At 36.0% G+C, this 144179-nt stretch overlaps 1 long non-coding RNA gene across 1 annotated transcript; it reads left to right on the top strand.

Moving 5' to 3' along the window:
* The first annotated feature begins 68284 nt into the window (after nt 1-68284).
* Nucleotides 68285-112787, top strand: LOC131419280 (uncharacterized). The gene is made up of 3 exons (XR_009223187.1): nt 68285-68458; nt 111879-112014; nt 112591-112787. It is a non-coding gene; the product is annotated as an uncharacterized LOC131419280 (long non-coding RNA).
* Nucleotides 112788-144179: the final 31392 nt, after the last annotated feature.

Genomic DNA, 144179 nt, shown 5'->3' with positions numbered 1-144179 from the left:
CTTTCTCTCTTGATATCTTTTTTGGCTTGAAGTCTGTTTTGTCTATTATGTATGCTATACCCACTTTCTTTTGGTTGCCATTTGCTTATAGTATCATCTTTCCTCTTCACTCTGAGCTTATGTTTGTCTTTAGAGCTGAGATTTGTCTCCTAGAGGCAGCATATTGTTGGATCTTGTTTTTCAATCCATCCAACTACTCTGTGTATTTTGATTGCTGAATTAAATCAACCTACATTTTGAGTGATTATTGATATATGAGGGCTTAATACTGCCAATTTGTTTCTTGGTTGTTCTATATTTCCATTGTTTCTTTATCTTTTCATTTCAGTCTGCCATTTCAATTTGGTGGTGTTCTATAATTTTTTCTTAGTTTTCTTTTTATTTATGATTTGTGATTCTACTCTGATTTCTTGTTCTGAGGTTACAATGAGGTTTATATAAAAGATCTCATAAATGAGATTGTCCTTTTTCTGCTTATAGCATCTTATCTCCATTAGCCTATGCGGATTCCGTCTTCTTCCTCTTCCCCTTCAATGTTTTTGTTGTCACAAATTATCCTTTTTTGTACTGCGGATTTGTGAACAAATTGAAGTGGTTATAGTTTGTTCAATGCTTTCTTTCCCTTTAGTCTTTATGTATAATTAAGTGTTTACTAACCTACTCTAATATAGAGTTGTAATTCTCTGATTCTGTCTGTCTATTTATCACCTTGCTCAAATCTTTGTAAAACTTTGCCTTTTTGTTTCAGGTAGGAGTGTTCCTTTCAACATTTCTTGTAAGGAAGGTCTTGTGATGATGAACTCCTTCAGCTTTTGTTTGTCTGAGAAGGCTTTTATTCCTCCTTTGTATCTGAGGGATAACTGCTGGATAGTGTTCTTGGCTGATAGTTTTTGTCTTTCAATATTTGGAATATATCATTCCACTCTCTCCTACCTGTAGAGTTTCTGTGAGAAATCTGCAGATAGCCTGATGGTGGTTCCTTTGTAAGTTATTTTGTCCCTTTGGCCACCCTTAATATTTTTTCTCTGTCATTGACTTTATTTTTTTAATTTATATTTTATTTTATTATTTTATTTTATTTTAATTTAATTTAATTTTAATTTTTTGTGTGTGTGAGGAAGATCAACCCTGAGCTAACATTCATGCCAATCCTCCTCTTTTTGCTGAGGAAGACCAGCCCTGGGCTAACATCCATGCCCATCTTCCTCCACGTTATATGAGACGCTGCCACAGCATAGCCTGATAAGTGGTGCCTCGGTGCATGCCCAGGATCTGAACCCCAGCTGCCAGCAGCAGAGAGCGCACACTTAACTGCTACACCACTGGACCAGACCCTGTCATTGACTTTAGACAGTTTTAATATGATATGACTTGGGGAAGGTCTTTTTGAGTTGAGATAATTAAGAGTTGTATTAGCTTCATGTACTTGTATATCCAGGTCCTTCCCCAGGTTTGGGAAATTCTCAGCTATTATTTCTGTAAATAAGCTCTCTGCTCCTTTCTTCTTCTCTTCTCCTTCTGGGATACCTATTATCCTTATATCTCTTTTCTTAATTGACTTGGATATTTCTCATAGAATTTATTCATTTTTTAAAAATCTTAGTTCTCTCCTCTTCCACCTGAATCCTTTCTAGATTTCTGTCTTCAAGCTCACGATTTCCCTCTTCCATATGGTCGGCTGTATTTTCAATGCTTTCTACTTTATTTTTCTTCTCATTATTTGTGTTCTTTATCTCCAGAATTTCTGTTTGGTTTTTTTTTTTTAAGAGTGTCAATCTCTTTGGTAAAGTACTCCTTCTGTTCAATAATTTTATTCCTGAGCATTGAACTGTTTTTCTGAGTTTTCTTGTAATTCATTGAGTTTCTTCATGGCAGCTGTTTTGAATTCTGTCAGTTATATTGTATTCTTCTGCGACTTCAAGTTTCGTTTCTGGAGAGTTGTCATTTTATTTCTGTTCTACCATGTTACTGTAATTCTTCATGGTACTTGATGAGTTGATCCTCTGTCAGCACATTTGTGGTAGTAAACAGCTTTCTTATTTGGGTAAGGCTTTGGTTACATTTTTTTCTGAGATGCTTCTGATTGTATTTGAGAGTCTGCACTTTCCACCCTCCACTGTCTCTGCTAGAGGCATTGTTAGGGCCCTCACTGTACTACTTGTGTCTCTGAGGATGCTGGTGTCTTGCTGCTTATGATGTCACTGCAGTCTCAGGTTTCACCTCTGGGGTCACCAAGCTATGAGCACTTCCACTGCTTCCTGGGTCATCTGGGTCTTGTGTTCCTCTACTGGTTCTCTGCAGGCTCTCCACAGGCTTGGGTGCTTCTGCCCCATACACCACCTTTGCTGCTGCTCCCAGTTTATCTGGGGGTTCTGGCAGCACCACTGCTAGGGGCTCTGGGCTCACAGGTGTTGCTGTTGCTACCAGGGGTGTAGTGTCTGGTATGTAATCCCCATTGCTGGTAGAGCTGGTGTTGGGAGTGTGCCACTAGGGGCTGGGTCTTGGGTTCTGCTGTGCTTCCTGAAGTCTCAGGTCACAGATCCCACTCACTATCACTGAGGGGTGAGGGGGGATCAGGGGCCAAGCCACAAGAGAGTGTTGCTGCTGTGCAGCCTCTGGTTGCTGGTGTGCACTAGTTTGCTCTGAAACTTCATGACAGGGCATTCTTCCCCAGCTGGGAAAATCCATGTTTTGCATACTATTCCAACTGCTGAAAATACTGGCAGCACTGCCAGTGGAGAGGGTGAGGCTGTGTCACTGGCTTTGCTCCATGTCCTGAATCCTTAGAACATGTGCACCACCCACCACCACTGGCAGAGGGGGCGGGGGCTAAGCCACTAGTGATGTGTCTGCCCCTGCAGTCTCTGTTTGCTGGTGCACTCCAGTTTGAGGATTCACATTTTGGATGACTGCTGCCAGGGGAAGAGGAAGGGGCTGCTCCCCTAGTTCTACTCCTCCTAGAGGCTCAATCCACTCACCTTCAGTTGTATAGATATGTGGATCTCTCTGGCATTCTAGTGTTCTATGCTGGGAGTCCTTTTTTGATCAATGGATATTTGACTTGTTATAACTTAGAGGGGAGAGACAAAGAGAACAACTCAATCCACCATAATGCTGATGTTGGCCTCTGAAATTTTATTCTTATATGTAAAAAAATTTTACCATATAACTCAAATGTGAAATATTATTTTATCTTCTTTTTTGGAAACATTAAAGAAGCAAAAGTCAAGGCTCTCACTTGACACAAAGCCTTGAAAGAGAACTCTCTGTAGGTTACATTAATCTTTTTATTGATTAAACAGTAAAACATTAAAACCAGCAGTGACTAATTCACCTAAGTCTCTTTGAAGATAACCCATGTGTCTTGATCTTGACCAGGGTATCAAGAAAGATCATTTAAAGTACTTCTCTGTCATCTGTGTGCACTGTGCTTACAGCATGTTCATTATTTTACTAAAATAGCAATCATGCAAACCAAGGATACATTTTATATCTTCTTGTTGAGTTTATGATGGCTCTGATGAAAACCACTTAGTTACATTTTTCAGCAAAGAGCCGGCAGACCATATATAAAATTATTTTCACTAGTGCTTTGGTTGGTTAACTTTATCACTTGTGTAATCCATTGTTTTTCCTTTATGAGTAAGAAATAACATTTGCCAAATGTAAGCCTCCAGAACATATCTAATCCTCAAAAATCACTCAAAGATGCTCAAAAGAGGTCTGAAAATCCCACTCTAGTTCAGTATACACTGCTGTAACTTATTTACAGAGCTAGACTTGGATTAAATTTTAATAGCCATATTTTATTTTATAAGTTCCTTTTCCATTGCATTCATTCTACAAATATTTATGATTGTTCCATTTTTCCTTACTAGTAAATAGTCTCCTGAGCATCTTATCAGCCATGCTTGAATGAGAAAGCTATTGACTAGAAAAATCCCAGAGAGGTTTTTTATTTCCCCTGTTGGCACACTGCTGCATTTTGTGTGTGTGTGTTTAATGAATTAGTTACTAACTTTTAAAAATTGGGAAAATTGTATCCACATAGCCAAACATTTACAATTGGCTAGAACAGAGCCGATTGTATTATTTGGTATTCTAAATATCTATTTAACACTTAAAGAAGCCAAAGTTCAGAGTAGTCAAGAAACTCGTGTGAGGTTAAAGAAGAAAAAATGCTCCTTATTGCTGGAGTCAGCATTCCAACTCAGATCTTTGACCTCAACTCTTGTGTTCTTTCCAATAGATTCTGCAAATTTTGCAGCCGTAGTATAGAGATGACGCTACTAAGCTTTACAGAAAACTTGTAATTTGCCCAATGTAGCACAATACTAAGTGACAAGGCCAGAAGAAACTACACAGGAAAAGTGCTTTTTCTGCTAATACTCAAACCCTCATCATTTCCAGGTGCATTTTCCTTAGCTGAGGGCCCAATCTTCCTATTTCTACAACTGTGATTCAGCCAATCCTATCCTCTTAATGGGTATTATTTCTACAGCCAACTACTACCTCCAAGTTTCTCCTTTCATTTCTAATGTTCTCTGGTATTTATTAAATTTCAGAATAATCTTCATCCCCTGCCAGAACCATGTCCCAAGAGAAAAACTTCCTCTTCCTCCATAATTAACCTCCTCTATACTGTTCAAAAAAGAGCCAGTGAAGATCAGGATGCCTCTATTAATATTTACATCCATCCATTATTTCTTAAATAATTATATCTAGTGTGTGTGAGGAACTGTTCTAAGAACTGGGGAAATGATAATGAACAGACTAACAGTATTTCTCCTCTAAAGGGGTTTACTTTATAGCAGGGGAAGGGACGGGGGACAGAGAAAATAAAAAGATTTTTGGAAGACACTATGTTCCTGCAGTAAAGAAGTCAAGATTAGGGGCAAGAGTGTGATGACAGAGTAATGGGAACAAGGATGAGATGCATTTGGGTGGTCAAAGGAGGCCTCATTAAAGTGGCACCATGTGACTTGAGACCTGAATATAAAAGAAGTTGCCATCTGTGGTTGCCGGCCCAACGGCCCTGTTTCTCCTCTTCCGGGACCTGACTGTGTTTACATACTATAAGATCATGTGCCACAGGGGTCCAAACCATCACCAGGGGATAAATGTTATTTAGTTTAAGCAAATCCTGATGATTTAGGCATTCTCACAAACCATACATAGCCTTAGACAATGAAATGTAAAGGAGCAGCTCCTGCTGGCTTTTTCAGAAAATGTTCTTGATTACTGGAAGGAGAGACACGCTCACACACTTGGCTGTGTGAACAGGCTGTATCTGGAGAAGCTACATCCACCTGTGACCATGAGGGGAGCTGCTTACACATTGGTTGGGACAGTGGACAGAGAGAAAGAACACCACTCTTGATGACGTTGTTAAGCATTAAATCAATACAAGAAGAATCTATGTCTGGACTTCTTACTACAGAAGAAATAAACTTCTTGCACAAAACCTTGTGGTCTAAAACACCCTCACTGATGCAGAAGTGATGCAATGATGTGTACGTGGGTGTGCATTTTTATGAACACATGGAAGGTAATTTCCCTCACAAGGACCATTACTCTATTATCTACTGGCTATAAACATTTCTTAGGATAGGTGGACAGCCTGGTACGGAAGAGCTAGAATTAGAGAAATATTGAAAAAGGATTGGGATATTTAGATAATGTGAGGTGGCTGGAGCTACATGACTAAGGAAAACATCAGCAGATGAGGCTAGCTAAAAGGATGTGATCTGGTTTACAATTTCTGATGTAAGAAACTATCATGAATCCAGACAATTTCTTTGAGCCAAACAGGAATCCTTTCCCCAGGTCACCTAGATTACTTAATTAGTGGTTATTTGCAAGCCTTAAGCAATTAATTTCTATGAGTTCAGTGGAACTATGACATATTCCTAATTCTATTTGTTTAAAATATGTATGTTTAAAAATAATAAATTTTAATTAAGATATATACGTATTTAAGGAATACCAGTAACTCATAATGTTAAGTAACCTTCTTATAAAATCTCTGAAGTCACCAATGACAAACGGATCAAGACCTTCATTTCTGTTTACAAAAGCTGAGGCCTATTTCCCAATCAAGACCTATAGCAGCTTTTTCAGCAGCATCTGAGGACATTCCCCCTCCCTCCTCCTTCTGTCTGGAGAGCTACAGCATCTTCTCATGATTACTAATGCTAGTCAATACCTGGAAAACAGGGTTATTTATGCCATCTACTGGATTTTTTAGAAAAATGCATTTTCAAATATCAGATGTTGTCTTCCTGGCAATTTTGATCTGTATTCAGAGTCCTGAGACATCCTTCAAGTTCTCTGAAAATTTGAAAAATGCCACATTGCTAGTAAATTTTGGATGCACAGCTCAGCTTTCTCTTTGTGTCGCTAGAAATAAATGATATGAGATGGCAGAGAGCCATCATTATATCATTTGCAAAAGTAGGGATATACCTAAATTATCTCAGGTATTACTTGTTTTTTGTCCATGTTAAAATGGTTACCCATAAAGTCATGTATCTTTTAACTTGTATCCCCTTTTGATACAAAAAGGTCCACATGTTTACTATGATTAAGTAAAATCTCACTTCTGCTTGTAAGCCCAACTCACCATATACGTGTTCTTTATGACTGTAAAGCATCAATTTTATCTCCCCAGCTTGCAGATGTCCAGCATAACATGTATCTTTCTACAAAGAAAATCTCCTTTCCACCAACTTAAAAGAAATTAGTTGTCTCTCTCTGGGTATTTTTTCTTTGAAGTTTAATAACAAGAGATTTAGACCAGGTATTCTAGATTTTATGTACTTTTGTTTTAGATAAAATAAATATAGATATGGATATATATCAAAATTAAAATCTTTGCTATGTGAAAGACATTGTTAAGGGAATGAAAAGACTATCCTTAGATTGAGATTTTTCAAAACACCTTTCTCACAAAGTACTCACATCCAGAATAAATAAAAAACACTGAAACTCCACAATAGGAAAACAAACAACCCAAACAAAAAAATGGATAAACTATCTAAAAAGACAACCAAAGAAGGCCTTCTGATGACAAATAAGCATATGAAAGATGCTCAAAATCTTTAGTCCTTGGGTAAATGCAAATTAAAACCACAGTGATATTACAATACACACTTTGTAGAATATTTAATTAAAAAAAAATTACTGACAATAACGAAGTGATGGTGAGGGTACAGACCACCTGGACCTGTCGCTTATGTTGATGCTGGGAATGCAAAATGGCACAGCCTTTTTGTGGGAAACAATATGGTAATTTATCATACAGTTAAACATATACTTTCCCATGACCTAGCAATCCCACTCATTGGTAGTTACCCAAGAGAAATGAAAACTTATGTTGACACAAAAATTATATACACACATTTATAGCAACATTATTCATAATCAACAAAACCTGGATACAACCCAGATGTTGTTCATTTGACGTATGGATAAACAAAGTTTAGTACATCCATACACTGAAATATTATTCAGCAATAAAAAGGAATGAATTATTGATTCATCAAAGAATTCATCTTAAATTCATTTTGCTATGTGAAAGAAGCAGACTCAAGAACTACATAGTGTTTGACTCAATTTATATAACTTTCTGGAAAAGGCAAATCTATAGGAATATAAAAGAGATTAGTCATTGCCAGGGGTAAAGAGAGGGCTTAATTAAGTATAAGCAGCAGAAGGGAATATTTGTGGCGATAGAACTTTTCTGTGGCACAACTATGGTGGATAGAATTCTATGTATTTGTCAAAACTAATACAACATCACAAAGGGTGAATTTTACTGTATTTAATTCTTAAAAATCAACCAGGATTTGGGAAGAACACAAAATGGAATACAAATACATGACATAAAACACACACACACACACACACACACACATTGAGGGTGGGGAAGAAAATAACCAAATAACTTTGGAAACCAGAATTTTGATTGGATAGTCTAAGACTGAAGAAAAAAAAAAGTACTATACATAAAATATACATTTGGATTAATAAATGTTTTTCTCATGAGTATGGGTTAACAACCCTGAAAATACATTTTGTGAATACTAGGATCAAAAAATAAGTGAATATATTGCATGCGATGAGAGCCAGGTTTCTCATGCTTAGAACATACACAAATAAGGAAAGAGGAAAGGCTAGAATTATCTCTGTAGTGTAGTAATGGAATCAGAGGTATCATTGTAAGTTTATGCTTTTTAGAGATGGATGGATGGATGGATAGATAGATAGATAGATAGATAGATAGATAGACAGATAGAAAGACAGATAGATGAATAATGTCTGTGTACGCATTGGTTGAGCTCTCTGCTGAGGTCTGTATTCAATGACACTCTAGCAGCAATGAGCATATCTAGAGCCCAGATCTTGGTTTCCAATTATCATTCTCCAATTAAAGGAAGCAGGTTGATTGGAGAAGTGGTTCATTCCAGGCCTGGGGCCAGGTAAATACAAGATGAACCTGGAATAACATTTAGTTCTGGAAAGTAAGGTATAACTCAAAAAAAGAGAAAGTGTTGACTCTGAGAGGTGATGGATGTGTTAATTATCTTGATCTTGGTAATCATTCCACAATGTATACATTTATCAAACATCACATTGTACACTTTAAACATATACAATTATATTCATCAATTATTCCTCAATAAAGTTGGGGGAAATAAAAGAGGAAGGAGGAATATTCAAAGGACATAGGAGCCAATAGTCAAAGCTGGAATGATGTAAGCAGCAAAATAAATAATGATAATATTGAATGATATACACAGAATAAAATAAGCATTTATAAGTTCATATTGATACAAGTAAATATTTGAATAATTAAATGAGGAAGAACAGAAATTCTTCCCTACAGAATAACTTCAATTAGCAAAGTAGACAAAGTGAAGGAAATAGAAATCACCATTAACACAATATAGAATTGTTGCAGGGAAGTTCTACAAGTGGATGCTAAAATTGGTGAGCAAGATGGTGAGAAAAAGCAGAGTATTTATTAATTACAAAGGGAAAAATAATAATTTCCCATAAAGAAACCCAGCAAACACCATCTTAACCTTAATTCTTCAAGGTTAACACCATCAATATCAACATCACGTCCTCCCAGATAGATGCACTGAGAAAGACAAATCATTTCTCTGGTATTCCTGCCAAAAATGCATAACCTCCGTCTAAGCATGAGAAAAATAAGAATAACCCAAATTGAAAGACATTCTACAAAATAATATGCTAGAACTCTTCAAAAGTATCAAGGTCATGAAAAATAAGGAAAGACAGAAGCACTTTCATAAATTGGAGGAGACTAAGGAGATATGACAACAGACTATGATGTAGGATCCTGGAACAAAAAAAAAAGTGGAAAAGCTGGGGAAATCCAAATAAAGTCTTTAGTTTAGGATATTATATCCATGTTAATTACTTAGTTTTAGTAATGTTATTACATCACACAAGATTTATTATTAGAGGAAGCTGAATGAAAGGCATATGTGAACTTTCTGTACTAGTTTGACAATTTTTCTGTCTAAACTATTTCAAAATAAAATTTTAAAATACTGTAAACTCCTACTTTTTTTAAGGTAACTATTTTATATATTTAGCTACCAGGATCTTTCTGTGTGTGTGTGTGTGTGTGTGTGTGTGAGTGTTTTCATTCCAAATTTTGAAATATGAGTGTTTTTGGCCATTTCATCTCAATTTTCATACTTCCTTCTATATTGCCATATCTGATTTTCTTTTTTATTTAAAATATATATTTTTTTGTCATTGTATTTTTTTTTTATTTGAGTTGTTAGTTTTTAACTTCTCTTGATTTTTCTTGATAGTTTGCAAAGGTCAGTCCGATATATTGGCTTTTTCAAACTAACCAAACCAATTTCGTTGATGAATTAGTTTTGTTTTCCATCTCTTTAATATATTTTTACATATTTATTGATTATGCAATATATTATTGTCTTTTGGGTTTTCTTTTTATCTATCTTCTTTTTAAAGTTTTTTTACTGAGATATAATTGACATATAATACTATATTATAGCTATCTTTTTACATTAAAAACTATAAATATTCTTGCAAATCATTTTTTTGTAGTACAGTTTTTGATTTAGTGTTTCATATTGTTCTGTTCTATATAGTTTTTTCCCATTTTTAGTTAATCTTTAAATTAGACATAATTTAGAAGTGTATTTTTGAAATTCCCAAGGTCCTGTCCTTTTTGTTATTATTTTTCTACCTTCTGTATTTGATTTCTAAATTCATCACACTGTGGTTAGTGAAAATGGCTTAAATGTGTCATTTTGAGTAATATATTAAAATTTTCTTTTTTTTTTAATTTTTATTTATTTATTTTTTTCCCCCAAAACCCCAGTAGATAACTGTATGTCATAGTTGCACATCCTTCTAGTTGCTGTATGTGGGATGGGGCCTCAGCATGGCCGGAGAAGCGGTGTGTTGGTGTGCACCTGGGATCCGAACCTGGGCCACCAGCAGCGGAGCACGCGCACTTAACCCCTAAGCCACGGGGCCGGCCCAAGATTTTCTTTTTGACCAATTACATGATCCTTCTTGTGAATATTTCCTTTGTATTTGTTTAATACATATATAATGCTTTTGAATTGTGTTTACTAAATTATCTATAGTTTTGTACTTGATTTTTCTTCTCCTATAGCTGTATTTAAAGACATTCACCATGATTATTAATTTGTTAGCTTCTAATTCTAGTTTGATTAATTTCTGTTTTTCTTAGCTTGAGGTTATGCCATGTTTTAGATGTACAGGTTCATCATGATTCTTACAGCTTCTCGACGGATTGTCTTTTTTTTTGTTGTTGTCAGACTTGAGTTGGTAAAAACTGATGGGTATGGAATTCTGAATATGATTTTTAAAAATATGTTTTATCCTCAAGTCTTTGAATATGTTATGCTATGTTCTCTTCCATGCAGCATTACTGATAAGAAGTCTGATGTCAATCTGGCTCTTGTTTCACTCCGGGAAATTTTTTTTTTCTCCTTGGAAGCTCTTAGATGTTTTTCCTTCCCTTATCATTTACCCTTAAGGATCTGGTGTTTGTCAAGGTGCAGGTTGTTTTTATTTTTATATCTTCCTTGGCCTTCAGCAGACTTTCAGTCTAAGTACTCAGGTATTAGTTCTTAAAAATTCTTCCCTATGATTCTTTTTATAATACCTGCCCCTCTCCGCTTCTCTCCTTTAATTCTGCAAGGAGGCAGATGCCAGGACTTCTGAGCATGCTTTATCTGACTCAATTTTTCTTTTTGCCTTTCCTTCTCTTTACCATTTTTGTATAGCTCCCTGGGGAAATTACTCAGCTTGATCTTCCACCTGATAATTCTTTGTATTCTTATCTACCTACTTGGATCATCTATTAAGCTTTAAAAAGTTATCAGCAATATGTGTGTATGTATAAACATTGATATACAATATTTTTACTTTATTTTTAGTTGGCAGCCTTATCTTGTTTCTTGAATGCGACATCCTCACTTATCTTTCTAAAGATATTAATTATCCTTAACCTAATATCTTATTTTGCCGGTTCTATCGTTTCTTTAGAACATGGGTTTTCCTGCCTGTTGAGGTTATCATCTATATTTGCTGCTTTGGCTTTGCCTAAATGTCTGTTGGTTCTTGACCACACCCTTATCTCTGTAGCTGAGAGTCCCTTGAGATTGTCTGTGTCTTATGTATCAGCCTGTGGCAATGTTTAGGAGCCACTCTTACTTTTAACATCCCCTCCTGAGATGGGATAGTGTGCGAGTATGGCAAGAATGAAATACCTTAGTAGCTGTTCTCCCGGGTGTGAGTGTTCTTGTTATTTCCCTGGCTCTCCACACATCAGGGATAATGTCCTATCCTTCTGGCACGGGCTTCTTTTCCTCTTGCTCTTGTTGCGAGAGAAGCCTTGCTGCTTCTTTCTAGACTAAGCGTAGAAGCTATCAACCGCGTGTTGCCTGACCCTGGGGATCCCCTGGCTTTCTGCGTCTATCCCTCTACACATCGAATACTCTACCCTTGCTACTGTGCTTACTCACAGCGGCTCTACTCGGCTGTCAAGTCTAAGCTGTTATTTCCCTCTCCTGTGCTATCTTTCACAGGCCAAATTCACTTCTTGTTTGCCAGTTTGGCTCTCCATGAACATATGCATGAGTGGCTGTATATAGGTGTTTTTATAATTTACTATTCTTGCCACAGATTTTCTAGGAATGGAGAAGTTGCAGAATGTGCTCAGCTTATTATCTTGAAGCAAACATCGTAGGTTTGTTTGTTTTTTTTTTTTTTTTTTTTTTTAAGATTTTATTTATTTATTTTTTCCCCCCAAAGCCCTAGTAGATAGTTGTATGTCACAGTTGCACATCCATCTAGTTGCTGTATGTGGGACGCGGCCTCAGCGTGGCCAGAGAAGCAGTGTGTCGGTGCACGCCCGGGATGCGAACCCGGGCCGCCAGCAGCGGAGCGCGCACACTTAGCCGCTAAGCCACGGGGCTGGCCCTGTTTGTTTTTTTAGTAGAGTCATAATTGTCACTTTTTGTAGGTCACAAACAATTGAATGTTCTCAATTTCATACAGTTCTATGCAATAATTTATTAATGACACCCTTCCTTATAGCATAAATTTTGTGTATGGTTTGCATGTCTTACCTCAATCATTAGGTAGTAAAAACAATTACTACCATTGTATATTACCCATTGTTTTATTTTCTGAAGTGGTTATTTGATCCTTTAGCAGAGTAAGTTCTCCAAAAAACACAGCAAAAAAAAAAAAAAAAAATAACAACAACATCAATTCCTTCCAGGTATCTTTGTGGATATGGGCCAGTTAGATCTCCACAGTTGGGATATGATTTCTCAAAAATAAAAACAACTTGAAGAGGTATGGGCTTCTGCTTGCATCTGGGTGGGGTAACTGTTTGTCATATGTTATATGTGGTTCAACCCATGCCATCTTTGGGAATGTATCTGCTTCAATTTACCACATTTCTTGTGGCTGTAAATATTAGGCGATCCTATTTTTCATGGGATGTTCTGTGACTGCAGTAATTATGCACTAAGGCTTGAAAGTCACCATGAACACAACTTGCAAAAGTTTTGGATTGTCTCAAAGACAGTTCTTCTGTCACTTCCAAAAAGGCTTCACAGGTATAAGGATCTTAGGAGCTCTTGGTCTCTTCCTCACATAGCCTTGGAGTCCAGGCTCATCTGGCTTCCCATTTGAGCAGCTCCATTTTGGGAAATTTTCCCAGCTAATGCTGCACATTCTCCTTCTGGAGGAGTCTCCCCTCGCACATACCTGGCACTCCCTTCCCACATACAGAGGACTGGGACAACAGTGTACATATTTTTTTTACCAGGTCTTGGCTCACTCACTTCTCCTTTCTAATCATTTCTTTCATTCTCTTTGGATCTAAATAAAGATGTGGAATACTGGGGCCTGGGAAGATCATGGCTAGAAATGCTCATTCCTCCTCCTTCAGCTCAGAAGATGCGGAGGCCCTGGCTTCAAGACTAGATTCTTAACTCAAACCAATACAGTCACATTATTTTTTACAATTTGTAGTCTTGAAGAATAAATTTCTGATAATATTTGCTTGAGGTTATTGCCATCCTCCCCTTTTATCTGAGTTGACACCAGTTGAGCTGTCTACATGAAATCATTCCAGAAACAGAGAAATTATTTAACATTCTAGCACTTTAATTTGGAATTTTTAATTTACTCATAAAAATCACTTATTTTTCAAGTAGAAAATTGTTTTGAGACCCAGAGCTTCAAACTTACAGTTCTCATTGTCTGAAGTGGAATTTCTGATTATAAAACAACAACAACAACAAGAATATCACTATACTGATACATGGGGTAGATTCAGGACTTGTGAAGGCATAAAGCTTGTACAATTTGAGGTGTTATTCTCAAGGAAAAGAATACAAAATGACAATCACAAATTTAGATTAAAAATGAGAATATTTATTGACAATGAGAAAAAATAAGAATTACGATTTGTAACAAGCTAACAGACAAAGACACCACTAAATCCAGAAAAGTATTACAACATTTTTATTGCTCACTGCCTGACCTCTACATACTGTTTCTCCTAATTATTTGGCTTGATGTTCTTTTATAATTTTTTCCATGTGAGAATTATCATGTATTATCATACATGATCACAATTTAATTTTTATTATTGCTTGTTTAGAAAATTTTCTTTCACCTTCATGTTTTTATTGGAAATACCGTGTGTAATTTTAGGATTGTAATTTGAGAGAACCAGAGCTCTGTTAGGTTTTTTCACATGTGAGCTGTTTTCATGTGATTGCAGGTTTTGCAATTCCTTATAGGAATTCCAATTAATTGTTTTGCAATATTCCCATCAAAAAAGATTTTTTAAAAGGTCTAGCACATTCTTTTGTGCACTTTATTTTAAATTATATTTCTAAGAGGTGTGGAATTCCATTTTGACTGGGTTTGTTCAGAAACTATCCACTGTTACATTCTTACATTGCTGAGGATGGGAAGAATTTTCTACAGGCTGCCTTCTGACTCCATCCGTTCCAGTCTTGTTGCTCCCTCACTGTCCTCACACACTGTGCCAGTGGCTGCAGGGCATGTTTCATCTTAGAGTGCATCCTCTGGGCCAGCAGCTGCATGCCCCTATGCGAAGTGAGTTGGCACAGGGAGTGTAGGCATGCTCATGAAGGCCCTTGCACACTGGGAAGGCAAGCAATAAATTAACTCTGCTCAAAGTGGCTGAGAACTATGTAAATATACTCCATTAAGCCCAAACTAAGTGTAGCCCCAAATCAGTCTCTCCTTTGTTGGATTTCCATAATATTTATGGTCATTCCAACAGCAGTGGACAGGAGGGCAAGCAGGAAAGCAAGTGGAGGTAGTCCAATGGAAGGAGACAATAGATTTAATCAAGTGTGGTTAAAATATCATTGTGCCTTTACAAACTTACAAAAAGCTCATGGCCGAATCACCCACTGTTAGAGTCTCTCCCTGGGCCTTGAAAGGAGCCCATACAAATAAGGAGCCTGAAGCTTGCTTGATCAGTACCTTCATGGAAATGCACTTGAGTTAAAGCAAAGTTACTTAGATTTAAAAGTAACACAGATTTTACTTTTTCTTGTTCCTTTGTGTTGTGACTCCTCATTCTCACCCTCCTTTATTTTGCCTCTAGAAAGAGTTGTTTCAGTAACAGGTAACCATATAGACTATAAAAATTCAGCCAAAGGGAGTGTAATGTGAGTTATTTCGGTAGGCAGCAATTTATACGCTTCCAACAACTCTCTTCATATTCTGGAATTTTTGTATTACACTGGCAGCCCTGTAACAAGGTATGCAGACATTTGTTACTATTGGCTAGAGCTATGGTAGATGTAGAAAGCTCCACATTAAAGTCGTCTCATTAATAGATTATAGAAGGTTTGAAAGAACACCTGAGCAAGTTGGGAAAACTCACAGGGGCACTAGTGTGCTGTCTCTTTGAATTAATGCTCTGGTGTGGCAGTTGTGGTTGTTTTTGTGAAGATAAGCAAAGAACATTCACTCTAATGATAACGATGTTGCTATTATAAATGGTCGGCATTATTCCAACTATGGTTAATTTTCGGTATGTATATTTATACTCTATTTGACCACAACTGTCATATACATATAATTTAGTAATGCATACTTTTAGTGGGCTGTTCTAAACTTTTGAATAGCATCCTGTGTTTATAAACAGCTTGGCATGAGGTGATTCCTGATAGCCTGTGGCAACTTGAAATGCTTGAAAAGAATGTGGAAAACATCTATATCTAATTTCAAAAGTGAAGTTTAAGATTACACTAGTATTATAGTAGTGTTTTTTTCTTCTGCATTGCAGAGTGACCCTTGCAGATCCCTTAAGCCTCTGGAATCTGTTATTCTTTTTTAACAGGATCTGCATTTTTGCAGAAGCTGCCTATTTAAGGCTACCTCCAAAGAAGTATTTTGTATCTGTGATATAATGGAATTGAGTTATCTCCCCAAATAATGAATATCTATTTTGCTCAACGTTCTGTTATATACTATGGAAAATTAGATTATCATTCTTGATCTCAGGATCTTCCAACCAATGGAAGATGGATAATGGCATAAAGTAGGATGTGCTTCCCGACAGGTGTTTATGTTGTTAAAAGATAAATAAATAAAAGGAAAAAAATGCATTTAATAATATTCAACATAAATCCTCTTTTTCTACACAATCTCTCTCTCTTTCTCTATCACACAGGCATACACATACATGCATTCACATATAAAATCAGGATCAATACAACAATGCTCACTAGCACCATTATTTTTTAATATTTACTGGAGATAAAAATCAATGCAAGGTGGCTAAGGAAAATCATAATCTAAATATTAGAAAAAGAGAAGTCAAATTATTGACCGTATCTGATTTTATTTTATACCTATAAACTCCTATAAAAGCACTGCAGAGGAGTTGGAAACATCAGAACAATAAAATACAATTAGAACCAATAAGAAAAGCCAGCAAGATAAATGGATACAAATAAATATAAATATCAATTTTACTACTATTTCCAGAAATACCAAACTAAAAATAAAATGGAAGCAATATTTCTATATGTAATTAGAATATAAATATAGTAAATGAAAATAAGTCTAACAAGATATGGGCAAAACCTATGTAAAACCTACAATATATTTGAATAGTTAAGGAAATAAATAGAAAATAGTTGTTTTTGGATAAGAAAATGAATGAATGTGTTATCAATTCTCCTCAAATAATCTTTATGTTCCATGTAACTCTAAAGTTCATTTGTAAAAATGAAATACTAAAATAATCACATAACCATGAGAAAGAGTAGTAAAGTGTGAGATTAGTAATAGAAAATATTAAATGTGAAATTATTGCAATTAAAACTCTCTGCCACTAAAAATGAAATAGACATACAGCTTAATGGGTTACATGGAAGCTAGCAATAAATCAACATAGGAAATTTAGTCTGTGAAATATTGTCATGTCATATTGGTGGGGAAATACAGGTTAAATTTCTACCTGCCTCTTAATGCAAAATAAATATTTAAAAATGAATTCATAAAGATACTTGAAGAAAAAAATGGACAACTAAGAGTGTGGAAAGCTTTTCTTTAGCAGAATCATAAGTCTAGAAACCACATACACAGAAAAAGTTTGGTGATTTTGACAGCGTAAACACTTGCAAAAAATGCCAGAAGCAAAGTTAAAGCTTATTGGAGAAAAGCTGCCATTTCAACAGTTTATCAATAAATTGGAGCAATTATTCTCATCCCTGTGCGCACTTTACAAATAAAAAAATTTCAAAGCAAAAAAAAAAATGTGTAAAAATTATTTGCAAGACATATGATAAAGACAAAAAATCTTTTATTTCTGAGATTCAAGTTGATTAGATCTAGATTCTCATCAGGAAAAAAGGCAATCTGATACTAAATTCAAATCCTATTCACTGCACCTGGGGAGATTCCCTCTGTTGCTGCAAATAATCCACAATCTATCTAGAAATCAAAGTTGGGGTGAGTTTATTATGAGCCAAATCTGAGAACTAGCCCGGGGCCTTCTTCCCCAAGGAAGGAAGGGCACAAAAGAAATGGGGTGTACAGAATGGTTATATATCATCTTGGAACAAAGAGTATACATCACATATGATAGGAATGTCCCATTCACAACTGTCATGAGATGCTTAGCTGGCACAGCAGATCAGTGATCATCATGTCAGTGGTCACAAGGTGAGCACAGCAGGTGGGTAATTAATCCTTAGTTCCCAGGAAGAGATGCTTACCCTGAAAGAAATGCCAATATGGGGAGAAGTTACACCCCTATCTTTAAGGGCATCATTCTTGTCTTCAGGACATAGTAAATATTTAAAGCGGATGTACAATGCATGCTCAACATGCCACGGCAGGCCCTTTTGGAAAAACAAGGTCAAGCTGAATTAGTTTTAAACCAAATGGCTTCCTCATATACTCCAATATCTTATTGCTTTTCATTTGTTTATCACCTCCATCAACGGTGAAAAAGATTTATTTTCCAAAAAGTCACACACATTACATCTACTTTAGTAATACTCCCTTCTCATCAAGGATGACTTCTTTGAAGCCCTACATTTCTAGTGGTATTCCTGTTTGAAATACCTGTCTTTTTCAGGCATTTCAAAACATTGCAAAAAGTGACAAAAAAAGAAATGGTAGCTGTGAGTTCTTAGAGAATGAAAAGTACTACCTATCCCTGTATGAGGTTTATGCTTAGGTCAAATGCTATTGGGGAGCAAAAAAATCCTGTAATGTCTCAAAAGTTACCCAAACAACATAGGTATGACCAGGATTTTTTGTCACTGAATCCTTAATATCATAATGATGTCAGTATATTCTCTTACCGTGTTGAAGGACATTCATGATAATTGAGGACATTCTGACATTTTTCCAAAAACTTTTCAATTTACCTGAAGTTTTTGGCCAGGTTACCTCACAACTGCCTCTTCAATTGAGTTTTACTTTTGGCAAAAATTCTTTTGACCTTCCAAGTAAAAGTCCTTTGACTCCTTCCACGAAACCTTTAATTCATAAGTAGACAATGTGTCTCTATTAACTTGAAGTAATGCTTCCATCACTTCAACACTCTTCATAAAGGTGAATGAGACAGTCAAATGCCAATTACCCCATCTGTAAGCCATTATTTACAATGTAAATCATTTCTTCCTTCCTGTTGGGTCTGATAGTTTCAACATATTTTGGGCAAGACAGATTGATACACAGTTGATCTAAAAGAGGGAAAATGTATTAAAACAATCAGAAGATAAAATCTTGTAGATTTTTCCTGTGAATTGTAGGGATATCACAGTCTCAACAATTTATCAAGAAGGTTGAGCAGTGATTCTCATTTTTGACAGCACATTAAAAACATCTGGGGAGATAATTTACATATTGAATCTCAAGCTCCATCCAAGACTAAATGAATCAGAAATTTCTAGTACTAGGGCTCATAAATGGGCATTTATAAAACAAATCCTTCCAGGTGATTTTAAGGTATAGTCATGGCTGAGAACTAGGAAATTAGATCGTCATTTCATAGCTTATTTCTTAATTAAGATAGTTATCCCTGTAGAATATAAACTATATCTGTTCCGTGCTTTCTATATCCAACTTTTACGCCATCATTCTCTCCCTCGACTTGAAAAACACTAATTATCATTAGCAGTAACTACACCCATGTCTGTATGTGTCCCCAACAGAAGGGAAAGGCGTGATGGAGTTGAAGGATTCCAATTCCCTTTTAGGCAGTTCTAGGGGGTGATAAATTTGTAGGCATATGTTATTCTGAAGCCCCCATTTCACACATCCCACCTTTAACTTGTAAGAAACCTCATCACTTGATATCACCTGTGTGGGCGCCCTTGAGTCTTTAAATGATCCCCTTTGGCTCTCGGCAAGGCCTCTTTAAGACTAAGTGTGGTGAACATGATGTAATCTACGCAGAAATAGAAGTACAATGATGTATACCTGAAACTTTTACAATGTTATAAACCAATGTTACTGCAATAAACAAAAAATTTTAAAAAATAAAATAAAAATAAATAAATAAATAAAAATGACCCTTTGTGTTCTCTTGAAAAAAAAAAAAAAAAAAAAGACTAAGTGTGGTTGAGAAAGAAGCTGACATTACCTACATGAAAGAACACTCTGGCCTTTGCAGGCTTTGTTCTTTAGTTTCAAAATAAAAAAGTTTACATCTGAGCATCTATTTACTAATTTCAATGTGAGTTATTTACTTTGACTCTGGATTCTCTTATAAAAATGTCTGTGTCCTTATGAATACGCATCCTCAAATCAGTATCAGCAGCACCACCCGAAAGCTCTATGCCTGTCCCAGGTATAGACTGGTTAAAGCCAGTCTTAATTTGATCAAGTTGGGTGGTTTTTTGGGAAGTGTTTTTCCTAGCTCATAAAATGTTTCTTATTGCTTGTATTAAAGAAAGAAAAGAAGAGCTGTTGACCTCACGTGACTTCTAGGGTGAAACTTTAATCTTGATGCTCAGAGATGCCAATTCTTTTTTTTTTTTTTTCTGTTTTTCATCTGCTGCTGATTTGAAATTACAGCTCTGCAGCCAGGAGTTACTGCAATATATTACTTCCCAAAAGTGATGACACTTTGGATAGAAGGTTGACCCCAATAAAGTAAACCAATATTTTTTTATTAAAATATGTGTGTGGGGGTCAGTTTCTTAATGGCTTAAAATACTTATAGGTTCACAAAGTGGGAATTTACGGGATAGAATGGAAATTTCCTTAAAAGAAGTTCTTTTTTTCCCATTAAAATATGTATCACTGTTACTTAGAAGTATATTTTTGAATGTTGCCCTTACCTGCTCTGAATGGTCATAACAGATTTTGTTTTTCTTTTTGTCATATCCTTAGAAGAACTCTGATGTAGCAGCAACAAACACAACTTAGTGTCCTCACAGCAAGATTCCTAAAAAAGAGATATACAAATAAGTAAAAGGAATTGTAGAGATGAAATGGATTTTATAGAAACTTTTGAATTACACCTGTCTATACATTCTCTTATTTTCTGGTGTCTTTTAGGCTGGGCATTTGGACTAGATTTTTATTTTTGTATCTTGTAATGAACATACGAGATAGTTTAAAGTAAAAGTGTAGACTAATTTATGTTCATAGTAGACATTCATTTCTAAATATTACATTAAGCAAAATAGTGAAGTAACAACTACAATAAAGAATATTAACATTGTACTGAATTAACATTGATCTCTCCTGCTTTGGAAAGATCTGAAGCTTTGAAGCATTTTTCTACCCAGAAAACAAAAAGTGGGCATGGGGCAAAATTGGGAATTCGTTGAATAAACATCTTGATTCAAATGGTAATGTCACTCAGAAATATTTACTTTGAGAATCACAAGTAGTATTACCATTTGAATAAAACGGTAATTTTATTTTACTAGTAAAATAGTTTGTGCATATTATTTGCTATGACTTTATTAAATTATAAAACTTTTAAATTTCTGGCCTCTTTCTGAAGCATTCATAATTAGAATTTCAAAAATGAAGTATTTGATCTTAGGTTTAATAAGATTAATGTCAGTTAATATATTGAATTCGAACAATTTTCCCACTTGCATTTTCAAGAAGAGATTGTGTTTTAGAGCCAGTGGTGTCAATAAAGCACATAACCATATAAATATAAAGTACTATCTACAGTTACGGTAATATAAATTTATAATACCTGATATTCAGATACTATTTGAAAAAAACACAGATACAGTAATCTGTAGGACAAAATGCTACATTTGGTTTGCAAACATTGTCCATGGCCTCAAAAGACACTTGATTTAACCAGAGAAAGAGCATGGGTTTATTGAATCTTGGCTCTGAAACAATCTAATCTCAATGACCTTGGATATACTTAACCTTTTCACCTTATTTGCAAAATAAGGATGAATACCTACCCCATCCGGTTGTGGTGAGAATTTAATTTGATAATGCCTAGAAGTTCTCAGAGCACCGTGAAAGTCATAGTAGTTTCTTACCCAGTATTATAATCTAAATTCTGTTATCCAGTAAAATATTCCTATATTGGATAATTCTGGATGCTAAAGATATATATTTTTGTCAATTTCTTTGTCAGTAGACTTTCTTATTGAGAATGTGACATTGTGTTCTTTTGGTAGTAGACGTAGAGAAGAACAAATCTGAATAGATGTGGAAGTGTGCTCTTTTCTTTTAAACAATTAATTTACAATGTATCCATAATTCCCCCTTCAGTGCAACAATTCCCATGATAAAAAAAAAAAATGAGAACAACAACAACAAAATGTTAAATTACCAAATGATCCAGCAAACAAATAGAGAGAGAGAGAGAAACCGCAAGAATTAGGGGGAAAAATATTAGCTAATTATTTTGCACAGAGCAAGTGCTCAAGAACAATTTCTAGACATCAAGGAAATAAAAGAGTGGAGGTTGCAATTTCCACTTTCTCTTACTAAGTCTAAACAGATACAAAACTTTGTAAAGTTTTGTTCCACTGAGAATTCACCACAATGAAAAGAGATACTTGGCTCTAAAGAATGATTAGCAAGATTCATGCAAAGCTCTTGGTTTCACATAGTTCCACTACAACAGAAGGATTCAGGTATACCTGAGAGATAATTATAGTGAGTTCCTCTGAAGCATTATATATATAAGTAACTGGGATATTAGCCATTGCTCATTTGAAGTATAGAAACAGCCAAAGAATCAGCCAAATAATGGCATTCTACTTGATTCAGTTTCCAGCATTTGGCTTTGGAGTGGCCACTGTTCCTGGCATCAATGAGATGTCTGTGCTCAGTCCTTCTTCCCCAGTATAAAGAACACTCAGTACCTCCTGTGACTCTTGGACTTGAAGTTTGTATTCAGGGACAGCAAGGCTGTCCGATGTCCTATCATTTCTCCTCTAAGCCCTTGAATAAATAGAGCTGATCCTCTCTCTTGATAAGTGGAACACCAGTCCTGTACCCACTCATAAGCAAGGCTACCTTAAATTTCTCTACCCCAACTTCTGTGGGTGACTACAGTAAATCCCAACAGAAACACCAGCTTCTAAAGAGATTGCTTATGTAACCTTGGACCCACTAGGACCAGCTTGAATTGACCCCATCTTATCAATAGAGTGATTAAGAGTTGTTTTTCAGAAGTGGTAAGCAAAAAAATTTGCAAAGTCATGTAGCCAGAGCAGGCACAGAAGAGAAAATCTTAACCTGAAATGACATGGGAACCAAAGATTCCACCTCTTCCCCCATGGAACCAAAGGACCAAGACATGACTGGAACTTGAAAATTGGACTTTTATCAGAAGTGAAGGGTCAGTTGTCCAGGAAGATCAAGTGTTAAAGACCCTTCCACACCTTACCATAAATGTTTAATGCCCATCAGTCAAAACCTGCCCCACTAGGGTTTCCATGTACAAACCTGTTCTCCCTAACCTCTTAAATTTTGCCCCAAATCCTGAATCAGGGAGACAGATTTGAGAGCTTTTGCCTCCTGTCTCCTTGTTAGTTGGCCTCACAAAAAAACTTTTTCTTTTCTCAAAATCCAGTGTCATAATAATTGGATTTTTATGTGCATCCGGCAGGGATCCTCAATTTTGTATGGTAACACCAATAGTGTCTTAAAGGTGAATAGGAAATGAACTAATAATTTCAAACTATAACTGGACTTTCTGGACTCCTGTAGTGAGTTTTAATAAGTTCTGTCTGTCTTTATTAATGGAGGCTACTGAGACCAGTGTGCAGGGTGTTGTTTAGTTTTCTTCTCTGATATAATATTTCCATGAACTCCTCATTGCCCCACTCATTATATCAACACTCCTAAGCTTACTACATGTACACAGACATACACACACATACACACACATCCACAGATGAAAACACAGATGATGACTATCCAGAATAGCTTTATGCACATTGGTATAAAACTCTGAGAATTTGTGTCCTGGAAAATCATGAAAATATCTTGAAATCTGTGCCAACAGACAAACCCTTTTCTAAAGAAATAATTTTTGTTGAAAATTTGATTAACGAACAATGCCACTTTTGGAGATGTCAAGACATTTCATTTTGTTGCTGAAGAAAAAGTAGAAAGCAAAGTCAATGTATAACCTTTGCAATGCTGGTGGCATGAATGTTACAATTTGGGAAAAAATTTTTAAATATCATGGAATGTTTGTCAAAAACAAAAAGATGGGGGAATTTGTTGGTATTCTGCTGCCATTTTCAATTACTACTATGAAAAATAAGCTTGAAATATTAACCAATATATTAATGAATATGATGAATATTATATTTCAATATATAAAAATACATTACAAATGCTTTTCAATGGTACGTGTTAATCAAGAGTGAATACTAGATGGTGTTGTGGCTGTAAAATCATTTTTAAAAGCTGACTTAAAATTGCATAGTTAGAGTAAATGGATCCTTTACAGAACGAAGAGACCAAGGAATCTATTATGTCTGACATTGAATGGAAAGAGAAAATTCATTTGAGGGAGAATCTTATTCCTGATGCACACATCCACATTATTGTCCCAGCAATCGAAGCTTCTGCCTATGCTTTGATACAACATACAAACGTAAGCACATAATGGTCATTTGGTTTTAGAACAGTCTATCCTTTATAAACGAGAAATAGAAACTCGGAACATGTTTGCCCCCTGGTGTGCATGTAGCTGAATTACAACTATACTCAAAGATTAAATTTATGGAGTGATGAAAATAAGATAAAATTTATGGAGTGATGAAAATAAAGAATTAAGAAAATAAATAATAAAAGCACATTTTTAATTAGTTGACAATAACCCAAATTATATAAAGTATTCTCTGAAATGGCTGTCACCTTAGGCATTTGTATTAGTTTGCTAGGATTACCATAACAAAATACCATGGGTGGCTTAAACAACAGACATCTATTTTCTCCCAGTTTTGGAGGCTAGAAGTCCAACATCAAGATGTCAGCAGATTTGGTGTCTCCTGAGTCCTGTCTCCGTAGCATGTAGATGGTTGCCTTCTCACTGTGTCCTCATATGGCCTTTTCTCTCTGTGTGTACATCCCTGGTGTCTCTTCCTCTTCTTATAAGGACACTAGTCATATTGGGTTAGGGCCCACCTTAAGGAACTCATTTTAACGCAGTCACCTCTTTGAAGACCTTATCTCCAAATATAGTTACATTCTGAAGTACTGGGAGTTGGGACTTCAAAATACGAATTTTAAGGGGACACAATTCATCCCATCATAGTATTCAGGTCTAGATTTGGGGTGGATACATAAAGATCAGTATAAATCATCCTTGATATTTTCAAGGCAATACAGCTTTTCCATCATCCATTATTTTTTAGGGAACTTAGAAGGATTGCACTGTACCTTGTAAGTCTCTGCCAGTGCGCAGAGTTCCAGGCACATGGTAAAATCTCAATAAATTTTTGTGAATGGATGAATGAATACTATGAGTTGAGACTATTTAAATTTAGCTAGCAGATTCCTTACTCTCATTGACATGTTCCTCTTCTGTAACTTTCTTCAGCTGTCTATTTCATTCCATTTTCTGAATTTGACAGAGAATCTTTTGAAAAGGACCAATGGCTAAAGGGGCTAATGAAAAAGGAGAATCAAAAAGTAAATAAAAACATAGTCCTGCTTTCTTAATCAAGTAGTATAAGTACTGTGGAAAGTAAAATCAGCATACTAAAATCTGAAATTAAATTTCACTTTTACAATTTTGAATGCATATGAGTAGAAGTCATGTAGTAGAAAAAAGTGTGCTTTGTCATAGATAGGAGATATTATTCTCTCTTCTCCCTTTGAATTGGATTTATGTCAAGGTTTTAGAGGGGAATTCCAATTGATGTGTGACAAAAATAAGAAAGAAGCAAAATGAAGCCTGTTTTGATTAGTAGTAATATTTAAAGTGAAGAATATGAGAATTCATATGTTCTCCCCAAATCTGAGATGATTTTTGAGGTAAAAGAGACCACTGGAAGTATTTTCCTTTGTTGGAAGAAAAACAGCTGCAATCAGGATGGGACCACAAGACACTTCAAAGTGTATGGAGATATTCTCTTTTCTAGACTAGATGGTAGTTATATGGGCATTCTTTTATTACTAGTTTTTGCAAGTTACATATATATTCATTTGTATGTGTAAAATATATCATTTTTTTTCTTTAATTATTGACTGTGAATTAAAAATCCTTAGTACTGGTTCTAAAACAGTCATGATGTAGCTGTAAAAACTTTGCCAGATCTTCAAACTGAATATAGCAATACATTAAAAAGATCATACACCATGATCAAGTGGGATTTATACCAAGGACGCAAGGATGGTTCAACCTCCGCGAATCAATCAACGTGATACACCAAATCAACAAAACAAAGAATAAAAACCACATGGTCATCTCAATAGATGCAGAGAAGACATTTGACAACATACAACATCCATTTATGATAAAAAACTCTTCAACAAAATGGGTAGAAGGAAAATACCTCAACATAATAAAGGCTATCTATGACAAAGCCAAGCCAGCATCATACTCAACAGGGAAAGTCTGAAAGCCCTTCCTCTGAGAACAGGAATGAGACAAGCGTGCCCACTCTCACCACTCTTATTCAACATAGTACTGAAGGTTTTGGCCAGATCAATTAGGCAAGAAAAAGGAATAAAAGGAATCCAAACAGGCAACGAAGAAGTGAAACTCTCACTGTTTGCAGACAACATGATTTTATATATAGAAAACCCTAAAGAATCCATTGGAAAACTGTTAGAAATAATCAACAACTACAGCAAAGTCGTAGGGTACGAAATCAGTCTACAAAAATCAGTTGCATTTCTGTATGCTGATAACGAATTCAGAAAGAGAAATCAGAAAGATAATACCATTTACAGTTGCAACAAAAAGAATAAAATATCTGGGAATAAATCTTACCAGGAGGTGATAGACCTATACAATGAAAACTACAAGACATTATTGAAAGAAATCGATGATGACATAAAGAAATGTAAAGACATCCCATGCACATGGATTGGAAGAATAAACATAATTAAAATGTCTATATTACCTCAAGCAATCTACAGATTCAATGCAATCCCAATCAGAATCCCAATGACATTCTTCATAGAAATAGAAAAAAGAATACTAAAATTCATATGGGGCAACAAAAGACCCCAAATAGCTAAAGCAGTCCTAAGAAAAAAGAACAAAGCTTGAGGCATCACAATCCGTGACTTCAAAACATACTACAAAGCAATAGTAATCAAAACAGCATTGTACTGGTACAAAAACAGACACACAAATCAATGGAACAGAAGTGAAAACCCAGAAATAAAACCACACATATACAGACAGTTAATTTGCGACAAAGGAGCTAAGAACATACAATGGAATAAGGAAATTCTCTTCAATAAATGGTGCTGAGAAAACTGGACAGCCATGCAAAAGAATGAAAGTGGACCATCTGCTATCACCTTTCACAAAAATTAACTCAAAATGGATCAAAGACCTGAAGGTGAGACCTGAAACTATAAAACACATAGAAGAAAATATAGGCAACACGCTATATGACATTGGTCATAAAGGAATCTTTTCAGATGACAGGCCTACCCAGACTAGGGAAACTAAAGAAAAAATAAGCAACTGGGACTTTATCAGATTAAAAAGCTTCTATAAGACAAACGAAACCAGAATCAAGATGAACAGACAACCCACCAGCTGGGAGAAAATATTTGCAAAACATATATCTGACAAGGAGTTAATCTCCATAATATATAAAGAACTCACACAACTGAACAACAAAAAACAAACAATCCAGTCAAAAAATGGGCAGAGGAAATGAACAGACACTTCTCCAAAGAAGATATACAGATGGCCAATAGGCACATGAAAAGATGTTCAACATCACTAATCATCAGGGAAGTGCTAATCAAAACAACACTAAGATATCACCTCATGCCCATTAGAATGGCTATAATCACCAAGACAAAAAACAATAAGTGTTGCAGAGGATGTGGAGAAACAGGAACCCTCATACACAGCTGGTGGGAATGCAAACTGGTGCAGCCTCTATGGAAAATGGTATGGAGATTCCTCAAAAAATTAAAAATAGAAATACCCTACGATCCAGCTATCCCACTACAGGGAATCTAGCCAATGAACCTGAAATCAACAATCCAAAGAGGCTTATGCACCCCTCTGTTCATTGCAGCATTATTCACTATAGCCAAGAAGTGAAAGCAACCTATGCATCCCTTGACTGATGATTGGATCAAGAAGATATGGTATATATATACAATGGAATACTACTCAACCATAAAAAAAGACAAAATCATCCTATTTGCAACAACATGGATGGACCTGGAGGGTATTATGTTAAGTGAAATAAGCCAGAAAGAGAAAGACAAACACTGTATGATCTCACTCATATGTGGAATATAAACCAACATATGGACAGAGAAAACTGTATTGTGGTTACCAAGGGCAATAAGGGTGGGGGTGGGCACAAGGGGTGAAAGGAGACATGTATATGGTGACGGACAAACAAAAACGTAGAACGAAAAATTTCAAAATGTTATAAACTATTAAAACATCAATTAAAAAAAAAAAAACCTTTTACAGATCTTTTAATCTCCCATGAATTTTCTTAAGTCAACGGAAGGTGTTGCTTGGGCTGGGCTAGTGCTTGTACCTGAAGCATCCATGATTTGCTTTCTGCCTGGGTGGGATCACAGACACGCCCTCAGGTTGCAGCTGCCACTCCCAATTTGGCCTAAGAAAGCATGGCTCACCCCTTGGATACTGTGGTCCAAGGTAGAAATAATCACTATTCCATTCCTCCTTCAATTCCCTGTAGCACAATGGGTCCAGCTATACTGTTTACAAAACTTGGTTGATGGTTTAGAGAGAGAATTATGAACAAACGCAGGACTGCCGTTAACTTGCGTCTGCTTTGGAGAGTCCTCAGGTACGGCCCTTGCTGCTTACCAGCCTTCTTTCCCACTCACAAAGTTACGGTCTGTGACAGAAGACCCTCTCCACGTACCTCTCAGGAAGGCATTTTACATTTCTAGAGTCTTAAGAGTCCAGCTTCAAGAAAGAAAGCCATGAAGAGAAAATATAATGACCTTTCCTCCCCCATCTCAGCTTAGGACTCTCCCATCCCAATCTCCCTCTCAAGTTTCATTTCTCCCCTCAGGATCCCAAGATGTTTGAGAACCATCCTTCAGGTACACCTCAATACCTCCCAGGGGGTCAGAATTCAGCCTTCCTTACAGAGCTGTGCTCCTACCCTTTGGCTCAAAAAGGACAACATTTTAAGAGCTCAAAAATGTAACATGGTCATGAAAGGTACTCTTCTGCTACTTTGTCACGCTCTCTTTTAATTTTTAAAAATTCCTAAAAGTCTGGACTGTTCATAATTAAATATGACCAAGTGGAGTAAATCAATGGTCTGGTTTGAGCAATATCTTGAACACTTCAGATCCCATTGTGATTCTTCCTGTGCCATCATCCTGCCTGCACATCATTCCTGTAGTCTAGATGGTCGCAGATCCTGATCCTATGAGCATCTGTTCCTGACAGCAGATACATCTCTCCACAAACAGCAGTTTGCAGGCACAGCACACTCTATATCATAACTAAAAAAAAAAAAAGTGAAAATAAACACTTTTCTCCAAAGTCCATGTAGATTAGGGATACAACTTTGACTATCAACATGGAACGTTTTTATATCATTGTCTAGAAGAGTTTAGACACTGGTTTTCAGGCATCTCTTTCAGTGTCTCTTCTGTTTTACTTTTGCAAATCTAAATGGCATTTTATGTGGCTCTCCCCAGCAATGGGCTATTTGCATTAAAGATGGATTTAAGTTGTTGGATGAGTCCCTTTCAAGTTTGAAATTTGGTAGATTTTTTTCAGCTTCTTTCATGTACATGAAAGTTTCAAATATCAAAGGCAAAAATCAGAGCTTCAGTAAAAGTTGCCTTTAACCCTGTCTTCCCAGCCATCTCTAAGAGGAGTAGCTTCACATGGTAACAAGGCCTAGAAGGAACAGTACAGCCTTGAGATGATGCTAGGAGGTTTCACTTCCCCTTTCCTCAGCATGTTGCAAAGATTGCTTCCTTTGTGTTATTGGTAACTGAGCTTTTTGCAATGGCCACAGGTAATTAGAGTTTAGGCTTATCTGAGACACTGAACTGCAAGGAAATACATAAAATATTCACACACATATCATCTTATCTTCTTTTTCCTTTTTTATTTTCTAAAATAAAAACAACAAGATACAATAAAAGAGTAATATAATTACAGAAATACAGGCATAGTTCTGTTACCACACAAAAATGGGGTTCTTCTACCTGATGTGCATAAACAAGCCAATTAATTACGGCATCAGCTTTTGAGAGAGAAATCAGCTTTACTCTGCAAGATCGATCTGCAGGGAGACAGGGGCATGTGCCCTCAGGTCTGTCTCCCCAATTCAGGATTTGGGGTGAAATTTAAGAGGTTATGGAGAACAGGCTGGCACATGGAATTGCTGGCAGGACAGGTTTTGATTGGTGGGCTTCAAGCATCTATGATAAGGTTCTAAACCTTGATGAGGTTCTAAACATTTATGATGAGGTTTTAAACATTTATGATGAGGTTCTAAACTTTTCTGGTAAGGTGGGGAAGGAATATTAACACTGAATCTTCCTGAATGATGGACCCCTCACTTCTAATAAGAGTCCCACTTTTAAGTTCTGGTCATGTCCCGGCCCTTTGGTTCTGTGGAGAAGAGAATCTTTGGTTACGCCCTCATTTCAGGTCAAGATTTCTTCTTCTGCACATGCTCTAGCTAGGTGACTTTGCAAATTTTCTGAAAGACAATTCTTAATCACTTTGTTGATAAGAGATGGGGTCTGTTCAAACTGGCTCTAAATGGGCCTGTGGTTACAGGTCCACACTGCCTAGATTAAATTCTTTACTGGCAGAAGGTATTGTTGTACTGCCAAATTCCCATCATACTGGTTAAAAGAGAGAATGTTGCAAGGATTGAGGCCCCTGTTACTTCTGTTCAGGCCCTTTGTCACCCAACTCTTTCATTCAATCATCCTTGCCATGATGGTTACTAAGTACAAGACACACCCATCTCCTCAAAGAGCTTACAGTCTTATTGAAGGTAGCAGCAGATAAGAAAAGAGGTGATTACAATGCTGGTTAGTGAGTAACGCTAGAAATTTGCATACTACTAGAGCAGGAAATGTAAAGAGTGATTAGTGTTTAGCAAAGGGAATTGTCCTAGAATCAGAAAGCCAAAGGAGAGGGAAAAAAGAATTTCAGGCTGAGAGAACAAATTTACACGCAAAGGTGGGAGTGGATGAGGGGGTGAGATACAAGCTGGAAACTGCCGAGAAAGCAGCTGGGAAAGTAGAATGCATCCTGCTTGGGGAACAAGGTGGAGAGGAGTTGTAAGAGATGATCTGTCTGGAAAAGTACGCAACAAGATAATAGAATTGTGCCCTTTTCCTGAAAGACAGTGGGAAAATTTTGAAGCTAGGAATTAACTTGATGAGCTGTGCATTAGAAACATTCCTCTATAGAAAGAATAGAGACTGGCATGGGTGAGACAGGGGAATTTAGAGGGAGAACCAGTGTGCCTCGGCAGATGGTTATCTTACTCCTCTGCTAGAACATTTCACTGTTGATGGCCAATACCTTCAGGTAAAATAAATAATTCTTAGCATGGCTTTTAAGGTCTTTCATGATACTGCCTCATTAGGCTCATTCCTTACTAACCTCTGCCCGCCTCTCTGCTTTAGTGCTATTGGAACAGTTCCCAAATAAAGTCATGCACCGCAAAATGATGTTTCCATCAACGACAGACTGCATATACGATTAGTACCATATAGCCTAGGTGTGTAGTAGGCTATGCCATCTAGGTTTGTGTAAGTACACTCTATGATGTTCTCACAATGACGCATTTCTTAGAACATATCCCTGTTGTTAGGTGATGCATGACTATACTGCAAACTCATTGAGGTGGGCATCTCTTCATGCTGTTCCCTGTTCTTAGAATATTCTCCCTTTCTTCTTTTTTCCTCTTCCTCTCCATCCCTCCCTTCCCACTTCACCTCGCTACCATCCACTATTCTTTTGAGGTTTTAGATTGTATATAATTTCCTTTACAAATCAAAGTATTCCCCCACCCCCAGCCTTATTTTTCTGGTATGGTGGACCTGGTGACCCCAGAGCACCCTATCTTATCACAAAAGGTATTTAATGATGTACACACCTGGTATCTCTATCTCTAGAAATCAAAAGGTTAGGAAGATCCAGACCTTGCTCACTGCTTTCTACCAACACTAAGATCAGAGCATTGAATACAGATCCTAGTTAAACATTTTCCTAATGAATAGATTATAGTGCTGAAAATATTATTAGAGTGATCTCCCTTGTTGTTGTAATCATCTAAAAAAATGGCAAAGTTGGTGTTAGAGAATAAGTTTCCAGAGTGATCTATGGAGAGAGGGAAATAAGCAACAAAGCAGTAGGGAGATAAAGGGTAGAAAGATATGCTACGCTATGACAATAAGATGATAATAAAGATATAGACTACTAGAATATATTAAAATAAATTATGATATGATGTAATAATGTAAGAATATAATGTAGTATGAAATCGATTAGTTGACCATCATAAAAATTCCTTTTGTATATAAAATTTTGGACAGAGAAAAAACAAAGTTAGGAATTTATTATAAGACAATATTGTGAACTTATTATAAGACAGTATTATGCACATTTCATTGAAAATGTTTCTAAAAAGGTAAAAAAATTGATGACATTTTAACATAATATTATGTATATTTTATTTACAATTTTTAATTTGTGACTTAGGTTCACTACACATTTAAATCAAATTCAGACATTGTGGATAGTTTTATTTAGTAACCATTGAATAAATTCAATGCACACAAAATGTTAATAACACAACCAAAATTATTTTTTCTTTTCTATTCAGAATCCTGATTGCAAAGTCAGAAAAATAGACTAGAGAGGAGAAGTCAAGATGGCAGCGTAAGCAGACTCTGAACTCACCTCCTCCCGCGGACACAGCCAATTTACAACTACTCGTGGAAAAATTACCCCTGAGACAGAACTGAAAACTGGATGAGAGGAACTCTTGCAACAACGGACAATCCTAACTGGGGTGGAAGAGGGAGAGACTCCCTTCTGGAGAGAAAAACGCCGCCTTCACAAGCCGCCAGCTTCACGGCCGCGGGGAGCAGTGCACAGGTACGCAGCCTCCCTGGAGGCGCGGGGCCCTGAGCCGGGAGCGCCCCCGCTGTGGGCATTTTGTGGACCCAGCACAATTGACACCAGCGGCATAATATCTGACTGTGCCTGCTACGAAAACATTGGGGAGCACCCCCAGAAAAGCTGCTTCACAAAGACATTAAAACCGGCTCTTAAAGGGCCCATGCGCAAACTCACCCGTTTCAGAGAGCAACCTAAAATCACCAGAAAGAAAGGTGTACAGTGCTTTGGTGAAAAGAGACTCACCTAATAGGACCTGTGTGCATCTCGGTGAGAGGTGAGACCTGAGACCTCTCCAGGGACGGGGACATTGGCGGCGGCCATTGTTGTGGCCCAGTGTGGGCGTGCTGACACAGACGCGTTTGGAGTTCTCCCTGGGGCCTGCTAGCCCAGGGTCTGCCCCACCCACTAGAGCACCGATTTAATCCAGCTCAGCCAGGGCAGGCAGCCCACCCTAGAGACTGGCCCCACCCAACAACAAGCCCTCAGGAAACTTGTGGGCCGCGTAGATTGGTGAGTGGATTCTCTGCAGCCTGGCAACTGAGCCGACTTCAGTGGGGCAGGACATGCACAAGGAGTGGGTGGAGAGTGTGGGGCAGTGGTGGAGTGTGTGGGGCTCCCGCCATGGAGAGACTGGGTCTGCTTGGGGAGGTCGGGGCACTCACACGGGGCAGGACTGTGTTGACTGTGTGTGTGGACCTGAGGGCGGCAGGGCTTGTCAGCTGCAGAAGACTTGTGCTTCTCAAAGACCCACATAGGGGGTTTGCCCCACCATCCAAAGCCTGAAACAATTGGGTGCTCCCATGCCCGTGGCCAGCCCCACCCAGCTGCAATCCTCAGAGAACTGACAAGAGACCTAAAGGCTGGAGGCTTATAGCAATTGTAAGGCCCTGAGCCTAACAACCTGCCACGCTGGGAGCCTACTCACTTAAAAGAAATACTGCAATACTAATGTGGTATTAGAACTTACAGCCAACTGTGCTGGGGCTCCCCACACCTGATAAAGAGACTGAAGGGCCTACAACAACTACAAACAGCTGAGCATTACAACAGCTGGCCAGGAGCATAACTCGGCCTCTCTGCGCGCCTACAGGGAGAGCAAATAGGCCACAACAGGAGGAAACACATAGCCCACATAGGGGTCACCCATGGAACATTGAGAACTGAGGGAAGCACACTGCAGGCCTCCTAAGCCATCACTTACATAAGGTCACCTATCCAAGAGCAGGAGACGTAGCTGACCTACCTAATACATAGACACAAGCACAGGGAAAGAGGCAAAATGAGGAGGCAAAAGAATACATTCCAAGTAAGGGAACAGGACAAAACCTCAGAAAAGAAACTAAGTGAAACAGAAATGAGCAACCTACCCGACAGAGAGTTCAAACTAAGAGTGTTAAGGATGCTCACTGATCTGGGGAGAATAGATGAACTCAGTGAGAATGTCAACAAAGAAATGGAAGATATAAAAAAGAACCAATCAGAAATGAAGAATACAATACTGGAAATGAAAAATTCATTAGAGGGACTCAAAAGCAGAGTAGAGGATACAGAAGAATGGATCTGTGAGCTGGACTAAAGACTAGAAGAAATTACCTGAACAGGTAAAAGAGAAAAGAATTAAAAAGAGTGAGGACAGTCTAAGGGACCTCTGGGACAACATTAAGCACACTAACATCTGTGTTATAGATGTCCCGGAAGGAGAAGAGAGAGACAAAGGGGCAGGGAATCTATTTCAAGAAATAATAGATGAAAACTTCCCTAACCTAAGGAAGGAAACAGACATCCAGGTACAGGAGGCACAGAGAGCCCCAAACAAGATAAACCCAAAGAGGCCCACACCAAGACACATCATAATCAAAATGTCCAGAATTAAAGATAAAGAGAGACTCCTAAAAGCCGCAAGAGAAAGTCAAGTTACATACAAAGGAAACCCTATAAGGCTATCAGCTGACTTCTCAGCAGAAACCTTACAGGCTGGAAGAGAGTGACATGATATATTTAAAGTGCTAAAAGGAAAAACTTACAGCCAAGAATACTCTACCCAGCAAGGTTATCATTCAAAATGGAAGGAGAGATCAAAAATTTCCCAGACAAGCAAAAGTTAAAGGAGTTTGTCACCAAGAAACAAGTGCTACAATAAATGTTAAAGGGACTGATTTAAGGGGAAAAGAGAAGACCACAAATAGGAAAAATTATCTAGTTCCATGATAAGAGGGTAATGGATACAAATGTACAAAAAAGAGGTTAGATATGATATCAAAAACATAAAAGGAGGGAGGAGGGGAGTTAAAGAGCAGAGCTTTCAGACAGAGGTCAAACTAAAGAGGCCATCAATTCTGTATAGAAGAAGGAAGGAACAGAGAAGGACTACTAAAACACTGAGAAAAAAAAAGGTAAAAAATGGCAGTAAGTACATACTTATCAATAGCTACCTTAAACGGCAATGGACTAAATGCTCCTATTAAAAAGCATAGGGTGGCAGATTGGATAAAAAAACAAGACCCATACATATGCTGCATACAAGAGACACACTTCAGAACTAAAGACACTCACAAACTAAAACTGAAGGGATGGAAAAAGATACTCCATGCAAATGGCAATGAAAAGAAAGCTGGGGTAGCAGTACTCATATCAGACAAAATAGACTTTAAAACAAAAACTGTAAAAAGAGACCAAGAAGGGCATTACATAATGATCAAGGGAACAATCCAACAAGAGGATATAACACTTGTAAATATCTACGCACCTAATGTAGGTGCACCTAAATATATAAAGCAATTATTAACAGATATAAAAACAGAAATAGACAGTAACACAATAATAGTAGGGGACTTTAACACTCCACTTACACCAACGGCTAGATCATCCAAACAGAAGATCAATAAGGAAACATTGGCCTTAACACACTAGAACGGATGGACCTAGTAGATATATACAGAGCATTCCATCCAAAAACCGAAAAATACATGTTCTTTTCAAATGCACATGGAACATTCTCCAGGATTCATCACATATTAGGCCACAAAACAAGTCTCCATAAATTTAAGAAGATTGAAATAATACCAACCATCTTTTCTGACCACAACGGGATGAATCTAGAAATCAACTATAGGAAGAAAATCAGAAAAACCACAAATACGTGGAGATTAAAGAAAATGCTACTGAACAATGACTGGGTTAATGAAGAAATCAAAGAAGAAATCAAAAAATACCTGGAGACAAATGAAAATGAAAATACGACATGCCAGAATTTATGGGATACAGCAAAAGCGGTTCTAAGAGGAAAGTTTATAGCAATACAGGCCTATCTCAACAAACAAGAAAAATCTCAAAGAAACAATCTAACAATGCACCTAAAGGAACTGGAAAAAGAAGAACAAACCAAGCCCCAAATCAGTAGAAGAAGGGAAATAATAAAAATCAGAGCAGAAATAAATGAAATAGAGACCAAAAAAACAATAGAAAAAATTAATAAAACCAAGAGCTGGTTCTTTGAAAAGATCAACAAAATTGGCAAACCTTTAGCTAGACTCACCAAGAAAAAAAGAGAGCAGGCACAAATAAGTCAAATCAGAAATGAAAGAGGAGAGGTTACAACAGACACCTCAGAAATACAAAAGATTATAAGAGAATACTATGAAAAGCTATATGCCAACCAATTCGACAATCTGGAAGAAATGGATAACTTCTTAGAATCATACAACCTTCCAAAACTGGAACAAGAAGAAGTAGAGAATTTGAATAGACCAATCACCAGTAAGGAGATGGAAACAGTAATCAAAAACCTCCCCAAAAATAAAAGTCCAGGACCAGACGGCTTCCCTGGTGAATTCTACCAAACATTCAAAGAAGACTTAATACCTATCCTTCTCAAACTCTTCCAAAAAATTGAGGAGGAGGGGAAGCTCCCTAACTCATTCTATGAAGCCGACATTACCCTGATAGCAAAATCAGACAACGACAACACGAAAAAAGAAAATTACAGGCCAATATCACTGATGAACATCGATGCAAAAATCCTCAACAAAATATTAGCAAATCGCATACAACAATACGTTAAAAAGATTATAAAACATGATCAAGTGGGATTTATTCCAGGTATGCAGGGGTGGTTCAACATTCACAAATCAAGCAACGTAATACACCACATTAATAAAATGAAGAATAAAAATCACATGATCATCTCAATAGATGCAGAGAAAGCATTTGACAAGATACAGCATCGATTTATGGTAAAAACTCTGAATAAAATGGGTATAGAAGGAAAATACCTCAACATAATAAAGCCCATATATGAGAAACCCACAGCTAATATCATCCTCAATGGTGAAAAACTGAAAGCTATCCCTCTAAGAACAGGAACTAGACAAGGATGCCCACTGTCACCACTCCTATTTAACATAGTATTGGAAATCCTTGCCAGAGCAATCAGGCAAGAGAAAGAAATAAAAGGGATCCAAATTGGAAAGGAAGAAGTGAAACTGTCACTATTTGCAGATGACATGATTTTATATATAGAAAACCCTAAAGAATCCACCAGAAAACTTTTAGAAGTAATAAACGAATATGGTAAAGTTGCAGCATATAAAATTAACATACAAAAATCAGTTGCATTTCTGTACACTAACAACTAAGTAGCAGAAAGAGAAATTAAGAATACCATCCTATTTACAATTGCAACAAAAAGAAGAAAATACCTAGGAATAAACTTAACCAAAGAGGTGAAAGATCTGTACACCAAAAACTATAAAACATTTCTGAAAGAAATTGAAGAAGACACAAAGAAATGGAAAGATATTCCATGCTCTTGGACTGGAAGAATTAACATGGTTAAGATGTCCATACTTCCTAAAGCCATCTATAGATTCAATGCAATCCCTATCAAAGTTCCAACAAGATTTTCCACAGAAATAGAACAAAGAATCCTAAAATTTATATTGAACAACAAAAGACCCCGCATAGCTAAAGGAATCCTGAGAAAAAAGAACATAGCTGGAGGTATCACACTCCCTGATTTCAAAATATACTACAAAGCTATAGTAACCAAAACAGCAGGTACTGGCACAAAAACAGACACAGAGATCAATGGAATAGAATCGAAAGCCCAGAAATAAACCCACACATCTATGGACAGCTAATCTTTGACAAAGGACCCAAGAATATACAATGGGGAAAAGAACGTCTCTTCAACAAATGGTGTTGGGAAACTGGATAGCCACATGCAAAAAAATGAAAGTAGATCCTCACCTTACAACATACACAAAAATTAACTCCAAATGGATTAAAGACTTGAATGTAAGACCTGAAACCATGAAACTTCTAGAAGAAAACATAGGCAGTACGCTCTTCGACATTGGTCTTAGCAACATCTTTTCAAACACCATGTCTGACCGGGCAAGAGAAACAATAGAAAAAATAAACAAATGGGACTACATCAAACTAAAAAGCTTCTGCACAGCAAAGGAAACCATCAATAAAACGAAAAGACAACCTAACAATTGGGAGAAGATATTTGCAAACCATACATCTGATAAGGGCTTAATCTCCAAAATATATAAAGAACTCATGCATCTCAACAACAAAAAAACTACCAACCCAATTAAAAAATGGGCAAAAGACCTGAACAGACATTTCTCCTAAGAAGATATACAGATGTCCAACAGACACATGAAAAGATGTTCAAAATCACTAACTATCAGGGAAATGTAAATCAAAACTACAATGAGGTATCACCTCACACCCGTCAGAATGGCTATAATTAACAAGACAGGAAACAACATGTGTTGGAGAGCATGTGGAGAGAAGGGAACTCTCATACACTGCTGGTGGGAGTGCAAACTGGTGCAGCCACTATGGAAAACTGTATGGAGATTCCTCAAAAAATCAAGGATAGAACTACCATATGATCCAGCTATTCCACTGTTGGGTATTTATCCAAAGAACTTGAAAACACCAATTTGTAAAGGTACATGCACCCCTGTGTTCATTGCAGCATTATTCACAATAGCCAAGACTTGGAAGCAACCTAAGTGCCCATCAAGGGACGAATGGATAAAGAAGATGTGGTATATATACACAATGGAATACTACTCAGCCATAAGAAATGATGAAATCCAGCCATTTGTGACAACATGGATGGACATTGAGGATATTATGCATAGTGAAGTAAGTCATAGAGAGAAGGTCAAATACCGTATGATTTCCTTGATTAAGTATTAGATAATAACAACAATAAACAAACACGTAGGGACAGAGATTGGATTGGTGGTTGCCGGGGGGGGCGGTGAAGGGGATGGTTCGGTACATGTGTGTGGTGATAGGTTGTAGTGGCATTTTGGTGGTGAACATGATGTAATCTGTGCAGAAGTGGAGGTGTAGCGATGTACACCTGAAATTTTCACGATGTTGTAAACCAATGTTACTGCAATAAACAAAAAATTAAAAAAAAAAAAGTAGTAGATAACGACAATAAACAAACACATAGAGACAGAGATTGGATTGGTGGTTACCAGAGGGAAGGGGGGAGGGAGTAGGGCAAAAGGGATAATTCGGCACATGTGTGTGGTGATGGGTTGTAATTAGTATTTGGGTGGTGAACATGATGTAACCTATGTAGAAACAGAAGTATAATGACGTACACCTGAAATTTATACAATGTTATAAACCAATGTTAGTGCAATAAACAAAAAATTTAAAAAAAAAAAAGAAAAGAAAAATAGACTAGCGCATTTAGGGATATTCTGAACCATAAAGATTGAAATCAAAGTATCTCAGATCAATCCTCAACTACAGGAATGAATGAACTCTAATACTCAAATGGGCTGATACATGCACTTACATTGCTGAAATATAAAAAGAAAGAAATATGCACAATTTCACACTTAAATTAGAATCAGTGACATCTAATATTTCAAGTATTTCCTCACACAGTAAAGTGTTTCAACTTCATAGATCAAATATATTAGAATATCTTCATAGTAAAACTTATTTTTCTCCTAAATCTTGGTATTATAATGTTTAAGGCAATATACTTTACATTCACAAAATTATTCAGAACTCATAAGAGCACTGACATTATTCTAACAAGTTGTTATGGAACATTTTAAACCGATTCAAATAAATCCATATTTAAATTTCAAAGTGGTTGGGTGCTTCAATAAATAGTAGTGACATTCTTTGAGTTTGGCGGTGTAGAAATTCTCAGACTCCATTTATACTTCCCTGTATATTATGACCGTATGTGTGGGTGTATATGAATGCTGTGTCTGAATATGCATAACTGTCTACTTTACTTTCATTGTGACATGACTTTTTTATTTAAGGAAGGGAAACTCTCTAGGCCTCTTTGCAAAATTTCCTCTTGGGGAGATATGTTCCTGAAATTATGGTTAAATAATATGCTATTTTTACTTCAAAATGTGCAATGCACAATAGTTTATGCCTTAGTGATCCATTCTCATCAAGTATTTATTAGAGAAGTGATTTCTTTTCCTGTTTTTTTCTTTTGATCAGATGAAATTAAGGCGTATATGTTAGCAGTATTTATACAATGAAAGGTAATTTTTTTCGTTTGTATTGTCTTTATGTAATGCTGCCATCTTGTGGCCACTTGGTCAATTTTTAAAAATTATGTTCCTGGCCGGTATACCAGAATGATCCCCAAAGCATAGCGTAATGTATCTTCCAACATCATGAAAAATATTTATGCTCATAAGTATTATCTTCTTAACTATATCTCAAAGAATCCGTGATAGTTTTTTGTGGCATTTGAAAGTTTTAGGTAATTTACCCGAGAATTTTCTTACTTCATTGGATATTAAATTCTATATAAATTAATAATATCTCCTTAGAAAAAGAAGGAAACACGTTTAAATATGGTCTTCACACAAATATATTTCATGATGTACATCCTATCATGTGCCTATATAAAATAAAATCATTTATATTAAGTTAAATAACTTTATATTTTTAGAATGGACATAAAAGTTAAAGATAAATTATATCTAGAGCTAAAGATATGTGGTGTTTGTCATTATTAAATGCTCTAGGTTAGAGAGTAATTAAAATATTTGGTTAAATTTCATAATGTCTATAAAGCCTATAGTTAGGAAAAAGTTTAATCATATTTTTTCTTAGGTTAGGCCTTTTTTATACAGGTTGAACTTTTCTCATTTTTTACAGACTTTATTTTTTTAGAGCAGTTTTAGGTTTACAGCACAGTTGAGAGGAAGGTACAGAGACTTACCATATGCCCCCTGCCCTCACACATGCATAGTCTCCCCCATTATCAACATCTCCTATCAGAGTGGGATGTTTGTTATAATGGATGAATCTACGTTGACACATCATTATCACCCAAAGTCCACAATTTACATTAGGTTCACTCTTGGTGTTGTACATTCTATGGGTTTGGACAAATGTATAATGACGTGTATCCATCATTATAGTATCATATAGAGTATTTTCACTGCCCTAAGATTCCTGTGCTTCTCCTACTCATCCTTCCCTTTGCCCTAATCCCTGGCAATCGCTGATCTTTTTACTGTCTCCATAGTTTTGCCTTTTTCCTTTTTTTTTTTTTATATTAAAAGCAAGATATTACACACAACCCATTGTTAGGGTACGTAAAACATTCTCCCATCACTTCATCCCCAAGCTAGGGCGTAGAATGGATGGAAACTTTGAGCACAGAGTTGGGTCTACTGAAGTGTTTGATGCTGCTATTGAGTCAGATTTTTTTCCAACCAGTTTCAGAATCTGGCTACCCACGACCTACTTTCAATCTGGATGGCTGTTCACTCACATCTCGGTGCAGTCATTGATAGAGGCTTCACATCTTTCTCCTGCAAGGACGGAGTACTTGGTGGAAGATTCATCTTCAGCTTCAATTCAGCCCTCATGGCCTCCTGGCTCTTCCAAGGGGAAGCAGTGAGAAGAGTGAGAACAGTTTTACCACATTGTTTGAAATATTTAAAGAGCTTTCTGCTTTTAGTTAAGTCAACTATGCATCTAAACCCAACAATATATATTTTAGAAACACAGCTTACAACATAGTAAATTATAGTCAACACAATGGTTATAGATGATCATGCTTTACTAGGTAGGAATTGGTACAGTTACCTGTAGCTTTTTGAGAGCCAATAAAACAAATTAGAAAGAAATTACTCAATAGAGAGCTGGTTACAGATACACATATATATACATATATGCATATGAGGACTCATTATGATGCAAATATTTTTCTGAAAAATAGATAAGAGCATACTTAAAAATAGTGATTTGAGGAGGAATAGGAACATACTAAAATTTTTTCAGTGTAATTTACCGATAAGTAAAAGGATATATCATGCTTGAATTTAAAAAAAAAAATGAGTTTATAGAACTGTGTATAGGCTTTAGTTCTTCCTTGATAGAATTATGATAATCCTTTATAATAGAATGAAAATTTTTCTGAAAGTAGCATTTTTCACATTTGTGCTACCCAAGTTCATCTTGAAGAAAGTGTGTAATATAGAAAATGTTTACTCAACCCTTGATCATGAAAAGGTGTGGGTAGATATTTCTGATGCTCACTTATATCTTGTTATTGTCTTTCTCTGAGCAAGCAGCAAGCAAGGTTATCATTCCCAATTATCTTATGATTAGACAAAACCTTATAAGTCGCAGTGACCAATGGTTATAAATAGGCAGCTTGTCACATTAATTCCTGCATGGAGGCTGTCCAGTTCTTGTTTTCTCTGCTGCCTTGATCCAGGATGCCATATATTGCAGATGTTGCAGCTTCAACATTTTGGGGTCTCTATTCCCTTGGATCATTGTGTTGAGGCAGGGAGATCTGAAGCCATGATGTATCACCAGGACTAAAGAAGACTTTGAATCAGTTAAAAATAAACCTTTAGTAAGTTAAGCCACTAAGATTTGGGGAGTATTTTCTCATCATATAGCCTGTCATGATTAATACAAGGGACTGAAAAATTTATATATTTGTGCCTTTGTTGGTTTCTTATTTTCTTAACCATTCTTTACACAATTTGACACTACCTGAAATTTAGATGAAACGATTCTGTTCTCCTCTTTCCACCCAGAGTTTAGCACAAAGTGTTATTTATTAGGGCCTTCCTACTCAGTAGCTATGTGACTTGCTCATTAAACACAAGTGCCACTTGAGAACAGCAGAAAAGAAAGGAAAACAGACTTTGAAAGAATCAACAGGCACATAAAAGGCCTAGACAGTAAGAATGACAGTAGAGCAAAAGAAGCTTAAGCCATAGGCTGCCCCTGCATTTCCTTGCCTCCTTCAAATGTAAGGAATATTGCTTCTCTGAGATCCTGTCGAGTGTTCCCAATGCTCAGGGCCTGAGAAGCTTTGGTCCTGGGATTACTCACAATTACTGTTTTTCTCTTTTAGTAGGTCTCAGTCGCTTCTGAAAGAACTTTTCCTTGTCAACAAGGGTGGTAGGCCTATTTAGGTCTTGTGTACGCTCCCAGAAGTTCATGAGACCTAATCTGGCCTAGCCATGAAGTCCGAACATAAAAGAGCAATTTTAAATGCTTATATTTAATATGCTATTAAATTTTGGTGCACCATTAGGGCATGCAGGTTTGGTTGAGTATAGACTTCTAACAGCCAGCATTGAAGAGATGGTGCTGCTCAATAATGATATTAACTTGAGCAAGTTATTTATCCTTAGTGAGGATGTTTCCTCCCCCATAAACTTGTAGCATAATGTACATTGCTGACATAATACTCATGACTCTTGTGTTACACAACTCCAGGGGGAACCCATTACCCTGGGGTCTATATTAACTGCACCCCTGACACTGAACTCATATAGGAACACATTGTGACTGGTGCCCCATGGAGTGTGCCATATGGTGGCCCTAAACGCCAGGCACAGAGAAGATACTTGATATTGATGCGTGTTAGTTTCTTCATGTTTTCATAGGCTTTTATTTGAGGGGGCAGGTGCCTATTAATATTTTACCATTTCGGGGAAGCAGATTCTAACCGAGATATATTTGATACATTCTATGCAATCAAAAAGTTGGCTCAAGTGTTCTGCCAAAAAGTGTCAACTTGCAGTGTTTGTGTGCGTGTGTTCTGAAATCTTTTTCAAGGTAATCACAATAATAGCTAATGCTTATATAACACTTACTATACACGAGGTACTTTTTAATATATTTATGTATAATAATTCAAAAGTTATGTAACATTATTATTTCTGCTTCCTAGATTGAGAAAGTGGGGCAGAGAGAGATTAATTACCTTTTCCAGAATCACAAAGCACATGAGTGCTTGAGTTGCCATTTGAACTCATGCAGTCTGCTCCAGAGCTCTTCTTCCTCAGTAGAAAGGTTATCCTGCTTCTGATATATGTATCTTGCTATCTCCATTCCTCTTTACAATCCTTTTGCTCATATGAGTTAGTGTTGAAAATGTGGCTATAAGGAATCAAACCACTTGGTGTGTTTCTCCAAAATAATTACTAAACAGATTATTCTAACCATGCTAACGTGTATATGTGACCCATTAATATGACTAAGTAAATGCCTTTTGAGATTAAACTTGATCATTAAAACATTTAAAAAGGAATGTATTTCCCAGTTCTCACATTTGTTTTTATATTTCTCTAATTGCCTGTGTTTGTACATAGAATGTATTCACTCTCTTTGTTTACATCTGCCTCTAAAGTCTAGTCTAATCATATGACAACTTCCTTTCAATTTGATGTTTGAACTTTTAATAGATAGTGGGATATATTTATTTATAGAGTTTGCTTTTATGACCTATAAGAGAACTTTTGTGAAAAAAGCAGACACAGTGTTAAAGGAATCACTTACTCATTTATACTTCAGAGAAAATAACCAGAAAGAGTTTCCAGTGGGATATCCTACCACAAGGAGTCAGACCCACCTCCATCTCCCAGACTTGACATGCTTGAGATGTGCTCTGTTTTGGTCAAAGGAAGCTCGAGGAGAGACTGGGAAAGGAGCCTGACTTCAGCGCAGCATCCAGTTTCTTAACTCTGGTGGAGTCTTTAAGGAGAAAGGAGTCATGGGCAGAGAGTTTCATAAGAAATTTCCAAGACCTTGGGCATAAATCATTTGGCTTTGTGTCCAGATTACAAACAGAGTTTGTAAGGCAGAGACCACTCATGCTGATGCAGTTTAGAATTAAGGTCTGTTGTGGAACCTTGAGAATGAGTAGCTTTTGGGAATATCTGGATACAGCATCCTTGGGGTTTGACATTGAGGTTCATACTCTGATGGCACATTGTGGGGCATGATGATGCCAGAGAGGGGCTCCCAGGACATCAGACTTCAACAAGGAGGAATCCAGAACAGGAGAAGCAAGTGTGGATGTTTGTGCTGTGGTTTGTGAAAGCAAGTGAGGTATGCATTTGAGAGTTTCCCAGAAGTGTTTGAGGACTGGGGAGACACAGACTACTAGGGCTAACCCAACATGAATTCTCTCTTTCCTCTCTAGTAATAGAACTCTGATTTTTTGAGTCATGTTGCCATCCAGAATAAAAGATTATATTTCTCATCCTCCTTGCAGCTCAGTATGGCCATGTCACTAAATTCTGGACAATGAAATATAAGCAGATGAGTTTTATGAGGATTCTGGAGATGTTATTAAAATGAACTTATTCCTTCAGGATAAGGTTTTTGAAATTTCTTTTTTTTTTTCTGCCAAGGAAGATTCACCCTGAGCTAAGATCTGTGCCAATCTTCCTCTATTTTGTATGTGTTGCCACCACAGCATGGCTGACGTGTGGTGTAGGTCCACGCCTGTGATCCAATCAAGTGAACCTGGGCTGCCAAAGCGGAGTGCACTGAAATTAACCACTACGCCGTGGGGCTGCTGGCCCCTGAAATTTCTTTTTCTAACCTGAAAAATGAACTTGACGGCAGGGACTTTGGCAGCCATCTTGAAACTTGAAGTGACCTTGAGAATGGAAGCCAAACACTGATTGTGAGCAGAAACTCAGGTCCCAGAGTCCCTGATGAATGCAATATATTTGATCTATCTTTCTTGAACTGCCTACCTCTGGGCTGCTTTTACGTGGGTAAATAGACATAATCTTTACTGATAAATTAGTGTAAGGAGGATGTTAGAATTCCTAATGTAGCAGTTGGAGGACAAAGAATCAATCAGATTAATAAAATATCTTGTTTATTCACAGCCTGACTAAGCATAATAGTATTTTGACTATGAGTTTTATAAACAATAATTAGACTTTAAGACACAAAACTGGCTTGGAGGTAAGAGTTATCATTCAAAGAACAATTACTGAGAATCTTCTATAAGCAAGGCCCTGTGTAGATTTAGTCAAAAAAAACGAATAAAACTTAGTGCCTGCTCCCAGGATCACATTTTGGTGCAGAAAAAAGACATGTATTTTATAAGTGATATAAAAAAAATTTTTTAAATAGATTTCGTTTCTCTTAGAGCAATTTTAGGTTCACAGCAAAATTGAGAGGAAGGTACAGAGATTTCCCATATACCCAACATCCCTACCAGAGTGGGACGTTCGTTATAATTGATGAAACTATATTGACACATCATTATCACCAAAAGTCCATAGTTTACATTAGGTTCATTCTTAGTGTTGTACATTCTATGGGTTTGGACAAATGCATAATAACATGTATCTACCATTATAGTATCATACAGTGTGTTTTCACTGCCCTAAAAATCCTCTGTGCTCCATTTTTAAAAACAATTTTAAAATGCTGTTAGTGCACAGACTAAGAAGTTATTATGTAATAGATGAAGATTTTTAAGTACTGCAGCATGTTGGCAATCTCATTTATACAAATGTGGAGCGTGTGATGTGTCTTTGGCTTGTCTTCCCGACAATGTCAAGATATTAGAGTCTCTGCAAATCCCTGGTCATAGACAAGCCAGGCCTCTTTAAGAATTCGTGAAACAGACTGTAATACATTCTTTGGCCTAACTCCAGAATATTGCTGGTTAATAGGGAGTGAGTTGATTGATATAATATCTTTGCATTTACTTTCCAGACTTGGATTTCAGACTTGCTCCTTGGAGCACATCACACGGTACAGCATCCTTTCCAAGAATCCAGTGCAATGATCACTAAGCTAGTATCAGTAATATTTGATTTGTACAGATTGAAAGAGATGTCAGCAGACTGCAAAAATGATTGTGTCATTCTCAGGCAAAATTTCCAAGCGGATTGGTAAACAAATTATTTTGAAGTATTGAAACACTGACAAAGAGAAGGAGTGATCACTAGAAACTAACATAAGTTCACTAAGTATAAGACTTACCAAACTCAATTTATATGCTGGTAGGTAAGATGAACGCTAGAGATATACATATATGTTGTTTGTGGCAAGATATTTTCAAAATTTTTCTCTATTCAGTAGCAAACACTGAAAAAATTTAAGCTGCGTGATGATACTGATCAGATTTACATCTAAAGGAATGACATGATTTCTAAAAACCTCATTTCTTTCTTAGTTATCAGTTCTCATTTAGGAATTCGCATGGACAAGAGATAAATTGTAACTAGGAAGATGCAATGTTAGTACAAACAGAAACAATTTACACAAGGTAAGAATGGAAATGAGAAACATCTTACAAGAGTAGTTCTGTAGGCTTGGTTACCTAAGCTTTGAATACCCCAATACTTATTCAATGGTACATTTCCCGTTACTTACATATGATTAAATCTGACCAGAGGACTTAAAAGACAATGGCAGCAAGTCATAAAAATCATTTAAAATTTTGGTTGTATAATTTTTATGCATTTGTGTTTCTGGAAGATTTTCTGAGATGGAATTTGAATCACCAGTGGCATTTATAATGTCAAATAACCTCCATAATGTTGAATTGCAAGAGCCATGATTAGTGATGGGCAGTGCTGAGTTCTGGATAATAGCATTTGTTTCTATTCCTAGATACTTAAGATGAAGCTTTCTAGTTTACAGAAACAAGCGTACTTCTGATTGATGTATGAGATCAAAAGTATGTGTTGTTCTTAAGGATAAAAGTATTTCAAACTAATTTCAAAAAGCTATTCTTAGTTGAAATTTATTGCTATCTATCTATACCTTTCATTAAGATATGTTTATTGTAACTTACCCAATGTTATATGTCAATTATGTCTCAATAAAGCTGGAAAAAAAAGATACGTTTATTATAGTTTTTAACGTTGTCATACTCATTGTATGTGCTTCTGATTGTGGTTTACCGTTTTTCTCCAGCTGTATATTCCCTTTATTCCCTTATTAAAACAATAAAGTATTGAAGTTGGTTTGTTGTCACAATACTATTTTCTCATTTTGTCATTATGGTTAAACTGAACTTTTACCTCTAGTTCATAATACAAGTTTTCTTTTTTCCTTTCTCTGAGGGCCTAAGCTGTTTTGCTTCTTATTTCGTTTGCAAATTTTGCCTTCCTTTTCGCTGGAAATACAAAATAAAGTTTTTAAAGTGATTTGTGTGAATATGCATTTTTGTCTTTTGTGTTTGGGCCAAATTACGTGTTTTTCTTTTCCAAATTTTTTTGCTCTCCACTCCTGCATGGACATGAGCTCTTACAATGCAAGGCTTTAGTAAAGTAAATTTTTTCTCCAAAATACCATGATTTGTTTATCCCACAGCACTTTATATGTTATTTATTATTTCTTTTGTTTATGATGTATTAAATAAATTTGATGGTGAGCAAATTGAAAGGAGGGAAAACTTGTAAAAAAAATTTTGCTTTCCACAATTCTTTGAGTTTAACCTTGCACAAAGGGGACACTAATTTAACTGTGCAATTAACAAATCATTTTATGATTAATATTTTATATCCAAGCATCTCTTATAAGCCCATGACTTTATGAGGGGTTTCATAAATTCTATTAGTGATAAGGATAAAATCAGTTGTAATATAGAACTGTAACATATCAAGAATGAAAATGAAGAAATAAGCACAAAAATACATTGTTAAGAATCAGCACATAATTGAGAGAGATGCAAAATGGTTTTCCCATTACATAACCAATCAGTAATTTTTTTAATTATGTCTCTCTTTTTTTAAAAATTTTATTGAAGTCATATTGGTTTATAACATTGTGTAAGTTTCAGGTGTACATTATTATATTTCAGTTTCTGTATAGACTGCATCATGTTCACCACCAACAGCCTAGTTTTTATCCGTCACTGTACACATGTGCCCTTTTACCCCTTCTGCCCTCCCCCTGCACCCTTCCCCTCTGGTAACCACCAATCTGTTCTCCTTATCCATTTGTTTGTTTATCTTCCACATATGAGCGAAAGCACATGGTGTTTGTCTTTTTTCTTAAAAAATATTTTTCCCTTAAATTATTATTCTAATTTCACTTTATTTTGAAAGTGGGTGTGTGTGGGAGGAGAAAAAGATTTTAACGTAATGAGGGAAAATTTTTCATGAAATTAATATTCTGATGGAGTTGATAGATCTAAAGTTTATAATAATTTTATTTAAACCTTGACTTGAGTAAAAGGTACTTCTCTATAATTCCTGAGCATGTATTAAGTAAATATTTTGTGAAGCCACAAAAACCTGTTTGAATTTTTCCCCATCTTATGTTTGTTCTCCCTGCTCTATCTAGCTCTGTCTAGACTAATGTTTACCGAGATAAATCTTTTGCTTCTTGTAGACCAGCAGATAACCTGTAAGCCTTCTGGATGTGAAGTTCTTTCTGTAATAAGACAATTGGATGTTGTCCCTTTCCCCTTCATCCCTGCCTGCTCTTTCCAGGACCTGTGCACACTGACATTTTGGGATGTGTCACTGCTCAGTTGAGTCCAAAAATAACACAAACTGCCTGTGCATGAGGTGCAAGGCTTTGCTTTTTCCAAGAGGCCTGCATTTCCATGGAAACCAGACAGGCAGAAAAGAAAGACTAAATGCATGAAATCACTCAGTGCTTAGAAACAAAGCTTAATGCAGACCAACTGCCTCATCTGAATTCAGCCTGTGGAAACCAGGAGCAACCCTGACCCTGGGCTACTGAAGAAAAACATGCTCCCCACTGGCTTCAGTCCATGAGAAACATGTCTCTTTCTCACACTCGATACGTTATAAAGGCTAGAAAGGCAGGATTTGAAATCCAAGAGCTAGATTATTTCTACCTTCTGCCACTCTTTGGTAATCTGAAGGTCACATTTCCATTCTGCAAAATCACAAAAAATTTCTGAATTGCTTATCATTTCAAAGGAATGTTCAAGGTTATTTAAATCTTAAAGCTTAGTGAACAATAGTTTGAAACCCTTAGGAAATACTATATTAAACAAAAGATCCTTCCTCATGGTAGCTTAATTAAGCAATGGGTATTCGTCAAATGTCTATGTAAGACTTGTTATTGTCAAGCAGGAATGTCTTCTATTCAGAAACCAAACAACTGTAGATCAGGAGAAGAAAATTTTTCATGTCTCTACCCTCAGAGCTTCCTAGAGGAGTATGCAATTTTGATTTAATTGATATGAAAAATACTACTAAAACTACATGTATGTTGTGAAATGCAACCATTTCTCTGTCTGATAACCACCCAACAATTTCTCATTATGATAAAAAAAAAAACTGCAATGATTGTGCTTAGTAACTTGTGCTCCTCTTCCCACTTCCACCAGACACCCATGCTCTATCATTTTGGTCACTTCACCCTGTTCTTGAGAGAAATGTGGCTTGCCTGATATGTATGTTAACCTAAAAATAAAGAGCCAAAATGTGAAGCAGAGAGGTGTTTACTCAGGATCAAAGCATGACAATTTGGGGAGCACAGATTCAGGTAGATACCCAAATAGCTTCCCACTAGAGAGTAAAAGTCAGGGATTTTAAAGGCAAGGAAGGGAGGTTTGCATTACAAAGAGTGCTAATTGGGATTGGTGACAGAAAGCTAATCTTGGCTAAACATAATTGATTGCTGGGACTATAGCTAGAGGGAGACAAAAATCCTTCACTGTGATGAGTTGCAGGTGTTCTTGCAGTGTGTGCAGAATATTTGTGTCTTGCCTCAGTTCAAAAGTTCATGTTCTACCAGATGAAGATGTGCAGAAGGCCCATTTCCTTAAAGGCCTCCCAGGTCCATTTTAAAACCGTTAGACATAAGTGACCCCATTTGTTTCACACCTAACATTTTCCCCTTTTGATTGAGATCTTTTTCTGAAAGCATCGCTGATCAACTCTAGATTTGCTTAGTCTCACGTCACTGGGATGGACTGTCCTGGAAAGTCACATCCCAGGTTGGGGGATTTTTTTTTTCCAATGGTTATTCCAAGGAGTTGGTGTCATAAGGGTTGGCTACATTTGAGCAACAAGGAGGCAGTCAGGAAATGACTCGAGCAATTTCCTTGCCTGGGAACTTCATCCAGTTATCCACAAGTTAAGGTGAATAAGCCTTACCTATCATTCCAATATGTTGAGCGACCGTAATCTTGGTGCTTGTAGAAGTTCTGGAGCAGATCTGGTCCTGAATCTTGGGAAAGCTGTCAACATCAGATGTTGGCTGCTTCTCTTCCTAGTCAATTTGATTTGGAGGTCTGCGGTGTTTGTAAAGGATGTGATGTCTACCATCTGAATTTCTCTGAATCAGGAGGAGACTGTTGCCATGTTACAAGGACATTAGAATTGCAAAAGTCTGTCAATGAGGGGCTACTCTTTGCAGAGGTGGAATGGACTTCAACCACATTTGCTACAATCTTTATAGATCCCGTTGGTGATGCCTTTACATGAAAGTTATCTAGGTTATTTCTCTGATGCTCAGATTCAGTTCTTTATGTGTGAGCCTCAATTTTGATCCAGAGATCCAATTCAGTTTTATGAGTTTCCTTTCTATGAAGCATTTTTGCAAAAGCATCAGAGTAACTATAAATGACAAAAGACTTACAAATGATTCATTATCATGCAATTGACAAAGAAACTTTGTGACATACATTTTAAGATAATACTAGAATTATGACTGATAACATTATACCAGGACATATCATATTTTTAGGAATTTCACATAATTTCTAGATTACTTACAGACGTATGCAAATACATCATAAAGAAGGCTTAATGACATTTCTTGTTTGACAACACTTCCCATGTAATTCAACATATCAAATAAGCCCAGTTAGTTTGACAAATCTTTTTGAATGTTCCAGGTCAAAAAAGACTTCATTTAGAATCTGATTTGGGGAATTTTGTGAAAAATATATTTTAAAAAAAGGGTTTAAAACACTTGGTCACATAGGATCACAGGTCACTGTGAAATAATGCTCAGTTATCCATTTAACCATGATGACAATTAAAGACTTTAGGCAAATATGGAAAGTTAAATGGTTATAAGAAAAACTTTAGTTCTTGTAATTAAAGATCTGATAAAACAACACAGAAATTATTTTGATAAACCATAAAATCACTGCTTTGTAGGTAGACTAATCAAAGGTAAAGAAAAACTTTTCATAATCTTTTTATCAAGAACAGACTAAAAGCCCAAGAAAACTTTGTTCTTATAACAGAGAAAACACAAATTCTTATTTTGCGCCAGCTTACATTTGGTATTAGAACGCATTTACTTATTTAAATTCATTCCAATTTTAGCCAGCTTGACTATGCACAAAACTTCTTTTCTCAGGATTCCTTTTCTATAAACCTTCCATAACTTTTTTTTTTAATATTCAGAATTTGTCCTTTCCTCTTTCCCATAACCAGTTTTACTTTAGAACAAATTCAATTTCTTAACAAAAACATCTCTATTCCTCATACCTTCTTTTAAGGTGAAAACATACATTTTCTCATAGCATAAATTTTTCAGTGTGGCCCAAGACATGTTTACTAATAGACCCAAACATATTTTAGGTTTTTTTTTTTCTTATAATAAGAAACCAAAAGTGGATAATTAATTAGTAATTAGTAGTAATGAATTAGTAATTAATGTCTCATATTTTATCTTATTTGGAAATGATCTATATATTCAACAAATTTCTATGATTTAACTTAATTTACCAAAACTCTAAGGTTTCAAGTTACCAAAAGGTTTTCAAGTTATTTTTAAGTACATACACCATAATTATTGTTAAAAAAGTTCATCTTTTGTCTTTCTTACATCTGTTTGATTTACGTGTTCCCAATAATCGTGTTTAGATTACCCAAAAAAACTTCATGAGACATTAAACAGCCATCAATTTTTGGCTGACAAATTTTGTAACAGAGATAACATGAATTTGACTTTTAGTAAACCTAGGTAGAACAAAATTTTATATTTAATGTTGATAATTCTAAAAAATACCTCTATTAATTAGCCCAACAAACTTTAGTTTTAATACCAAATATTTTCTTAGCTCACATGATCCTGAAATTAATTTGGGTTAGTTTCTATTATATTTTTGAAAGTATGCTCAATTTATATAGTGCTTGTTTGTTTTTAAGCCAATTAATGGAGCTCTTTGATAAATTTCTGATAAATTTCACTAGAAACTGGTGAAAAGGAATGGGTGGAAATTGAATTGCCTCTAGAGCTACATTTCCAGTTTTCCAAAGATTTGTAAGATGTAACTTAAATGACATCATAGGTTCATCCACCCATCTAACTACATTATCCTCAATTTGTTTCTTTCCCTCTGGGTATATGGTTTTATCTTAGCTTAGGGGGGAAAGACTAAAACAAAATTTCTTATCAGGCTCTGAATATCAGCTTCCAATTTGGTCAAATTTATGGTTACAAAGTTGTTAAAAGCTTTCAAACATTTTATCAGGTGTCAGGCAAGACAAACAGAAAGAGACAGTACATTGTAGTAATTGAGTTCAGTATTGGAAACCAGACTCCCAACTCTAGCTGTGGGATGGTAGGCAAATAACTTAATCTTTTGTGCCTCAGGTCCCTTAGAAATAAAGTCTAGGGAGGATTAAGTAAACTGATACATAAATAAAGCATGTAGAACAGTGTCTGGCATAGAGTAGGGGCTCTGGGAATTATAACTAAGTATTACTACTTACCCAATATGACATGGCCACTTAGGATAGATGGTCACATTTGTCACATCACACCTTCAGTTTCCCAACTCATGCTATGACGTTATATACACCCTCAGAAATTTACACTATTCTAGGGGAAAGCAGAGAGGCCAAGGGATGGAAATATCCAAATATACTATGTTCATCTGGAGTTGACCAGAACTAATATTGTCTCTCCTTGCAGAGATGAAGTTGATGTATAGAAAAGTAAATGACATTATTTAAATGTTTGTGGTTTTGAAAATTCTACATTATTATTATTATTATTTTACCTACATAATTATTTTACCTGGACTCCAAATTTCCCCTTTATCAGCTGCTTAATTTTGTCTTAGTTACTTAGATTTTTTGGCCCTTATATCCTTATAAATTGCACAAAAATACTTCAACTACCTAAAGGCATAGAATGGACCTAGAATACTATCCTTTAGGTGTTTTCTGGTGGAAAAAACCTAACATTTTGGAAATACAATATGAATGAGTATTCTGGTATTCCTAGCTTGAATTCCTAGCAAGGCTAGCAGAAAGTTAACTGCATACAGAAAATGTACCTACACTTCTTTGGAATCCCAACACTACTATGTCATTTCTTTCTTTTTTTTTTTTGGTAAGGAAGATTAGCCCTGAGCTACCATCTGTTGCCAATCCTCCTCTTTTTGCTCAGGAAGATTGGCCGTGGGCTAACATCCATGTCCATCTTCCTGTACTTTATATGTGGGACTCCTGCCACAGCATGGCTTGACAAGTGGTGATATGTCCACGCCTGGGATCCAAACCTGCAAACCCTGGGCCGCTGAAGCAGAGTGGGCGAAATTAACCACTACGCTACCAGGCTGGCCCACATCATTTTCTTTTGATAATATAGCAATTTATTTCTCTTGATTTTAAAACGGGTTGAGAGATATACTTTATTAAGTAATTTATTCCATTTTTCATTCAGGCACTTTGGAAATTAATATTATTTAAAATTAAATATGTTCTAAGAAGAAACTTTTTTATTTCCCTGGGTTAAATGGAGACAGACAAGATTCTCACAAAACACAGCTAGAATCGCTACATTAAGATATTTCATGTTCAAGTGAGGTAATCAGATACCTTCATATTATTTATATTATTTAAATTTAAAGTTTAAAATATATTAAAAAATCACAGTCACAAGATTTTGTTTATTTCTTTGTTTTGTTAAACTAAGTTTGAATAACAAAAAGCAAAGTTAGATAGAAGCAGCTCCAGTGATACATCTTGGAAGAATGTTATTTAATCTTTGGTAACTTGGAAGAGATATTTTGTAATCTTCCCTTTCTCACTTTCATAAAATTTTCTCTTGATTGCAGTGTATGTGCAATGACTCCTTATAGCAGTTATCAGTTTTCATATATCACCATCATCATCACCATCAACATCATCATAGACATTTATTTCACATCTAATCTGTTTTGGAAAACATGCAAGGGCACTTCAGATGGGAATCAAGGCCAAGAGAAAGAGGAATCCTCACAAGTAAATTTGATTCAGCGACTTTGCTTGGAAATTTGCTTTCTGATTAAAAAAAGGGGCAAATCTAATTTTCATTATTACATCATGTAATGTAGAGTATTTGATTTTCTTGGCAGTGACAAAACTCAAAATTAATACTGAATGGTGCCAGGAATTTTAAAAGTATGCTCAGATTTCATCTACACATATGCAAACGTAGCAGCATCCCTGAGCATTAGAGCAAGGATCTAAACTGGTGTTTTATGATGATTAAGAATATCGCATGAAGATCGTCTCTTTCTATGTACGTTCAAACAAATTTAAAAAGAATTATTCTGTGCCGTTAAGACTGTAATATTATTGCTACAAAGTTTTTCCTAAAACCATCTGTTCTTTGTCGGCAAGAGAAATAAAAGTCTCATAAACAGAATTTGGCCGGATCCTTACATAATTGTTTCCATAACTCAAAATCATAAACACGCCAAAAACTAATATGTACCAATGTAATAAGAATGTTCTGAAATAGCATTAAATATTTAAGATAATATTACAAAAAGAAAAAATCAGTTAAATATAAAAGAGATTTTAAAAAATCCCTGACAATTTTATTTTCCAATTAAAGAATGTAGATGATTGCCCTAGGGTCGTGACCTACTATTTTAAGTGATGACTTCTAACAGCTCTATTTTGGACACTGCCAAATGTTATAATAAGTGTCTTCAGCCTTTAAAGAATGCAATATTTTCTCTAAATGGGAGCTGTGCAGTGTAAAGGGCATTGGAGTTGATCTTTGAAGTTCAACTCTCATAACCTTGTCTTGCCTTTGCAACATGAGTCCAGCTGTTTAAGCTCACGTCACCGTGGTTTCCTTGCAGGCTAAACTAAAATATATTCACTTCTTGGGGTTACTTGGGTGATTAAATGAGAACACATATTAGTAAAATTATTTAATACAAAGTTATTTACAACTTTTTATTAATCTATGTATTTTGCTAGTACTAAAAATATTTAATATTTTTCTACTAAACATTGACCCATGCCATGTATTTATTTATTATTAATTTAGCTAATATGTATATTTCATGAATTAGTTTTTAGTTATTTGAGAATTTTTTTAAATAACCTGTTTTATTTTAACTTCTTTATAAACTTTTTCTAACTTCTACTATTCTTCATTTTTTCCATCAGAAGTCTTCTAATCTTTCTTGCTCTCATAAATATGACTTCTATGTCTCATTCTTTTCTTGAACTTTCTTGAGTCTATTATATATGCATTGCTCCTTTTCAGCACCTCTTACCATAAGAGATCCTTTTTTAATTCTTAAAGCTATGTTCCCTTAAATTAAACTTTTGCAGAATTGGAGGAGATTATGAGTAAGGAGAATTGGTTACATGCTTTGACAATAATTTATATTTTGTGATGTGTCAATGCAGTCAAGATTCTTGTTGAACTAGTCATACTGTTACATTTAACTAAGAAATACCCAATTGTCTGATTTCAAAATATTTTAATTCTGTATGGTAGCTCAGGGAAATTCATTTTCTTCTGTTTTTCAAATAAAAATACTTTCTCCTTTTATATTTAATGTGAATGGAAAATTTTGGTTGTTCAGTAGATGTCACTATAAGGCTGTTCTACTGTCATTTTATATTCTTATATTCATACTAACAAAGCTGAAATAGAGATATTTTCAATTGTTTTAATGTTAGAAATATTTTAATGTCTCAACTTTAGTTGAACACAGAGAGAAATAGATACCCTTTAAATAAAAATAATTATTTAAAGTAATGAAACACATACAATGTTTACATTTTCATTGTGGCATAATTTTAGATGGTGTTAAATGTTTGTTACCATAATGCAAGTTCCAGTTAAACTATCATATAAACTCAAGTTGATCAATCAAGCTTAGTAAATGGTGAGAAGGAGATTTAGTGACTCGTTCTCTGTTATTATCTATGTAAAAGTTTGTTATTAAAGAAAACCCTGTTTATGTCTTCACTATTTCTGAACTCTTTCATGAGAAAGAGACATGCCTTATATACTGTAATTTTTGTTTAAGAACAGGAAGTTTATAGAAACAGCAAGTTCACTCAATGATCCTTTTCCTTTTAGACTTTAATTTTTATATTGCTACCTCCACTTAAACATTCCTTTATAATTCTTTAATCATCACTACTTTAGCTTTCCATAAAGTTCTTAGATAACAAATATCTCTTGTGTGGTCCCGTCTTCTCATTTTTAGTAACATGAAACACATGTTCACTTTTTGGAGTGTTCCTTACAATGCTCCTTGGAATGCTTTGCCAGGCAAGATATGCTCAGTTCCTGAGTTCTTCCCTTATTATTATTTTTAATCTCCCTCTCTCTTTCATCTAGTTTTTACAGTGTGACTTCAAATAGGAATTTTTTCTTTTGTCCATTAATAATAATAAAAATAGCTGGTGTTAATTGAATGTGTGCTAGCCTTAATCCACGGTCCGGTACTCTTCACACTGCTTTAATGCTGTATTAGTCTGGGGAGGCTAGCTGCGCTAATAGCTCAGCAGCACAACCCAGTAGCATACACTCACTCACATCATGTCCAGTGTAAATGTTCCTTGTCTGGTTTCTCTTCTCGGCGCTCCACCCCAGGATCCAAAGCTCCTTTTATCCTGACGTGACCACCTCAGCACGTGGCCCCCAAAGTCTCCAGTGTAGGGAGAGAGGGACTGAAGGGAAGGGGGGCCAGGGATGGAAGCATCTGGACCACCTTACCCACCGCGTCCCCTGGCATCTCATTGGCCAAAAAATATCAAATATCTCCAAGTGAGGTAAGAAGGATGGGAAATGTGATAAAAATGGTGATTTTCTTCTTCATGATTTATACACTTGCATGTTATAAAACAGACGTTTAGAATGCAATACTCAGCTATCTTCATGCCACTTTAAAAAATAGTCATTGCCCTAAGAAATTTTGTACTAAATCATAGATTTTATACTGTCATTTATAAGATTTTAGGATTTAAATAAGAGCTCAATAATGCTCTAAAATAATGAAAATTATCAAAATATCATGTTCCAGAAAATTTAGAGTTGCAGTACTGTAAATGATGCCTAGCTATATATACTGAATTTACAGGGAAGTAAATTTCTCTAGTGTACTGAGCAAGAGTTTTTGATTAGAAATGGGGTAATATGGTGGCAATTATGCAGCCTATTACTATAATCATGCTGATCTTGCTAGGGGCACAATTTTGTCAGCAATTACTTCTTTTGCAATACTTTCCTAAGTCATTTAGCTTCCCCTTGATCATACTGAGGCCAATTTTACTTCACTTTGACTTCTAGAATTTTATATACCTTTGCCTTTTTATTAGATTATTAGTATATGTACCAGAATTTGGGTGTAATATTATACTTTATTAAAAAGTAGGTTAAATTTCTAACATTTGTCACAGTGGAACCCAAGTATATGAAGTGATGCTTGGCATCATGTGAAGTAAATTATTAATTTAGTAGTTATGTCAATTGTGTGATTTTGACATTCTATCTTGCTTGAACTAAAAATTCTGGGAAAGATATTATAAGTAACTTCATGGAAATTATTTTACTTCAAATATATTTTAAAATATGCAGTCCTATGCATGCCCTATTCATGCAGTTGTATGCTTCTATTTGAAATGAGTTTGATTATATATACGTACGTGTGTGCATATATAGATATATATACATACATTACATTTATATTACTAAAAAATCTAATTAACAAAAGTTAGTTCATTTCCCAGATAATAAAGTGACAGAGCCCTTTGCTATTGTTTTATCTCTTCTGTTTGTGTGTCAAAGAAAGTCAGCAATTGTGTTGGGGCATTGCTTTATGCATTTTATGTACCATAAGAGAAATTGGCAAAAAGCTCTTAAGTTTTTTCCTTCTAGTTTAGAAACACAAAACAATTCATAAACTGTTATTTCTTTGTAGAGATGTAAAATAAAGTGTTTGCTCTGTGTAGCTTTTAGCTGATTTTAGCTTAAGTGTGCATTGTTGCTGATGTTGAACAAAAGACACTTTCTGTAACTGCTCTAACTTGGATAGTTTCCAAAAAAGGAAGCAAATATTTTACAAGATTATTCCAGGAAACAAAAGAAAAATGAAAAGAAAAAAAATGCATGTGATTTTCTTTCTTGTGCAAGACTCTCCTGCCTCCAGAAGCCTACACTGTCCTAGTCCTGGCAATGGGGCAGTGGTTGCCAGGCTCCATAGTCTCCTCTCGGTTTGTGGTATGGATATTCTTTCTTCTGAAGCAAACGTAGCCAGACTGCAGAAAATGAGCTCTTTCAACCTCATGCACGAACTCTAAGTACATGTATAGAGAATACTTTTGGAGTGTCCTCTCAATAGTATCAGCACAGATACAGATATGGATAGATATATACTAGAGATAGATATTTAATGGTAAAGGAACTGTTTAAAAATTGATATGCATTCTACACTTTCATATTCACTTTTCACAGCAACCTGCTGAGTTGAGAAACATAATTATGCCCATTTAACTGACGAGAAGAACAAACATCAGAGACCTGGGATGACAGAATTCATAAGTGGGAAAAATGGGATTTGAACCCAGGTCAGCTAGTTTTTGTACCAGGTACACTGTATTATACTTTCAGGCTGAATGGGACACAGTGATACTACTTTCTAAGCTCTGAACAGACTGGGAAGCCCCGCGAGGAGCTGTATGTACTTAGGAAAAGTATTCTATTTCTGGAGGCATGCCCACTCACAATGAATCACTTACGAGAGGACAAAAGTGATACTTGATGACAGCACAGATTTTTATATCCTTTTCTCTAAAACAAACACAAGAACAAACTTTAAAAGCTGTAGCACTCCAGTGTCACTTCTGAAATTACCTCTTCTAGAGGCAATACATCTATAAAGCACAAAAATACAATAGTGTTGCCCAGCAGGAACTGTTTTAGGTTCTTGAAGCTGGCAAAAATATTTGACTTCGTACATCTAAATCTCTTTTATATTTCAAATGACCACATTCAAAATTTGGGTTTTAATTAAAAATAAATGGGTGTAACAAATGTAACCAAGGAACTCAACTGTTATGTGTTCTAGTCAACCTGTGTTTAAAATATGTACATATACAGGTATATATTTATTAAATTGAATTAATAAATATTTTTAAGCTATTTTATTAGTATTTTAGAAGTCAGAAGACAAAATCTGTCATATATAATCAGCGATCTTTTATCTTCTAAGGTATTATTTTCTTTGATTTTACTTTATACATCCTCAAGTTTCAAGTTGCATTTCAAAAAAGAGGAAATTTAGATTATGTGCACTTTCCAATAGAAATTAATGTATAATAGATTCGTTGTGGGCAGCCTCTGTTGGTTTTGAGTTCTCAGATCCTTAACAGAAGCTAGAGATGCAGGAAATGAAACTTGTGGTCATCACGTGTCCATATCCTTGAAGTCCACAAGTGTTCATCTCCTTTGAACTAGAGGGTAGAAAGAGGAAAGGGAAAGTTGATGCAGCATTTTTTTGCTTCTTGTTCTCATGGAATATGAGTTTATGTTCCATGTATTTGTTCTCTTGTCCAAATAAATTGTAGCTCCAGGGAATTTACCATGTTCATTGTTTTAGAAGTGGATAGGGTCAAGTTATCTGATTTTGGTGTATATCTCTGGAAGGGCATTCAGGCCAGCACACACATTCAGAAATCCAGAGTCATTAGAGACTAGAATCACACTATCTTATAAAATGAAAGAAACTTCTGCAGGGAGGCAGGAACTCAAGGAGGAGAAATGCTTCTGCCAGTGGAAGCTCTTGAGCAAAGTGATTCTGTTGTCTCCAGGTGTATCCAAATGAACTAAAGCCCCTTAATGGAGTGCATAGTGCTTCATTTTCATTCTCACAATATTCAAAGAAATTAACTACTGAAGTAATACCCTGGCTCTATTACACATTATTGTAAAACATATATACTTTTTAAATATCAGAACTTATATAATTAATGTCCTTTTCCAAGAAGAGTCTATAAATTTGGTCAACAGTGATTATTTAAAATTTTAAAAAAATTGTTTATATAGTTCATTTTGACAAAACATAAGAAGAACAGCTCTATGTTTTGGTGGTATAGTTGCCTAAGGGCTTTTGAGCGGAAAGATGTAGGATTTCTTCCTTAAGTGAGTCTTGACTGAGGACGGTGAAATCAGAATAATGACACTTAATCCAGTGGCTTTTTAAAGTGATATTAGCTTGAATTATTCATGAAAACTACACAGGATATTTGTTAAAATGCAGATTTCTAGGCTCCAAGTCAGTCTTATTGAATCTAATGCTCTGTGGATGGAGATTTGAAATGTGAATTTAAAGAACGTGCCCCATATAATTCTTATTAACATTAAAGTTAAGAATCTCTAGCTCATCCTGTCTATTTAATAAGATACAAAATATGGCATGAGATATTGAGGAAACATTATATGTCTAAATAGATTATATATAGCATATATATGGTATACATCACATATATGTGATATAGTACATATATATGTCATTTTATATCAACGCTCATATTAAATATTGTTTGAATAATATGTCATAATTAACCATTGTTTTAGGTCAATATATAACAATCACAGAAATAGTTATGCTTACTATAAAGTTAATACAATCTAAGGTTGAATTGTAATTTCAGAGACAGTTGTTTCAGGTTTGACTTATTTGGAAAATTACCTTAGCATCTATTTCAAGGACTGATTTAATCTTTATGAAATAAGTTTTAGTAAATATTTATTGAATAAATGGATAGGACACGGTAGGACATTATACTTTGCGTTATGACATGTTAAGCCTAAAATATTTCCATGCATTTCTTTTTTTTTTTTAATTTTTTATTGCAGTAACATTGGTTTATAACATTGTAAAAATTTCAGGTGTACATCATTGTACTTCTATTTCTGCATAGATTACATCATGTTCACCACCAAAATACTAATTACAACCCATCACCACACACATGTACCGAATTATCCCTTTCACCCTCCTCCCTCCCCCCTTCCCCTCTGGTAACCACCAATCCAATCTCTGTGCCTATGTGTTTGTTTATTGTTGTTATTATCTACTACTTAATGAAGGAAATCATACGGTATTTGACCTTCTCCCTCTGACTTATTTCACTTTGCATTATACCCTCAATGTCCATCCATGTTGTCACAAATGCCTGGATTTCATCGTTTCTTATGGCTGAGTAGTATTCCATTGTGTATATATACCACATCTTCTTTATCCATGCGTCCCTTGATGGGCACTTAGGTTGCTTCCAAGTCTTGGTTATTGTGAATAACGCTGCAATGAACACAGGGGTGCATGTACCTTTACAAATTGGTGTTTTCAAGTTCTTTGGATAAATACCAAACAGTGGAATAGCTGGATCATATGGTAGTTCTATCCTTGCTTTTTTGAGGAATCTCCGTACTGTTTTCCATAGTGGCTGCACCAGTTTGCACTCCCATCAGCAGTGTATGAGAGTTCCCTTCTCTCCACATCCTCTCCAACACATGTTGTTTGCTGTCTTGTTAATTATAGCCATTCTGACGGGCGTGAGGTGATATCTCGTAGTTTTGATTTGCATTTCCCTGATAGTTAGTGATTTTGAACATCTTTTCATGTGTCTGTGGGCCATCTGTCTATCTTCTTTGGAGAAATGTCTGTTCAGGTCTTTTGCCCATTTTTTAATTGGGTTGGTAGTTTTTTTGTTGTTGAGATGCATGAGTTCTTTATATATTTTGGAGATTAAGCCCTTATCAGATGTGTGGTTTGCAAATATCTTCTTCCAATTGTTAGGTTGTCTTTTGGTTTTGTTGATGGTTTCCTTTGCTGTGCAGAAGCTTTTTAGTTTGATGTAGTCCCATTTGTTTATTTTTTCTGTTGTTTCTCTTGCCCGGTCAGATGTGGTGTTTGAAAAGATGTTGCTAAGACCGATGTCGAAGAGCGTACTGCTTATGTTTTCTTCTAGAAGTTTCATAGTTTCAGGTCTTACATTCAAGTCTTTAATCCATTTGGAGTTAATTTTTGTGTATGGTGTAAGGTAAGGGTCTACTTTCATTTTTTTGCATGTGGCTATCCAGTTTTCCCAACACCATTTGTTGAAGAGACTTTCTTTTCCCCATTGTACGTTCTTGGCTCTTTTGTCAAAGATTAGCTGTCCATAGATGTGTGGGTTTATTTCTGGGCTTTCGATTCTATTCCATTGATCTGTGTGTCTGTTTTTGTGCCAGTACCGTGCTGTTTTGGTTACTATAGCTTTGTAGTATATTTTGAAATCAGGGAGTGTGATACCTCCAGCTTTGTTCTTTTTTCTCAGGATTCCTTTAGCTATGCGGGGTATTTTGTTGTTCCATATAAATTTTAGGATTCTTTGTTCTATTTCTGTGAAAAATGTTGTTGGAACTTTGATAGGGATTGCATTGAATCTATAGATGGCTTTAGGAAGTATGGACATCTTAACTATGTTAATTCTTCCAATCCAAGAGCACGGAATATCTTTCCATTTCTTTGTGTCTTCTTCAATTTCTTTCAGAAATGTTTTATAGTTTTTGGTGTACAGATCTTTCACCTCTTTGGTTAAGTTTATTCCTAGGTATTTTATTCTTTTTGTTGCAACTGTAAATGGGATGGTATTCTTAATTTCTCTTTCTGCTACTTCGTTGTTAGTGTACAGAAATGCAACTGATTTTTGTATGTTGGTTTTGTATCCTGCAACTTTACCATATTCGTTTATTACTTCTAAAAGTTTTCTGGTGGATTCTTTAGGGTTTTCTATATATAAAATCATGTCATCTGCAAATAGTGACAATTTCACTTCTTCCTTTCCAATTTGGATCCCTTTTATTTCTTTCTCTTGCCTGATTGCTCTGGCTAGGACTTCCAATACTATGTTAAATAGGAGTGGTAACAGTGGGCATCCTTGTCTGGTTCCTGTTCTTAGAGGGATAGCTTTCAGTTTTTCACCATTGAGGATGATATTAGCTGTGGGTTTCTCATATATGGTATTTATTATGTTGAGGCACTTTCCTTCTATACCCGTTTTATTCAGAGTTTTTATCATAAATGGATGCTGTATCTTGTCAAATGCTTTCTCTGCATCTATTGAGATGATCATGTGATTTTTGTTCTTCATTTTATTAATGTGGTGTATTACATTGATTGATTTGCGAATGTTAAACCATCCCTGCATACCTGGAATAAATCCCACTTGATCGTGGTGTATAATCTTTTTAACGTATTGTTGTATGCGATTTGCTAGTATTTTGTTGAGGATTTTCGCATCGATGTTCATCAGTGATATTGGCCTGTAATTTTCTTTTTTTGTGTTGTCCTTGTCTGGTTTTGGTATCAGGGTAATGTCAGCTTCGTAGAATGAGTTAGGGAGCTTCCCCCCCTCCTCAATTTTTTGGAAGAGTTTGAGAAGGATAGGTATTAAGTCTTCTTTGAATGTTTGGTAGAATTCACCAGGGAAGCCCTGGACTTTTATTTTTGGGGAGGTTTGTGATTACTGTTTTGATCTCCTTACTGGTGATTGGTCTATTCAAATTCTCTACTTCTTCTTGATCCAGTTTTGGAAGGTTGTATGATTCTAAGAAGTTATCCATTTCTTCCAGATTGTCGAATTGGTTGGCATATAGCTTTTCATAGTATTCTCTTATAATCTTTTGTATTTCTGAGGTGTCTGTTGTAACCTCTCCTCTTTCATTTCTGATTTTACTTATTTGTGCCTTCTCTCTTTTTTTCTTGGTGAGTCTAGCTAAAGGTTTGCCAATTTTGTTGATCTTTTCAAAGAACCAGCTCCTGGTTTTATTAATTTTTTCTATTGTTTCTTTGGTCTCTATTTCATTAATTTCTGCTCTGATTTTTATTATTTCCCTTCTTCTACTGATTTGGGGCTTGGTTTGTTCTTCTTTTTCCAGTTCCTTTAGGTGCATTGTTAGATTGTTTATTTGAGATTTTTCTTGTTTGTTGAGATAGGCCTGTATCGCTATAAACTTCCCTCTTAGAACCGCTTTTGCTGTATCCCATAAATTCTGGCATGTCGTATTTTCATTTTCATTTGTCTCCAGGTATTTTTTGATTTCTTCTTTGATTTCTTCATTAACCCAGTCATTGTTCAGTAGCATTTTCTTTAATCTCCATGTATTTGTGGCTTTTCTGATTTTCTTCCTATTGTTGATTTCTAGTTTCATACTGTTGTGGTCAGAAAAGATGCTTGGTATTATTTTAATCTTCTTAAATTTATGGAGACTTGTTTTGTGGCCTAATATGTGATGAATCCTGGAGAATGTTCCATGTGCATTTGAAAAGAACGTGTATTCTTCGGTTTTTGGATGGAATGCTCTGTATATATCTACTAGGTCCATCTGTTCTAGTTTGTCGTTTAAGGCCAATGTTTCCTTATTGATTTTCTGTTTGGATGATCTATCCCTTGATGTGAGTGGAGTGTTAAAGTCCCCTACTATTATTGTGTTACTGTCTATTTCTGTTTTTATATCTGTTAATAATTGCTTTATATATTTAGGTGCACCTACATTGGGTGCGTAGATATTTACAAGTGTTATATCCTCTTGTTGGATTGTTCCCTTGATCATTATGTAATGCCCTTCTTTGTCTCTTTTTACAGTTTTTGTTTTAAAGTCTATTTTGTCTGATATGAGTACTGCTACCCCAGCTTCCTTTTCATTGCCATTTGCGTGGAGTATCTTTTTCCATCCCTTCACTTTCAGTTTGTGAGTGTCTTTAGTTCTGAAGTGTGTCTCTTGTATGCAGCATATATATGGGTCTTGTTTTTTTATCCAGTCAGCCACCCTATGCCTTCTAATTGGAGCATTTAGTCCATTGACGTTTAAAGTAGCCATTGATAAGTATGTACTTACTGCCATTTTTTAACTTTTTTTTTTTTTTTCCTCAGTGTTGTAGTAGTCCTTCTCTGTTCCTTACTTCTTCTATACAGAATTGATGGTCACTTTAGTTTGACCTGTGTCTGAAAGCTGTACTCTTTAACTACCCTCCTCCCTCCTTTTATGTTTTTGATATCATATCTAACCTCTTTTTTGTGCATTTGTATCCATTACGTTCTAATCATGGAAATAGATAATTTTTCCTATTTGTGGTCTTCTCTTTTCCCCTTAAATCAGTCCCTTTAACATTTATTGTAGCACTGGTTTCTTGGTGACAAACTCCTTTAATTTTTGCTTATCTGGGAAATTTTTGATCTCTCCTTCCATTTTGAATGATAACCTTGCTGGGTAGAGTATTCTTGGCTGTAAGTTTTTTCCTTTTAGCACTTTAAATATATTGTGCCATTCTCTTCTAGCCTGTAAGGTTTCTGCTGAGAAGTCAGCTGATAGCCTTATGGGGTTTCCTTTGTATGTAACTTGACATTCTCTTGCGGCTTTTAGGATTCTCTCTTTATCTTTAATTCTGGACATTTTGATTATGATGTGTCTTGGTGTGGGCCTCTTTGGGTTTATCTTGTTTGGGGCTCTCTGTGCCTCCTGTACCTGGATGTCTGTTTCCTTCCTTAGATTAGGGAAGTTTTCATCTATTATTTCTTGAAATAGATTCTCTGACCCCTTGTCTCGCTCTTCTCCTTCCGGGACACCTATAACACGGATGTTAGTATGCTTGATGTTGTCCCAGAGGTCCCTTAGACTGTCCTCACTCTTTTTAATTCTTTTCTCTTTTACCTGTTCACCTTGGGAAATTTCTTCTAGTCTTTCTTCCAGCTCACAGATCCGTTCTTCTGTATCCTCTACTCTGCTTTTGAGTCCCTCTAATGAATTTTTCATTTCCAGTATTGTATTCTTCATTTCTGATTGGTTCTTTTTTATATCTTCCATTTCTTTGTTGACATTCTCACTGAGTTCATCTATTCTCCCCAGATCAGTGAGCATCCTTAACACTCTTAGTTTGAACTCTCTGTCGGGTAGGTTGCTCATTTCTGTTTCACTTAGTTTCTTTTCTGAGGTTTTGTCCTGTTCCCTTACTTGGAATGTATTCTTTTGCCTCCTCATTTTGCCTCTTTCCCTGTGCTTGTGTCTACGTATTAGGTAGGTCAGCTACGTCTCCTGCTCTTGGATAGGTGACCTTATGTAAGTGATGCCTTAGGAGGTTTCCCGTGTGCTTCCCTCAGTTCTCAATGTTCCAGGGGTGACCCCTATGTGGGCTACGTGTGTCCTTCTATTGTGGCCCGTTAGCTCTCCCTATAGGCGCCCAGGGAAGCTGAGTTATGCTCCTGGCCAGCTGTTGTAATGCTCAGCTGTTTGTAGTTGTTGTAGGCCCTTCAGTCTCTTTATCAGGTGTGGGGATCCCCAGCACAGTTGGCTGCAAGTTCTAATACCACATTTGTGTTGCAGTATTTCTTTTAAGTGAGTAGGCCCCCAGCGTGGCAGGTTGTTAGGCTCAGGGCCTTACAATTGCTGTAAGCCTCTAGCCTATTAGGTCTCTTGTCAGCTCTCTGAGGATTGCAGCTGGGTGGGGTTGGCCACTGGCATGGGAGCACCCAATTGTTTCATGCTTTGGAAGGTGGGGCAAACCTCCTATGTGGGTCTTTGAGAAGCACAAGTCTTCTGCAGCTGACAAGCCCTGTTGCCCACAGGTCCACACACACAGTCAATGCAGTCCTGCTCCGTGTGAGCACCCCGACCCCCAAGCAGACCCAGTCTCTCCAAGGCAGGAGCCCCACACACTCCACCACCGCCCCACACTCTCCACCTGCTCCTTGTGCACACCCTGCCCCGCTAAATTCGGCTCAGTTGCCAGGCTGCAGAGAATCCAGTCACCAATCTATGCAGGCCCACATGTTGCCTGAGGGCTTGTTGTTGGGTGGGGCCAGTCTCTAGGGTGGGCTGCCTGCCCTGGCTGAGCTGGATTAAATCGGTGCTCTAGCGGGTGGGGCAGACCCTGGGCTAGCAGGCCCCAGGGAGAACTCCAATGGCGTCTGTGTCAGCACGCCCACACCAGGCCACAACAATGGCCGCCGCCAATGTCCCAGTCCCTGTAGAGGTCTCACCCCTCACTGAGATGCACTCAGGGCCTATTAGGTGAGTCTCTTGTCACCAAAGCACTGTACACCTTTCTTTCTGGTGATTTTAGGATGCTTTCTGCAACGGGTGAGTTTGTGCGCGGGCCCTTTAAGAGCCAGTTTTAGTTTCCTTGTGAACCGGGTTTTCTGGGGGTCCTCCCCAATGCTTTAGTAGCAGGCAACGTCAGATATTATGCCGCTGGTGTCGATTGTGCTGGGTCCACAAAATGCCCACAGCGGGGGCGCTCCCCGGCTCAGGACCCCGCGCCTCCAGGGAGGCTGCGTACCTGTGAGCTGCTCCCGGCGGCCGTGAAGCTGGCGGCTTGTGAAGGCGGCGTTTCTCCTCTCCAGAAGGGAGTCTCTGCCTCTTCCACCCCAGTTAGGATTGTCCGTTGTTGCAGGAGTTCTTCTTATCCAGTTTTCAGTTCTGTCTCAGCGGTAATTTTTCCACGAGTAGTTGTAAATTGGCTGTGTCCACGGGAGGAGGTGAGTTCAGAGTCTGCCTACGCCGCCGTCTTGACTCCGCCTCTCTCCATACATTTCTAATAAAATTTAATTACAGTGCTTCATTCTATTCCATAGTAAATTTATTTGCTGTTCATTGAACTGAGCTTCTGTCATTGTAATTTTTACTAGGAGGACCATTGTTTAACATCTCATACTGGATTAGTATAGGTTATAAACTAAGTCTGTGACAGAGAATATTAAATTTCTTCTCTTTATTGAATTTTTGGATTTAAAGGGCTTCATGTTTAATTGGGAAAGTGTCTCAACTTTCAAATGGAGTGTTTCCAGGTAGACTGCTAGGATTTGCCAGAAGGATGAGATACTCATTGTTGCTGGTAAAGTTTTTATGACTAAAATGATGCTTGTAAACCTCAAAGACAGGAGTGTTCACTGACTGAGAATTGGATCCATATGCCTGCTAACAGAGGAAATATAGAAAATGCAATCAGATTCGAAAAGGGTCAGATTGGAAAGGTTAGAGTTGATCTTGGCAGCAGGAGAAAACGCTTTGAAGCTTTTCTAAAGGAGTGTGTGGTAAGCACTTATGGGTAGATTGTTTTTATAGACTAGGATTCTTATCTGTGATGCAATTTAAATAGGAATGGGTATACTTATCTTCAGAGTTCCTCTGAAAAAATTTAAAAGTCAGTAACCGGTGGCTCAAAGAGCTGACATCCATCGAAAGACAAAGTGCTTAAGAAATTATGTCACAGTGTTGAGTTCAACAAGAAAAACATATTTTGATTTCCCTCTGTACTAACATCATTATTTTCAAGCTATTTTTCAGACATAGCCATTTATCTACCAGAACACCAGATTGCTCAAATAATTATAATTCATAATGTGGCCACAGGGTCTTTTAATCTTTTAATTGACTATCCTAGGAATTATATGTACATCAAATGGTAACATTACAGGGAATAAAAATGCATCTTAACACAGAGATTGCATTTAAAGAGATTGTTCTTTTTCCCTCAGTGCTTTCTCATTCAGACATTTAAAATTGCTTTTCTCAAATCTGTCGACAAGTTCACATACAATATAGTTAAACGAGTTTCCCAGCATTTGAGGAAACCATGAAGTTCAGTTTGCAAAGAGTTATAACTTTAAAGAGAAATACAACCAAGAGTCCCACGTTCCAGTTTTGCTTGAGAATTTTTTTAATGATGTTCAATCTCAAATGGTCCCATTTAAATGGAAATAGAGTCAAAAAAGATTTTTCTCCCTGCTTTTATTCTGTGAACATGTCAAATCATAAAGAAAATTGGAAGTTTGGAGAATTATTACCTGGGTAGAGTGCTTCACACTGCCTTTTATAGCTTCTACAATTTTTTTCTAGGAAAAGCTCTTGGTGCAGTTGAATAATAAAGCTGCTCCTGCTTTTCACGACCTTTCTGAGGAGTAAAAAATTCTACTCTTCTACAAATCAGACTTCTCTAAAAATAGTTAATTCTGAAATTAATTTTGTTATCTGAATGAATGACTAACTGAATCATGAGATTTTATTTTATCTTTAAATTTGTGTGTATGTGTGTGTGTGTGAGGAAGATTAGCCCTTAGCTAACATCTGTTGCCAATTCTCCTCTTTTTTTGCTGAGGAAGATTGGCCCTGGGCTAGCATCCGTGCCCATCTTCCTCTACTTTATATGGGACTCCGCCACAGCATGGCTTGATAAGGAGTGCATATGTCCACACCCGGGATCCGAACCTGCGAACCCTGGACTGCCGAAGCGGAGAATGCAAACTCAACCACTACACCACCGGGCAGGCCTGAATAACGAGATTTTATATCTTAACCCATCGGAAACAATGTTCATAGAACTACTGAAAAAAATCAGGGCATCCAAGTTAGATTCAACAACCATAAGAGGATGCAATGTGATTGTCATGTTATTTTTTTGCTTTGTCCTTACACAATAAGACAGGTATAGACTTCTGAGTTCTAAGGAGTTGCTAGTTTATTTGCATTTGATAATGACTGTTCTTCCTTGGCAGTGGTACTTGAATTTCACCAAGTATTCTTGATCCATTATCATAGTATTAAATTCAAAAGAAAAAATAATATTTTCCTTTAAATATTCATGTAAGATTTAAGATGTAGATATAATCATGTTATATTTAAATGCTTTTTTAATTTATCTTAATGAGGACTAAATTTTTTTACAGACTAAAACCCAAGATTTATATGACAGAAACTTCCTCTCCAGATATACATACTCATCTCTCTGAATTTGTTAAACTCAGTATCCGTGGCTGTGCAAATTTCACTGCAGGCAGAATCAGAACTTGGGGTGAACACTGGTGAAGAAGACATAATATTTTATAGTCTTGGGAGAGCCGTTGTTGAATGCAAGATTTGATTTTTAAATTTTAACTTACTATATTTATTATGATTTCATAAAATTCTAGTTTTCTCCAGCCTACTCATTTTATTGACTTGCTTTTATATCAGTATTTTGATTGAATTTTTTTTTTTTTTTCGGTGAGAAAGCTTAATGCTGAGCTAACATCTGTTGCCAATCCTTCCCTTTTTGCTGAGGAAGATTGGCCCTGGGCTAACATCCGTGCCCATCTTCTGCCACTTTATGTGTGGGATGCTTGCCACAGCATGGCTTGATAAGTGGTGCGTAGTCCGTGCCCAGGATCCAAACCTGCAAACCCCAGGCCGCTGAAGCGGAGCGCGCGAACTTAACCACTGTACCACCCTGCTGGCCACAGTATTTTGATTGAAATTTTAAAATTAGAATTACAATACTCGAAACAAACATCTACATTTTGATGTTTGGTTAGGATGAAGAATACAATTTTGTCTATTTATTTTGCCCTCTGGCATCTTGTTACATAAAATTTCAGAATAATCTATGTGAAAAAAATGTTAGGAGAATAAAAAAACATGTAACTCCATTTCCAAGTCACTTACTCTTCAGTTTAAAGTATCAGCTTTGAGGTTTATCAAAGGATTGTAGCCTTTGACTTCTCTTTGAAGAAACTGTAGTGAAGTACACTATAAAAACACTTCACTGGGATCAACAGCGAAGCTTGAAAGGTGAGAAGTTAGAACGTGAAATACTTTGTAGCCTAAAATAGAACTATTAACTTGCAGTTTTAACTACTGACCATAGGCTATTGAGAGAATGTAATCTGCCCTACTCACTCCTCTCTCTCTTGTTCTTATTGTCATCTCTGTTATTTAGTAGACACGCACTCAAGTCTTTCTTGAATAAATATTGAATACAACAGATCAGGTATTCATTAAAAAGCCATCACCAATTTTAAGTGGTTTAAATGGTACATTACTGGCATGGGATATGGAATCAGACCAATTTGCCCCCAAATGTGATGACATTCTCAATGTGATCGTAGGCAAGGCCACTGGTATCATTTTATAGCAAACATTCATAACAACTATTTTTTGTTGTTTTTAATCAAGAAATATTTGTTAAAAAGCACAAGCAAATAGATAAAATCTGTTTTAGAAATTTTTAGAATACTGAATTTTATTGTCTATTATACCACAGAGAAATCAAAGAGAAATTTACTTTAGTAAGAAAAAAGTCGTATATTTATTAATTTTTACAACATTTTAAGGCATCTCATTCCAGAAGGAGTTTGAGATGAAAAATCTGAGATTAGGGACTCACTTCAGAAAAAGTTAGAATGAAATCATGACATCTTTCGTCCTGAAACTACACAGTCGTAGGGACTTTTTTTGCTTGAATTCTGGCAGCGTGAAGCACAATCCCTTCCTAATTTTTACATAAGACCAGATGCAAAGCTTGGTGTTTTCGTGTCTTAGGGTTTGATCCTTACTTGAGAAATAGGTGTTAGTATCCAAGTAATACACATTGACATATTTCTTGAGTGCACATTGAATGCCTGGGACAAAGGAAGCAAACTCAAATTCCTCCCAAGGCCAGGAAGAAAAAGAAAATGAGTGAATCCAAGCAATTATTGAAATAAAGGTCACGGACTTTCCCTGAAAAGAAGACAGTGTTTTTTCCTCCAGATACAGCTGATTATAGCACCTAGGAATAGAGCCAATGTCGCAAGAAACTTTGCTTATTTAATAGAAGTGGGAAATCAAATTTGTACGTGAAATTGCTCAACTTTTTAAATGGTGGAAAATTATTTTTTAATTTTTAAATTGTTTTAGGCCCAAAACAAAAACAAACCAAAAAAAAACAGGTCTGTGTGCTGGATGTAGCACAAATGCGTACGATTTTTAACCCCTGCTATAGCATCTGGATGTGTACACTTTGAGCAGAAACAGAAGCTTCCTATAGTTGTGTTATTTAAGCAATTTGGTCCATATAATGTTAAGGTTTTAGGAAGATATCAAATATACATAAAACAACTAAATCTGAACGTTTAACCTCAACTGCCTTCATCTGGTAATACACATATATAAATGTATGCTTTTTAGTCTACTGTGCTGTCAGTAAAAGATGAAAAGCCTCAATCTATAACTCTTTCCCACTCCTTTTTTTAATTGAGTTATAATTAATATCAGTAAATTTAGTAAAGGGTACATCTGATGAGTTCTGACAAATGAATACTCATTTAGCCACCACCGCAAACCGGACATAGACTATTTCTATCACACAAGAAAGTTCCCTCATGCTCCTTTCTAGTAAGCACCCCCCTCCAAGTAAACATTGTTCTGATTTTACTCACTATAGATTAATTTTGCCTGTACTAGAATCATATCTACAGTTTTGTGTTTTGCTTCTTTTCATTCAACATATTTTTGAGACTTTTTTCCGCCAATACTACGAACGCATAATAAATTATCCCAAACTAAGTGGCATTTAGCAAACTATTATTGTGCTCCTGACTTCTATATGTTGGGGATTCGAAAGGCTGCAACGGGGATGTCTTATTTTTGCTTTGTGATAGCTGCATCCTCAGTTGGGAGATACAAAGGCAGGGAGCTAAAATATTTTGAGAGCGCGTGCACTCAACATGTCTTGTGGTTGAGGCTAGCTGTCAACTGGGGACCTCAGTTCCTCTCCATGTGGACTTCTCTGTGTTGTCTCTTCATGGGGGCTAGTTTGGACTTCCTCATATCACCTAAGTTCCAAGGATGTTTTTCTCATGCTTAGATTGGGGTGATGGGCTTTTGGGAAAAAGACCACAGAGGTGAAGCGCTATTCTTACCCTGTCTTATCAATGATACACGTTATCAACATAACATCACTGATGACATCAATCTTGCCCAGCTGGCTGAAGTAGTGTCTGCTAGATTTGATATCAGTATACACTCATGGATATTTATTTTATACTTTGGGTATAATCTAATACTATGCTATTTACTTTGTTGCTCAAAATTTCCAGCTTTGGCCGTTGGGAGCTCTTGCAGGTTGGCTCCTGTGTCCCTTTCACATGTTCCTATCCTTTTGTTTTTTGACTACTTTCTACTTTCTGTCAGGACAAGCTGCTCCAGGCTCAGTTGGTATATTCCCTGCCTGAGACCTAGAATCAACCATTTCTCCAACAAGTCCTGGTTTCTTTTATTGGAGAACAGTGTTAGAAACTAAGATGTGGGCTGAATTTGCTCTTTGCTATTGAAATATCATTGTTTCTAGACCCTCTCAGCAGGCAAAGTTAAGAAATATATATACTTATACTAACCTATGTATGTACACATTTCTTTAATTATTTCTGTAAACTATCCATATATTATTGATGTCTTCAACTCTAATAAGCTACCACACGGTTTATATTAGCCTTCCCGCCTTGCTGATTTGTAACCTCACACTCCATCAGTGAGACATCTGGCTCCTACCATCTGCCATACATTTACTGGTTAGTTCAATTCCAGTATACGATCACAGAAGTTTCGGAATTGTTAACGCACATACCTGTGAGAAATGACTTGACCAACTAGAGTATAGTGTATATCTTCAGTAACTTTTCTTCTTAGGCTGCGAGTTTCCAGTCAAAAGATCATTTTCTAAAGTTATTTAGGTCAGTACCTTTTCCTCCCACCTCCTTCAATAAGGTTATGTCATATATTTGTCATACAGTTGAATACTTTTGTCACAGTTTGCATTCCATCATGGCGTTCCCCAGAGCTTGTAGTTGATTTTTTTTTAATTTGCATAGACTAAGTTTCACTTTTTGTGTTGTGAAGTTCTATGGGTTTCAACAAAGGCACTGCATCATGTATTTGCCACTACTGTATCATATAGAATAGTTCTACCAACTGAAATTATCCTCTGAGCTTCCCCTAGTCATGTATTCCCTTTAATGAAACCTCTGGCAACCGCTGATCTCTTTTCCGTTCCTGTGGTTTTTCCTTTTCTAGAATGTCTCATTAATAGAATCATACAGCATGTCACCTTTTGGTCTGGCTTCTTTCACTTAGAAAAATGCATTTAAGACTCATCCACCTTGTTGTATAAATTAAAGCTTGTTCTTTTTCATTGCTGAATAGTGTTCCATTTAATGAGTGTACCTCAATTTATTTATCCATGAACCTACTGAAGGACAACTTGGTTGTTTCCAGGTTTTGGTGATTATGAATAAAGCTATTATAAAGTTTTGTGTGCAAGTTTTTAAGTGGATATAAGTTTTCAAAACAGTTGAAGAATTACCGAGGAGTATGATCGTTGAGTCATGCCTCAAGTCTTTGTTTGATTTTATAAGAAACTGCCAAACTGACTTTCGAAATGGCTGTACCATTTTGCATTGTCACCAGCAGTGTATGAAAATTCTTATTGTTCCACATTCTCTTCAGCATTTGGTATTTTCGTTTTTTTGTTCGATAGTTTTAGCCATTCTAATAGATATGTAGTAGTATCTATTTCTGTGTTTAATTTGCATTTTCCTGATGATAAATTATCCTGAGTATCTTTTCATATGCTTATTTTCCTTTTGTATATTTTCTTTGCTAAAGTGTCTGTGAAGTTCTTTTGTCTATTTAATATTTGGGTTATTTGTTTCTTCATTGAATTTTAATACAATTTATATATTCTGGAATCAACTCTTTTATCAGATATGTGATTTGCACATATTTAGTCCCAGTCTGTGACTTGTCTTTTCATTCTCTTAATAGTATCTTTCACAGAGCAAACATTTTATGTACAATGAATTCCAATTTACCTTTTTCTTTCAATGGATTATGCTTCTGGTGTTGTATCTAAAAACTCACCAGCAAACTCAAAATTACACAGATCTCATATATTTTCTTCTAGAAGTTTTATAATCTTGCATTTTAATTTATTTCTATTGTTCTTCTTGAGTTAATTTTGTGTAATGTGTGAAATATGTGTTGAAATTCATTTTTAAAATATGTAATGTTCAATCATTTTGGTACTATTTGTTAAAAAGACTATCCTTTCTCCATAGAATTCCCATCAAAAATCACTTGACTGTATTTGTGTTACGATATTTCCATCGTCTCTGTCCTGTTCCATTTATCTTCATATTCATCTTTTTACTAGTCTCTAAATTACTATAATTTTTTAGTAAGTCAAAATCAGATAATGTGAGTCCTCCATCTTTTTTTTAAAATTGTTTTGAGTACTTCACTTCCTTTGACTTTCCATATAAACTTAAGAATAAATATATTGATATCTACAAAAAGACTGCTGTGAATTTATTGCTTTTTTTTTTTTTTTTTTTTTTTGTGAGGAGATCAGCCCTGTGCTAACATCCGCCAATCCTCCTCTTTTTTTGCTGAGGAAGACGGCCCTGGGCTAACATCTGTGCCCATCTTCCTCCACTTTATATGGGACGCCGCCACAGCATGGCTTGCCAAGCGGTGCGTCGGTGCGCGCCCGGGATCCGAACCGGCAAACCCCGGGCCGCCGCAGCGGAGCGCGCGCACTTAACCGCTTGCGCCACCGGGCCGGCCCCTGAATTTATTGCTTTTTATGTTGAATACATGGATCGAATTTTCTTTGTTAGTCTGGACAAAGGCTTATCAATATTTTAACAATATTGGGTCTTTAAATCCATAAACATGGACTATCTACCCATTTATTGAGATTTTATTTGTTTCATTCATCAGTCTTTTGTAATTTTATGCATACAGGGCATACTCATATTTTGTTAGACTTGCACCTAAGTTCTCCTTTTTGGTGTTATTTTGAATATCTGTTTATTGTGAGTATGTAGGAAAATAACTAAATTTTTTATATTGGTTTTTGTATCTGACCTTACTAAACTTGGATTTTAGTTCTAGGAGTTTCCTTTTTTTTTTTTTTTCCCCCTGTATGGATAATCATGTAGTCTGTGAATAAAAACAATTTTATTTCACCCTTTTTGAATCTTCATGTCTTTCATTTATTTTTCTTGCCTTATTATACTAATTAGGACTTTCAGTATTTTATTGAATAGGAGCAGGGAAAAAGGAGATATTTCCCTTGTTTCTCACATAGAGGCAAAGCAGTCACTCTCTCACCATTAAATATAATGTAAGCTGTAGGTGTTTTATATATATCCTTTCTAGTTTAAGAAAATTACTTTATATTCCTAGATATTTAGTGTTTTTATTATGAATGGAAGTTGAATTTTATCGAATGCTTTTCTGGCATGCCTTGTAATTTTTTGTTGTGAGCCAGATGTGGTCTATAGGGCAGTAAGTACTAAGGCACTTTAATGTGAGAGTTTATGTTGATCTCTCCACGGGTTCCTCTGTGTTTGGTATGTTTTGCAGCCCTGGGCTCCAAAGACATCAAATTGCTATACTGACCTCTTGACTTTAGGGCGTCCCTTTGTGCTTTTCCTCAGAAAGAGTCTGTCCTCTGCAGCTCTCCTGGCTGTGATTCACTGTTGCTCCGAAGTCTTGTTAGCATGGTCACAGGATGTCGGGGGAGGTAAGGCATTCTCTAGTCTGTTGATTGATTCTCAGTCTTTGGAGCGCACAGTCACCCTGTGTCTTGGAGTCATGACCTTCACAAGTGTTTTTGTCCCTCTCGAAGCAGTAGAGTTTTTTTCCCATTCCACTTAATCCCTTCCCAAGCTGCAGCAGGTGTATTTCCATTTTCTCCATCTATGTCCTTGAAGCCTTCTCCTCTCTCATTGTGTTCTTTCTTTTCTTTTTAATTGAGACAGGGAGGCTAGAACAGGGCTGGAGTAGGGCTGGTGGGGGAACGTCTCCCATGCATCAGCCAGAATGGGATCTCCCTGTTGGCCTCTGATAATGACCTACCTAAGATTAAACTCAACTTTTGCTCTATTAGGAAGAAAATTTTGATTGAACTTCACAATGGCTACTCTTTCTGTCTCCCCGTTGGAGTCATAGGGGTTAACTTTAATCTTCACAATGAAGACCTGAGAAAGAACCTGTAGTAAAAGCCTGTGAAAGCATCTGGAGAAAGGGACCAAGACTGTGGCCCCAGGAGGTTCCCATGTTAGCGGACACTTGGTCTCCAGCAGTTCATGAACATTCCTGCTGTAATGTTCCTATTGGTTTAGTGCATCCTGCGGCGTCTACTCCAGGTAAGCAAATCTTAGATCCTATGTCTACCTGGAAGTAACTTCTCTCCAGATTTCAAGGTGGCTGGTTTGATCTGCAACCTCTATTCTCAGATGAGTCTGAAAAATCATTGCTTTTCTATTTGTCCAGCTTTTTCGTTGTTGTTCTAAGGCAGGAATGCTGAATTCTAAGCTCTGTAGGTTGGAGCTAAAACCAGAAATCCTATATCAATTCTTCTGACCATTCTTACATCTTCATCTGTGAACTTCATTTATTTATTATGACCAACTATTTAAAGCCACTTCGCAAAATATTGACTATTGTTTACAACTTACATCCTAGATAGCTTACTTTATTAATAAAATTCTTGTTTAACACTGATTTTATTACAAATTATGGCATATGAGTATGGTTATCATACTCTGTACAACAAGTAAAATAGAAAATAGAGAAGTAAGTCTGTGACATTTTGAGCACCTGCCCTGGGAATTGCTACCTCCTGTTATTATTCAGAGAACTGAAAATCTCATCATGAGTGGAGATCTTGTGAACCACCTAAGATTTAATTTTACCTTATCCACATCAAGTCAAAGCTTACATTATAGCTTATAACAACAGCAAAAATGATGCAACAGGGTGGCACAAATACTTTAGAATTACTTTAAAATTTCAAAAGAGAGAGAAATCATGGTTGCAAATGCCACTGAGAAGCCAGAGTAAATTGTTGGGGATAGAAGTATAGGTGGTGAGTTTGCTAAAAACATGACTCTATAAAGTGAGAAAAATTCCTAATAGTAACTATAAAATGAATTTTTATGTAAAATAAAACTATTTCAAGTACCAAAATTTTAGGAAGAAGAGTATGATTTATTTTCTCTGAGAGGAATGGCTTTTCATTTGCATTCAGTATTATAAATATATAAAACTTTATGCACAGATGAATTGCTCCCTGGATATGGGTCTTCACACTTCCTCAATGTCTTTCCGAGAAGGGGAAATACTCCCAATGTGACAAAAAGCTGTAGAGGAAAAATTTTCTCAATGGGCTGATGATTGTGGTTTAAATGAGCCCCAAAAGGCAGGGAACATAGAGTATTGTCTTAAGTCATTAACATTTTAAATGTTCACGATTTGAAAACTGGAATTTTAAAAGTTATGCTTCCAGAGTCCGGCCCGGTGCTGCAAGTAGTTAAGTGCACGCGCTCCACTGCAGCGGCCTGGGGTTCGCCGGTTCAGATCCCGGGCACACACCGAGGCAGTGCATGCCAAGCCGTGCTGTGGCGGCGTCCCATGTAAAGTGGAGGAAGATGGGCATGGATGTTAGCCCAGGGCCAGTCTTCCTCAGCAAAAAAGAGGAGGAGTGGCAGATGTTAGCTCAGGGCCAATCTTCCTCACATACACACAAAAAAAGTTATGCTTCCAGTTCAAGAATAAGAAGTGAAAATGGGAAGCTGCAAGAAGACTCATATTTTTAATAGTATCTTGTGTGAACCATCATATAAGCTTTTAAAATATGTTTTAATCTACTTTGGAAGTTGCCACAGGCAACAAAATTTTCAGTCACTGCTCTGCATTTTATATACTTAATAATAATGGCTGATGTGTATTGGCAATAGGATGACCAACTGTCCCCATATGCCTGTGACTGAGAAGTTTCCTAGTCATGGGTCTTTCAGCGCTGAAAATGGGGGTGCAACAAACTTGGACAATTGGTCACTCTAATTGACACTTACCAGGTGTTAGGTATTTAACACATCTTCCCACGTTTAATACTCCGATAAACCCCATATGTGGGTTCCATGAGGATTGTAACCTAGAGTTTGAATCTAGGGCCTGCATTCTTTCTCGTGGTTGCACATGAGTTTGTAATTCCTTGGAATTTGGATTCTGAATAAGAGGGAGTAATAAGATGCTCATTTGTGTTAGCTACCAGGGCTATCACTGTTCCATTTTTCTTGCAAAGGTGAATCAAAGGAAGCAAAATAGGTAGTAAGGGCAAAATACACAGGAGGACTGGTCTAGGGGAGCATCTGCTGATATAGCTGAACTGGGTTTATCACGAGTGGGGTTCTCTGGTAAACAGTGTCTGACAGATATTAGTTATGGGCAGAGGATTGTCTGGGACTGAACACCTGTGTGCAGCAAAGTAAGGACACAGGAGAGGGTCCTGGGAGAGGCTGTGCTGCCCTATAATGACAACTGACCTCACAGGCATTGAGAAGATGAATGGCCTTCAATGATGGCCTACAATGGGGCTAGAGTCTAGAAACTAGCCACCTGTGAAACCAGACTAATACTTGCATGGGACCAATATACATAGCATATGACTAGTCAGTCACTGGACACAGACTGCCAGTGAGACGGTTACAAGAGGGGAAATAAATCAGGGTTGTCTGCTGACAGCACTCCCAAAAGTGTGAGAGGAATAAGACTTCATTTTTGAAGGGGTGTCGGCAGCACATCACAGCATCTGCCAGTGGTTTGAAGAGAATCGAGACTTGCTACAGAAACTAATTTCCCTTAGAAGCAGTGAAATTTCAAATATTATTGAAGATGATAAAGGGTCAGTAGCAGTCTTTTTTTGGTATCCCTATTGCTAAGGAAGTTGCTTGATTTTTTAAATATGTCAGTGAATGATGAATTCGCAAATTATGTGACGTCACATTTGCATCTCTGAAATTTTGATTTATATACAAAAATAATGTCTCCAGGGTAACGCTCTCAAACCAGAAATTCCACTAAATCCTAACTAAAATTGCCAGATACTGGGCACTGCCTTGGTCTCACATGCTCTGTAGGCACTCTTCTCGGACGCTCCGGCTTTGATGCTGCCTTTATGATCAAAGTTCTCAAATTCCAAACATCTTCAAAGGAGCCGTCACGGCTCTGCTCTGAGCGGAGTGTCACCCACATCCAATCACACTTCCCTGGCTCTGTCCCTCGATCCCAAGTTTTCAGAGCAGTGGCTCTGTGAATGCTGCTAAATGTGAGAGCAATTTCTAACCCAAACACAAAAAAGTGAAAATATATGCTGTGGGTTTTGGTCACATACACTTATCAGCCTAGTTTCATAAAACAAAAGTTCCCAAAGGCAGATACATATACAGTGTCGCTGAGTATGGCATGTGGCCTCTCTCACTCTGCTTTACTACACGTGTATTCAGTATTTTGAAACATATTCTTTCATGTTATTTTTTACCGAAAGTTTTATGATTAACAAATAATGCCATGTGGAATAGAATAATGTTATGTTAATTATGAAAAAAAATTCAATGCTTTGTGAGATAGAATGATAGAGATGTTTGCATACATACAATGCTGCCAGTTACATATTTGTCATAATAATTTCTGACCTTTAAACTGAGTTGAAATATCACAAGATAACGTAGAATCTATGAACTACTCTATTTTTCTGACAGTCTCTAAATGAAGGTATAGCCAAGAGCATTTTTTGTTTTTGTTTTTTGGGGTTTTTTTTCTGATATGGAGCCATTGAACAATTTCACCTTAGTCAATGTCAATGTAATAAGTATATTATGTATTTTTATCTCTCATTTTCATATCTTTCTCACATTCTGTAAAATAAGTAACTTCCCAGCTCATCATCTATTGCTTTCCCTATCTCTTATATTTAGATGCTCTGGAAATATAGCTCCCACCTATGTTTTTCCTGTGAATACTCAACACTTAACAAGTGGTAAAATGTGGCTAAAAGCTACACATGTGTTAATGAAAATAGCCACTTTCAATTTTTCGCCTGTCTGATTTCCTTGTTTCAAGCAAATTTATAAGCATGGATTGAAGAACCCTTTGAGAAACACTTTAATTGCCACAGAAATCATAGAGTAAAACTGGTGTCTATAGTTCAGGAAAGTTTTGGAAGAACAATTTATCAGAGGCATTTAGACAGAACTCTAAATTTGTTTATTTCCTGAGCATTTCCGTGATACATTTCTAAAGCAACCTGGCAAGTTTTCACTCAACTTTTTTCTTGTTCAAATATTCCACTTATCTGCGTAAAATATACTGTAGTAAATGCATTTATTTGTACCTAAAACATTATTTTTGTAATGCTTTTCTCTCATTTAGCTTTAAGTCAATCTTTTATGATTTTGAAAACTTTATGTTTTTTGATAAATTATGCTTCACTCTTGGTAGATAAGGAGTAAGTACTTAAGAACATTTTCTTCATTCTATATATAAATAAGTATGAGTTTGACATGATGCATGAGTTAGAATAGTTATTATATATAGATATAGAGAGAGATAAAAATATGCCAAGTGTACTTCCGTTGGTTGGAGTAAAAGTAAATGTTGGTTGGTAGATATGTGCATGTTTTATTTTTACATTATTTCACATTATTATAAAAGCTCTTGTGCTTTGTTTTGTTTTGTTTCAGGTTGGACAGAAGAGCAACTAAACTTGGACAGTATTTTCAAAATATAGCATATTTGAAATTCTGATTCTGAACCACTTTGACAAATCAATATATTCTTAGTTTCCCTAATTTGTGCTTAGCAAAAAATCTAAGGTTCATATTGCTACCAAGCTTGAGACTGTTTTAAAATATTTTGTTTGCTGAAGAGGCTTTAGGTACTTTTGATAAAATTTGTATTTTAGTTGTACAAGAAAGGAGAACCAGTATCTTTATGTTACTTCAAATCTCTACCTTGGGTATACATAGTTTTTTATTCTTGAGAATTAAGAAGTTATTTTCACATATATTATTTTATTTGCTGTTGATTTTCTTTTTTCTTTTTTTTTTTTTTGTGAGGACGATCAGCCCTAAGCTAACATCCATGCTAATCCTCCTCTTTTTGCTGAGGAAGACCAGCTCTGAGCTAACATCTATTGCCAACCCTCCTCCTTTTTTCCCCCAAAGCCCCAGTAGATAGTTGTGGGTCATAGTTGCACATCCTTCTAGTCGCTGTATGTGGGACGCGGCCTCAGCATGGCCGGAGAAGCGGTGCGTCGGTGCAAGCCGGGGATCTGAACCCGGGCCGCCAGCAGCGGAGCTCGAGCACTTAACCGCTAAGCCACCAGGCCGGCCCCGCTGTTGGATTTACTTAAGCGAAATCCTGTTGTGTCATTTTCCATATGAACATCCATAAAAGCTTACCCTATGTTCTTTTTTCATTAAATAGAAACAAGCATGTTCTTTTACTATAGAAATTACTTTAGAAAAGCCCACTTCCTTCCATCAATTATCTCACATTTTGCTGGTTTTAGGATATTCCTCATTATAATAGTACTCACTGAAACCAATTTAATAAAGACTCATTTCTTTCTGACCTTGAAAAAATAACATTTAGTGGCTATTTACATTTTGAAATATTTTTATTGACTACCCATAATCCTAGGACTGATTTTTTTTCTCAGAATAAAAATTCAGTACTTCATCTTGTTTATACATTTTTCCTGATAAAACTCTTTTCCTAATGGGTTAGCTATTTATATTTTCAAAAAAAAGTCACATGGCCTCCTGTTTTTCACCTTTTATTATTTAAAGGAAAAGAGTGGATTACATGAGTGCTGAAGTTGATGGGGATGTGAATGGGTGGGAAGAGGCTGCTGATACACGAATTTGGCGACTTAAGCCACTGTAATTGCTTCATGCAGAACTGAGAGCCTTAGTGCATTAATCAGATTAGAAACATTTTCCAGCAAGATCAAGGTTTTTTAGCCCAGATTCTTCTTTCACTCCTCAAAAGTCTTTTAGAGGAAAAGTAGTTTCATATCAACTACACGTAAATTAACATCATGATTACACCTGAAACTAATATAATGCTACATGTCAATTATATTTCAATTAAAAAATTAAATATACAAAGCTGAATAATGGAAATAGATATTAGAATTCTAATCTTTGTAAAATTATCTGATGTTCTTTGCTTATAGCAAAGAAAACAACTTTTAAGCACAGGAAAAATAATTAATATCATGAGGCCTTATAATTAAGGACTATTATTACTAAAATAGCTTGCAGGGCATTGAAATACTAATAATTATAACTCTCAATGCTATAATGACATGTTATGAGTATTTTAAAGATGAATAATATGGAACATAAAAATTTTATTTTTCTAAAATCTCGTAGCTAGCAAATATATTAAATGATTCAGATATAAAATTAGAATAATCCTAATCCATAAAAAAATCAGTATATTGTGTATTTGGAACTAGATTAAAATTATAGCATTAGTTTTACAAGAAAAATATATTAACAAGCTGTGAATGTCTCTATCAAGTGTATTCTCGCTCTTTTTTTTTTTTGGTGTGATTTTTGTTTTTTATTGATGTTTTAATGGTTTTTAACATTGTGAAATTTTGGGTTGTACATTTTTGTTTGTCCATAACCATACATATGACTCCCTTCACCTCTTGTGCCCACCCCCCACCCGCCACCCCCCACTGCCCCTGGTAACCACAGTACAGTTTTCTCTGTCCATGTGTTGGTTTATATTCTACATATGAGTGAGATCATACAGTGTTTGTCTTTCTCCTTCTGGCTTATTTCACTTAACATAATACGCACCAGACCCATCCATGTTGTTGCAATGGGCCGATTTTGTCTTTTTTTATGGCTGAGTAGTATTCCATTGTATATATATATACCACATCTTCTTGATCCAATCATCAGTCGAGGGACACTTGGGTTGCTTCCACTTCTTGGCTATGGTGAATAATGCTGCAATGAACATAGGGGTGCATAAGCCTCTTTGGATTGTTGATTTCGGGTTCCTTGGGTAGATTCCCAGTAGTGGGATGGCTGGGTCATAGGGCATCTCTATTTTTAATTCTTTGAGGAATCTGCATACCGTTTTCCATAGAGGCTGCACCAGTTTGCAGTCCCACCAGCTGTGTATGAGGGTTCCTGTTTCTCCACATCCTCTCCAACACTTGTTGTTTTTTGTCTTGGTGATTATAGCCATTCTAACGGGCATGAGGTGATATCTTAGTGTTGTTTTGATTTGCACTTCCCTGATGATTAGTGATGTTGAACATCTTTTCATGTGCCTATTGGCCATCTGTACATCTTCTTTGGAGAAGTGTCTGTTCATTTCCTGTGCCCATTTTTTGATCGAGTTGCTTGTTTTTTTGTTGTTCAGTTGCGTGAGTTCTTTATATATTATGGAGATCAACCCCTTGTCAGATGTATGTTTTGCAAATATTCTCTCCCAGTTGGTGGGTTGTCTGTTCATCTTGATTCTGGTTTCTTATAGAAGCTCTTTAATCTGATATAGTCCCACTTGTTTATTTTTTCTTTAGTTTCCCTAGTCTGGGTAAGCATGTCATCTGAAAAGATTCCTTTATGACCAATGTCAAATAGTGTGTTGCCTATATTTTCTTCTATGGGTTTTATAGTTTCAGGTCTCACCTTCAGGTCTTTGATCCATTTTGAGTTAATTTTTGTGAATGGCGATAGCAGATGGTCCACTTTCATTCTTTTGCATGTGGCTGTCCAGTTTTCCCAGCACCATTTATTGAAGAGACTTTCCTTTCTCCATTGTATGTTCTTAGCACCTTTGTTGAAAATTAGCTGCCCGTATATGTGTGGTTTTATTTCTGGGCTTTCACTTCTGTTCCATTGATCTGTGTGTCTGTTTTTGTACCAGTACCATGCTGTTTTGATTACTATCGCTTTGTAGTATGTTTTGAAGTCAGGGATTGTGATGCACCCTGCTTCGTTCTTTTTTTTTAGGATTGCTTTAGCTATTCGGGGTCTTTTGTTGCCCCATATAAATTTTAGTATTCTTTTTTCTATTTCTGTGAAGAATGTCATTGGGATTCTGATTGGGATTGCATTGAATCTGTAGATTGCTTTAGGTAATATAGACAGTTTAACTATGTTTATTCTTCCAATCCACGTGCATGGGATATCTTTCCATTTCTTTATGTCATCATCGATTTCTTTCAATAATGTCTTGTAGTTCTCATTGTATAGGTCATTCAACTTCTTGGTAAGATTTATTCCTAGGTATTTTATTCTTTTTGATGCAATTGTAAATGGTATTATCTTTTTGAGCTCTCTTTCTGTTAGTTCATTATTAGGATACAGAAATGCAACTGATTTTTGTAGATTGATTTTGTATTCTGTGACTTTGCTGTAGTTGTTGATTATTTCTAATAGTTTTCCAATGAATTCTTTAGGGTTTTCTATATATACAATCATGTCATCTGCAAATAGTGAGAGTTTCACTTCTTCGTTACCTATTTGGATTCCTTTTATTCATTTTTCTTGCCTAATTGCTCTAGCCAAAACCTCCAGTAATATGTTGAACAGGAGAGGTAAGAGTGGGCAGCCCTGCCTCGTTCCTGTTCTCAGAGGAATGGCTTTCAGTCTTTCTCCATTGAGTATGATGTTGGCTGTGGGTTTGTCATAAATAGCCTTTATTATATTGAGGTACTTTCCTTCTGTTTCCATTTTGTTGAGAGTTTTTGTCATAAATGGATGTTGTATCTTGTCAAATGCCTTCTCTGCATCTATTGAGATGACCATGTGGTTTTTATTCTTTGTTTTGTTGATGTGATGTACCACGTTGATTGATTTGCAGATGTTGAACCATCCCTGCGTCCCTGGTATAAATCCCACTTGATCATGGTGTATGATCTTTTTAATGTATTGCTGTATTCAGTTTGCCAATATTTTGTTGAGCATTTTTGCATTTATATTCATCAGCGATATTGGCCTGTAATTTTCTTTCTTTGTATTGTCTTTGCCTGGCTTTGGTATCAGGGTGATGTTGGCCTCATAGAATGATTTAGGAAGTGTCCCATCTTCCTCTATTTTTTGGAACAGTTTGAGAAGGATGGGTATTAAATCTTCTTTGAATGTTTGATAATATTCACTGGAGAAGCCATATGGTCCTGGACTTTTATTTTTTGAGAGGTTTTTGATTACTATTTCAATCTCTTTACTTGTGATTGGTCTATTCAGATTCTCCGTTTCTTCTTGGTTCAGTTTTGGGAGGTTGTATGAGTCTAAGAATTTATCCATTTCTTCTAGATTGTCCAATTTGTTGGCATATATTTTCTCATAGTATTCTCTTATAAGCCTCTGTATTTCCGTGGTATCCGTTGTAATTTCTCCTCTTTCATTTCTAATTTATTTACTTGAGCCTTTTCTCTTTTTTTCTTAGTAAGCCTGGCTAAGGGTTTGTCAATTTTGTTTATCTTCTCAAAGAACCAATTCTTTGTTGCATTAATCCTTTCTACTGTTTTTTTGGTCTCAATTTCATTGATTTCTGCTCTGACTTTTATTATTTCTCTCCTTCTGTTGACTTTGGGCTTTGTTTGTTCTTCTTTTTCCAGTTCTGTTAGGTGTAATTTAAGGTTGCCTATTTGGGCTTTTTCTTGTTTGTTAAGGTAGGCTTGTATCGCTATGAGTTTCCCTCTCAGGACCACTTTTGCTGCATCCCATATGGTTTGGTATGGCATATTTTCATTTTCATTTGTTTCCAGATAGTTTTTGATTTCTCCTTTAATTTCATCAATGATCCATTGGTTGTTCAGTAGCATGTTGTTTAATCTCCACATTTTTGTCACTTTCCCAGTTTTTTTTCCATGGTTCATTTCCAGTTTCGTAGCATTATGGTCTGAAAAGATGCTTGTTATGATTTCAATCTTCTTAAATTTATTGAGGCTTGCTTTGTTTCCCAACATATGGTCTACCTTTGAGAATGTTTCATGTGTGCTTGAGAAGAATGTGTAGTCAGCTGTTTTTGGATGGAGTGCTCTGTATATGTCTACTAGGTCCATCTCATCCAGTTTTTCATTTAAGTCTACTATTTATTGACTTTTTGTCTTGATGATCTATCCATTGATGTAAGTGGGGTATTAAGATCCCCTACTATTATTGTGTTGTTGTTAATGTCTCCTTTTAGGTTTGTTAATAGTTGCTTTATGTACATTGGTGCTCCTATGTTGGGTGCATATATATTTATAAGTAATATGTCTGCTTGGTGGAGTGTCCCTTTTATCATTATATATTTCCCTTCTTTATCTTTCTTAACCTGTTTTATCTTGAAGTCTACTTTTTCTGATATGAGTATGGCAATACCTGCTTTCTTTTGTTTGCCATTAGCTTAGAGTACTGTCTTCCATCCTTTCACTCTAAGCCTGTGCTTGTCTTTAGTGCTGAGATGTGTTTCCTGGAGGCAGCATTGTTGGGTCTTGCTTTTTAATCCATCCACTCTGTATCTTTTGATTGGAGAGTTCAATCCATTTACATTTAGGGTAATTATTGATATATGAGGGCTTAATGTTGCTGTTTTGTCACTTATTTTCTGGTTCTTCTGCGTTTCCTTTGTTTCTTGTCCCATTTGTTTCGGACTGCCAATTCAGTTTGGTTGTTCTGTCTTATGACTCTTCTAGTTTTCTCTTTGTTTATCATATGTGGTTTTGTTTTGATTATTTGTTTAGTGGTTACCTTGAGGTTTGGGTAAAAATTCTTGTGTATGAGATATTCCATTATCTGATGGCTTCCTATTTCCTTATACTAAGTCAATTCAATCACTTTCCTCTTCCCCTTCTAAGTCATTCTTGCTATACCTTATTCTATCTTGTGTTGTGGCTGTGTGTTTATAGTGATGAGGTTAAATTTATTTTTGGTGAATTCCTTCCTTTGATCTTTGATTTTAGTATTTAAGTGGTTACTCACCTATTCCGGTAAAGATCTACTATTTTTCTGAGTTTATCTACCTATTTTTCTCCTTGCTCCAAGCTTTGTATTCCCTTTCTCTTCTTTTTTTCAGGCCTGAGGGCCTTCTTGAGTATTTCTTGTAGTGGGGGTCTCGTGGCCATGAGCTCCCTTAGCTTTTGTTTATCTGGGAGAGTTACTATTTCTCCATCATATTTGAAGGATATTTTTGCTGGATACAGTATTATTGGTTGAAAGTTTTTGTCTTTCAGTATTTTGAATATATCATTCCAGTCTCTCCTAGCCTGTAAAGTTTCTGTTGAGAAATCCATTGAGAGCCTGATGGGAGTTCCTTTGTACGTTATTTTTCGTTTTTGTCTAGCTGCCCTTAATATTGTTTCTTGACTCTGGCTAACCTAACCACTAGGTGTCGTGGAGAGGGCCTTTGTCTGTTAATATATTTAGGTGACCTGTTGGCTTCGCTTACTGGTATTTCCTACTCCTTCCCCAGATTTGGGAAATTCTCAGCTATTATTTCCTTGAATAGGCTCTCTGTTCCTCTTTCCCTCTCTTCTCCCTCAGGAATACCTATAATTCTTATGTTACATTTCCTAATAGAGTCAGATATTTCTCAGAGACTTTCTTCATTTCTTTTTAGTCTTAGTTCTCTCTCCTCTTCCATCTGGAGTATATCTGTATTCCTATCCTCTAAAATGCGAATTCTTTCCTCCATATTGTCAGGTCTATTCTTTAAAGATTCCCGATTCTCCTTTATCTCCTCCATTGTGTTCTTCATCTCCATCAGCACTGATTGGTTTTTCTTTATGATTTCAATCTCTTTTGTGAAGAAACTCCTAATCTCATTGAATTGTTTGTCTGTGTTTTCTCGTATTTCATTGAGTGTTTTTATGACAGCTATTTTGAAATCCCTGTCGTTTAGATTATGGATTTCTGTGTCTTCAGGGTTGGTTTCTGGGTGCTTGTCATTTTCCTTCTGGTCTGGTGATTTCATATATCTTTGCATTGTGCTTCCTGTGTTGGCTTTGTTTTTCCTCATCCTGGAAATCTCTGGTTGCAATTTCCACCCTCTGCCACTGTGTGGTGGTAAAGGGCTGCGTAATCTGAGCCCCCTGCACTCTGCTGCGGTTTTTCCCCTGCAATCAGCAGGTCTGATTGCTGGATCTGGTCTGCCGAGGATCACTTGGTCTGGTCTGGTCGGCCGAGCTGCAGAGTCCGGTTTGCGGGGAGGGAGGAGCTCTGTCTTTCGCCCTCTGGGTCCCTGGCATGGGGGGCTTCTCATTTGCCCCTTGTTATCCGCTCTCTGGGGTGCTCAGATGTTGATGGTAGCCCTGTGGCTCTTCTGAGTCCTCTGTGTGGGAGTTTCCCACTGGCTGAGACAGCCCGAAGAGCTATGGTTTCCCTGCAGAGGGCCGCCCCCCACCCCCCCAGCCTCCGGGACCAGATTGCTGATCTGATGGGGAGGAGAGGAGTTGTCCTTACCTCTCCCCACTTCCTCCAGGGGCCCAGCACGTTCCACTCTCAGCTGTGCGGCAGTGTGGATCTTTCCGATCTAGCTTTTCACTGTCTGGGATTCCATTTTTGGCCTGTGACTGTTCCTTTTGTTGTATCTTATGGGGGGAAGAGTTCACAGGAAAGCTCACTCCACCATGACGCTGACGTCACTCTCAAGTGTATTCTCTTTAAGCACACGTGTGGAGGATGTGTTCCATGGTTTACATAACCACCTTTCACATGTCCACGTCTGTGTTTGCAGACAACTTGAAACACCTCATTACTAACCTGATTTTATTTCCTTAATAAGTAATTTTGGCTTCATTGTCTGGATGCCCGATGATATTTCCTTTTTATTTTAAGTTTAGTAGTTTTATAAGAATATATTTATGTTTTTATTGTTGAGGATAATTTCCCTAAATACATAGTATTTATTTTAAATATGTATGTTTGAATATATTTTTTAATTTAAGAAAGTTTATTTTAATTATAGATGTTAGCATTTGTTATTTTCCATTGCTTCACTTTTCTTGTGTGTGGTCCCCATTGTTGGATTTTCTGCAACTCTCTCCTACATCCTTTGTTTCCTCTCAAATCTGTTTAATCTCTGTTCACTTGTGTTACTTTCAATTAGTTGTCTTTCCCACAATAATTTTTTTCTTCTCTTTCTAAATCTTTTCTACTGAATTCCAATTCTTTGCCTTCATCATTTTCCTTTTTTTTTTTTTTGTTTTTGTCCACACATTCAGATCTGAGTTTCTCTAATTCTGATTATACTGTTCTTTCAGACCTTCTATCGTGTTCTTGATTTCTTTTAGCTTATTTTGAAATATCATATTTTTGATGTTCGTGTTTTGCGACCATGTCTTTCTAGTATCTTCACGTCTGCCGGGATGTCATTTGGCTAACTATTCTTTCTTTTCTTGTTGCTCTTTGGCTGAGCTTCAAACGCTCCTTGTTCATATCTCGTGTTTAAACACAATGCTTTTCCACACATTTACGTAGAGACTTCCATGTAGGTGATTGGGGGTTGGGCCAGGATAAATTTTCTAGCGTCATGATTCTAAGGTTCTCATTTTGTTAGCACCAAAAGTGTTTTAAAAAATACACTCTGTCTATTTTCTAAGAACTTCCTTTCTGTTTCTTTCCTCATCATGTATTTGAATCTCTTCTTACCTTTGTTCCTAGTTTTCCTGTCCTTCATAATTTTGATTCTCCCCCCTGTGGTTTCTCCTCATCCTGGTCTCAGCTCTATAACAGAACTTGGGCTGCTTACTTTCATGCGCTATGCCCTATTAGGCCGCACCAGCATTGTTGGACCTCCTTCAGTCCTGCGGTCTTCATCCAACTCTTCCCGATTTCATATCCTGTCCTTAAGTCATCCCCCCAAGTTTCCACTCTGGATGAAGATTTCTTTTCTGTTAGGGACTTCTGGGTCCCTTGGATCTCAGGATGATCTACAGTTTTACTGACTTTGGTTTCATCCCACAGAGTTCCTCGTATCATGTCAGTGGTCGTCAAGCGTGGTTCTGCTTCTTGGATTTTGAGGTTTATGAGATAATTATCACTTTTTTTTTTAAGATATTATCTGGAGTTTTTCTGCCTTGTCATTATAATTGCTTAGTTGTTTTGTCCTTTTATGAAGGATTTGCTGTGACTGAAAAACTATCTTGAAATCATTCTTCCATCCACACATTCCACAGCCAAATCCCACCAAGGATTTTAGTAAATATCCAACAATGTAAGGCTATTTTAGGGGAGGAAGAGTCTCATGGTTTGTGTGCATATAGATAGATATAGATATATAGATATAGATATGTATACATTAGACTTAGTCAGCCTCGTGTATCTTTGTTTCCAAACATTGTCCTATCCAAAAGTTCTCTTCATGATATAACTCTAAAAAGTACTATATGGTTTTTTCTCACTTTATGTTTCTTTACCTCAATGAAGCCACCTTGAAGCAGTTGAAAAACAATAGGTAGGAAGTCTCACTCTAAATCCGATGTTTACCCTAAGTCACGTTATATATCTAAAAAGTTTTACTAGGCCTTTGCTGTCAAAGTCTTTTGAAGTCCAATCCTTACTGTTTGGGGTCTAAAAGCACTCAGTTTTTGCTATCTTAAAAACCCTCCCATTTCTGGACACTGTATTTCCTTTCCTTTACACTGTCCACTCATCCAATTATTTCATGGCTCATTTGCTCTCACAATATTTGTAGCCTACTGCAAGTAAATATTTTACCACATATTTGCTATTGCATAGAAGAATTACCCAAGTTTTAAGCCTTTTAAATCAGTTTTCTTGTTAGTCCTTACATTATAAGATTTTTTTTTTCTATAGCAGCACCTTTCAAGATATCTATTTCTGTACTAGACAGAGGAAAGTACGTTCTATGGAGGTAACAAGTCACACCTGGAATATCAGTGGCTTAATAAATAAAGGAATGTTTTACTCACTTCATTGTTTGATGCAGGAAAGCCAGTTCTTGCCCACACCTCTCCTGCAGGGAGTGTTCTAAGATCTGAGTTCCTTGCATTGTAAAAGCGCCTTTGCTTTCTGTAACAAATGGCTTCTTTGGGTACATGACAGGAGAAGTGGGGATTGCATCTTTTCATAAGGGACACTTTCCATTGACCAGAACTCAGTCACATGGCTACACACCAAATTGTAAAAAAAGCTTCACAATGTAGTTTTCCTTTATGTTCAGGAAGACATTAGAGCATGATGAACATATGACGTCTATATAAAGCTAGCAAGTACCTTTTGCCGTAACACAGTGAACTCTTATTTTTAGGTCACTCCAAACACATGAAATATTCTGTCTTACTCATTCCTTGCTCAAAAGTTACTTTAATACCAATTAAAAACAAAAAAAAGATTGGATGTTATAACAGAATCCAGGATATGCAGAAAAACTCAACTTGAGGCCAGGAACAGTGACGATGAAGGAAATTAAAAGTGTGGAGTATGTAATGATGTTTCCAGATAACTTTATGAAAAGACAGTAACTAGTGCTCATAATAAGATCTGAAAATTCTGCATCTGGTGAGAACTGCAAGTAAGCTAAAAACTTAGTAGCAAACCAGTAATGAATTTTAAATTTTAATAAATAAGTACCTATAAAATATTTTTTCTTAAAAATAGGGCTCATAGCACAGAAAAAAATGACACGTAAGAGGCAAAAAATATATGCATAGCTTTTAAGTTTATCTTAGAGCTTTGTTAACTTATAAAAATTGTATTCACAGTTAACCATATTTTAAAGGACAAAAAGGAATGATATTTCAGCAATAGAAATTATATCTCTTGGAGTATAATGCAGAATTTGTAATAAATTAACTTAAAAAAATAAAATGAAGAGAAATGCTGTACTATTATTTTGAGAGCAGAAAATTTAATCAGAAAACTCGGTTTTAAAATAGCGTACAGATATGCAGGTGAAATATTATACTTCTTTATAAAAGTTTGCATTTTATAAAATTTTGTTTTGTCAAATATGTCATACATATATATAAGAAATTATAAAAATGAATTTACGTTTTTAAGAATAACTGTAAAGCCATAGCTGTGTAATTACTCTTCAGGTTAAGCAACAGAAGTTTTTCAGTATCTTTAAAAATACTTGGGCCCATGAATACATTCCCAACCGCACTATCTTCTTCCTCTTTCCTATTCCAGAAAATATTCTGATTTTTCTAATAATAATTATCCTTGCTAATCTTCTTAATGAAAGCAATACATATACTAGATATATGTGCAAGGTAAATATCCATTGACCCTATCATTGGACTCCCAGTCCATCACCCCAAAGATAATCACTGTTCGCATTTTCTTTTGTACACTTTCAGTATACTACATTTTGACACATGCACTAAAAAGAATATAGATGTACTTTTTATTTGTGCAAAAATGATGATATTATATACAGGGCTCTGTGCTTTTCCACCTAATATATTTTGTAAAGCTTTCTATGTCAGTGCTATGGATACACTTCATTCCTTTTAGAAGTAGAGCGTTTCATTATAGACCCAAATGACAATTTATCAGACCCCTGTTTTTGACAAACAGGCTGTTGTCAGGATTTGTTTTAAATTGTTAAGGATGCTGCAATGAATATCCTCGTACTTACATCCCTGGCATTCTTATTTTAGAGTACATCTTTTAAATTATTTCCAGGAGTCAACTCTTATAAGCACAATTTTTAAAATTTGTTGGATGGGATATCACATCAGAATCTCTGAGAATTATGCTGCACATTTTTAAGCAAACACCATCCTCCTGAACATCCCTATTTTTAGTAATTGGAGAATTTCCTAATGAGACTGTGCTAGTCACATATCTTATTGGAGATGTAATATAGTATGAAATCTAAATAGCATTGTATTTGCTTAAATTGGCATGTACAGTAGGGTACAGGCTGTCATGGAGAAATAATTAAAAACTAAATTACTCTTAATCTCAGTTTAATCTAAAACACTGTACAACTGAAAATAAAATCATGAAATTTCCTTGAGTTCTTACAAATAATACACTTTTCTGAAACTTGGTGGTTTACTTATAAACCATATTACCCTTTATATGATAAAGTATCAATTAATATATAACAAAAGGAGGCTAGTTTTGCACATAAATTTGGATTTAAGTAAATTCTTTTTATACATAGTATTAAGATAACTTACTGTCATATGTACCTGCTGAGAAACCAGGATTTATCACAGGTAGGCGCCCGGGGTGGAGGTGGTGGGCTTGAGATTCAGGGCACAGCACTCCATGTTTGCATCTTCTGGGGAACCTTCTGGGAAGATTTGCATGGAGCATTGCAGTAAAGATCCTGAACTTTGGAGTATGTTGATCAGCTAAGCAAACTTTAGACAACACGGCTTTAGAATTGCTTTAAGTCAAAATAAATTTAAAAAGCACATAATTTTCATTGTTGCTTATAATAGCAATTCATGTGTTAGACAAGATATTGTATCAATTGATCTCTATCAGGCCAATAAATGGAGACATGTTTGGAATAGTTTTGAGAGCCATTAGGACTCAATGATTCCAAAGGTTACTTTGAAATTTTCTGAAGAAAATGCCAAAGTTAGACAGTGTGATCCTTTTCTAAAAACTCCATTTCTAAACCATAGCTATTCTCAGAAGTCTATCGATGATGCTATACCTATATTTTAAAGCAAATATTTCAAAATAGCTATTTATTATTTAAAATAAATAATTGTATTATACATAATTTGAAAACACTGTTAAGAAATTATAAGGAAATAGCATAATATTTTCATCACTCTGAATTTCCCACTAATGTCTTATCTTCTTAGACCTTATTGTACAAATATATAACATAATTTAATTTTATAACTTATTATATATGTATGTAAATTTTTTTTTTTTTTTTACCAAATGAGATCATTCTATGTGTTCTATGGAGTAATCTGATTTTATGAATTAATAATATTCAGTTTTCCCTGGAAATATATTTTCTTCTTATTTAATGTGCAATTATTATTCAAATGTTTCCATATATGAAAAACATGTCCTTTCTGTGAACCAGGGTACAAACCATACCTTACGGTATCTTCTCTTCGTCCCTATCTATCTTTCAGTTATCCATACCCCCTTTAACATTTCACTGATTTGTTGAAGAGAATGGGGAGCTGTCTTGCTCAGTGTCATTGAACCTTTTATCCTCTTCCCTGAATATCCTTTAAATGGGAAGATAATTCTAAAGCTTTCATTGGCTCAGGTTAAACATGTTTGGCTAGAACACATTACAGGTGAGGTTATGCATCACTTCAGGAGTAGAGTTGCCAGATAAAATACAAGACTCCCCAATTTTGCATGGAAAATAGTTATACCAAAAATTATGCTTTCTGAAATTCAAATTTAACTGAGTGCTCCATATTTCTATTTGCTAAATCTGACAATCTTATTCAGAAGATGTATAAAAGCTTCTCAGATTGCTAATGTGACGACAGTCTGATCCTTGTATTTATTGTTGAATTTAATTCCCTCGTTACCAAGGGTGTGAGATTACTGTGATACTGTCTAAATTTAAGCTCCCATCAACCACTTTAACTAATCAATTTATTACACTTAGCCTTGTATATTCAATATCTAGGCTTCAAAAAATAATGCTTTTCTAATTCTATCATCCCTTCTATATTGTTTTAACTAGTATTCATCTATAGAGAACTTTCCCTTGTCAACTGGAACTATTAGTAATTTTCAAACTACAGTTCCTAATGGAAAGGCAGGATAAATGCCTCAACAATGATAACAAGTATTCATTGGGCACATGCAAGGCACTGAATAAATCAAAGATCATGCTCTCTGTGAATCTCACATTCTAATCGAGGTGGTCAACTACAAACAATAGACAAGGAAATGATAAAGTATGTTACAAGAACATAAATTCTATGGAATAAAAATTTGATGGAGTAATGGCAATCAGAAGTATAGGAAAGTGGGAAGGGACAGTTGCAGTAAATAGGTTGGCCATTATAGGTCTCAGGAAGAAGAGATTTGAGCAAAGATTAGAAGGAAGCGAGGCGATCAGCAAAGCCTATTTCTGGGGAAGAACAGGCAGAGGAAATGGTTAAGGCCATTGCTCCAGGCAGGAGTGAACCTGGGTACCTAGTGGACAGGAAAGGGACCAGTGTGGCTGGAGAAGGTGAGCGAAGGACAGTAGTAGGAGATGAGGTCTGAGATGGAGATAGTGATAAAGGCTAAATCATTTAATTTCTACGTAGACTGTCATAAGGACTTGGGACTCTATTTTAAGTGAAATAGGGAGTCATTGAAAGCTTCCAAACATCTATGTGACTTGACCAGGCTTAGGTAATAACCCTCTGACTGCTGTGCTGCAAAAGTCTTTAAGGCAAGGGGGCTGGGACTCAGAGAGCTAGAAAGAAATTGTAATCATGGCTCTGCTTGGAGATGGTATTTTGTGGTCAAATTCTGGATGTAATTTGAAGGTAGACGCCATAGAATTCCTGGCAAACTGGAAGGGGGTGGGGAGAGTGTAAGAGCAAGAAATAATTTAAGGATTTCTCCAAGGTTTTGACCATAATTAATATTTTTAAAGTAAAGACTTGGTTTACTAGGTGCTCAGTTGATAACTGAATTTTGTTTTACCTGCTCAGTTGTTTTTGTTTGTTTGTTTGAGTATTATGATAGATTTATGGGTTTTCATTGATTTAATGTGTTTCAAAGTAAAATCATTATTCTTTTTTGACTTTTCTTGGATTTGATTTGCTAACATTTTGCTGAAAATTTTTGCGCCTATGTTCATGAAAGATATTGGTCTGCAGTTTTCTCTTCTTGTAATATCTTTGACTGGTTTTGGTAATAGGGTAATGCTAGTCCCACAGGATAAGTTAGGAAGTATTGTCTCTACTTCTATCCTCTGAAAAAGATTGTAGAGAATTGGTATAATTTCTTCCTTAAATGTTTGGTAGAATTCGCCAGTGAACTCATCTGGGCCTGTTGCTTTCTGCTTTGGAAGGTTATTAATTATTGACTCAATTTCTTTAATAGATACGGGCCTATTCAGATGACCTATTTCTTCTTGTGTGTGTTTTGACAGATTGCGTCTTTCAAGGAATTGGTATGTTTTATCTACATTTTATCAAATTTGTGGGCATAGAGTTGTTCATAGTATTTCTTTATTATACTCTTAATGTCCGTGGGATCTGTAGTGATGTTCTCTCTTTCATTTCTGGTACTAGTAATTTGTGTCCTCTCTCTTTTTTTCTTGGCTAAGGGCTTATCAGTTCTACTGTTTTTTTCAAAGAACCAGTTTTTGCTTTTGCTGATTTTGTCTATTAATTGCCTATTTTCAATTTCATTGATTAGCACTCTAATTCTTATTATTTCTTTTCTTCTGCTTATTTTGGCTTTAATTTGCTCTTCTTTTTCTAATTTCTTAAGGTAGAAACTTTGATTATTGATTTTATATCTTTCTTCTGTTCTAGTATATGCTTTCAACGCTGTAAATTTCCCTTTCAGCACTGTTTTCGCTGTATTCCACAAATTTTAATGGTAGTCACATTTTGAATAATCAAAATATATACTTGCTTTTTGACCATTTCTTGGTTGGTTTCTCAGATGTCACTTAGAATTTAGAGCTTCAAACTTTTAGCTTGAATAACGTCAAGCAGCAAACTTCCTTGGTAAATAAGGGGTATTCAGACTATAATCTTCTGGCTTAATGTGAATAAAAGAATGAGAGAGATTTATCTTAATGTAGAAGGAAGAGGAACAGGAAAAGGGAGTCCATGAGGGAATGGAGCCAACCCTTTTAATGGAAGGGTTAAAAAAAACTTGAATGGATATCAAGGATGAAGAACCACAATCTGGGGTCAAAACACAGATTTCTACTTTCCGACTTTGCCCAAAGTTGGTCCTTGCAGAAATAACAGAGTGTGAGCTCTGTTCTTTTGAATTTCCCCTCCGTCTCTGGAGCTTTTTATTTTACATTTTCTTTTATGTTTTCTGGATGCACGCTTGCTGGAAATTGCCATTTTCTACACAACAAAACTTTCCTAATTGCAACTGGAATGGTATAGTATTGAATAGAGTCAGAAAATGGGCCATGGGAACAATCCTGAGTGACTTGAGACAGTTCTTAACGACTTGATAACATTTTGAGATGACTTAATGACTATTCCAGGGGAGGATATTTAGAGATGCTGAATATTTTATCTGACTCTTGCAATGAATGGTTTTACTGAAAAGCATGTGATTCTCATCCCATGTGTCCCAAGTATAAATATTGTAACTCATAAAGGCATTTAGAGTTGTTTGCCCTTGATGTGAATTAAATTTATTACTATTTTTCATGTCTCTAGAAATTATAGCGGTAGTCTAAAATCCCCAAGACAGAAGTAACACCTGTACCATACAGGCTTTCAAGTTGACTAACTCAGATTGTGTATACTTCCTGATGTGGCTGGAAAATGTTCTGCACTTTTTGAAAGAATGTCCCTAGGTGTGCCCAATAATCAATCCAAGTTATTAAAAGATCATCTCCCTTTTAGTAAACTGCATCACCGCTTTGTAAAGTACAATCATCACCTCCAGAAAGTTTCTAATTTAATTAAATTAAGTTTCTAATTTAATTAGATTCCTAATTTTTGGTGTCTTTGAACTTCAGGTTCCAATCTGGTTATTGATTTAGTATTTGTAAGAAGATGAGAAGTTAAGGTACAGAGGGGATGAAAGTTCAGGAGCAAGGGGAAATAATTCTTGATGAGCCAAAGACAGAAATTGAAGAATTGCAGACACAATGATAACAACCATAGATAAATTAGTTCATTCATTCATTCATTCATTCATTTGTTTTTCCAGCAATTATTAATCAGTGCCTATTATATGCCTACCACTGTTCCAGGAGCAGACCAAAACAGATGAGGTGGGTGAGACTTTACCAATGGAAGCCAGTGTGCCCTTCGTGAAGTACATTAAATATTTTCTAAAGATATACACATCAAAAGTAAAGTTCAAAGCTTTTATCATGTTATTCACTAACCCAAATCTTCTTTTTCTGCAAACAATCAACAGTTTTGGACAGAAAGTTAAAGTTTCAACACAATCAGGAATTGATTAATTTTTCCAAATTTATTTTCCTTTAGTTTTCTCCATCCTCACTTATCAAATTGAGCATAGAGCCAAAGCGATTTGTTGTATAATGTTGAGTGCATGAAAATATACAGGATCAATGATATGAATTAATCATTAATTCAACAAATTTTATTGATCATCTAACTGTTCAATAGATTAGAGGTACAGTATTGTACAAAACAAGATCCTTGCCCTCATGTAGCTTACAATCTAGAGAGGCAAACAGATAACATACTAATGAACAGCTGTTTACCTGGTGGTTGCAAGTGCTGTGAAGGAGAAGAAAGCAGAGCATGGGGGACTGGAAATGCTGAGGGAAGGAGGTTGTTAATTTATGTGAGGTAGTCAGGGGGGAAGGACTCTCTGGTGAGGTGACATTAGAGCAGAAATTTGAATAAAAGAAGATTATGAACTGTGCTTAGATTTGGACATAGAATATTCCAGGCTTAAGAAAATGTAGGTACATAGACTTTGAACTAGAAGCTGACTGGCAAATCTGGTGAACATCCAAGAGACAGCAGAAAGAGCAAGAAGATCAAGTAATGAACTGTCTAAAATATAATTTTATATATTATATGAATACACTATGAAGTAGAAGGTAGGATTTGCATGAAGACTTGAAATAAAGGAGAACGTATCAAATAGCGACCACTTTTGGAGGCCCACAACTCATGACCCTAGACCATCCACAGGGTAACTATCCAGGAGTAACTTTGACATCTGTCAGCAGTGTGTATGTGTGTGTGTGTGTGTGTGTGTGTGTTCACGTGAGTGCTTAATTTTATGTCATTTCTGTGAAAAAGAAGCACAAACAACAGATCTGTGTCTCGCCTTTCAAGCCATGACTAGAAGCTTTGCTTATAGTTTTTATTGCATGCTTCTAATTTTGGTGGGTTCTAAGCCTGTTTACTGTTATAGGATTAAATTGCTCAGTACTCTTAACCACTCTGGAGCAAAATGTTGACTCACTTCAAATTTTCATCAGCGTTTATAATCTGTATTTGTCTTACGACATCTCGTAGTGATTTATTCCCTTATTCAATTATTTTCGTTTGGTTCACCCCTCCACCCTGCCTTCAAATTCCAGGCTTGAAAATCAAATGTTTGAGGTCAAGGTGACATATTTCACTGTATTGCATAAATAAGTTTAATATATATTGAATAAAATTTTACAATTTCAATTTAATATATTGTCAACACAATGAAATTTAGTGATAGATTATTTAAATTATGTAGTAATTTACAAAATTATGAGGGTAAACTATTCAACAAACATTTTGGACCTCTTAACCCATTAATTTTTTGTGGTGCTTCAAGAGTTAACATGGCTTCTTAAGTGGCAATTTACTTTTGAAGAATAATTATAAAATTATCATCTCTCCATAACTCCCTCCCTTAGAACTGTTTATTAGTCTTTCTTTTTGTAGTAAATGAAAACTAGATGTTCATACTTGAAATCTGGGAATATTTATTTCTCCATTTTCCACACTGCATATAGCTTATCAAATACCAACTATATCGTACATTCTACTACTAAGTATGTCCTTCTTAAAATAATTTTCTCAGAAGTATTCATTTATGTTAACATTACTGAAATGTCATCTGTGGACTAAACCATTGCAGTAGAACGCTAATATAGTCCAAATAACTCTAATGTGACAGGTCTCTTGTAATATGCCCCACTATTGTCCACTCATTAATTCATTATGCCCAAAAGTCACCATTAAAATGCAAATTTTTATATGCTACTTCCCTACTTAAACCATTTTATAAAATTATTTTGCATTTAGACTAAAGTTCAGAAAATTTAATGCATCTGAAAAGCCTCTGCATGTGCTACTTTCTGTAAATCTTTCACCTGCCACTTATAATCTCTCTGCTTTTTCTCCTCTGTAGCCACCCTTCCTCTCAGACTTCACACAGACAGCTCATGGAGGACCCATCCTGCTCCTTCTCAATCCGTTCATCTTCAGGTTTTAATTTAAATGCCTCTTCTTCAGGGAAGGTTTTCCTATCTCCTTCTTCTTCTCACACCACAGATGAGATCAATATTCCCTTCCTTATCAGTCTGTGTTTCTTTGCAACACTCATCTTACTTCCAAGCACTTGCTCCTCTGTCTTCCTTAACTACGTTGTAAGCCTTTTGCAAACAGAATAAATTGTCTTAGTCTGGTTCATTATTGCATCCCAAGGAGATGCTAATTGCTGAGTGCCCAGTGGTCTTGCAATGACCTTTGTTGATGAATGAGTGAATTGATTAATTAATTAATAATTCAGACTGTAGAGGAAGTTGATACAAAGACCGAGGATTAAATATATTTGAACATTTTAACAATTTTGATATTCACTTGTTAAATCAATACAAATAAATTAATTGTATGTGCCAGTGGCACTAGAGATAAAAGGGTGAAAACAATATGACACAGGGTCTGGCGGCATGGATCTGGGGCCCAAACAAGGCTATTAGGTCCGAATATCTCTGTTTCTTCCATCTGCTCTTTTTCATGTTGGCTTCCTTCCCAGGCAGCCCTTCTGCTCCCACTGACGCCCTGGCAGATCCAGCGTAACTGTCATAGTTCTGAGTCCTAGACACTCTCATAAAATTTTTGGAAATCATTCTAATTGGACCAACTTGGGTCATGCTGCCATCCCTGCAACAATCTTTGTGGAGACTAGAGGGATGCATTTATGATGACTAGTCACTTCAGGGACACGTGATCCTCCTGGAAGTGAGGTGCAGCCCCACCTAAACCAGATAGACGAGGATAGTGGACAGATGATTCCAAGTGGAATTCTGGGATAATGTTGCCCAGAGAACTGGGAATGAATAAATGCAAAAACAGCATTTGTTTCATTTCCTTACAGCTGTAGAAATCACTGAAGCTTGTAAACAAAACAAAAAACAGAAACAAACCCAGCAAAGGGAGAGGAGAGTCTCATGTAGAGGAAACAGCATATGCTAACGCTATGGTAACCCGAGCAAACATGCAAAGGAATGAATGAATGAGACCAGTAAAATTGACACTGAAATCACGTCACAGGTGCAAGGTAACTTGGATAATTAAACAGGGCTCAAACTGTGTAAAGATTTGTAGCTCATGTGAAGGAAACTTAGGAAATAATTGAAGTATTTCTAGAAGGTGTGTGACATGTTCATCATATCTTGGATATTTTGTTAATTGGCATATTTCATACATCAAATTATGTGACTCTATTTAGAAAATAAATGTGTTCACTTTTGGAAATAAATCAGTTTCATCTTTAGAAAACAATTGAGAGAAACGTAGTATTCCTATTAATAGTAGTTCTAAATTACTATGCAATCAATTTTAAATGTAGTTATCAGTGCAATACTTTTGTGATGTAATTGGAGACAATGAAATGTGATTATATGTTTATAGTTTGTATTCATTTTTGTATTCTATATTCAGATTTCTAAGAAAAATATCTTATAAATGTATCTTTAGATTAAGAAGAATAATGTGTTTTTCTAGATTATTAACTCGATAGAAAGAATTTGGACTTATATATTATGCCATGTCTAAAAACTGGTTTTAATATTGGTGGATTGTATTATATGTAAACCATTCAGAAAGAAGCTAGCAATAACTGATGTGAGAAGAGCTGGAAAAAATGCTAAGAATCAAAGGGAAAAATTTTTCAGAAGATAATGAAGATGCTTGATTTTTCTTTTCATGAGGAAATTCACATGGTGAGAATAATAAAAGTGCTTCAGTTGATTTATTTAATGTGTTGCACATTGAAGCTAGGGACTTTGTTTATTTATTCAACTGGAGATTTAGTGCAGTGGCTGCAATGTTTGCTTTAATGCAAGTTTTCTTGAGCAGGTTAATTACTTAAGCTTTAATATAGAGAGTGAATAATACAATTTTTTACTTAAATTAATATTAACTTATTCAGTTAAATTGTTTATTCTCCTAAATCTTTATAAAATAGTTTATAATCTGGGTGAAAATTTACAAGTGACCCAATGGGTAGTTGGAACTTGTAAACAACAGATGCTGCAGAGCATCCAGCCACATCATTAGCAGAAATTACGTGAAATAAAAAATTTCTACCTTGGTGCTTAAACAAGTTTTGTTGTGAATAAAGACTTTTATCTAATAATTCAAAATAAGAATGAAAATTTAGCATATTATCTTTATCGTTATACTTTACATAAATTACCTAATAAATATCTATTTTACAATATTAGTTTTAGATAGTGCATAATCAAATAATTATGCTGATTGTGTATGTCTTCAAATTCAGAAGTGCTTGCAGGAGCTTAATTTGTAAAAATCCTTCCTCATCAATTCTCTGACTTTTGAATCTGTAGGATATATCTGGCTTATACTCCGAGGCCCTCATTAATGTGTTTCTTCTAATATTTCTTGTTGCTCCCTTTCTGGGCAAATGTTGCATTGCACTTCTCTGCTCCCTTGGGCTTTGGTGGAGCCATGTGACTAACTCAAGCCAATATGTCATGAACTGATCAGAGTATTTGATCAACCACTCGTGGGAACTCCTTCAGCATCCCCTGGTTTTCCTGGCATGGAAACCAGGAGTATTGAAGATGGTGGCTTATCCTTCAGTCTGAGTGCCTGAGTAACAACAACAACACAGCTCCCCGTAAACCTGTGATGGAGACATTGTGTGATGAGAATGAGAAATAACCAAGCCTCTCTGTACTGAGGCAAGAATTAGTACAGAAAGAAGAGTGCAACCATGAATAAAAACCTAAAACATGCCATTGGCTTAGGGGTTGGATGGAAGGTGGTGAGGGCAATGTTATCAGAGGCTGGGGGCAAGGCAATTCATGTTCGTTTGTAGACAGAAATAAAACATAATAGAGAAGTCTATGCATTGAGGGACTTAGTGCCTTGAAAAAAACCTGCTTCTCAACTCTAAGCTGCAAGCAGTAAAACTACAAATGAATGCTTTGAGAAACAAACATCAATTAAAACTCAGTCTTGCAGAAAGGAGGGCATATACTTTCCAATCAAATGTAGCTAAGAAGGGTAGTGAGAAAAAAGAATCCATAGAGAAGAGCTGAATGTCACAAAAAGAAACGACAGAATTTGGAAAGATTCAAGTACAGAGGCACAACATCAAATAGGGTTAGGTAAGTTAGAAAATTTAGAAATTTTCAAATTTTACAAAGGCAATAATACATTGCATGTCATTTCCATTGCATAAAACCATGGGAAGGGAGATAGGGACATTACCTTGTCCTCAAATACATACTTAGTTTTACACTGAGACCTACACATATTCTCACTAGGTCAGGTTTTGCTGTCAAGGACTTTTAGTTTTCAGACTTCTGGGAGTTTCAGCATTATGGATAAAGAGATGTGGACGTAGAGTTCTCCCGAGCAAAGCAGTGGCTAAAGACTTGGAGGCAAGAAGAGCTCGCAGTGAAAGTGTAAAGCCCCAAATTGTTCAGAAATCCCAGGCAGGTGCAAGAATAAACCAAGAACTCAATCTCTCCTCACATGGTATTTGCCTGAGCTCAGGACCATCAACGGGGAGAGCCTGATGTGAGGATCATAATTCCACGGTTCCCAGAGACAGCTGGGCTCCCCTGTGAGAAGAAAGTGCAGCATCTTCCTTGGATGTAAATTATGCTCTTAGGAAGTCCTATTCTGTCTTTTAAACTCTTGAAATACTCTGGGCTGAATTTTTCACAATATCTGAGGGAGAGAGTGAGTTTAGTGAAAAATGAGGACAGTTGGGAGTGGAGATTTCTTCTGGAGCTCTAAAGGAATACTGACAACTGGAAAGGTTGGCACATCGTTGTCCCACAAGAGCCGAACTTCTAACACACAAGGAAATGCTGTCTTTCAGTGGAATACCAACACACACTAAACTCCCACAATGCATTGAGCCAAGACTAGGCAAAGTACCAACTTACCTAAGAAAATCTATTAACCAGGGAGAGGAAGACAAAGAACCACGCAGAGAGTAGGAAGAGCCAACTGAAGTGGGAATTCCTGAGTAGGCAGCTGGTGACTTAAAACAATCACTAAATCCAAGTTCACTAAGTCAAAAAGCACGTAAGAATATTCCCTTAATATTAACATAAATACACTCTATGTCACTCAAATCATTATTTTCTAATTTTAAAATAAATCAATAAATATATGGAAAGTATGGTCACTGAACAAAATATATTGAAATGCAGTACAGTTAAAACAAACACGTCAAATCGTCAAAAGCAAAACAAAAAAGATGGAATCAATGAGGAATGGGTTCTACACGGAGAAAAAAGAATAGATGATACAGTGGCAATATGTAGAGGGAAAAAATCCACCATGGGTTTAAATCTCCATTTTGGATAGGCTCAATAATTTGTCTAATTATTGGTGAAAAATGTAACACATTTAGACATATCGCCCAAAATTTTTGTGTTATTTTTGATAATGATTAAGCCAGCAGTTCTCAATCACATTGGTTTTGGCAAACTAGCGGTTTAGATTTCAGGAACACTTTACACTCTTATACACCATTAATGATCCAGAGGAGCTTTCATTTATGTGCTTTATATCTATTGATATGTACTCTAGTAGAAAATAAAATAGAAAATTTAAAAAATAACATATTTATTAATTTATTTAAAAATAAAGTAATACATTTGGTACATGTTGCCGTAAAAAGATATTTTAATAAAAAAATCTACAGTTTTTTAAACAAACAAGTTAGTGACAAGAATGATATTTCATATTTTTGCAAATCTCTTTAATATCTGGCTTAGAAGACAGCTGAGTTCATGTCTGCTTTCGCATTCAATCTGTTGTGATGCATTATTTTGATTGAAGCACAGGAAAAAAATCTGACTTCAAGTAGATACGTATTTGGAAAAGTGAGGACATTGTAAACTTTTTCAGATAATTGTTGATGTTCTTTTTTGTCACTACACTAAAATTTGAGGAATGATATTTTCTTAAAGGTTAGTTGCTATGTAGAATCTATAGCAATGACCTTTTTGTACTCTTTTACATAAAAATCCATTGGTCTATCTTGCACTTTGAATAGCTCTTTATTCATGCACAGATTTATATCATTCATCGATCATTTGGAAAATACTGCGTTAACTGTGGATCTTCCAAATAGTTATACATTTCATTATATACTATCAAAATAGACACACACACACATAAATCTATTTATTTTTGAAATGTCTTTGAGTATTGAGAAGCTGCCAGCTCTCACAGGGATGCAGTTTTCCAAAATTCAAAATTTTCTCTGAAAGCTCAAGTTTTATCATCATCAATAATACTGTCAGCTGTTTTCCTTTTGCCAAATATTCATGTTTGAATAACCATAATTTGTCTTTCAGTCATTCTTTCAAATAAAATTGGTTTCCATGAAAAAAAGCAGCTAAAAAAAACTTCAGCTGTCAGCTCACACAGTTGCATGGATGTTTTTGCTGAGGGTAATAATCACATCAGTATGTAGTAGAAATTCTTCATGCATATTTCCTATGTTTTCACGGAGGAAAGTAAAAAGACATATACACAAGGGTCAAAGTTTGAAAGCATTAATAATTACTACTGTTTCATCGAGGTCATTCTTTTTTTTTTTTTTTTGTGAGGAAGATCAGCCCTGAGCTAACATCCATGCTAATCCTCTTGTTTTTTTTGCTGAGGAAGACCGGCTCTGAGCTGACATCTATTGCCAGTCCTCCTCCTTTTTTTTTTTTCCTCCCTAAAGCCCCAGTAGATAGTTGTAGTCATAGTTGCACATCTTTCTAGTTGCTGTATGTGGGACGTGGCCTCAGCATGGCCGGAGCAGTGGTGCGTCGGTGTGCGCCCAGGATCCGAACCCGGGCCGCCAGTGGCAGAGTGCATGCACTTAATCGCTAAGCCATGGGGCCGGCCCACATCAAGGTCATTCTTAAGTGAAACTGCCCTTTTTTTTTCTTGTGAGTGCATGGTAGTGAGCAATACAGTGACAACTTGTACAGTTTGGTGCCAACACTCTTAAACACAACTATTTAAGACAAATGGCATCTTAGTATTATCTGGAAAAGTGGTTTGGCCTCACCAACACCCTGAAAGTGTCTTGGGGACCCTCAGTGGTCCACAGACTACACTCTGAGAACCACCAGGAAGAACACATCCCATCCCTCCCCCAACCCACAGGAAAACAGAGAAGTTAAATAACATAGAAATTTATTCTTCCCCCACATACTAGTCTGACCAATGTAATCTGCTTCCTGAGATAAACCAGGAAGCCGGTTTCTGCTGTATGGGGGTTAACACCATCCTCCAGGAAGTTATCTTCATCAGCATGGCTGCCACCCCATCCCTGTTCCAGCTCGTGGGAAGAGAAAAGAAAAAATCATGGGCAACTATTCTCTTTGTAAGCCTATAAAATGGAGGTTGTACACAACTTTCCAACCACGCTCATTGACAGAAACATGGTTCAACCTAGTTTCCAGAAGAGCTAGAAAACTATATACTAGCTAAGCAGATGGGGAGTGGGATATTAGTGGGATATTAGTTTGAGTTAATTCCTGTTGGCTCTATTTAGCAAAGTCTTCAAGCAAAATGAGCACAGAAAAGAATCGACCAGTTTGCAAGAGTGAAAAGGGATAGAATTTACAAATGCAATGTATTTTTAAATAAGGAAAGCAAAATGTGGAGATGTGCGCATAAAATGATTACTTATTACTATAATTTTTGTAGAACAGAAAAAGTCAAGATGTCTATGTATTCATAAAATTAGTCGCATTGAATATATGTGAGTAATGAGAAAAGATGCATGATTTGGAAGGATTTTGGTTGTGTTGTTTACTTTGATGGAGGAAGAGAGGGAGGAGTTAAGTAAAAGCAACAACAGTAACAACAAAATCCCTAATGTTCAAAGTAGAAAAGGTCATGCCGCAACCTCCCTAACCCAGTATTTGCAGGAGCGAAGGGTGACTGAAAGTGAGGACACTCCAAAAGGCAGGTAGCAACATACTCTTTGGAGTTTATTTCATTCTCCTTATCTAAAGGTTAGGTTGAACAAACTCCTGAGAGAAATCTGGTCCTTCTTTAAGCACCTTTCCCAACCACATAGAAGACAACAAATGGAGATAAAATTCCCCTTCTCAGATTCCCCTTATCTAAGACTTTCTCAGCTGCCATGTCAAATAAATTCCACTCAATTCAAGTCAGTTCCGTTCATTTCCACAGTGTGTACTGGGGGCTCACAGTACTTAGTCAATGTACTAAGTATGGACGATAGAATGTTGAACAAAATAAGCACAGTTCCAGTCATTTCAGCATAATTCACATTATAGAATGATAGTAATCACAATTACAATAATCTCTCAGGAAGGCTCTGATAGTGCAAAAGCACGGTGTTCAGAAGCACATCTTTTGGGAACATATCTCAATTTAAGTGGGTCAGTGAGGTTTTTCCAGAAAAAGTTGGTCAAATCTGAAATCTAAATGATAAATATCTGTACTCTGTGATTATCGAACTTAACCCCACAAATATTGTTCATGAACAAATACCACATTTGAGCTGTTTCCCTTTTATTCTAGAAAGAGAAATGCATTGATTTCAGGCCAAAAAAAAAAAAAAAAGTGTAAGAAAGTAAATTAAAGTGAAGCCAGGAGCTCGTTGCAGAGAAAGACTATACTTTAAAAGCTGAGGAACAGAACTTTTAGTGCATTTGCTTTCACCTTATAAAAATCAACTAAACGTGCACTGCAAAAACAGGAGAAGAAAATCATAAGTACGAATTAATTTACTGATAGATGAACAGGATACAAATGGGAAGAATTTGTAATATGAAGTAGAAATAAAAAGATGCTATTAATGATAAAAATTAGAATAGCTACATTGAAATATTTCAGATATATTAATTACTTAATCATCTCAAAAACCCTATGGAGTATATTATATGTTAGGAAAATCAAAATGCAATAGTAGAATTTAAATCTGGGCCCAAAGCACTAAAGAAATAAATTAACATTACAGAAATGTTAAGTGAGTGGCATTGAGTTCAAACTTGGAGCTCTCTTCCTTTAAGCAGAATTCTAGGACAAAGAAGAAAATAATGAAATAAGAAATTGTATGTGCACAAAACGGAGTAAGAGATCCAGCAAGAAGAGACCGAACAGACAAGATTGAAAAATAATCACACATTTTACAGAAGAAAACTGGGGCACTGGAATTTGGAGACAAAAGGATTTGTTGATATAGGAGGAAATATCCTAAAGCTGTGTAATAAATATTGTGAATTTTTGAAATTTAGGGATAAAGAGAGAACCCTACAAGGATCTAAGCGAAAATGACACACACATAGACATCATGCTTACATATTAGCAATATAGGAGGAGTAATTATAATGCCTCAACTCCTTAGTTATGAGGAACACACAGAGGCTGGGATTAATTTATCTCATTCTGAAGTTAGTTAAGGCTGCCATCAACAGGACTGCAAGCAGCAACATTGATCTCATACACACCCTTTTCCCCGCCTCCAGGGTCTGGGTCACTGTAATAAGTTCCCAGGGGTACTAGTAGGTCTTACTGTAGACAATTAAGATATAGTCTGAGGCCATTCTATGACCCAAGGAAGAGTCTAGAGTGATCTGCTGATCTTTGGTGTATTTGCCAATAATTATAGCAGACAAAAAAGGCCCAGTAAGCAACTCCCATCCCCGCTGGAAACAGTCCGTGACCCACTCGCTCTATATACAAACATATAACCCAAAGGGCACAGGTCACTCCAGTTCAGGATTTGTTGTTAACCTTGATTTGATCTGATGGGGTCAATTTGACTGGAGCAGGCGAAGACAATGTCCCTTGCCATGTGATCTCTCTCCTTTCCAGAAAAACGGGCCAACGTTTTACAGGAGTCCCAAATCTGGCATACAGTGGTGGTTTTGCATCGGATACATAGAGTCCTTTACTTTGTACCCGGTCTATGAGGGAGACGTGTTGCCATGTCCAGTGTAATGATGGATTCGGCGAGCAATTGTAGCAAAATGGGCCACACAGCTTGATCAGCAGGTTGGTTCCAGTTGGTCTCATCTGCATCCACATGTGAGCATCCACAGTAGTGACCCAGCTGCTCAGTCTACAGCTCAGGTCATGACCTCAAAGAAGGGTATTTGAAATTGCTTGTCTGTAGACTTCCAAGTGCTAGTAATATAACCTTCCAGGTCCTTAGTAGTATGTTCAATTCATCCCATTGTGCTGACTGGCTCTTAGCAGAGTCCTCTTTGAGGCTGGCTTGCTGCTACCATCCAAATTTCAGCAGCAGTTTTTATCCAAAGTCATCCGTCAACCAGGCCCAGGCATTTAGGAGAATCTCTGTAAATTGAGGGCCTCATGGAGCTACTGGATTCGCTTCAGAGTGGACTGAGGGAGAATTGTTCCCAAAAGATGACTCTGACACTTTTTCATGTAAAACTGAGATGATGCAAGGCCCAGGTTGGCTGTCCTCTTCAATATAACAATTCCATTCCATGAGGGCTATTGGGCCCTTCTCTTGTTAGCTGTGAAATCCTAGGCCAGTCATCCCTAAATAGGTTCAATGAGTCAGGGGCTGAGTTTCAATAAAGCAGGTTATTAGCAATAGGCACCTCTTTTTTTTTTTTTTTTTAAGTGGTGTACTTGGGGCCTGCATCAGGCAGATGGCGCTATTCTACCGGGAAATGGCTACCCAGAGTTTCAGCAGCAATCACGCCTTTAGCTAAAGCTGTGATTCTTCTTTCTCCTCCTCAGATTCTATGTTGTTTCTGCTGCACCAGCCTGGAAAGAACAGAGACCACCTCTCTGCATGCCTGCTTGTGGCTGTCTCTGAATTGGGAGAATTCCCTCTTACACCTAATGGATGGGAATGGCAAACGTGCAAATAACAGTAAGATTTACACCTTTGGCAATGAATATACAGCAAAAGTACTTTAAATGTGCCTCTGGGCCCCACAACAAGACCGCTTAAACTTCTCTTCACCGCTGCAAATCCTCATTAATTGAATTTGGGCACTTTTGCCCCTATGAGAACATAGACCAAATTTATAAAGAGATTTATCGAAGGATAGATAGATCCTGTTCTTTCTGTTTCCTCTGGCAAACTATGACTGATACAAGTACGTAGACAACTCAGGTGCCTGTTTTTTATTATTCCTTCTCTCTCTCTTTCTTGCATAACTCAATGCCTAATACATAGTATGCATTCAACTTCAATAAGTGGTTGGAGAGCACTGGATTGCTTTTAAGAACTGAAAGATTTATGATGTTGGAAGTATAGAAAGTCTTGTAGTTCTACATCATTATGAGCGCCTAGATTCAGAATAATTCTTCATATCCATCAACCCCTAAAATAATGTCCAGAGCATAGCGTATACCTAATAAATATTTTTGAATGCTTAATCTATTATTTGGTAAGTTAGTACGCGAATGGTGAGCAATTGTTCTCATTTATTTATTTTTCTAGAACACAGCACATCAAAATAAGGATGAAAGCAAGATTATACACCTAAAAGCCTGGGATAGAGTCAAGATCATTCAACTATTTATGAAAACAACAACAAATATTATTCATGTACAACGTTGATAAGATCCTTCATAACAGGTTTTCATATGTAATATGAGTAATATCATTGACACAATTTATAAAATAAAAATAATTAAATTACTAAAGTGAAATGTATCATTCCTTTATAGTAAATTATTTAGTATTAAATATCATAGTATGTAATTTTCAAGTGAATCTGTTACAAATGTAGATTGGTATCACTCTATCCCATTTAGAATATAACTTTGGAGTAAGAAAAGCAAATTTTGAAAGTAACTTATAAAATAAATATATTTTAAATGACATTTTTTACATATTTGTCTATCATATGATATACTACATTGTTTAAGAATGAAATGGTCTAGTAACAACATAATACCTACATGAATGTTCCTTTTACTCTTGTTCTAGTAGACTTTTTATTTTGCCTTTAATCTAGACAATTATAAGCAAGCAATTGTTTTCTAATTTATTCACTTTTATTACTCTATCAAAATCAGGTCTGAGTTGCTTATTTTACCAAACATCTCACTTTTCAATAATTGACAATTGAACCGTTATTAACATACTATGGATTTTCCAAATAATAACCTGGTCTAGCATTGAGTTAACTGCTGTTCATTAACACAATCATTCCCAAATCATTATATATATATAAATTTTTTTGTGAGGAAGACTAGCCCTGAGCTAACATCCGATGCTAATCCTCCTCTTTCCTTTTTTTTTTTTTTTGCTGAGGAAGATTGGCCCTGGGCTAACATTCGTGCCCATCTTCTTCCACTTTCTATGGGATGCCACCACAGCATGGCTTAACAAGCAGCGCGTCAGTGTGTGCCCGAGATCCAAACCTGCAAACCCCAGGCCACCAAAGCGGAGCGTGCACACTTAACCACTGCATCATCAGGCCGTCCCCCCAAGTCATTAATTTATTTATTTGCTAAATGATAATAAATGGCACATGAAATCAATTTTAGTACTATGTTTTCTTTAAGCTTCTAATTAAAAATATATACATTGATTTATGGTTTTAATTTCTTATAGTGAAAATCTATAGCAAAATAAGAAACTTTTCTTTTAATTAATCTCAAACTTTATACAAGCAGATAGCAGAAATTTCCACATAAAATTTCTGAGATAGTAATTTTGGGGGGATATATTTATAGTCAGCTATTTTTTATTGATATCATTTCATTTGCTCCCAATCAATTCTACAATTAACAACAAAAAATCTTGGGTAAGAGCTTCTAAAAGTAAATTTTATTTAAAAATATTTCTTGTGCTATGAAGAAATTTTATTCTACATTTTATAAAATTAGATAAAATGAGACTTCACTTTCCAAGTCAGTAACTTAGAAATGGCAAATGTTTCTTTGTGAACATGTAACAAGTTTTATTGTGATAAGAAAATACAAATAAAGTTGCATTTTTTTTTCTATTTGGAAATTACAGACTGGATTGTATTTTGCATAATATGGATACTTGTTAAGCTATACCCTTTGTGAAATTTACACCTGATGTGGCTGCTCTATTTTGAAAGGAAACAGCTGTTTTCCTAATGTTCCTGTGGTTTTATGAACACAATGTTTCCTTTATGAGACCAAGTGGATTCAAATGAGCTCTCTCAACTCCCTCCAGAAACAAATTTCTCAAATGTTTGTAACTTACTATTGCTTGATAAATGTTATATTGCAGATTATTCTAGGTGTTACGCCTAGGGCTCCTTAAGTGCTGCCATTTGCTTGTTTATTTTCTTTTCAGGCTGGGGAATTGCTTTATGAACTCCAAGTCATAAAGGAGAGCAACAGAGTGGGAAGAAAGACATTTGGTATAATACTTCGTTGACTGAAAAGGAAATTGGATTTTACCTATTGCAAAGGAGGTCACAAATTTTATTGTTAAATGGGCTAAAGTATACTTATTTAATAAGATGTGGGCCTATAATGGAAAAGTTCTTTAATCCCAGGCCCCCAGCAAATGTGTAATAACATATTTTTCATAGAATTTCCACATTTGGTAACCTTAAACTTTTATTATAACTTTGATGGATTGTTTTCCATATTTGTTTTCGACCTTGCTATATGGATAAGCACACTTGTTTAAACACAGAAATCCTTATGTGGGAAGTAGAGTTATTTGTATTTGACATAAATTTCTGGAAGTGATTTATAAGGCAGCTAAAATGTATTAAGCCAATGTTGAAAGGAGAATGTCTTTAAATATGTGTGCACAGAGCTTATGCTGGCAGAAATCCCATTTAGTCTTTGTCTCAATTGCTTTGAGAACCATTGTCTATACCTTAGTGGGACTGCATAGAAAGCAGAGAATAGAAAATGAATTAAATTTAGAATTGTATAATACATTAGGTTACATGCATTTTGAATCCACATCACAAAATAGAATGAAATAGCATTATCTGGGTATCAAACCTGCTTCTTTTAACAGCTATAGACGCCTTATTGCATATGAATTGCCTATATATTATATTATGCATATACTATAATCCTCTTTATAATTTTATCTACGTTTTCTAAGATTATATTGAAAGACATAGGAGAAAAAGAGATTTAGCAGGAAATGTGGACACGGGAATTTCAGAATAGATAAATGAGATGTGTATATGTGCCAAAAATTGAAAAAGATAATAAATGTGGACTAACAGTGCCTAGTTCTTAGCAACTTCATGATAAATCATCATAAGTACTAGTTTTCTCTCTTCCAAGACAGTGTGAAGAAGTATGAGTGAGAAAATAAATGTTTGGAAGCTCTAAAATTTCAAAACAAAACACTGTTGCATGTAAACACACTTCTTAATGAACATCACACATGCTGGATTATACAGTTATTTGTCTTGTGAAGGTCTATAGAACTGAAAGTTGCCTATATTGCATTTCTCACATTATGCTTTTAACTCATGAGTTTCAAATTACTTGTGTTTTTACTGAACCAAGTGGGCTCACCTCCTGGTGAATTAAATAAGACTCTACACCAGTGGAAGCTGTCTCACAAAGTAAAGTGTATTTGCAGCAAATAGGAGGCCATGAGGAATCATTTCCAAAGTCATGACCTCCTCGAACAAAGGGAAGCAGGAACTTTTATTTCAGTTGGGGCTGAATATTCAAAAGGGAGAAGTGGGTATTTGCTTGCACAGGCTCAGTTGGAGAACATGCTTCCACATAGTGAGGCCTAAGCTTCTCCTGGAGAGATCTTTGCATTAAAAATAAGGCAAAGGTCATGGGCATAGCTCTTTTAGTGAGGCTTGGTCAGTTTCAGGATGGCTGGTGGTTATACCTCCTCCCTTCAGTGTCTCACTTGGTCAGTTTCAGGATGGCTGGTGGTTACATCTCCTTAACATACAAAAGGAAAAGAAACAACTTGGAAAAACAGTTAATTGCTTCCAAACTCGCCTTTGAGTTTCTGGAGGCACCTAGTCAGTGACAGTGTCATCCTTTTTTTTCAATAAACACATGACAATTTCCAGGAACTCACAAACCTGGGAAGTTAAATGGACACATTCTCTATCCTCACCACTCTTTGCACCCCTATTTCAGCTTGCAAGTTTTCTAACCAATCTGGAAACTCTTGGAAGAGAATTTGCCTAATATCTGCTTTTCTCGAAATCCATCCCACATTATTTATCTACTGTCTTATGGATTCTAATTGTTCTTTGCTGCTACAGCTGCTGTGCTATTCCCTTGGTAAAGCCACTTCCTCTTTACCTCCAACACCTAAAAAAGCGTATTCTTAACACAGCTATTGTGTGTAACAGGTTTTATTGAAGGTTTGTGTTTACCCAGTGGTAGTTCTGCACAGTGCAGCAAAGGAGGTGATTCAAAATTGGACTTTTTATTTTAGATATATATCTGCTGCTCCTTGACACAGGGAGTTTCTCACGGGGGCTGGGATGGTGTTCATTTCCTACAATGACCTTGCTTGGTTTCTCTCTCTACACAAACCCTCTTTCTCTAAATTCCTCTTCTCTCTGTTTCAGTGCTCTGAAACTCTGTTCTTTGAAGCTCACTTTGGAAAACTCCCAATTCCTGTTAATGTCGTTGTTTAAAGCATTCTCACCTATACAATGCTTGAAGTCTGTTTATTTTTTATCAAAAAGCACTTTTCTTACTAAGAGTAATATTGTTTTACTACTGATATCAATTAAAATATTTTCCTATTATACTTATTTATGAATTCATAATTTATTTAAAAAAATCAAATTTTAGCACCCATATGCATAAGATGCTTGTTTACGAATGAAAGACAACTATAAAATGTTCAAAAATATCTTTTTGATAGCGTTCATAAAAACATCAATAGCAACACCTGTTAGCTGATGTTCATGACTAGAAATGTGGGTAAAATAAGTTATTTTGTATACTAACTTAATTATATCTTTTGTTAATATCAGCCATAGTATTATTTTGGGTAAATAAAATTGTCAGGTTCAGAGTGATAGCAAATTTTTGATGTTATATTTTTCATGGATCTAGATGTCAACATTAATTGCCAAGATTTTTTGAACCTTTAAAAAGGGCAAGCTGTCTTTAAATCACAAAATGACACTTAGAAATGCATAGCTACTTTTTGGGGAGAGGTGGGGAGGGTTGGGACTTTTAATTTTCCTCCCCTTAACACCATACCAAATATTCTTGGAAGGCATACCCATGACTTCAAATGTATTAAGTTCTCTCCGTATTCCAGATGCCATCCATTGCAGCCTGGGACAAGTACTGTGTGTCTCCCTATGGTGTGAGAGGGGTTATAATGGAAAGACAGATGACAGAGTCTTGTCTTCATGTAAATATGTTGATAATAGAAGTTCTGATCACAAACCAACGATTTTCCTCAGAGATGAATCCTCATGTAAGGGTGCTTTGGGCCAGATGTCTGTAGTTCAAATTTGCTTATGGTCAATGAACCTAGTGTCTGTGAATTTAGAGTACGGTTCCTGGGAAAATTTTCCATGAACTCTGTAAACATCTGGATATAAAATAAAAATGTTTTGTAACCTAACGTGCTTCCTCCTGTGAGATGCCTGTTATCCTCATTTAGAGACCTCATCTTTCACTCTCAGCCGTCAACATATGTCTGATGCTGAAAATATCTGGGGAGCTGTGTGGATTCTTCTGGATCTCTCTATACTTCTTCTGGGCCTCTTGATTGCTTGTATCCTAGAAATTATTTGTAAAATATGTTATTGGGTAAAGTCTTTGGTTTGTGTGAGTCTGATTGTCAGAGTTCTATCCTTTACATTGACTCAAGAGTAGACACTGGTCCTGGGCACTGCACATGCATATTCCAGCTGCTGTAGAGTTAGCTGACAATGGCTCACAGCTTCACCCTGCTCTATGGAATTCCCCTTGGCTCATGAGAGCCACTTTGCCCGGATGGAATTGCATCCTATAGCCACCCTAAACCTTTCCACTCACCATATTCTCTTGAAACTCTATTTCATACTCAGCCTTATAAGCTCTCTTCTTTGTTTCTTCCATCTGCTCTCTCCCTATTAATCTACCTAATTAGGCAGATTAAAGGATCTTTTCTGACTTTGTCCTTTCCTCTAGGGATCTTTTCTGACTTTGTCCTTTCCTCTTTCCCCTTTAATCCAGCTTCCCCCTTTAATCCACACCACCCGTCTGTTGGTTGTCATAATGTTGCAGCTGTGTGTTACTGTGATGCGGAAAGCCATGCCCACCAGTATTTCAAATACCAGCAGGGTCACCCATGGTGGGCAGGTTTCAACAGAGCTCCCAGATGAAGACAGACTGGGAAGAAGGACCTGGCCACCCACTTCTGAAAAAATTGGCCATGAAAATTCTGTGAATAGCAGCAGAGCATTGTCTGATACAGTGCGGGGAGGTGGGTGGATGGTGCAAAAAGACAGGACAGGGTTCCACTCCGCTGTACACAGGGTCACTAGGAGTTGGAATCGACTCCACGGCACTAACAACAACATGAGTAAATAATATTAATTTGGTAATTAATAGTAGCTGGTACCTGCACTGTAGAAATTGGTAATTAATTTGCATTTTTTCATTCTAAGTGTAATACTTTTGTACATTTCTTATTCATGCTTTTTGTTAGTTTTTCTATCAAGGCCCTCATATGTTCATTATTTTATAATAAGTTTGCATATAATAAAGAATTTAATTATTGTGCTATATATCTCAGAGATAGCCCTTCATTCTCTACCTCCAATGACTGATTTTTAATATATGTCACTTCCTTTTTCTTCTTTTTGTTTTTAACATATGCAAGCACATTTAAGTTTGAATTTAGAGAGGAGGTGGTCCATCAATATCCCTGTGTTCCCCTGTGTTCCCAACCTTCCTGAGCGTGGATTTGTTCCTGTTAATGGAATGAGCTGAACTATCATGCATCATGTCTAAATGCTTCACTGGAAGGAAAATTCTCTGAGATGGTGGAACCACACAAAGAGAGAAGCCCAGGGAGCAGCCCAGGAGAGCCTGACTTCCACTGAGCGTTACCTGGATGAGAAAAAAGCAAGCAGCCAACAAAAACTTTCCACTGTGCTGAGATTCCAGGAGTGGGTGGTTAAAGCAGGTGGCTTCTCATTCCAACTACAGGGCACGTGTGTATTTTCACAGCCTTTGAGAAGTGGCAATGATTATGAGAACTCAGTGTTTGGATTCTTTTTATTCCCATCATATGATGTTACAATCTATGTACAACATAGAAATGAATATAAGGATGTTTATTACAGCCCTCCTTGTAGTGATATAATGTAAACAAGATGAACGTGTATCAATTGTTTAGATATGTTTTAATATATCCATATTGTGGGATATTATGCAACCACTAAAATAATGAATTTGGCCTATAATAGCTAAAGGGGAGATATTTTCATGTTTTAGTAATTGAAAAAATTAAGGCACAGAGAAACACACAGCCTTCAAAGAAAGCAGATCATGTATCTATAGCTGCCTAGGTAACAAGGTGTGTGTGTGACTCTATGAACACAGAGAGTGTTTCTATTTTATACAGATTGGTCAGGGAAAGCCTCTCTTATAAGATGAATTTAGCAGGATTTGATGGTAGAGATGAGTTAATCACAAGACTTTCTTGAGAAAGAAAATTTCAGGAGGCAAGAATCACAAACACAAAGTCCTTTGGTAAGAGACTGCTTGCCCACTAAGTCTGCAGCAAGATGGGCAGTGGGGAGATTTGAACGGCATGAGGTATCAGATGTTATGGGTCAGGCTTTTAAGGATATTGTGTTTTACTCTTAATCTCACGGGAAATGACTGGAGAGTTGATTGAAGAAGGGATATGGTCTAATATGTTTTACATGGGTCATTCTGGCTGCTGCATTGATAATAAAATACAGAGACGCAAGTGTGAAAGCATGGCAAGAGATGTCTGCAGTAATTTGGAAGAAATATGATAGAGGTTTGGACCAGGGTGGTAACATTGAAGGTGCTGAGAACTGATGAGAAATAGTTAGCTTCCGGATGTTTTTTGAAGGCAGACATTATATATTGTTGATACATTGCATATAGGTTGGCAGATTAATATGGGAACAAAGGCTTAGTGCATGGCAATACCATACACTAAGAGGAAAAATACTGTAAAATCACCAATTTTGGAAGGAGAGCAGGAGTTTTACTGTTATTTATGTAAAGTTTGAGTTGCCAATTAGTGGTGAAATCTATTAGGTAGTTGAGTCTGTCAATCAGGATACAGTTGATGGAAGAAGATATAGAGATGATTTTGAAATTCATAGAGTGAACCATAAGGGAATGAGCATAGGTAGAGATGAGAAGGGGGCTAAAGACTGTGCCCTGGGGCATTCCTGTGTTTAGAATTTGGAGAGGTGAAGACGCGCCATGAAAGGAGAGTGAGGGGAGAATAAAACCAAAAAGAGTGTGCTATCCCAGGAGTCCAGTGAAAAGAACTGTTTCTAGAAGGAAGCAGTAAACTAATGTTTCAGAAACTGCTGAGAATTTCAATAAGATAGGTATTGACAACTGAACACTAAATTTAGCAATGTGGAGATTATTGGTGAAATTGACAAAGGCAGCTTTGGTGTCACTGTGGGGCAAAACTTGACTGAAGTGAATTTAAGAAAACATGGGAAGAGAAGAAATGTACATAACAGTTATTAAGAACTATTGTGAGATATTTGGTTGTAAAGAGTTACAGAAAAATGGTGAGGTAACCTGTGAGATGTAGAGTCAGAAAGAAAGTTTTTTTCTTAATGTATGAGATAGTAAAGCATGTCTGAAACGCTGATGTGAACAATTTGATTGAGTCAGAAAAACTGGTGATGCTAAAGAGAGAATCTAATTGCTGGAGCAACGTCTTGGAGGAGAGAGATTGGGTCCAGTGCACACCCGGAGCGGCTGGCCATTGACAAGAGTAAAGACATGTTGCCTTGGACTGCATCAACTCTTTCTGAATGGTTTTAGGAACCACCTTACAGATTTGGTGCTCAAAGGCTGATTACTCTAACTTCAATCGTTTTCCAGTGAACTAGCAGTCTGAGTGGAGACTGAAAGCTGGAATTATGGGTACTTGTATTCAAATAAGTTCATTTCCTATACACTTGATTAAGCTTCGGTACTAGGCAGCCACCATCAGTGTCCATATTTCTCTCTGAAGATGCTCATGTATTGTGTCTTACATGGCCTATATGGCCTAGTGTGGTCGCCAGGTCTAACCAGGAGATCACCAACTTCATTTCTAAATCCTGTGGCCCCAATGCCTTCTAACACGCTTATCTTCTATTTTTCCATTCTAAGTGGAGCACTGCCATTTGATCCAAGGATCCACTCTTGTCTTTAAGACTTTGAACCTCTAAATAAAACAGATGGTGTGCTCTTACTGATTGCTGAAAAAAGAGGGGACCAATTCAGCTACTGTATCTTCTCTTCATCAGGGCACCATATTTATTATAGGTTAACTTTTTTCTCTTCTTGAGCTTTTTGTTTTCCTTTTGGCATTATTATGTCATAGTTACCCAATTTTTACTTCTGGGACTGTTCTCTCCTCTGTCAACTCTTTTATTCCTTTAGTCATTTCAAGTGGAAATAGGAGGAGTTGGAGGTAATTGTGGGATTATAATCCTTTGATGGAGTCCTTATTTTCTAGGAACTCTAGAGTATAGTTTTTGAAGCTTAAATGAGTCTCAACCTTAAATGATTTTTCATTTCATCATAAAAACAAGACCTCACACAATTTGACCCCAATGCAATTTGGTACCTTTATCTTTCACTCATATTTCTATAAACCCTGGTTTCTAGTAAAACTATTTTTTCCCTCTTACTTGAGGGAAATAATATAAACCTTATTTCCTCAAGTGTTTACCTTTCATTTTATGCACACAGTTCTGCTGAATTGCTGAGCTTCGTTTACTTCTATAAGTGTGACTAAGCAACCTTGTCTTGATCCCTGAATCAGAATTAATCTTTCCCTCTCTCATGCTTCCATTACTCAGATTAGGATAAAGTTGGGGTGCCTGTCATGTGTATCATTCTATTTCATTGCCTGCATGGATGTTCATATTGAGAGATGTGTGGGTACAGGGATTATTTATTACATAGGTGAATTTCTTTACTTCTTTGTAACGCTCTTAAGCTATTAGATAAATATCTCTTTGCAAGCTTTACTTTTCTTTAACTTTTTATTTTTTGCTAGAGATTAGTGAATGTGTTTTATTTCATTTTTTCCACCCTTAGAATACTTAGCCCACTGTCTAACATATAAGAAGAGTTTCATCAATGTTTGTTGAATGGGACTTCTAGATAGTTTGTTTTAACCTGAGCGAGTTAAAGGCTACAGTGATAATGAGACAAAAAATTCTGGATTCTGAAACATCCAGAATTTGAGCAGAGAATGTAGATGCAAATGAATAGTTCTTTGAAGACTATTAAATCATCAGATTCTGATAGGAAAAGTAGCAAAGTTGTCACTGACAACATCACCAATTGGTGTGAGTCTCACATTAGTTGCCAAAACAAAACAAAAATCTTTTCTTAGCCAAAGTTCTACTCAGACATCCTTTTAGCAGCAGTTTATCATAATGCTAATAAATATACTCTCATGACGAAAGTATTCAATAAAATTTAAATAAATTAGCAAGTTGTGTTTTATAATACCCAAGCAGTGTATCCAAACGTGCAAAGTATCTTGCCTACTTGGTTACAATCACACTTTTTTTTTTTTGGCAAATAAGAGCACAAAGTGCATCAAAGCCACCAATTCCTACCAGACCACAGTGACTTTTGAAATAATCCACAGGCAGAAGATTTGGTACAATTATTCCTCTCTTTGAATGGATATTAATCTTCCTCAGTATTTTTTAAAATCTTAAGAGGAAATGGTCTATCAGTTTAGGAAGATGGGAATTACATTTTTGGATAATTTATGTGTGTAGATTGAATTATTTTGGGTAACTTACTTCTGTGAGAAGAGAAAATTGATATTACAAAGTTGCTATCTTAGTTTAGAGAGGCAAATTCACTAAAAGGTCTTAGTATTTCATCTCTGTTGTGTTAGTCCTATGAAACCTTTATAAAACTTACTAGTGCATTTATACTCACTGCATCAATTATTCTTTATTAGACTACAATGTTTTACTGATGCTGTAGGTTAATTGTGTCAGTGTTTCTACTTAAGAACTATAATTAATACAATCCTTTGATTTCCCTGTGGCCCAGGTGTTACTGGATATAGAAATGAAATACTGTGACTAGGTTTGTAATTGAGACGCAAACTTCATAACAATGAAATGCTCAGAAACTCTGAATAGAATAACAATTACTTTGTGAAAAATATAATTTTTAATATAGCAGGAGAGAGGGCAAATACTGTTGTAGTGATAGTTGAATTTAATATATGATACAAGTTGCATTTGAATTGAATTTAAGTGGATCCAAGAATATTAAAGGAAAAAATCTTCAAAAACTCTTACTTCACAGTAATATAAAAAAAAAACAAAATGAATCTCAGTTGAATGTTATGCCAATCAAAATGAAAAAAAGTAAAATGAAGGGAATCTATCAATTGTGCAAATTATTTTTTAATTTGGATGTCAATGATTGCTTGGTGCTTCCCCATATGTTGGATCTCAATGAAAGTTTAAACATTTCTACCCATATACTTTAAAAATTCAGAAAATCAGAGTCTTCTTGAAGAATAAGTGTAGTTCCAATACAAGCTGGAAGGAATGACATCCAAAATAAACTTCGCGAAAATAGGGCCTCCATTTAAAATTATTTCCATCTGTCAGAAAGAGCTAGAAAATTTTTCTGAAGAGTTTCTTTGCTTTTTTTGTTCTTGGAGGTGGTGGGTGAGATGGAGTCTTATTTCTTCCTCTTTCTTCCTCACCCATCTATGTTTAACTTAGAAAAATTCACACACACACAAAAGTTTTGGACAACAAAACACAGGCTTAATTCCCATAGTAAAATAAGCTATAAATTAGCAACACTACTTCAGAAAACTCACCATATTGTAAGTTCGTTGGTCTGTTACTGAAGTTCTATGGGCCAGAGATTGTTTATTATTGTTACTTTTTACATTTTTTTTAGCTGACAGAGAGCTGATTGGCACACATTTTTTTTCCTTCACCTCCACCTAAATTCTGAATCTGGTTGGGAAGGCACTCTTCCTTTTGTATAACATCCTGCTGGTAGTTGGAGAATTGGAGCATTCTGCTCCTTAGCTAAGAGGTGTGAGCCAGCTTGCAGCATCCTGCCTCAATTTGGTGAAGGGTCCCTGTATTTGGAAGCTATATTTCATAGATTGAGCACTGGATTTATGGTGTTTTTAATCAAAGGCAAATGGAACATCCTAAAGGGAAAGATAGACCCCAGGGAGCATAATTGTGTTAGTGGAAATACTCCAAGGAAAATAAGAAAGATCAATGTACCGTTTACCATAACTTAGATTCCTAACCTGTTTCTCAGGGTATTTTTCAGGAAATAGATGATCCTCAAAAAAAAAAAAAGAGAAAAAAAAATCCCCACATAAACTAAGCAATAATGACAATGGAGGTATGACCAGAAACCAGGCAAGGAAAGGGTTGAAAAATCTGATCCATAACTAAACATAGTCTGTCCAACGTTTCCAGACAAGGAAAAAACTGTGCTATTTTTCAGAAGTTGATGTCCTCGTTTTTGGCAGATGTTGCCATCATACAGTGAAACTTACATGGTTACAGCAGGACCCCTGCAAATTGCTCCAGCTCCAAGTGTCCAAAAGTTACCTTGGACCTGCTATGTAACGGCATGTTGCATTGAGCTCATTATGTAATGGCCTGCACATGTGCCCTGGTTAGGCCCAGTTGTTACACAGTTGTAACATATGCTCTGCACTCTGGTGTATAAAATCTCTAACTGCACTAAGCTGGAGGTGGGGGCACAGCTTTGGGAGCTGTCTCTGGTGTTCTCCATTGCTTGTGCAAACAATAAACCTTTTTCCTTCACCCACATCAGCCTTGCTTGTGCTTTTCGTCACTCACCAAGAGACAGACCCATGGAGTTTGGTTACAGACACAGCATGAGACCTCCACGGATAATGCCAACATTTAATAAAATATATTAATTGGAATAAAGAAAAAAAACCAAAAGGCAGGATACAACAGACACTTAACTAAGTACTACAAAATGGAATACAGGAAAAATTGGAACAAATGCATTTAGGAGATTATCACAAAGAAATTATTAAAATAAGGTGCCCAAAACAGAATCTCAGAAAAGGTATTTGTCTCTAAGAAACAAGAGTAAATGCCAGCAGTCTTTCAAAGGGGGAAGGCACACATCCAGAGATAAAGTTTTTCCAAGGAATCAGATAATTTTAAGGTTCTAAATTTCCCTACCCTTAATTCGCATGTCTACTGCTTCCTGAATTCTCTTGGATGCTGAGGATGTGCTTACACTTTTGTTTTTTCTCCTGAGTCTGCAAGGTCAATTTTGAAAGTATGGGTTAGATTACACAATATAATTATCGAGTTCTGATTTGGGGATTTTCCCGTCTGTGCGGTGAAGTACAACTCACCAGACAGCTGCTCTTTTGCTCGCCCTGCTTTCCACTGCTCAGGATCTTTGGGAACCTGTGCTGGGAATGTCCTCACATGAGCCTGTTTCTTCCAAGGCATCCTGAGATAGCTTAATGTAGAAATATGATTGTTTCACACAAATGTAGTTTGCACAGTTTATTAGATTTTGCAGAATATTTTATTGCAAAACTGAAGTGTGATTATCACTACTGTTATAGCTGAGAGTGATTTTGTTTAAAGCACCTGCTCCCCTGGTCCATGGGTGATACATATTCATACAGTGCTTTGTAATCTTTAAGAAAAGAACAGCATTTTCATGAAATAAATTTAACCAGACTTTATTGTATTGGGGAAGGAAATCAGAGTACCATTTGTGATTCCTTTAACATGAAAGAGCAGAAAATGTAAGTGATAATTCTTTGTTTGACATGGAGTATGATAATAATTGTTTTTCCAAAACACAACAAAATATTTGTGTCTGCTAAGAAACTCTCTTGAAAAGTGGGGATAGGTTTGTTAATGCCGGCAAAAATAGCTTACTCTCTAAAAAAATGTATATTTCTTTAAAAAATGTTGTAAACTTGCTTTTGAAAAAGAAAACCTGAGCTAACTTAGTTCAAAAACTATCGAATATTGCTACTAAAATATAATGGGCAAAGGAATGTGTATGTATACATTGAAAATTTTATATTGTAATAATGACTAAGAGAAGAATTGTTATGACAAAGAACAAAACTACTAAGATTAAAATATGGCTGTCAGAAATCCCATTCTAACTTCTCTGAGGAAATAATGAGTATCTTCAGGCACAAAAATTCACATAAACATTATTTCACACTTAGCAGGGGATATCTAGACTATTAATGGAGGATACGTATTAGAACATATAAGACCACATAGGAAAAATCATATAGGACACATTTATGCATTGTTTAATTAAAAATTTTAACTGAAAATATTCAGCAATGTCTCATCTTTAAAATTTAAAGATGGAAACTCTACTCTGTCGTGTAGATGGTGAAGGCCATTCCAGATACTTTACATATGTCTGGCAATGATAGTTTTTAAGCCAGCAAAGAGGACAGACAGAGCTCAAATTTGTTAAGACCTGTTTATATCCGTGAACTGACTATATTCACCTTGTCAGGGATTTTATGAAATTTGAGAAAATTGGATCCATGGAACACACATAAACACACACAGACACACACACACACACAGCATGCAAACAACTTAAAAAAAAATATGTGTAGGATTTTCATTGGGATAAAAGACAATCTAAGCTCTACAAAAGGGAAAAAGTGAAATTATATTTAATTTATTAGAAGATATAATCTTCTTTCTCTTCTCTACTTCCATGTATGTCCAGGCATGCTCGTGTGGTTATGCATAATTATGTCAAACAATATGAGAATATAGAAGGAAAAGTCAAAGTCCACTTCCCTGATATCTCAGACCAACAATTCAATGACTGAACACCTCTGTTTCTTAAGTTATCAAATTTAAGCAGTATCTGTTGATGTCCTCCTGTGAAAGATGCGAAATTTATCTCGCAATGTAATTCCTCAGAAGTAGGTCTGCGTCATTGCCAACAACTGTACGTGACATTATTATTTTTAGCAGTTTTACTAGTTATCCTAATGACCTTAAATATGATATGCAAAATTGTCTTTACTGACTCATCAATTTGAAACATTGTCTCATTCGTTCCCAGTATGGAAGATGAAGAAATTTACGCCTTTACTTTTTCTTTTATTGGTCTTTGCTGTATTATCTCCCAGGCTCTGTGCACTATATTTTTCTGTTTTTAATTTAAAATTATTAAGAATTATTGCACTTACCTCCTCTTCTAAAATACTTTGACTAGTAGCTAATGCCATAATTGAAAATCAAGAACGAGGTTTTGTAGTACTATGAATATCTATTTATTGTACAAGGCATGGTCAGTAGTACAATTAGGACACGATAGAAAAAATATGATTTTTTGTCACTTGTGTCACTTGAAGGAGAATATCAATAATAAAAATGGAGAGTCAGTGGGAGATAGAAAACAAAGATGTATTGTCATAAGAGGCAAAGAAAGAGATATATTGCAGTTAGTTCCAAATATAAGTATAATTTTAGTTGGAGGTTATTTGTAGATTCCTTTCCTTAGGTTGAGGCTGTTCCCTTATCTTCCTATTTTGTTATTTCTTTTATCATGAATGGATGTTGAATTTATTCTAACATCTGTTTTTCTGCATCTATATTGAGGGTCATAGGGTTTTTCATTTTCAGGCTGTTGATTGGATGAATTACATTAATAGATTTTTTTGAATGATAAACAACATTGCATGCCTGAGATTAAACCAATTTGTTAATGTATATTATCTTTTTTGATATATTGCTGAATTTTACTTACTAATATTTTGATAAGGATGTTTCGTCTATATCCATTACCTAGGCATGATTGATTAAACCATTGGCTATCTGTGTTTGAATTCAATCTTCAGCCCCTCTCCCCTTCCCAGAGGTCTTCGGGGATGGGACTAAAAGTTCCAACTCTCTAATCACATGGTTGGCTTCTCTAGCAACCAGCTCTGAACCTTTGGTTACCTAGAGCTTTCCAAAAGACACACCATTAACATAACAAAAGAACCCTTCCTCCCCCCGCCCGTCATTTAGGAAATGATAAGGGTTTTAGGAGCTCTGTGCCAGAAACAACAGTGAACACCAAATATATATTTGTTATTATAAATCACAATGTCACACCTATATTATGGGTTTGTCTGATATTTACTTATGATTAAGCTGATGTTATGAATATTTGAGAAAACACTTCAGTCTTATTGCATTGTGTCAGAAGATGCAGAATATACATGTATCTTATTATTGGTCATGTTAACCTTGATCAGTTGGTTAAAGTTTAGTCTTCCAGGTTTCTCCACTGTAAAATTACTATTTTTCCCTTCTTACACTCTAGTCTTTAGAAATGAGTCACTGATTACAGCCCATACTCAAGCTAAAAGTTAGGAGTAAAACTCCACTTCTTAGAGGGAGAAGTCAAAGAATTTGGGGATATATGTTTAAACAATCATAGAAATAATAAGTATTTGGGGGCAATACTTTGTACATATGAAAATCTTCTTTTTTTCTCCTAAGGTTTCACCCCTAATTTTAGCATTTGTCAGTGGATCTTGTCTGCAGCATTTATTACTCAATGTTCTAATGGTAATTTTGAATTTCCCTCCTTCTTTCCGTATTTTTTAATTGGAATTCTTCTATAAAGATGAGCTGTTTTTCTTCTCTATTAAATTATTTATTCAAACATTTACTTATATTGATATGGATTTATGGATATATTTTTTTAAATATTTATGGATATTTATTTATTTATTCTTTGGGTTATAACTCAATATTATTGTTTATTTTTATCTCAAAATTTCCCAGTTTTGGCCATTGGGAGCTCTTTGAGTTTGGATCCTGTGTTCTTTTTACAGGCCTCCTCTCAAAAAAATTTTTTTTGATTTCCTTGCTTTTCGGAAGCACAAGAAAATACGTTTTGCATTTTCCCTGCCTCCGTCTAGGAGTGACAATTTCTCCAAGGACTTCTGGTTACTTTTAAGGGAGAAGGATATTTAGAAACCAATATCTGCATATGTTAGGTGTGCTCTTTGCTCCTGAGATGTTGTTTCTTCTAAGCCCTCCCATCAGACAGTGCTGTGAAACGGAAATATGTAGACTAACCCATGTATGTATACATATGTACATTTATCTGTGTGTATGTATACATAACATTTTTCTATGTGTGTATGTGTATATATATATATGAGCGTAAATATGTATGTATATATTTAATACATATGTGTGTGTCTGTGTGTCTGTGTGTATATATATATACATAGCACACATATATACACTATTTAAAAATGAACTTATATCTTTGTTTCCATTCTAGCATACAGGATTCATGTTGGGAAGTTTTTAATGACAAATATAATTTATTTATTAGATATCATGTTATTAGATTTTCTATGTCTTCCTAATTGAGCTTTGATAATCTCACCTTTCAAGAAATTTTTCCATTAATTTGAAGTCATCAGGTTTAATGACATAGTGTTGTTCATAATATTCCCTTTATTATCTTTTAATATCTGCAAAGTCTGAAATTATGTCCTCTCTTTCATTTCTAATATTGGAAATTTGTGTCTTTTTTGTTTTTCTGATGATTATGGCTAGAAGTTCATTACTTTTATTGATATATTGAAGAAACATCTTTAGTTCATTGATTATCTCTGTTGTTTATCTGTTTTGTTTCACTGATACTGCCTGCTTGGTGTTTAATTTGCTTCTTTTTATCATGATTATCTAATTGGAAGCATGGATCATTGATTTGAAGCCTTCTTCTGTTCTAATATAAATATTTTATGCTATAATTTTCCCTCTAAACTCTGTGTTAGTTGCATCTCACACATTTTAGTATATGATGTTTTTATTTTCATTCATATAAAAATGTTTTATAATTTTTTTGTGATGTTGTCTTCTATCTATGGATTATTTGGAGGTGTGCTGTTTCCTTTCCACAGATTTGGGCATTTTTCATATATATTTTTGATAATGATTTCTTGTTTATTTTTATTTTTATTGTTTTAAATATGTTGAGTTTTGGTTTCTGGCCCATAATATGGTCTGTCTTGTCGAGTGAGTCATGTGTACATAAAAATATGTACTTTCTGTCTTTTTGTGTGTGGAGTTCCAGTCAGCATAATGTCTTGTTTTCTTCAGCTTTATTGAGGTATAACTGACAAATAAAAATCATATATATTTAAGGTGTACAGCGTGATGTTTTGATATATGTATACATTGTGCAATGATTACCACAATGTAGCTTATTAACATATCCATCGCCCCATATAGTTACCATCCTCTTTGCATGTGTGATGAGAACACTTAAGAACAATTCTCTTAGCAAATTTCAAGTGTACAATACAGTGTTATTGACTATAGTCACCATGCTGTACATTAGATCTCCACAACTTAGTCATCCTACATAACTGAAACTTTGTATCCTTTTGCCAACATTTCCCCCACATATTATATTTCTGTTAGCAAGGTCCTTTCTGTCCTTTGTGCAAATTAAGTAAAGATCTTCCTCTGGGAGGAAGTTGTCATAGTTCAGTACGTATGACTTCACAGTAGAAGACAGATTATATTTTCCTCACTTAGCTTCTTCACACAGTTCACAAACAATACAACTGGTTTATGTTGTCTGGTACTCAGTAATCCACGTCCATGTTCTCTTTACTAAAATGTGAACAGTCAGAAAAGCATAGAGTAAACAGCAAACATCTCTTTAATCTACCCACAATTCAATTTGTTCAAAAGAACATGTGTAAACAGTAAAGATCTTTTTAACTTACTCACAATTCAATATTTTTCGTCAGATGTAACCAGTGCTAACTGATGAGTTTTATCCCAGACATTTTTTTCTCTTATACATCAATTAGGAAACATGTAGATGCGTAGATATCTCTTCTTTACATTTATTTCTTATATTCTATCATACTACAAGTAATTATTTATTCCTAAAATATTTATTGAAGGCTATGGCATGCCAGGCACTGTCTGAAATCATCTTCTCCACTTAGTCCAGATGTGTTCCTGGGCAAGATGATGAACTTTTATGTGACTCATCTTCTTCATGGGGAGTTATAAGAATTAAATAATTTAATATATGTAAAACTATAATAATATTGTTTCACAAGCTGAAAGCATCAGAACCATGAATTATATTCTTTGATATTTTAGAAATTATTTTGTCATATTTTAATTATCAATGTTCAATTTTTAAAAGTAGTTTTATTTACATTTAAATTTTCTATTTCTCAAAGTTAAACTGAAATTTGTAATGCAAACATTTAAAGTTATATTTACTTTCCTTTATCTATCAAAGTGTCATTAGCTGTGTCTTCCTTTGAAAAGAAAGGAACCCTAACATACTTTTACTTTGCTTTTATGTGGAAGTTTTGGGCTGCAAGCACATAATCTGAAACCTTATGACTTAAGCATAAAGAGGCACTGTGAGGATGGTTCAAATAATTTATACAAACTGCAAAGATACTAGTCTTGTCAAGTGTAGAAAATGTGTCACCACATAATTTTTTATACTGAGAACTCTACTTGTTTTCCAGCATTGTTACAGATTTATTCTTAAAATAAGTATATCTCTTCTGTAATGCTTAGGATCTTGGACTTGAAGGTAGCTTGGAAGGAATCTTGATTCTCTGCTGTGTAAGCATTGAGTCCATACTTGGGTAAATAGTTGATGAGTACTGACTATGTACTGCATTAGATGGGGCATCACCTACAGCTTTGCCATCTTCATTCTGTCCACAGCCTACAAAGTTACAAAGTCTGTTACTCACTACCTCTGTTTCTAACTCCATGAGGTAAACACTTAAAAATCTGGTGTGGGGGCCAGCCTGCTGGCATAGTTGTTAAGTTCGTGCACTCTGCTTCAGCGGCTCAGGTTCACAGGGTTGAGTCCCAGGCACAGACCTATACATTGCTCATCAGGCCATGCTGTGGCAGCATCCCACATACAAAATAGAGGACGATTGGCAACAGATGTTAGCTCAGGGCCAATCTTCCTCACACACACACACAAAATCTGGTATGTATTTAACAAAATGTTATGCTTCTGTAAGTATGCCATTGAAACACATATCCGTAGAGGGTTTCTAAAGTTAAAGAATTAAAACACCATAGTCATATTAGTCTGAAATGTGTTTCATTTTTCCTGAAAATATTTTGAAACTCTTCCAAACCAATCTTCCTCCATTGAGAATCCATCACATTCTTTTAATTTTTTAATGGTTACGTAGTATTCAATAACATTTTAAACTTCTCTCTCCATTACATTAGTTTCCATTTCTTATTGTAATTACAATAGTTCTTTAATTAATACATACATGAATTTCATTTTTATTTCTGTAAGACAGAGTCTTCAAAATGTAATTAGGAGCCTAAAGGTGGATATGTTTCTCATCAGATTATTTTCTAAACATACTGTGGTAATTTACATTGTCCAAGAGAATAATGAAATTCCTCTTTTTGTAAACTCTTCCAAGCACTGGAAGTATAGAGCTTCTATATAAAGCCCAATGTCCTGGACAATGTTACTCAATAGAACTAGTAGGTCACGCTATTTAAAGCTTATAAATGATTTTTCAATTAGATTTTCTTCATCAATCACCTCTGAAAGCTGTATATCAAAATCACCCATTATTTTGTGGTTTTTATAACATTATCTTTGAAGTTTAAGAGTTTTACTTAATGTATTTCACTATTATCTTTGGTTCATTAAGATTTATAGCTAACCTAGCTTTCTCGGGTGTAGATATTTGGTTAGTAAAAACACTCCTGGTATTTTCTTTAAAGACAGCTGTCCCTTCATTCCACCTAATTGGATATTTGTTTTGCCAACCTCACAAATTTATTTGCATTTATCTGTATGTATTTGACCACTCCATGCCTTTCCACTTAGCTTTACCTTTGAGTTGATGTGTTTTTATTAGAAAATGAATAGCCAATTTTTTTTTCCCTTTAGTCTGATTTAAGAGTTTGTCATTTGACAGGCAAATTCAATGCAACTTTCATTTTGGGCTTTATTACTTTCCTCTTATGGTATGATGGATTAAATTTCTCGTTTGCCTCAGTTCCACTGTGTAGGCCAGGAAGGAGTCAATACCCCAAGCTACATTACCACCAAGTCTGATATTTGTCCTAACAATGTTAAAGTACTTTGCCCAGCTTCTTCTAGGTAATGATCAGAATTCACTATACAATACCTACATACTCCAGTTACTTCCTTAAGTTCAAGCCTTCTTATATATCCTTTATCGCTTAAACCCACTTCCTCATAGGTTTTGTACGTTCCTATCTTTTGCCATCCATTTTCCTACCTTTCCGTAACAAACTGTCTGCTGTACACCTTGAATTCCCTCTATGTTTGCCAAAATTCTATCCCAAAACTTTTTAAAAAAATCACCTCCGCCTTCTTTCTCTAAGTGATAGCTTGATAGTCCCTAAATGAACCCATATATTTTGTTGCCAAATCAAGAAGAGCATGTCTCCTTCATACTCCATGTACCTTAAAGACAGAAGTTGGAACATGAAGGTAAAATCTCCTGCCCTTTTGCAGTTTTTGTTACTCAACTATACAACCATCTCTCTATCTCATAATTGTCACCTACAGAATTCCCTTTATTCTCACTCATCCATGTGTAATTTGAATATTGACCTTGTCTTCCTGTCTGCTCCTATTTCTGGTAAATCTCCTAAAGGTTCAGAATCTATTGTATGATCCATTTAACACCTTGGGACCTCAGTTTCTTGACTTTTTCATCCTTGTTTTGTTCATTTATTCCCATGGCCATGTCTTAGGCAACAGCTCACCCTCAGATGACTTCAGGGATATGTCAGGTAAGACAAAATGTGGCTAAAATGGGTCTAAGGCCAAAGGAAGTTGTGAGAACTGTGACAAACAGAAGATAATACAGTCATGTGTCGCTTAACAATGGGGATATATTCTGAGAAATGCATCGTTAGGCAACTTCATCGTTGTGTGAACATCATAGAGTGCACTTACACAAACCTAGATGGCATAGCTTACTACACACCTAGCTATACGGTACTAATCTTATGGGACCACCATTGTATATGTGGTCTGTCGTTGACCAAAACGTCGTTATGCAGTGCATGATTGTAGTCTAAAAGAATTAAAATTCAAATTTCTTGTAGATTGCCTTAACCAAAACAAATCAAAGCAACTCTTTAGGTTGGTGTCATCCTTTTTGTCATCAGTTTGTACATTTTGACTCAGAACCACTACTTCTGAAAAGACTTATTTCAGATATCTTATTCATCAACCTCTGTCACATATTTTTTCCAGCCTCCCAGCTCTTGTACACTTAAAGGTATAATTATTGAACCTCAATGAGGTTTCTAATCAATTTAATGCTATGATCCCACTATCCACACACTCTTTCTAAACTCATTTCCCTCTAGTTTCAACTCATTTATCTATCTTAGTCCTCATGGTCCATCTTTAAATTGCTCCTTTCAAAATATGCATAATATAATCCTTGTCTCTCTTTCTTTATCCTAAATAACTTGGAACACTTCAGTGTCAGTTGATCATTAATATCTGCTCTTTTTTTTATGTGATCTAAAAGAATAGAATGTTCCATACTGGCTCTGCTTTAAGTTGAACTGCACAAACCTCAAATGACTGCGCCCCACCCCAGCAGTTTTAATTGGATGGCCTAGTAAGTTATGTGTTGATTTTCTGGGATAACAGTACTGAATTTTCTCTTCTTTCCTCAAACTTCCTACTCCTCCAAATCAATTGTGTGGAAGTATCATTCAATGTGCTATCTGGAAAACATTCTCCCTGATCTCGTAAAGACTTTGATTCCTTCCATAGTCTTCATTTTCCACCAACATTATCAATTTTCTGTTCAGATAATTTCTAACCACCTTTCCAACCTTCTTCTCCAAGCATCCCTTCTTTAGTAAGGAAATTAACAACCATCTTATTGCCCAGTACCAAAACCTAGGAATCATATATAATTATGATCATTCTCTAACATCCCCAATACAATCTCAGTAAGTCTTATAAAATTATTCAAATATATGGTGAGTACAGTCAAGATTTCAACTCTTCCATTCCTACTTACCTAGTTCAAGACATCATCATCTCTCTCGGAGAACTTCTACAGCCTCCTATCTGGATCTCACCATCCATTCTTACCCCTTACAATCCAATGTCAACAAAGCAATGATCTCTTAAAAAGATAAGTGACAAAATAATATTCTCATGCTTAAAATCTGCTAATGGTTTCTCATTTTACTTAGAATAACTTTTAAATTCCTGTCAATTTTCTAACAGGTCCTACAGGTCCTAACTGCTGTCTACCTTGCTGATTCATCGCCTACTATGTTTCATTTTATTCTTTATTTTTTGCTGAGGAAGACTCACCCTGAGCTAACATATGTTGCAAATCTTCCTTTATTTTGTATGTAAGCTGCTGCCACAGCATGGCCACTGACAGATGAGTGTTGTAGGTCCACACCCGGCAATGGAACCCAGGCCATGGAAGCAGAGCAGGCCAAACTTAACCACCAGGCGGCTGGGGCTGGGCCCTGATTTTATTCTTTATATTCCAGCTCAATGATCTTTTTTCTATGCTTTGGTTATACACTCAAATTTTTATGCTCCATCTTAGAGCTTCAAATTTATTTTTGTTCCTTCTCCTTGAATGTTCTCTTCTTAGTTCTTTTTACAGATACTCCCTGTGATTTTGGTTTCAGATCAAATATTACCTCTTTAATGAGACCTTTCAAAACTATTCCAGCTAAAGCAATCTCCATCCCCTACCCTAGGAATTGTCTATCACATTGCAATGTTTTATTTTCTTCCATAGCAATTTTAAAATCTAAATTATTTTTATTTGTAAATCTGTCATTTGTGCTACCTCTTTAAAATATGCTCTATGATGTCAGGGACTTGCCCTCTAGGTATCATCAGAAACTGGAGTGAATTAGTAGAAAAATCAATATATATATATAGCAATATCATTATCATGAAGGCTTGCTACCAATTAACAGGCAAGTGCATAAGTGAAAAAAAAATAACAATCAGAACACTCCTGTTTCTTTTGATAGATTGATTTAGAATTAGACAAATAATGCAGATCTGGTCAATAGAACATGAGAGAAAGGCTCTCCTGGAATGTCTGGGAAAAGTTACTCGCTTTTTAAAAAGAGATTCAGGAGAAGCCTGGCTCTATGAGGATGTGGTATACTTTGAGATGCCATGGTCCACCTAGAGATACAGAGAGTAGCTTACCTATTGAAATTGTCTGGGCACAGAGCTATAAAGAACTCAAGTCTGTGATGTTTAACCACTCTGTAGACACTCGTCTTCCAGGATTTCCATTTCATAATAATATTTTCCTCAATTCTTAAGCTTCTTTTAATTTTCTTTATATTTAAGCTTCTTTTAGTTGGCTTTTCTGTTATTAGCAGCCAAAAGCATCATAACAAATATAAATTCTTTTTTCTGCTCTTCTTCACAGCAAAACTTTTCAAAAAATTGCACTTCTGTGTTATCTCTACTTTCTCGCCTTTAGTTCACTTTTCAACACACTAGAATCTGATTTCCCTCCTCACTACTCCAGAAGTCTACCTATTACATGGTCATCAATGACCTCCATGTTACCAATTTCAATGAAGAATATTGCGTTCCCATTATATTGTAAATTCCAGAAGCTTTAACCACAGATGGCTATCTTCTCCTTGTCTGCATTATTGATATCCTTGTGAATTCAATGAGCATTTAGTCTTAGTCTTCTGTTCTGGATGTTCCTTCTCTATAAATTTAGGAGTCCCTATGGTTTGTTTTTGCATTTTTAAACCAAATTTCTAACTCTCCCTGTTCATCCCTACCTATGATTTTAAATAATACTTTATGTGCTTGAATTTAAATACATACTTGAAATCTCTGCTGGGATATCTGTCTACTTGAAAGATCATTTTGGATATTTACTAGGATCACAAATTTAGTACGTCTAAAACTGAACTCTTTATTTTAACCTCCTAAACCAAATCTGAGTTTCTAGTAAAAGGCACTTCTATATGTTTATAAGAAAGGAAGAAAGAAAGAAGGAAGGAAAAAAGGAAGGAAGGAAGGTAAGAAGGAAAGAAAGAAAGAGAGAGAGAGAGGGAGAGAGGGGGAGAGAGAGAGAGAGACAAAAGAAAGGAAGGAAGGAAGGAAGGAAGGAAGAAAGAAAGAAACAAGAAAGAACAGAAAGAGAGAAAAAAGAACAGAAAGAAAGAAACAAGAAAGAACAGAAAGAAAAAAGTGTGAAAACTACGAGTCATCACTGACTCAGCTTTGACATAAACTCCCAACTATCAGTCTGAGGGTGAGCCATTCCAGTGTTACATCGTCACCAGAGGTACCCCCTCTACTTTGCGCCATCTCCTCTGGCAAAATTTTATTCCAACCCATCATAATCTCTTACCTGAGGAGTTAATGCCATGATGATTGTGGATACAGCTGATTTGACCAGAAGTTGAGTTGTGATTCAAGAGTAAATTATTAGACTAACAAGATATATGATGTAACTGAGCACAAAAGTTAAGCTGATGAATTATTTTCTTGTGTTCATGAATTTACACTGGGAAACATGAGTCAAATGACACATTTAACAATAGGAGCTGGACATGAGAGAATGAACAGAAAAAAAGTCAGTGCTAGAGTTAATCCCACGAGGGACCAAGGTAAGATACATTTATAAGGAAGCAGATATTATGAATAAGCAGATACTAGATGGTATGAAAAATATACTGAACAAAAGAAAGGGCAAGCTACCCAATAATAGAAAAGGGGGCAAAGTAAATAAACAGACGACTTGTGAAAAAGAAACACTGTGTATGAGAAAGGTTGAATTAAAGAGAGAGAGAAGATGCTCCACCCAAGAGAGTTTCAATAAATCCCCCCCTTTTAAGTGTTTAATCAGTTACGTGTTTTGCTTATAGGCAAAAGATAATAATTATTACCTCTTTGGTTTTTTTGTTTTTGTTTTTTTTGCAATGTAACTCTGGCATAATGCTCTAGAAGTATGCTAAACAAATCAATATTTGCTACCAGATGTCTTCCCAGAAGCTAATCCAGCTTGCTATACCCTTTCCACATCACCACGTACAATGTGCTATTACCTAATCATTTAATTAGAGACATTATAGGTAGCACTAATTTTCTGGATATTTCAAATCACTAGCATATAATTATATCACTGCATTTAAAATTAAATAATATGCATATAAATGAGTTTTGATTAATCATTTTAGAATCTCTTAATGTCTTTAAACTAACATCAAACTAAGATAATCCAAGTTTGAAACTCAACAAATACCACAAATCCCCTGTGTATGTGTTTGTGTATGTGTCAACGTTTGACTTCATGTGCATTATTACCAGAACGTTTCTTGGGCTAAGTTTAGGTATATGGAAGTTGTGAAAACTTGAATTAAAATTTTTCCAAGGTGATAGTTTTAAATCTCAAGAATCATATTTTAAAAATATTTTCCATGGGCCGGCCTGGTGGCATAGTGGTTAAGTTCATGCACTCCACTTCGGTGGCCCAGGGTTCATGGGTTTGGATCTTGGGACCTATACATTGCTCATCAAGCCATGCTGTAGCAGCATCCCACATACAAAATAGAGGAATATTGGCACAGGAGTTAGCTCAGGGGCAATCTTCCTCAAAAAAATACATATAGATATTTTCCTATGTCTATGCTTGTAGTAGAGTAAGACGGTAGCTCTTAAAGAGGTTGTTTGGTGTATTAAAGGATATCAGTGTCTTTTTTGATACTTCTTACTGAGATTTTTTTCTATACTTTTAACTAAGAATACGATATATTTTTCTAAAGACATGCTCAGTGACTTATATATTGTGAATTTAAGAAATATATTCATACTGTAGAGATCCATTAAGAAAAAATGAATCTAGCATGTAAAGAGCTTGGAAGTCATCATTCCATCCTAACAACAGTAAAAATCTGAACAAACTGATAATCAACAACTCCTCTCAGATCTTTCAGAGAATTGGGGTCATAGGGCAAACGGCTGACCCCAAAATTGGAGAGAAAAACAGGGAGATACAGAGAATCACAACTTACTGGAGCTGAAACCCATCAGCAGAAACCTTTGTGGGAAGCAGAACTGGGATAGGAAAACCTAATTTGTAATTGTGGAATTACGGTAGACTCAGTGGACAAGTCCAAGAATTAAAAACTCCAAGGGGGCTCACTCTTAGTAGGAGTTCCCCACACTTTTGTGAGTATTACCTCTAGGAGCCCTAACAGATTCTCTCAGTGAAGATCAGAGGAAAAACACCTCATGCCTCCAGCAGGGAGAGGGGAAAGGCAGACATTTTGAAATATGTCCAGAGCATTCTGTTCTTCTTTAGAAGGCCTGTCCTCAAGAGAAACTCTTTTACCAGAGCCCGACCTAAAGGATTTTATCAGAACCTGACTAGCCTGAGGGAAAGAAAATACCCACCTTCAACACTCTCCCCATCCTGTCCCACTTAAGCGGTGGGGGGGGGTGGGGGATGGGAAGTACTTTTGAAATTCACAGTCCAGGGGCACAGGCTCACTCAAAGACTGAGACCTAACCACAGGAATATAGAATTCTTCCCCTCCTGACACACCTCACAGCCACATCACTAAAGGCCTATTTACCAAAGATCTTTGTACCCAATATGTCATGTTCATCTATCAAGAAAAAATAAGGCGTACTAAAAGACAAAAAACACAGTTTGAAGAGACAGAGCAAGCATCAAAACCATACTTAGACATGGTAGGGAAGTTGGAATTATCAGATCAGGTACTTAAAAGAACCATGTTTAATATGCTAAGACCGCTAATGGAAAAATTAGACAACACACAAGATCATATGGGTAACGTAAGTGAAGAGATGGAAATTCTAAGATAGAATTAAAAAGAAATGACAGAAATCAAAAACACTGTAAGACAAATGAAAAATGCTTTGATGGGCTCATTATAAGACTGGACACTGCTGAGGAAAGAATCTAAGTGTGAGGATATCTCAATGGAAACTCCCAAAACTGAAAAGCAAAGAGAAAAAAAAAAAACCTGAAAAAAAACCGAAACAGAATATCCAGGAAAAATGGGACAACTACAAAAGGTGTAACATATGCCTAATGGGAATACCAGAAGCAGAAACAAGAATGAGAAAATGTTTGAAGCAATAATGACCGAGAATTTCTAAAAATTAATGACATCAGTTAAAAGACAAAGATTCTCAAAGTGTATCTAAAAACAAGACCCAACTATATGTCGCTTACAAGAAACCCATTTTAGATATAAAGGACACATATAGATTAAAATGGATTAAATGGATGGAGAAAGATATACCACGCTAACTAATCAAAAGAAAGCTGCAGTGACTATATTAATTTCAGACAGAGCAGACTTCAGAGCAAGGAAAATTATCATAGAAAAGAGGGTTTGACATAATGATAAAGGGGTCAATTCTCTAAGAAGATATAGCAATCTGTAATGTGTATATGCCTAACAACAGAGCGTCAAAATATGTATGTATGTGAGGGTGTATTTAAGGATTCCCCTTAAAAATATTAGAATATAAAGATAAACAGATAGATAGATGAGAGATAGATGCGAGATAGATTATTCTGTATGTTCTCTTGTATATGTGTGAATATATGTGCTTAAAATACATTTTATAAATTTGAGAATACATTTATTACATACATCTTAAAAAATTATGACTAGAAGGATTTTTTTAACATCATATAGAATGTTAATTTGTAACAATATCTGAAAATCTTAATGCAGAAATGAACATTGCCATTAAAATCAGGAATTCACAAGGATTTGTATCATTACCACTCTCATTTAAAAATTCTGTAAATTTTGAACACAATGCAATCAGAATCTAACACAAAATAATAGACCCAGTGGATTGAAGAGGAACAGGAATATTTTTGAGCCTGCATATTCACAGGGAAAATTCCAAAGAATTAAGTGAGGACTCCGAGCAATAATGTGCAGACCTGAGTAATATTTATTGTATAGGACTGAAAATGAGTCTGGGAAGGTAGTATGTCTGCCCAGGAATAAGAAATATGAATTTTGGTGAGCAGCATAAAATCTCTACCCCAATGGTAATAAGAGTTTAAAATATTTTATGGGAAAATGAATTGTTGAAAATACCAGTTAAACTTAAAAGCTTTCAGAAGAATGGGCAAGACCAAAATAATTTTAAAAAGAACTGTGAAACTTTACTTAGGGATTAAAATAAAGAAGCAAATAAATGGAAATACATGCCATTTTCCTTAAAGGGATAATTCAATCGTTTAAGACTATTTTTGGAGAGCAGATTTAGGTTCATGGCAAAATTAAGAGGATAATATACCCACTGAACCCACATGTGTACAGCTTCCCTCATTATCAACCTCCCCCACCAGAGTGGTACATTGAACCTCCAGTGTTGAACCTCCATTGACTCATCATTATCACCCAAAGTCCATAGTTTGTATTAGGGTTCATTCTTGGTGTATATTCTATGGGTTTGGATGAATGCATAATGGCATGTATCCATCATAGTATTATACAGAGTATTTTCCCTTCCCAAAACATCCTCTGTATTCTACCTACTCATCCCTCCACCTGCATCCCCCAACCCCTAGCAATCACCAATCTTTTTAATTTCTCTATAGTTTTGCTTTTTCCAGACTATCATACAGTTGGAATCATAAAATATGTAGCCTTTTCAGACTACCTCCTTTCACTTAGTACTTACTCCTTTCACTTAATACACATTTAAGGTTCCTCCACATCTTTTCATGGATTGATAACTCTTTTCCTTTTAGCTGAATCATATTCTATTGCCTGGATGCACCACAGTTTATTTATCCTTTCACCTACTGAAAAACATTTTGGTTGCTTCCAAGTTTTGGCAATTATGAATAAAGCTGCTGTAAACATCCATGTGAAGGTTTTTGGTTGGACATGAGTTTTCAACTCCTCTGGGTAATACCAAGGAGCATGATTGCTGGATAATATGGTACGAGTAGGTTTGTTTTTGTAAGAAACCACCAAGGTGTCTTCCAAAGCAGCTGTACCAGTTTGCGTTCCCACTAGCAACGCATGAGAACTTCCGTTGCTCCACATCTTTGCCAGCATTTGGTATTGTCGTTTTTTTTTTAATTATTTTAATGAAGTCCAGAATATTAATTGTTTCTTTTATGGATTGTGTCTTTGGTGTATCTAAAAAGTCATTGCCCTACCCAAGATCATCTAGATTTTCACCTAGGTTATTTTGTAGGAATTTTATACTTTCACATTTTACATTTAGGTCTTTAATCCACTTTGAGTTCATTTTTGTGAGGGAAAAGTCACTTTAAGATTTCCATTTCCCTTCCCAAAGTTATTGATACATTTAGGAACATTCCAATAAAATATCTCTGGAAATTTTAATAAATTGACACAATAATCATTTGTGTTCACCTGGAAAGACATCCAAATAGTAATACTTTGTTATAGTTTGAAAACAAAGAATGATGAGGATATAACAACTTTTTTGATTGTGTATTAAAATACATTACATGTTTGATGTAGCCATGATGATAATAAATAGAGAAACTAAACGATTATGTTAGGGGAACAGAAAGAAAAAAAAGCAAATTGAAACACTTAGTAAATGATAAGTTTATTTTACAAAACTATATGAAGTGCATATGTAACAAATGGACCAAATACAATTCTTGAATACCTGAGGAACATAGTAGATAATTAGTTGATACTGTAATATCATAGACATTAACTGCAACACGTACAAGTGAAAATGTATGTTGCAATGATGTTTCCCCCACTTTCTTGGGGATGATACAGTTGCTCATCTCTGGTCTCCAACAAGTCTACTCCATAGCCCTCTCTGCATTAGAGCTTCTATCCCCTCATAATTTACTCTTTTGAAACGTTTGTTTGACTGATAATCTTACTAGCTACATGCTGTGTCCAGGCCTAGCACAACTTTAATTTGCAGTTTGGCTCACAAAACTTGCATTTTCTTTTTGAATTGTTAAAAAACATTCTGTAAAGATTTGACATGATGGTTCCCCCTTGTGTTAGGTAGTAGCCTATGTTAGACATCTGACCTCCTAAACTAATGCTTTCTGCAATGTCTATTGGTAGAAAGTAAGTAGTTCCCATAGAGAAGCAATTTTTGCTGGAAACTATGGCAAACATTGTAAATCTCCTAAATAATATCCCATTTTCTCTTTTACCATAGTGAACAAATTCTAATTTTGTCTGAGGTAGCAATGACAATAAATTCACCTTCTAAAGTCCTTTGCCAATAGCCATGAGCACATGACACATTTCCGGCCAAGATAAAGTAAAGAGAAGTGTACTGGATAGTCATTCTAGAAAGATACTTTTTTTTCTAATGAAAAACATGTCATAGAATAAAAATAGAAACCTAGATGTTTGATGATTTCTTGAGCAGCTATATCACTCTGGAACTACCTAGCTCTAGACTTTGGTTTCAAATAAACCCTATTTGTTTAAGCAAACTGTAAACTGTATGTGGGTTTGATATATGGAGCCAAATGCAAACCTAATATTAAATACCTTAAAACATATCTACCACATTTCACATCTTTCCCTTCTGAAACATATAACTTTATGTTGATACATTTAGTCCCAAAATTTCCTGTCCATATTGACCAACTCTGACATACATAGTCACCAGAGCAATCAGACTGTCTGAATCAGAGGGAACACACTATCTTATCCTCCTTCTGCATAAGACTTGATGTCATGGGACCATTTCTTTCAGATTCCACAGTACTCAAGAAGAACACACTTATAATCAGGATCAGATGTATACAAT

This window comes from Diceros bicornis, chromosome 20 (assembly GCF_020826845.1).
Source record: "Diceros bicornis minor isolate mBicDic1 chromosome 20, mDicBic1.mat.cur, whole genome shotgun sequence".
Taxonomy (NCBI): domain Eukaryota; kingdom Metazoa; phylum Chordata; class Mammalia; order Perissodactyla; family Rhinocerotidae; genus Diceros; species Diceros bicornis.
This window is presented reverse-complemented; position numbering and strand designations above follow the sequence as displayed.